General features: G+C 38.6%; 1 protein-coding gene across 1 annotated transcript; it reads left to right on the top strand.

The window, feature by feature from the left end:
• Positions 1–59,896: 59,896 nt before the first annotated feature.
• FGF10 (fibroblast growth factor 10) lies at positions 59,897–142,275 on the top strand. Its single transcript, XM_063456874.1, has 3 exons — positions 59,897–60,923; positions 138,678–138,781; positions 140,181–142,275. Exons 1-3 carry the CDS (start codon positions 60,491–60,493, stop codon positions 140,397–140,399), a joined length of 756 nt encoding a protein of 251 aa, XP_063312944.1. The 5' UTR covers positions 59,897–60,490; the 3' UTR covers positions 140,400–142,275.
• The last annotated feature ends 1,904 nt before the right edge of the window (positions 142,276–144,179 follow it).

The following is a 144,179-nucleotide window of genomic DNA, read 5'->3' as shown; positions in this document are numbered from 1 at the left end:
GGGGAGATTTCTTGATCTTTTCTGCTGGCCTCGGCCCATTGCCATCGCGGCCCACCGGGCATTTGCCCGGTTTGCCCGATGGCCAGTCCGGGCCTGAACAGAAATGAACAGCAGGGAGCAGGAAGGGCAGCAAGAAGCAGGAGGGTACAGCAAGGAGCAGGAAGGGCCTGCAAGGAGAAGGGAGGGTCTGCAAGGAGCAGAAAGGGATCAGAAAGAGAAAGATGCAGAAGGGTGCAAAATAAGCAGAAAGTAGCAGAAAGGTAAAGGAGCAGAAGGAGCCAAGGAGGAGAGAAGACTGTGTCAGAAGAAGAAGAAGAAAATGAGATTGGAGCAGGAAGGACAAGTGAAGTGATCCCTCCACTTCATTCTGGACACCACATCATAAGGCTTTGGTACCTGGGCCTGGCATGGAAACTTTGGACCGTCTCATCTCCCAAGGTAAAAAAATATCAGTGTTAATGGGTTCACTTTTATTTACTGTGTGTCAGGAAACACAGAGGGCCGCTAGGTAGGGGTGCCAGCTGGCACTCTAAGCCAATCAGTAGCTTCCCATTCATAAAAACGTAAAACATTCTTATGAATTGGAACTAGCAATTGGCTTAGAGCGTCAGCTGACCACTCTATGCAATCCGTGGCACCCATGCCTGACGTCAATCTGCACTTCCTGACACTCCGTTTAAGAAGCAGAATACCACTGAGCGACCTGGAGATCTGGAGCTGGAGGAAGCCTTTGGGGTTAAACCATTTGAGAGTGGTTTAACCTCTTAAAGGAAAGAGAGCACCCAGGGGCTTCCTGGCATCATAGCAATTTCATTTAGATGAAGTTGTTATGGTGACCAGAATGTTCCTTTAATTTGCAAACATGTATTCCTGACACCATAGTTGTGAAAACGCTTTTCACCCTGGCTTTATGTGATAATGACTATGCACCTTCCCTTTCATGACACTGTCAAAAAGGGGCCAAGCATGGATGTCATTACAGTTATGCCCTCTCCTGGAAAAATCCCTGCGGACGCCCATGAACACACACAGTATCGACTTTACTTATCCTTGTGGGCAGACTCGGGAGTGAATATTGTGAACGGACTCGGGGGCAAGCCCCTGGGGCCAAGGCCTTGAGCTGTGTAAGTGGCCCCAAAATTTCTGATGGCAGCCCTTCTAACAGGTATCTGGAATGGCATTAGAAACCTGATAAGTGATCAGGGGAGACCTGTACCCGCTCATGAAAAATAGTTTGCCACCTTAATTTTAATGCTTTTTAATGTTTCCTAGAAGGAAATAATACATATCTTAGACCACTGGTCCCACAGGCATGCATAGTGACAGACAGACACATACTAACATACATACAGACACACATGCATGAGGACATACAGACACATACATACATACACACTGACATACATACACACAGACATACATTCATAATGACATACAGACATACATACATTCATACTGGCATACATACATATATACATACATACAGACATACTGAGAGACATACATACATACATTCATACAGACATACATACATACAAACAGACAGACATACATACATATATTCACATAGACATACATAAATACATACAGACAGAAATATATACATTAATACAGACAGACATACATGCATACAGACACTGACATCCATTCATAATGGCACACATACATACATTCATACTGGCATACATGCATATATACAGACATACTGACAGACATACATACATGCATACATACATTCTGACATACATGCATACTGACATCCATACACACATACGTTCATAATGACATACATTCATACTGGCATACTGACATACAGACATACATACATATATACATACATACATAATGACATACAGACATACATTGATACTGGCATACATACATACACACATACATTCATAATGACATACATACAGACATACATACAGACATACATGCATACATACTGACAGACATGCATACAGACATACTGACATACAAACATACATTGATACTGGCATACATACATACATACATACATACAGACAGACATACATTGATACATACATACATTCATACAGACATACATACATACAGACAGACATACATTGATACATACATACATTCATACAGACATACATACATACAGACATTCATACAAACATACATTGATACTGGCATACGTACATACATAATGACATACAGACATACATTTATACAGACATACAAACAGACATACATTGATACATACATACAGACATACATTCATACAGACATACATACAGACAGACAGACATTCATAAAGACATACATCGATACTGGCATACATACATACATAATGACATACAGACATACATTCATACAGACATACATTGATACATACATACATAATGACATACAGACACACACACACACACACAGCAAATGTTTCAGTCACCCTCCTGTCTCTTACCTTTTCTATGCAGGAGGGTGGCTGGGGCTGATAGGAGTCGGTTGGCTCTCCCTCTTCACGGCCTGGCTGGCGGTCCTCCCGCGCGGAGTGAGCTGGGAGGAAGTGACCACTTCCTCCCAGCAGCACTTGCTGCGGCTGCATTTTTAATTTTTTTTAAAGGGGCCCGGTCGCACTATTACACGGCCACAGCGCTGACCGGGCCCCTGAAGATATAGGGCCCATCGGGTGGCCCTAAGTGCATGGGCCACCCAATGGGCCCCATCCTTGTGCAGGCTCTGGTGCCACTGCACCGGCGGCAGTTCCGCTGCTACACTTGGGGCCCGTGCAGCAGGGCCCCCCTGGGCCGCCGGGCCCATGACAAGCGTCATGGTTGTCAGCCCCTGATGGCAGCCCTGACTGTGATTATTGAATGTAAATGAACTTGTTTACTCTGCCTTAAGAAAGCTAGTTTTCCTAAATACAAGCCATCAGAAAATGGGGATAACACAGGGGGAGGAGAGATCTCAGCAAAGTTATAAGCTGGAGGATACATTATCAAAATCCAAAATACAGCATGACTCAAATAGCTTGAGTGCATATGTGTGTGTTTGTGCATGCACATAATATTCACAACCCACATGGCCAGTCACCATTCATTTTAAGAAATCACCACTAAGTAGCATAATATATGGATTTTATTGCATTATTCATAAAGTGCCACCACGTCAACTCAATATGTCAAGGGATCAGCCACAACATTAAAACTGCCTGTCTAATATTGTGAAGGTTCCCCTCATGCTGCCAAAACCACTCTGATGCATTGAGGCATGGACCTCACAAGACCTCTGAATGTGTCCTGTAGTATCTGGCACCAAGACATAAGCAGCAGATTATTTAACCCCTGCAAGTTGCAAGGTGGGGCCTCTATGGATCCGATATGTTCCAGCACATCCCACAGGTGCTCAATCATATTGAGAGCTGGAGAATGGTGAAAAACACCATTGACATAAAGGGGTGTATGTGGTCTGCAACAAACGTATGTCATAAATGTCAAAGTAACATCCAGATGAATGCCAGGACCCAAGGATTCCCAATTGAAAATTACCCAGAGCATAACACTGCCTCTTCCGGCCTGCCTTCCTCCCATTGTGCATCCTGGTGCCATCTCCCCTCCAGGTAAATGATGTACATGCACCCAGCCCAGGGCCGCCATCAGGGGGTAACAACCATGACGGTTGTCACGGGCCCGGACTGCTCTGGCAGTCCTGGGCCCCACTTTCCCTCCCTGCACACATAGATAGCGAATATCGCTATCTATGTGTGCAGCCGCGGGCCCCCGGCTTCCCTGTTACCGCAGAGGGGGCCCAGGCAGCACACAGACTCTTCTCCTCTCGTTTCTGCTAATAACTCTCGCGAGACCCGGTTGCCATGGCAACGCTCCGCGGGTCTCGCGAGAGTTATTAGAGGAGAGAGAAGAGAAGAGGCTGTGTGCTGCCTGGGCCCCCTCTGCGGTAACAGGGAAGCCAGGGGGCCCCACCATGCCACCGGACCACCAGGGATGGCATCTCCCCCCTCCCTAGACACAGGTAAGCAGGGAGGGGGGAGAAACAATTTAAATAAATGTAATTTTTTTTAATTATGTTAAAATGCCCCTCCTCCCCCTCACCCCAGATTGCACATTTACACACATACACTGACACAACACACACACACACACTACATACACTGACACAACACACACTCACACACACACACACACTGACACGACACAACACACACACCATACACTGACACAACACACACACCATACACTGACACAACACACACACAAACACACACACACTACATACACTAACACAACACACACACACACTACATACACTAACACAACACACACTACATACACTGACACAACACACACACACACTAAATACACTGACACAACACACACACACACACACTGACACAACACACACACTACATACACTGACACAACACACACACACACTACATACACTGACACAACACACACACACACTACATACACTGACACAACACACACACACACTACATACACTGACACAACACACACACACTACATACACTGACACAACACACACACTACATACACTGACACAACACACACACACTACATTCATTACACTGACACACTCTGCATTAACTACACCCTAACATACACTGCATTTATTACACACTAACGCACACTCTGCATTCACTAAACTATGCACACACTCTGCATTCACTACACTAACATACACTCTGCATCAACTGTACACACAGCATCCACTACACAAACATCTTGTATTCACAGTACACACACTACATCCACCACAAATTAAAACACTCTGCATTCACTATACACAGACACTGCGTCTAATACACACACTACATCCACTACAGACACTGCATCCACTAAACACATTTCATCTAGTACATACAAACACTACATCCACTACACAAACACACACTACATCACTGTACACACACTACATCCACTACTCAAACACTCTCTGCATTCACTACACATTAACACTCTGCATTCACTACACTAACACACACTCTGCATCCGCTACACACTAGCACACCCTCTGCATTCACTACACATTAACACACTGCATCCGCTACACACTAACACACACTCTGCATCCGCTACACACTAACACACTCTCTGCATTCACTACACATTAACACACACTCTGCATTCACTACACATTTACACACACTCTGCATTCACTGCACTAACACACACACACTACATTCATTACACTGACACACTCTGCATTCACTACACACTAACACACACTCTGCATTCATTACACACTAACACACACTCTGCATTCACTAAACTATGCACACACTCTGGATTCACTATACTGACACACACTCTGCATTAACTGTACACACAGCATCCACTACACAAACATCCTGTATTCACAGTACACACACTACATCCACCACAAATTGAAACACTCTGCATTCACTATACACAGACACTGCGTCTAATACACACACTGCATCCACTAAACACATTTCATCTAGTACATACAAACACTACATCCACTACACAAACACACACTACATCACTGTACACACACTACATCCACTACTCAAACACACTTTGCGTTCACTATACACACTACATCCGCTACACAAACACACACTCTGCATTCACTGCACAAACTGTATCTAATACACACAAACACTACATCCATTACACACATTCTAATTCACTGCCACTATACACACCACATTCAGTCCCGCATCATTGTCAGCGGACTAGGTAGGGCGTGGGCGGGCCCGGGAGGGAGGGGGCGGGGGGGGGGCCCAGACCTTGTGCTTTGTCAGGGGCCCCAAAATTTCTGATGGCAGCCCTGACCCAGCCATCCATCTGATCTAAAAGAAAACAAGATTCACCAGACCAGGCAACCTTCTTCCATTGCTAACGCTCACATCCCAGATCCCCATCAAAGGCAATTTCGGCAGTTAACAGTGATCATCATAGGCACGTTGATCATCCTGCGGCCCTATACACAGCAAACTGCAATGCACTCTGTGTTCCGACACCTGTCTATCATGGCCAGCATTAAGTTTTTCTGAAATTTGTGCTCTTCTGTATGATTGGAACCAATAGGCTAGCCTTTGCTCCCCAAGTGCATCAATGAGCCTTTGGCACCCATAACCCTCAAAATGGTTCACCTGTTGTCCTTCCTTGCACCACTTGCTAACCACTGCATACTGGAAATACCCCACAAGACTTGCCATTTTGGAGATGCTCTAACCCAGTCATCTAGCCATCTCTATTTGGCCCTTGTCGAAGTCTCAAACTTTTTGCTTGCATATTTTTCCTTCTTCCAACACATGAAATTTGCTACCTAATATACCCCACCCCTTGACAGGTGACAGTGTAATGATATGGTCAATGTTATTCACGTCTCCTGCCAGTGGTTTTAATGTTGTGGCTGATCAGTGTAAAATTAACAATTGTGCTTCTTCCTTATTGTCTATGAAAAACTGTGTATGTGTATGAAAATGGTATATTAAGAGAAGGAGAATATTAAGTACAGTCCTCTACATAAATGTTGCATTTAGGATCTGTAGAACAGCTATCACATTATTATAGGTGAATCAGTATTCTACCTGGAAAGTCAGAATATTTCAAGTTGGCAAATGTTTCTGGAGTGACAAACATTCCTCTTTCTAAGGTATTGTTTTACCATTAAATGTTCTCTGTTTTGTTTTAATGGATAGACTAAAAGAGTAATTTGAGGTGCTCTGTAATGGGCAATCAAACGGCGATTCATTCAGTAAGGGTTTTCAGACAGTCTTGCCACAATTGTAAGTTTTTGAGAATACTTAATAACCCCCTGAGGGACCTGAAATATTTCATGATTTGCAGATAGGGAAAAAAGAGAGAAACCTGAACACTCTTTGATACATTAAAAGACGCAGCAAAATAAACATGATCTGTGCAACGTCAGACAAATCACTCAAATGGAAGTCTGTGGAACATTTTGGAATCCTCTTTAGAAGTTATTTATCAGTTTTCTGCTTTTTAAAACATAGATTTTATTTCAGATTTTATTTTTAGAGCTGAAGAAAGCAATGAAGAGGTAAAAAGTATGTATAAACTTAAATTTCAATAGTTTGCAATAGTTCTGCAACTTAACTGATATGTTTGTCACTGTTACAGATAATTAAGACAGCATAACTATTTCACTTCTTGGTTTGGGTAGTACTGACTATACTATTCTTAAAGCATAGGTAAAGTGTTCAGATTTGGGTATCTTTCTGTGTAATACTTTCAAAACAGAAAAGATTGACTCAAGCATGGTTCTTCCCTTTAATGCTAACGTTAGGGTAGGTAATTATATTTTGTAAACAGGAACAAAAGTCAGAATAAACAAAATATATAGCCAATGGGACAGTGCAGGTGGCCAATCAAGTTATGATTTGAACAAACATATTATAAGCCAAGTTACAACAGATAATCAGGATAAAAATGCTCTTAGCTAGTGGAAACCATGAAAGCGCTCAGAGTATAGGTGGTTCTGGTATTTGTAGGTCTCACCCAGATGTGGCCAATGATTACAGATAGAGAGTGTTCATATAATGACATATACACTTGCACAACATCATCTGAAGGCACCACATAGAGCATAGGTTCCAAGCATCTCGTGTCAAATATGCTAATGAAGGACATACATCATGCACGTTTCTGGCAACCTGCTATATAGAATGCCAGACACCAAATGCCTAGGCCTCATTCATTGACCACCAATCAGGAGCCACTCATTCTGGTCTATGGGTATTTTTTCTATCCCATAAAGCAGACGTTCTTAGGATATGTAGTCAATATTCCAATCCCAGTTCAACTTTTTATGCAGAGTGAGTGTAACTGTTTAATAAGCTGATAGCAACTATTCTGAAGCTGCCATGAGTTTATTTACAGCTGAAGTCAAAGTTTGGAGAATACATGGACACATGGCCACAGTTTAGGCTCTCTGCAGAGACAGGGAGGCTTTAATTGATGTTTATTCCAAGTCATGCATGTGGATTGTGCAACCATATGTATAGGTGGGTGGAGGTTAGACTGAAATTAGGAAATGCATTTCTACTGTCATGAGTATTCCAGAAAGTATGTTCATATCTGCAGAGGTTTTTGTAGATTGCTAAAATTAGAAGCAACTCTGGGAAAGGAAAAATGGGGGCAGTGTACTATTTTTTTCCCCATAATATCTGCATTGATGTAAAGTTGTTATGGATTTGACAGACTCCTTTTTTTCATTTCTCAAAGTTATCTTCAGTCTAGTGTGAAACAAAAGGAACTCTAAGGGAGCTTGATACCAGCAATCCCAAGATTAATAGTTTCATCTACAAGTACATTTCCTTACTTCATCAATCACAATGGCACTTCAATCAATCAATGTATCAATCCCCGTGAGGAAAATGCTGTCTCTGTGTCTCTGTATGGTAAACTAATGATTCCAATAGGTTGAACTTTAAAGACACAGAACTCCTATCAGACTGTACTAAAGGTATGGAAGGTAAGGAAATGTATAAATAAATCCCTTGCCAACCTTTTATTAAACATGTAACTTTACTCATAAATATTTGCTTTCAATGGATGATGGCCTTAACAATTAGACTTCCTAGACAAATTTATGGGTAAAAATCTCGATCAACTGGGATCTGCGAGGAAATTGATTTTATAAATGTATAAGAATGTTAAATTTTCCAGTTGTACAAACTGTGACATTGATGTTTTTAGATGGGTATTATATTTCCTATCCTCTTTAGATTAGATCAGTTGTGTCCTGAATGTCCTCTACCTGATATTGCAGAGTAACACTATTCTCTATCTCTCATCTCTTATCTGTTGCTCGGATATATTGGTACTGATCCATTCTAGCCCAGAAGGTGTCACATTGTTTAACCTACATCTCTTTTCCCTCTTTTTTTTTTTTTTTTTTACAGCTCTGGAGTTTATTTTGCAATGCTATTTGGTGCTTGAGGACATTTTCTGTCATGCTTCCTTTACAAATCATATCTGATGTGTAAATTTACGTTTTACAAAGACTAGCCCCTCCTGTCCTAACTACACCACAACAGATTTTCTTCTCCCCCAGTTATGCCTCACATCTTAACAAAACTGAATATATGTTAAACACTATAATGCTTTTTTTGCAATGAACTCATAATCAGTTTGGCTGGGTGACAGGTAATTTGAAATTTTGAGCCTCACCATATAATATATACGACAGTGTACAAATATACCATCAAATTATATTTAAATTGGTGGTTTCTGCTTGTAATCTTTTGCTGATGTTCATGCCATATATAAAACACAAGAAGTAGAAATTCATTTTTCTAGTTATAAAATATGTGTTCATACATACAATAATGGAGACGACTCGGTGCCAGACACTAAGTCAACGCATCGATGCCTTTTTGAGGGACAACCTTTTGATCTTGATGCTGTTTTATATAAAGACAAACACATACGATTAATGTACTGCAACTCTGTACATTATATGTAATTTAATGATACTATTACACTCACATGTACCAGAGCATTTAGTCTGGCTCTGGGATGGATTACTTCTCAACCTATAAGATGATACTGTCCTTTTAAAATTGTATTGACCTCTTCAACAATTTACTCAATAAAAAGTTATGTCATCAGTTATGTGGATAAAAATAAGTATAATATTGCTAAAACAGTATAGCATGTTATACACATGAATGGAAACATCACACTCACGTGTGAAGGAGCTGTTATCCTTACTTGAAATTCACTTTGAAATGTATGCAAATACAGAGTAATTCATCAACTCACTTATAGATACAGCTTGGCTATTTCAACCTTCATTTTGTAATTTACATTTAAGTTTACTACAATTACGTTTTTAGTGGATAACTCTTTTATGGTTTTTTAATACAGTGTGACTTGTAGAAAATTTCAACTGAATTTCAAATTTAGGACTCGATTTAATAATCTTGGCTAAGCTATCAAAATTATTTAAAATTTTTGGATAAACTTTAAAAATGTTTTTAATAATAATGAAAAATATTGTAATTTGCTAATATTTAGTAATATGTTTAATATAGTAATATAGTAATATACATATATGTTTAATATTTTAATATTTTGAAAAACCATTTTAAAAGTGTATCAAAAATAATAAATCATCTGAAAAGATTATCCAACAATATCTAAGGGACCCAAAACCAAACTGATTTTTTTTTCCCAAGGCATTGGTTTGTCCTTAAATTTTAAATCCATTTTGAATTCACATATAATTCTCACTTTAGTAAATAACCCAGTGTATGTGCCGTTTATGCACTTATTAATGGACTGACATACCAATGTGAATATTAACATTATGGGCTTGATTCCTTTAGCAGAGAAAAGGGGTTTGCTGTGCTTGCTGCATAGCAATTTCTGCATTAAAGATTATGGGAAAATTGCTATGAACATGGTGAATGCTGTTTTCGATGTCACATGGTAGAAGCGATATGCTAACTATGAACATGACAGATGGTGGATGTGACTATAGCTGTCATGTGATGCTAAAAGAGCTTTAATACATATTGCAATAAGTAACCAATGATGGATATCTTCCGAATAATTAAAACCTTCTTAAACTTGCCAACTTTTTATCTTTGACTGGCTCGGGACAAACAACAAGAGCTACTTTATTTATTATTAACATAAATCATGGACCAACCGATATACCCTGTACAGAAAATGATAGAGAATTAAAATTATCTTTCATCTGAGATTGTCACATTGAGTTGGAGGAAAGCAGCTGTGACTAATAAGTCTTGAAAACATTACAAAAAATTATAATAATAAAAAGAATATATATATATATTTTTTTTTTCTGAGCAACAAGCCACATTGAACTAATGTACTGATTGTACGAAAAGGAAAGGGAATCTGTAGGTCTATGTGACACAGTGATTTACCTCCGTTTTGCATTACCCCTGATACCGTGCCACACATTAGGTTAAGGTGTGAGTTATGCAGTCGTGAGCTGGCTACTCTCAGGGAGATTCACAGAATTGGGAATGGCAGACAATTGCAAGGGGAAGTGCAATACGTGAGTGCCAGAGATCATTTGCTGTCATTTCAGCTGCTGTGGTACAGAACTCCCGTGTCATACATATACATACAAAGATACACATTCACAATTCACACACATACACAACTATATACTCACACTTAACCTTCCCATCTTTCAACAAATTACTTATTTACCCCTTCCTTAATAGAGTATCGGCTTTTGAGAGCTGGACCTTTGCCTCTTGTGGCTGTCAACATTATTTTTGACTGTCATTTACCTATCTATCTATCTATCTATCTATTTATCATCCTATCTACTTATTTGCTATCTATCTGATATCTATATATCAATCTATCTACCTATCTGCTATCTATCTAGCTAGCTACCTATCTGCCATCTATCTATCTGCTACCTATCTGCTGTATGTTTGTCTATCTATCTATCTATCTATCTATCTATCTATCGGTCTGTCTATCTGTCTATATATAGAGAGAGATAGAGAGAGAGAGATGCATAGGAGACCTTGTGAAATATTACTAATGGATTTTATTATTTTTCTTCCTATGATTTGACCATGTTATTAAAATGTAGTATATATGAAAAACGAGAGTAAAATAGCTAGATCGTGATAATGGTCCCAAAACCGATCCACTGACATAGCATCACAGTACTTTTTGAACTTTTGATAAAACCTGTTAGTTGTCCAGATTGTCAGATTGTTTTGTATTGCTTTGCTTGGATGCTTCGACTGTCAATGTAACTTTCCTACTCTTATGGTAGATGTATAAAGATGCACGACATATACAGATATATTGCTTAGTTCAAAGAAGTAATGTGATTTGCAGTGCCGCCATTCAGATGAAGAAGCATGATTGGGGGTCTTTGAGATCTTACAATTACCCTTTTGTACAACTGCAGTCACAAAAGACTTCCTCTGCATGTTCCCAAGGGCATACATAATTGCTATTGTTCCTGTAAAAATCAGTCTGTTGCTGAAACATGAAGAAACTCTACTTCACAATGTCAATGACAATTAGGAGCAGCAATGGGAATATAAAGCCGTCTGCTATTGTGATTCTCTGGTGGAACACTGCCGAGGTGGTCTTCAAACCACAGATTATTGTCACTGCTACGTTTTGTGTCGTAACTTTTTTTTTTCCATCTTCAGTGTTTGAATCTTAATTCAGACTTCTGTGTTTAATTTAGATGTACTCAACTCCAGACCCAAGGGTCTCATTCAGACTTTGGTTTACTGCTTTTCAAACCCGGAAACATCTTTGTTTCAGGCCTCGTGACCAGAAGATGAGCACTGTTTCTTAAAACAACATTCACTCAATAGAATTCACAAGATTAATTGTGACATGCTATAGAATTTGTCTTTTGAGTTGTTGATAGTTCTTTTTTTAATTGATTTAAAATGTAAAATGTATGGTCTGTAAACGAGTTATACATAAAATACAATTCTATAGCATGGCACTGGGACTCTGGTCATCTGTGATCATCTTATTGCTCTTGTGCTGTATACATCAGCTACTTGGGGTAATAAGGAAGTATTAGCCTAAGCAGCAATGGGAATTTGTAATTTGCTGAGGGTTTCAGCTGACCGCTTTCAACCTATTACAGCACCCATTACTGGTATGAATTGGTATAAGTATCAGGAAATGTGTGATCGCTGACTTAGCAATACCACCAGTTTGTTTGGATTGTAATGCTTATTTAGTGTTGAACTTAAAGGGACACTATAGTCACCAGTGAAACTACATGTATTCCTGACCCTATAGTGTTAACACGACCATCTAGCCCCCCTGGGCCCCTCATGCCTCCATAAATATAGTAAAAATCTTACTGTATTCAAGCCAAAAGCTGTAAATCTGCATGCTGTTAGACTCAGGAAAAACAAGCAGTCTGCTGACATGTGACAGCCTGATCGAATTACAGTGCTTCCCCATAAGATTGGCTGAGTCTGACAAAGAGGCAGATCAGGGGCAGAGCCAGCATGATTCAAACACAACACTGGCCAATCAGCATCTCCTCATATTGATGAATTGAATCAATGAATCTATCTGAGGAAAGTTCAGTGTCTGCATGCAGTGGGAGGAGATACTGAATCACAGGATGCTCGTGCACAGCAGATCTGAGTGGATGGAGGCATATTATGCCTCCATCAACTCAAAAGTCCCTCTGGTTCACTCTGAGTGACTGCAATTTGAGGTGTTCCTAGCTTTCAATGTAAACACTGTATTTTACAGTGTTTACATGAGAAAGGCTGCAGGGAGCTATAGTTCTCACCTGAACAACCTCATTAAGCTGAAGTTGTTCAGGTGACTATAGTGTCCCTTTAACTAAATGGAGGGACAGTGACAGGAGACTCCAGGCACCATAATTCAATGAGATGAAATGGTTATTATGCATAAGTGATGTACATTCAATGCTAGGCTGTGCCTTGACAGTCAATGATACGCTATAAAAAACTTTGTACCACCTTTGCGAATCATTCAGTTATAAGTATTGATACTTTTTTGTGTTTTTTTGTTAGATTTGTTTTTGTCTTGACGGATATTTTTTATTTGGAACCATGTTATTATGATTACAATTTGGTTTTATATGTGTGAATCCAAAATATTCATTAATAATCAAAACTGTTAAGTTTATATACTTATTAATATTCAAAACTGTTGAGTTTGTAAACGTATTAATATTCAAAACTTTTAAGCATTAGTTGAATTTGTGAAACATATAGAATACAAATGTATGTTAAACACATACTTGCATTTCAAAGGTTAAAGACACCAATAAAATTATAATATAGTGTACTTCAGTGACAGATTTTACAGATCTATTTCAAATACATGTATCTACTTTTCTGATGTAGAGAATTTAACCAAGTCTGGTGTAAATAGGCCTATTCACTTGAACTTACAACCTAATCATTCGGGCAAAAGTATGGTTTTTGCTCACTCTCCAGATCCAAGTACCTTATCCAAGACTAGATCAATTTGTTTAAGTGATCTAATGTTCAAGTGTCCTGGTAATCCTTCTCTTCATGCTTGTATCTTTCCGTTTTGAATTAACATAGCCTAGTAAAATAAATTCATAGTTAACTAAAATGCTTTTATTTTGTCTACAAAATGGCATTTGCATAGTTTAGTCAAAAATATATTAATACAAAATTATAATTGATTTTTTTCAATTTATAATCCATGAGATTATCGTTGACATTATCCAAAAAATGTAAAATGTTAAGTGAGAATTCAATGTTGAAATGTCAGTGCAGAGATGATAAGAAGAGCGGTATTTGTCTTTGCTTAAGACATGCATCTTGTGTGATCTATAGTACAAGGATATGGACAATATCATTTAAAATATCAAAGGACATAGGGGTAAATTCATCAAAGGTCCATATTTTTTTTTCACATGGGAAAATTAGCTTTTCATGCCTGCTCCATAAGTGGTATTTCATTGAAGCAAATTACATAACATGTAACTAAAGGCATAGTTTGCAACTGGAAATGCAAATGATCAAAGACTACATAGCTTAGATTTATATAGCGATATGGTTATGCAAATGGTAAAAATTAAGACAGAAAACATTAAGCTGTCGTGGCTTACTTGGGCTCTAAAAACTGATACACCAATTGTGGATTCAGAAGTGTTTGTTCAAAATACTAAGGACTGCTGAGTAGACTATACAATGATTTGTTGTAGAGTACAATAGAGATGATTAATTACTACCAAACATAAGCTTAACTTAACTCAGCAACTCACAATGCATACAAATAATAACTTGAGGGGGTTAAAAGAAGGAGGCGCATTGACAAACTAATTAGCTGTCCTATAGGGATAATCTACACTACCGATGAGAAAAATACTGCAGACAAATTTACTCAACGCTAAAGAAAGACACCTTATCATTAATTAAAAATACCTACCAACTGCTCATTTCACAGTCATAGAAACAAATTGGGCAGTGAAAAACAGTGGCCTAATGAAAAATATATTTAATTACTCCCATAGTGGGGTGGCCTTAAAACTGTACCAACGCAACCCTGAAAGAATCCATGTGTGTCCAACCTCCCCCAGTGAAATAAAGCTATGACAAAAACACATAAAATACATAGTTTCTATTGAGTATTCTTCTGACCTTGCATAGGATGTGTCTAATAAAGAGAAGGAGCATTTTTATACCCCTTAATGTGTGTATGTGTTTGTGCATATGAGTCAGTATGTGTAATCCTGCCCTACTGTCTTTTACACCCCACCTCCTTTAGATTGTAAGCTCGTTTGAGCAGGGTCCTCGTCATTATATTGTTCCTGTAAGTTTTTGTAATTGTCTAATTTATTGTTAAATCTCTCCCACCAATAATATGGCAAAGTGCTATGGAATTTATTGGCACTATATAAATGCCAATAATAATAACGATAAATGATAATATACATGAGTTAGCTCAGTTCGTAAATGCTCTGATTACAGAGCTTGTTCAAATGGAAAAGTTACAGGTTCAAATCCCGGCATGGTAAACTCAGCTCTTTATATTTTGAGGTCAATAAATCAGTACCATCAATTGTTTATTATTCAGCTGCCAATTTGGTAATTTCTCACGTTCGTGCGCTAAAACGTGCTTTGAGTCCCACTGGGAGAAAAGTCCTATATAAATACTAGTTACTAATATTATTATATTTAATATATCGGCTCCCTGCTCCCTGCTGTGTCCTTAAAGTACTGGAGGCATAACATACAAGATGTCCAGGGCCACTTCCCCACAGTGACAAGGGGCTCTTGGGCCAATGCCCATAGTCTATGGGCAGGAGGCAGGCCTTTAAGCCTCTCCAAAAGTCTGTGGCAAGGGAGCATTCATCACATTTATTCTAAAAAGTGTTGGTGTTTTTACGTAAGAAACAATATTTAAACAGAAGTGGCATAGCTGGATAACTTTTTAGCTAGTTTAGGTATTAATTCCAACATGGCTATTTTAGTTTAAATTGAAAGTCACTTCTTAACTCTCCACAGCTTGCAATTTATTAATAGACCTCAATGTGATCAGTAACTTTGTATCCCACAGTAACATGTCTGCTATCTCTATGCTGCGCCTCTATTCGAGCAAATAACCTCAACATGATTCAATACAGTTAAAATTATCACACTTTACTGGAGCGATCACATTTATACACTCAACTAATGTGTGCAAATATGACAAACTGTATTAGTATAAGTTACTATAGCTAGTGTTTCATGGCAAACAAGAAAACAAGTAAATATAAACAATGTTGCTTCCTAGAATAGATGGTAACCGTCACATGTTGTTGAAAGCTTAAGTGTCCTCTTCAAAAGTGGAATGGTCAGTCTTGTTTGCACTTTGGAAAAAGATAACCCCTTGCTGTGAGTTCGGCTATTCAGCCAGTAATTTCACAGTTTACTATCCTCTGCATATCTCCATATCTCAGGATGTTTTTCAATGATTAGATTAGCTTCACTGAAGCCACAACAATCAATTTCTGATTAGCAAAAGTCAATTCACCAAATGACCCAAAATTAAATAATTCAACGACCCACCCGCCCAAACAAAAACAAGAAACCGTTACATTTTACACACCTTCAAATTCTGCCTAGAAAAAATAATAGTGCATCAGGGTTTTAAAACATGTTTCACTTTAGTTTTCTCCTGCTTATAAATCATTGATGTACAAAATGTTATATAACGTACTTGAAAAAAGCTTACAAGAAGGAAACTCATTTAACCTGTAGTAAATTGTGTTTATGTAATGTCCACACATATACCCTTACTATGTCCACGTGGAACTTTTTAACATATTATAACGTAAAGGAGCACTTTAGGCACCATAACCATTTCATCTCACTGAATTGGGTATAATCCCCAGTGTGCTTTGGCACTGTTCCTCTATTCAGTGTTGAACCATTTTTGAGCAATTTAATACTAAATAAGGGTTGGTGACTGTAAGACTAAGGCAGCGATTACATACTTAATTTTGATCATACCAAATCATACCAGCAATGTATGCTTTCATAGGTTGAATGCAGCCAGCTGAACCTCTCAGCCAATCACAGCCATCCGTTGCTGCTCAGGCTTCATCATTAGCCCAAGCAGCACAGAGGGGATGGGCTGCTGGAACTCTCGTTTAGCATTAAAAACAGTTCAACATTGAATTAAAGTATGACACCATGGATAGATAGACAGACAGTAATCCAATAACTAAAGACTAAATATTCCCTTTGTAATCCTACACACACACATATAGACTAATACCTCTGAGTCTATATTCCATTCATTAACAGTATTTTTGTCTCCCAATAGCTTAAGGTCTGGAATGCCTTTGAATAGATTTTTCATTATTCATTAAGAGTCTACTGAGCATTGATGAGACCTATTAAGGTTGAAACAGCTGTCTGTGGCGAGATGCTTTGTTCATATACTGTAAACTCAATACATGCCTTGGATTAACTCTTTAAGGGCCCATGACAGGCATATACTATCACGCTAGTCCAGATACACCCTAATATAGTCCACAACGTGTCCTAATGGGTTTCAAAATATTAGAAGATATAGGATGCAATATAGTTTTTACATGTTTATCCCCACATATTTTTAAAGAATATATCTATCTATAAATGAAAAAAAATAAATGTAATTATTTGATGAGCTGTCCCTGAACAGCAATAGTTAATTTAAAACAAGATTAATCTCAATGTATCCATAGTGGTAAAACATTTTTGAAATACATTTATAAAACTTGCTCCTTTCAGCCCTTCATTTTGATGCAAGCTGTGTATCCAGTGTTAAGTTACTACTATTTTTTATACCTTTTTAATCCAAATTACCTGGTAGTGCAGATGATTTCTAATGGTGCATTGGCAGTTTCCTTTTTTGAATCTGTACTTGTATTTGTCACTTTATTATCCATACCACCCAATTTATGTTTAGAAATGTCTGTGTATATATAAAACCTGTGCAAAATGAAAAATGTCTTCCTTCCATCTGAACCATTTTTCACAACAATAGAGAAAAGGAGGAGGAGGAGCAGTTAAATAAATCTCTCTCTATATAATGTAGATTGGATTAGCCAAATTAGTCCAATGGAAAAGATGCCACTAGAGTATACTATAGTATTGCAGTATGCAATGATACCTTTTTTATTGGAAAACATACTATTTAAAAGACAAGCTTTCGCGAATGTTCCTCTCATCATAAAATCTGAAGCAATACCGATCAATCTGATAGAGTTTAAAACACTTCAAACAACTGTTGTTCTAACATCAGTTTTTAAGTATTATGTCAGTCCAATAAAAATAGTATCATTGCATACTACAATACTCTGTATTTTGCCATTACATATTTATATATATATATATATATATATATATATATTTTTTTTTTTTTTTATTACATATATATATATATATATATTTATTAAATTTATAATATGTTTGCAATATATAAGTATTTCAAGTAATCATCTTTTTTTTTTGGCGCCACATCTGGAATTAAGAATCACAAATCAAAATGTTTTGTTTTGCCACTGTGCGTTTTATGATTCAGCGTGATTAATTTTGGCTTGGAGTTCGGGAATTCAAAAGATCACGCGATTGGCCCAAATTCTGTCGAATGGCAGTTCAGAAACAAATGAATCTTCAAGTCTAATATATAGCTATTGATCAGTATATATCTACATATATATTTCCAGGAGGAGCCCTATTTGACAGACCTACTGCCTGCTCTGCCTTCTGTCAGTCTTTTATTCTTTGCTGGGAATGTGTGGCTCCACTCTACTTTTATTGGCTCTTAAGAAAGTGTCAAGACCCAGAGTCATTGTGTCAGTTTATGTAGAAAGCAGTAAATCAAAAGGATGAACTTGCTCAGCTCACTAGCTGTCTCCAGACTGGTGAAGACAGTAGTAGTCAGCTGTCCACCCCCTGTTGATTAGTATTCAGTGTGACAGAAGCTTTGGAAGAAATTCAGCTAAATAAACTCACACGCTGAACCGCAGTTTAACCTTTTGAGTGACCGAGGTGACTGCAAAAGACTCAAACTGTGACATTAAATGGCATCAGCTTAAAAATCCTAATAGCAAAGTCTGGTGAAAAGGAGAGAACAGAACATGAAAATAAACATTTTAAAAATAAAGTTTTTATTTAAAGTAAATTAGCTGAACTAAGGTATATTCATTTGTGTATTTATTTCCCGAGATAATGATTCACTGCAAAAAAAAGCTTTTTCAGGAGTCCTGAAAATCACAAACAATACAATATATATTTTTTTTAAATATACAAAAGCAAATAATTACATATTCTGCTTTTGGATGAGCAGCTAATATCAATTTAATATCGTTGGGTAAGCTTTCCAAATGATTTAATATTTTTGGATAAACTTTTTAAACTTGTTTTAAAATACTAACATTTACATATGAAAAAAAAGATATCAATATATCAAAATCTTAGAAAATGTAAATGTTTTTTGATAATATTAAATCATTTTAAAAGTTTATACAGAAATATTAAATAATTTGGAAAGTTTACCCAACAATATTAAATCAAGGCCTAACTAAAAATAAATAAATAAAAGAAAAAATATATATACAATTTGGCTTAGACTTCTTAGCAGAACTCAACCCTGTTCTCTAAAACTAGAGTGTAGTTAAGTGGTTCCCACCTAATTCTCACGGCATGCCAACAAATTTGAATTAAGGCATTTTTAAAATCTGTTTATGATAAAATACGAACTTTTGGATTACTTTCAGGTCTAGGTTGCAATGCAGAATTGGGCTTACAATGTACTAAAACTATTATTCCGCCATACTCTACATATACTAAACTATACAAACTATCTATAGAGCACCAATAGATGTAGCAGTACCATTTATGTAAACCAACTTTTTCTGTACAATTTTACCAATACAATGTATTTTCACAGGTGCAGTAAGTGAAGAAGGCCCAGTCCACGTAAGCATGCAATCTAGTAGTGCTGATCTGGCCATCTTGTGCACTTTTGCAACAATATCTCTATCATATCCAACCACTGGGCTGTGAAAGCTATGTCTACAGATGACACGGCCACCACCTATTCCCAAAACAAACAACTGAATCACGAAGACGTGTCATAGATACTCTACACTGTAAAAATAAATTTAATCAACAGTATTAATAAAAATGCTGTGCTGTGGAAAAATCCAACCTCTTTTTAAGATGGATTACCTGATTCCAACAACATATTTTCTACATGTCTGGAACTGTAATTCCGCATTAAAACTTTATGAAAAGCTGTATTAAAATAATTCTGTTGTTGTGAATCCGGTAACACACTTTCACGGTTATTTCTGTTTAATATGATTTTAAATCAGATGATCTGAAAGAGACTGAACAACACTCACACTTTTTCAAATTATTATTATTCATTTAATACTTTTTTATAAAGTGCCAACAGATTTCGCAGAACGGTAAATGGGTGTAATAACTACAAGTAAAAAGAAAAAGGTGCAATACATATGAGACAATACAAAATTTGATAAACAAATACAGGAGGAGATGAGGGTCCTATTCCCATGGGAACCTAATCCCGGTGTTCCATGGTCGAAGTTTCAGAACTCCACAATGTAATAGGTATAGTGTGATCAGGAAGAAGGGTAGTGAGTAAAAATTTTCGTTTATGCCCAACAAAATACATTAATGTTTTGCCCTTGAAAAAGTATCTTATTTGAGCAAAAAAATTGCAGAATCTCATTTGGGAATGAACTGCAACCGGTAAAACAGCTGTCTTCTTGGTTGTGGTGACTCAATAAATAACCACCAAGGAGATGGTGGCTTATGTAAACAAAGATACCACTCTGGGTGCATGGTCTTGCGCTTGAAAAGGAAAACACATTAAAAAGGCCAAAAGGTCATTTTTTATCATTTTAAATGTATTGACATTTGAAGATCAAAGACTACTGAGGAAGCTGCTAGAAAAAAAATGTCTAGACCTGATGGATGGATGTCTTCCTTGGTAGTGCTAAGCCTAACCTAGTATCTCAAAAGTGACACTAATTGCAATGATGGTCCTCTTCCAATTGGTTCCACATGAACAATAAGGTCTCACACCCAAGTTGGGCAATCTGTAGCCTTCAAATGCTACCCACTTCACTCTTATCTTACCCGAGGCTGGCATTTAAACTGTTGAAGCAATCCCTGGCTTTACATTTCCTGGAACAAAAAGGATAGCAAAACAAGTCACTCCAACACAAATGAGCAAAGGCTAATGGAAACGCTACCAATGTAAGTCAGTCTTTATCAAAATAAACAAAAGCTTGCAGTCCTAATCATTATAATTTAGAACAGTCCAACGTATCCACACACCATTTTCCAGTGAGCAAACCAAGGATACAAGTAGTTGTAATGGGTAAGTTTAATTTATGGGAACAACGGGAGGTAGTAAAAGCCCAGATGAAACAGCTTACAACCTAAAGGGACAACACAAAAACTCTAATCAACTACTTCTGCTAACTCACCCTGTTCATATCCATACATCATCCACACACTAATATTCAATTTTCCACAAGTGCTAGCCCTAACACAATGGACCCTAAGTGACTCATGTTAAACACACCACTGACCATAACATGAAATACTAGTCCACTGACCCTAACCGATCCTCAGAAATGCTACCTTCTGCCAACCATAACTCATTAACCTTAAAAGTCTGCCACCCAAAAGACACACAGGAAACAGAGTCGGTTAAGGTTGGTGGACAGGTAATCTACACCTTGAGTTTGCGGAATCACCAACAAATAAATTATAATTACACTTACATGTATTATACTTGTCATTATAAATTTTAATATTTACTTACCTGAACATTCCAAGATTTCCACCAGAAATGGATGTGAGACATGAGTGGCTCTTTGTGCAATTGGCTACCCCTAAACCTAATTCTATACATTTATTAACTGTTTGACAGTCACAAAATATTAATTAAATTAGCAACACTACAGAGCTGAAGTCTATCGTGTTAATTGCAAACTGCTGATTCAAAATGTACCACTCACCCTGATTCACTTATTATCTGACACATGAACTGTATTCAACTCATGCTAACAATAGCCCACTAACCGTACTCACTTAATCCTAAACCTATTATTTACCACTAATCCTAATTTACATATATTAGCCTTAATTTTTTTTTTTTAAATCTATACACACATCAACCACATGATCTACTGCTGTTGTTTAGGCTTAACTAGCAGCCATAACTCACTTGTCTTTATATCCTCATAAACCCTATAATCTACTGATCCTTTTGTTAGACCACTTACTCTAAATTTCCTACCTACTCCCACCACTTCCTGCTCAATAGCAACACCACTGGTGAGATCAGCACATGGACATCATCAACATTATATCCTGACTGCATTTGTCCCAATGTAAGTATGTATTTTAACAAGGTGGTCCAAAGGGTCTGAATTTTGAATATGATTTAACTCACTATTTTGTCTAATATTATCGAATATTAATTGTTCACCTACATTAAGAAACATATTATTGCCTTGCTTATTTAATTTTTCTTTAATATAAAAACACAATCATAACTTAAAATGTAAATATGCATTAGGATAATGTATTGGGTTAAATAACTATGTATTAATAATTAGGCATTTTTATATCTTCCTTAGTCTTCAAAGTGACTGCCTCGTTCAGGGGTCTAACATGATATCCCCACTCTGGATGAGGAGGTCCAGGTAGTTATATTGACCTAAAGAGGCCCAATGGGCACTGCCCTCTTCCGACTTCAGCACCTGGTGCATAATCTGCCAGCACACAATTGTGAGAGTACATCACTAATATATGTGGAGGACCGCAGGAGTTAACTAAGTCTCACAATCTATAAAAAAAAAACATCCTAAATTCCACAGCTGTCACCAATGATGGCTTGGGGGTGGCTTGACAAAATTGACAGTGGAAAGTTTTGTCAACCTCCGTCTTTACCATAATACATAGCAGAGAAGTAGACCTAAATTGGTACCCCTTTTGGGTACGCAACTCTTCTATTTATTCATAATACATAGCAGTCTTGACATTGTCTTATGGTATGTTCTGACTATTTTAAATTTTAATGAATTTCCAACACAGTCAGTATGAGACTTTCCTAAAGACTTTATCTTTATGAAATACATACTTCATTTTTTTAAGTTGACAGCACAACTATTATATCTCTTAAACATATACAGGTATTTTCTGAAAGAAAAATTAATATTACTGAAAATAAAAGATTGCTTGTGATATAACCTCTGTGTTGAATGTTTTGTAATGAATGTATATCTCTTGACCTACCTTTGTCCTGCCCAGTTTTCAGTCAGATGCTTCTAATTGAGAAACAGTACACCAATGTTAATCTTCAAGACTAATTAGCAATTATCATAATTATCATGCTGGGAGTGATGATGCCAATTTGAAGGCTTTCATTTATTGAATTCTGCACTAAGAAGTGCCTCTAGTGGCTGCCTGATTGACAGGCTCTTGAGGCATACGGATTGACAAACGTAAACATTACCGTTTCTCAGGAATGATAATGTTCACATTTGTCAGACTGCAGGGACAGGATCTATGCACCAAAACTGCTATATTAACCACTTACGGCCCACATGATGGTATATGTCATCGTGGAGTGCAGGTCTTTAATGCCAGTTGTCGTTATGCAATAAAAGTATCAGCTGTGGTTAAGTTTTTGGTGGCACCAAAGAGCCCCAGGTATATTTTGATACCTGAGGTATCCCTTCTGCCAGGCAGGGCTGCAATTAGTGTCCCACACTGATATTTAAGCTATGTGCAGTTCTCTAGCTGAGTACTGCATTTAGCTCTTTAAATGGATTTAAATACCACTGCGGAGTAATCATGCTTAGCTGCAGTAAGTTTAAAAATGCTTTAAGTATTCCATTGTCTCCCTCCAACCTGCAGATCTCCCTCCCCCTTGTATCAGAGAGACCCACTGTGTCTGAAATGACCCGGGGGTGGCCTCCTGGCATTTCCGTGATCGGTGCTGGGTGTAGGAGCAGTAGCATGACAGTGAGCTCTCCCTCTCTTGCTGCAATAACACAATATAGAATGCTCACATATCCCTCTGTACTGTGTGAGCTGTGAAAACCTGTACTGACAGTGATTACATTAGCAGACAGAATCTCTCAGAGGTAGGATTAGTGGGTGGGATTAGAGAGAGGGATTAGAGGCTGGAGTAGGGGCAGGATTAGGACTTGGATTATAAATAAAGTGACGGGTTAGATTAGGGGTTGGATTATGGGTAGGAAAAGGGTTTGATTATGGGCAGATTTATGTAAACAGTTATTGGTAGGATTATGGATTAGACTTCAGTTTGAATTAAGGGTTGGATTAGGGGTTGGATTAGGGGTAGGAAAAAGGGTTGGATTATGGATATGGTTATGGGTTGGATTGAGGTTTAGATTAGTGGTTGCACTAGGGGCAAGATTGAGGCTAGGATTGGGGTAGGATAAGGTGAAAAGGTGCCTATCGTTGTGCTTGAAATCAGCAGCAGAATACACATATGGGGTGTTTACAGTAGTGGGACATGTGTGGTCTAAGAATTTCACCAAAATAAAACATGTGTGAAAAAACACAAAACTTCTATATTCTGAAAAGTTAAAGGAAAAGTGTCAAACTACTCTTAATTAAATACTTTACTTTTTACTTTCTATAAATGTATATTTTTGTGTAGTGGTTTTAGATTATGTGACTATTATAGAAGTTGTAATCACAGCATGCTAAATTTAGCAAAATGTTAGCTTTAGAACTGTGATTTACTCCTTGCAATTTTATATATAATATAATAACTGTAAAAAGCATTGGTCCTTAAGGGTTTAAGATGCAGTGTTTTTTGTTTTCAGAGTATACCTTTAAATTGTAGATGTTTAATTACTCATCACCAAGGGCAGGTATGCTCCCAGATGAGAATGTGTAGATCAAATTTGTCCCCTACAAGCATCCAGTGAATCAGTGAATAGACCCTCCTTATCCCTCTATGTGCACATTCTTTTAGGACATTTAGCCTATAGTAGTATTGCAAAGTGTATTTATTGTCACCTTAAATAGTTACGTCAATGAACGTATTTAGACATACTTTAAATAGCACTTGGCTATCAGTATCCTGCAGAAAATATCTAATGTCATTTACAGTCTTGTTAACTCTTATTAACATTGAAAACATTCATGGCTCTTGTAAGATGTGTTTCTTACATTGTGAGGTCTGTGCCATTCGCTGATAATGTGTAATATATACAAATACAGTTCTGGCTGAAGAGCCGCCTAAAACCCTGCAGACTTCTCACTGTGGGTTGTAAACTTCTCGCAGTAGACTTGTCAATCATATCCCAGAGGGACAGACCAGCAAGGGAAATGATGACATGCAAAACAAACAAAGACCAGTGAAACATTTTCATAAGAATTAATTATCACTGACTAATACCGTTACTGGATACAAACTTACATGACCCCAGGCTTGCTGTTTTTAACCTCCTGTCTGGAACAAATACATTCTGTGCATAAGTGTTTGTGTGTGATTATGGGTCTGTGTGTTTGTGTTCATGCGCATGCATGCATGCTTGTATAGATTTTTTCAGCGTACCGATTATGAGCTAAATGTTGTAAATTGTCTTTTGGATTCCTCACACTTTATTGTTAACCCCTTAAGACCGCAGCCAAATGTACAAGTTGTGATCCCAAAAAAACTTAAACAAAACCTGGCATTTACGCTATATGTCTGTCCAACCGTAATTCACCTCTTTCATATAAAATGCACCTACACTTATTATATATAATTTTATTCAGGGGAAACAGGGCTTTCGTTTAACATCAAATATTTAGGTATGGAACATAATTTAATATGAAAAAAATATAAAAAAAATGGGAGAAAATAAGAATTTAAAAAAACAAATGTTAGTTCTATGTGACATTTTAACTGTGAATGTCAAAATACTGTTTCCTTTTACTGCAATACAATACACATATTTGTATTCAGCGATGTCTCACGTGTAAAACAGTACCCCCTATGTACAGGTTTTATATATGTACAGGGTCAAATATAGCGTGTTACATATTTCAGTTTTTTCACATTGAAATTCGCCAGATTGGTTACGTTGCCTTTGAGACCATATGGTAGCCCAGGAATAAGAATTACCCCCATGATGGCATACCATTTGCAAAAGTAGACAACCCAAGGTATTGCAAATGGAGTATGTCCAGTCTTTTTTAGTAGCCACTTGGTCACAAACACTGGCCAAAGTTAGTGTTAATATTTGAAAATGCAAAAAATAATTTGAACGCAAATTTTGGCCAGTGTTTGTGACTAAGTGGCTACAAAAAATAACTGAACATACCCTATTTGCAATACCCTGGGTTGTCTACTATTGCAAATGGTATGCCATCATGGGGATAATTTTCATTCCTGGGCTACCATACGATCTCAAAGGCAACCTGGCGAATTTTAATGTAAAAAAACTGAAACGCAAACCTTATATTTGACTCTGTAACTTTTGAAAACACCATAAAACCTGTACATGAGGGGTACTGTTATGCTCAGGAGACTTCGCTGAACACAAATATTAGTGTTTCAAAACAGTAAAACGTATCACAACAATTATATCATCAGTGTAAGTGCCATTTGTGTGTGAAAAATGCAAAAAATGTCACTGTCACTGACGATATCGTCGCTGTAATATATTTTACTGTTTTGAAACACTAATATTTGTGTTCAGCGAAGTCTTCCGGGTAAAACAGTACCCCCCATGTACAGGTTTTATGGTGTCTTGGAAAGTTACAGGGTTAAATATAGTGCTAGAAAATTTAATTCCCTGAACTTTCGGCCTGGGTTGTCAAGCAGGTCCTGCAAATTGTAATTAATAAAATGACCTAATTATGTAAATGTATTACATAAATATATACGTAGAATTATTATATATATATATGTCTATATATTTATATATGTGTATATATATATGTATATATTTTTTTATTATTTTTATTTATATATAGGTATATATATAGTGATATATACGTATATACTTATGTATATAGATATATATATTATTTCGTTCTACATGTATTTTGATATCAATATATATATATATTAATTTTAAAATACAGTTAGAACGAAATTACGCATGTTTATATATTTTTTATCTATTTATTTTTTATTATTTTTTTAATTTTATTTTTTAACATATTTATATATTTATTTATTTTTTATTATATATAAATATATATATAATGAAAATTATATATATATATTTAATCAATATCATTGTATGTGTATTTTGATATTAATATATATATATAATTATGTATATAATATTAAAATACACGTAGACAGTGTATGTATATTTATGTGTATATGCGTATATGTGTATATATATACTTAGATCATATAAATATATATATGATCTAAGTATATATAATCTTATTTTTACACTGTTTTAACATTTTATTTGTATTTTTCAGACAGCAGGGGGAGTACCTGTCACTACAGGCACTCCCCCTTCTGGCATTGACATGGACGGCTATGCGGTCCATGTGATCGCGGGGTCCTCGTAAGGACCTCGCGATCACATGGCCCTGGGGGGCCAAAGAGGACAGAGAGGGACTCCCTGGGCTCTCAGGTAAGTCCCCCATACCGTGATCGCTGGCGTGGGATCGCCGGCGACCGGGTAAGTACAAAAGATCGCAGGACGTTTTATGCTGTCCTGCGGCGTTAAGAGCCCCCAAAATAAGGACGGCATAGAACGTCCTGCGGTCTTAAGGGGTTAAGTAGATATATTCTTTAGTCTAGAAACTGCCACAATATATTGTGAAAGGCAGTCCACTAACATATGATGTATTAAGGTAAGTCATCACCGCTCCCTAGTGAGTGCTTGGTGGGTGAAAGCAAAAGTTGCAATGCAACTTGTTTCTCCGCTCTTTGGCATTGAAGGTGTTAAGCCCCAAGCGTCTGGTTCATCTCTCTGTCTTACTAATCAAATCCAGCATTTTCCATAAATGTTTATTAACCAGCTCTTGTCTCGAATGCTCAGCAGAATCCTAGGTTATAACAATACTAATATGTCCTGCTTGTAATGTTTCCAGGCTGTAGCTATTTTCACCCCACATGTACACAACATGGGGCTCTTATGTTTTCACCCTAAATCTTTATATTTGAGAACTAGCTTGCACTATTTTGGCCAAAACTGATTAGCTGAACAAAAACACTCTAACTCTATTGAATCCTTTACTCCACAACAGTTATATTGAAAAGAACATATTCAAACTATTCATGCTCCTTTTAAAGAACATTTCATCCATACATTGTACTAGAAGCTTTGCTAGCAAATGTGTAGATTAAAAGAAAAATCAATTTTAAAATGTTTTTCTACCACCTGTCAATCAATTCTTTGGCCACTGCTAGTTGGAGTTCCCTTCTACTCCCCTGTCAATCAATTCTTCAACATAGAGGCTATGTCAAATAATTAATTGACCGGGAAACCGCAGAAAGGAACTTCCTCAGGTTCTCCTGCTCTCCACCTATAGCAACCACACTGCTGTGGTTGCTATGGTAACTCTTTAGCCAAGACATACAGGAACCAAACAAGCAGTGTTGTGAAGGAGGTTTGCCTCCTGCAAAATACTCCACCATTATAGAAAGGGGATGTTTTAAGGCAGGCAGTTACTTGTTATGTGTCTTTCCAAAGAAACTTACTGGTGAGGTGGTCTGACCAGGATTTGTACCTTGATTTCCAAGTTCTTATGTAGAAATCTTTCCACTGCCTTAACCATCCAATATATAATTAACTACCCCTTTCCTTAAGTATTTATTTCATACTTATAAGTAGATTCCTTGCTTCAAAACAAATGATAAACATCAGTTTATTTTAAACCCATGAAAGCATAGATGGTGCCGGCATATAAACAACTTAAACAACTACCTAACAACCCCATTAATCCATGTGGTCCTTATCAAGAGGGTGGAGGGAAGAGACTATGCATTAATAAAACAAACATCCACACACGTGTGCTTAGTCCATGTGTTTGTGTATAATTAAACACATAGCTTGTTTTAGGAACAGATCCCAAAGTATTTTCTCTTAAGTCTCAAAAATATAAAATGAAAAAAGTAAGATTTACTGTTGTACAAGAGCTATTTTATACTTTGAGCTTGACACAATAGATATTTAGCAAGGCTTCTGTATGTATACAGTGAACACTGATGAAGCACACCTTGGATGAGAATCTGATTTAAACTATAAATGCTGAAATGATGCATTGCATAATTAATGTGATGCAATTTAAAAGGTGGTATTTGGGCATGCAGCATTTCTGAATCGGAGTTGCAATAGAATAGCTTAATTTAGGATATCCATTAAAAACATACTATAGTGTAATGAAAAAAAAATCCCACAATTTGACACTCAAACATGAGAAAAAAAAAGGAAAACAGAGCTAACACTAAAGACATTTAGAAAAAAATGGCAAATTAGCAACAAATATTTTAACAGAATATGGGCGGCGAGAGAGAAATACACTGTTCAAAAAGTCTCTTGTGGGGCGTGGCCTAACGCTGGAGCTGAGCAGACGTATGTAGGAGCAGCTCCCTGCATAGAAGCCAGAACGGGCGAAAAATAAACGGATTACCGACAGATACAAGCTACTTATCGTGGGTCCGCGTGCATAATGTCTCAAAGATCCAAATCCAAACCGGGGAAACCGGAACGAGCCTCCTTTTTCGGAGCAAAACCGGCGGCCTCCAAACAGCGCGAGGGAGCAGATCCTGCACAAGATGGCGGCGATCTGGGACCGCGGGAACACTCCCTCTCACCTCATATGTCTCCCACACAGAGCGCTGAGGATCAACCACCTACAATGAGGGGTATACGAGAATTGATGGCGGAATTCTCTGATGACATTCAGAAAAACATGCAGCATCAAATACAAGCCATGAAGGCGGATATACAAAAGGATATACAGGATATTGGGAATCGCACAGCCCACATGGAGTCCAAGATGGACGAATACGCAGAGGCACATAACAGCCTGGCAGACAAAATACAGGAATTTGAAGACAGTCTGGAAGCGCATAGGCTGAAACTGGCTGATATGGAGGATAGGGCGAGGAGGAATAATCTCCGGTTCAGGGGAATCCCGGAATCCATTACCAATGCCGAACTACAGAATTATCTGTCAGATATGTTCCAGAGCCTGGTCCCGGAAATCCACCCGGATCAACTGATCATAGACCGAGTACACAGGTTACGCAGGCCGAAACATCTGCCACAAACAGCTGAGAGAGATGTGATTGCCAGAATCCATTTTTTCCACGCAAAAGACAAAATCATGCGCGTTAGCAGAAATCCGGGTATGCCAAAAGAGTATGACAAAGTTAAGATCTTCGCGGACCTGTCGGCAGACACGCTGATGTTCAGGAAGTCAATGTCGCCAGTAACCTCCATCCTACGTGAGCAGAACCTGGGCTACCGATGGGGTTTCCCTGCTAAGCTTTTGATCTCCCATCAAGGAGTCATACACTCTGTTACAAATCTGGGACAAGGTATACAAAAGCTGGGGGAATGGGGGCTCCCTACACCAGCTTCGGAACCAGCTAAGTCATCGAGAGTGCCGAGAATGTCGCCAGAGTGGACTGTCAAATGAAAGCTTGATATCCTTATGGAGTATAAGTAACTATACTGCCCTTTAATGCACAGTTAATTGTTTGGATTCTGATTTATGTTAGTTTATTGACAAGGCCTTAGAATGAAGGAAACTTATTAATTGTTGATTTATGCATTATAGTATACCTAATGTAAGCAGCAAGGATAGCTGGTTAGATTGTGACACTGCCCATTAAGCCTTGTGAAGGCCCCCTGCGGGGTCATAAGCGTAAATGCCGACTAGATACAGATACAAAATGATATTGTGTAAGAGAGGCTATACTGAGTTAATTGTTGGGATAAGGTTATGTGTTTTGTTTATCCTCATCGATTTACTAGTTTGTTTATATATGTGTAACGAATGCCCTCTGGTTTCATGGTGAAACAAAAAAAAAAAAACACTATGAGTGAAAGTTTCACCACCACTACCCCCACCAGACGTACCTACCCACTGGGTCAGGTAACAAGGCACCAGACCTTGGAGCCGAGTTGGGTGTGTTACCCACTAGTTCTTACGACCCTTTTCTACCTAACTATCTACCCCTTACCCTGTTCCATTCTTGCTCCCCTTTGTCACGAACTATATAACTTACTCAGGTTGCATCATAGCGGATGTGCAATATTGACATGCATCATTAATGTTAACACCACTGCGAAAATATTGAAAAGTTTCAGTAATGCCTTGTACTCACTTACACAACAATGGTTAAAATACTGACGTATAATGTAAAGGGGCTAAATTCCCCTGGTAAACGCAGGCTCTTACTGCAAGACCTTAGAAAAGAGGGAGTAGATATTGCGTGTGTTCAGGAAACGCACTTCGTGAGGTCTCACACCCCATCAATCTTTACCAAATTATACCCTACACAGTACCATGCCCTGTCAGACAATAAAACTAAAGGAGTTTCTATCCTCATACATAAAGACATAGCATTTCAGGAGCAAGCGATTTCTATAGACACCCAGGGAAGGTACATTGTTCTAGTGGGTCTGATTAATAACATCCAATATACCTTGGCATCGGTATACTTCCCTAATACTGGAGCGGAGAGATTCCTAAGACGCATACTAAAAGAAATTGATAAACTGAGACAGGGAGGATTGGTGTTGTGTGGAGACTTTAACTTTATAACGTCCCCGGACGTAGACTCAACTGCTACCCCGCACGGGGCTAGACGAGCAAGCATAGTATCCACAAGTAAGAAATTGTCCAAGCTACTCTTATTACACAACCGATATGATAGTTGGAGAGTGCTCCACCCCAGGGAACGGGATTACTCATTCCACTCTAAAGTACACAATACATATACCCGCATTGACACCTTCTATGTAGACCAATCCACGCTTGCACAAGTATCAGGGTGCGTCATGGGAGACATAACCTGGTCAGATCATAGCCCAGTGACCCTGGAATTGCATGACAGATTTCAGTACAAGGGCAGAGGGAACTGGAGATTGAATGAATCCTTATTGAAGGATAACACCTTTGTAAACCGGATGACTGACGAACTCTCAAATTATTTCCAGTCTAACGAGGGAGGGGAGACCCCTGAGGCCATGGTATGGTTGGCACACAAGGCCGTGGTGCGAGGTCTGTTTATAAGACACTCCTCCTATCTTAAAAAACACAGGCAACTGACTACAATGGACTGTCAAAAACAGCTGGCAATTGTCACTGCCCAAAATAAGCAGACACCCTCACCTGCCCTTGCCCAACAAATAAAAACCCTGATGGACAAACTTACCGAAATACAAGCAGCCAAAACCTCATACTTCTTATTTAAAATGAAAGCGAATTCTTACCACCACAGTGGGAAAGCTAACAAACAGTTAGCTAACAGATTGAGAGCGAAACTGGCAGCAGCCAAAGTAGCCTACATACAGAGCCCAGATGGCACCAAGGTACAAAACCCGTTAGGTATCACGCAGGAGTTTGCTAACTATTACTCAAAATTGTACAATCTAGGAGACGACCCAGATACGCACCCCATATGAGAGGAAAATGTCAGGGAGTTTCTGTCCCAACTCCACCTTCCAAAAATTAGTCAAGCCCACCTAGCCTTATTATTACGACCCATCACGCTAGGGGAATTACTCCATACGATAAAGCACCTCCCTCCAGGCAAATCTCCGGGAGCAGACGGCCTCCCCAACCTATATTACAAGACATTCGCGGAGGTATTAGGCCCGAGACTAGTCAAAGTATTCCAGACAGCCACAGATACAGGGGAGCTCCCTCCTGAAATGCTCCTAGCAACCATAGTTACGCTACCAAAACCTGGAAAGCCCCCAGACCAATGCAAAAACTTCAGGCCAATTTCATTGTTAAACACAGATGCTAAGATATATGCAAAGATCTTGGCCTCCAGACTGGGCGAAATATTACCCTCAATCATTCATGACGACCAAACAGGGTTTGTGGTGGGGAGACAGGGGCTCGACAATACCCGGAAACTGTCCCTAATCATCGACTCGATGCGAAGGTCTGGCCCAGGTGGATTACTCCTCGCTTTAGATGCTGAAAAAGCGTTTGACCGCCTGAGCTGGCCCTTCCTGCGGCAGGTTTTGTCGGTGTTTGGATTCCCGCAACAATTCATCCAACAAATATTTGCCCTGTACTGTCAACCTAGGGCCCAAGTACTGCAGGCGGGGTTTAAATCAGACCCATTCAAGATTACGAATGGCACCCGACAGGGGTGCCCTTTGTCACCCTTGTTGTATGTGCTGGCCTTAGAACCCCTACTGGTGGCCATTAGATCTCACCCAGAAATAACAGGAGTGAACTGGCATGACAGGCAGATTAAGATTAGTGCATTTGCGGACGATATCCTGCTGTATATCAGCCAACCTGATAAATCCCTCCCCCACATCATGCAACTCATTAAAAAATATGGGGAACTCTCCTACTACTCCCTAAACGCAACCAAAACACAGGCATTAGGGTTAAGATTAGATCCATTGGTTCTAGCACAGCTACGAGAAGAGTACCGATTCGAGTGGAGAAAACACGATATAAAATACCTAGGATTAACGTTCACTAGAAACACCTCTGACATGTTCCCCACCAACTATACCAGAGTCTGGAACGAGTGCTTGTCACTTGTACGGGGATGGAACAAGCTATTCCTTACCTGGACAGAGCGCATTGTTGCGCTTAAAATGTCAGTATTGCCAAAATTGCAGTATGTGTTTAGGAACCTCCCCCTGAGGGTACCACAAGCCTACTTTAAAACCATACAGTCTGCGCTAGCTAAATTTATCTGGGGCACGGGACGAGCGAGAATCTCTCGTAAACTACTAACTGCTCCCGTAGGTCAGGGAGGAATGGCAGTCCCGAACGTAAAATCCTACTACCAAGCTGCGGTGCTGGCACCCCTAATGACTCACCTAGTGAAAGGCAATCGGCCACAATGGGTTACCTTAGAAAATTTAGCCATTAAACCCTTCACAGTCAACAACCTAATATGGTTACCAAGCAAGAGCCGGCCAAACATTCCATTGATACCCCTTCAACTTCAGCTAGCGCTACAGACTTGGGACCTGCACCGAATGAAATTTGAAACGGCCCACCCCCTTTCCATGGCGACCCCCATTGAAGCAATAACATACTGCATCCCGACCTTCCATGCCACCCCATGGAAAGAGAAAGGTATCTCTTACCTATTTCAGGCCTTTGATCCAGGAGGACTGATAATGAGTTTTGAACATCTAAGTAAAACCTACGACATCCCACGCACATCACAATACTCTTACATTCAGCTTAAATCATTTTTACATAAACTTAACAAAGACAACAAGGTAGAAGACAAAACACAGGGAGAACTCACGATTTGGGAACAAATAGGTACCACTGGTAAAATACCTCCAACCTTTAAACCGCTGTCGGGTTGCTATAAACTTATCCTGCCATACCAACCCCTGTCTGGCTCGACGCAGGCGAGTCAATGGGAGCTGGATCTTCAGACCTCCATCACTGATAAGCAGTGGAACTATATCACATCTTCAGTTAGGAAGCTGGTTAAATCTGCGACCCTTGTGGAGCAACACCAGAAAACGTTATATAGGTGGTACATGGTGCCGGCACGCTTACACAAATTGTATCCCCACACGTCTTTGACGTGCTGGAGATGCAAACAGGAGAAAGGCACCGTCCTGCACATATGGTGGCGGTGCCCACGACTAGTCAGGTATTGGGGTGAAGTCCAAAATCTCATTGCTGACATCACCAATGTCAGGCTGCCCTTCGAACCCATGACCTTTTTATTACTGGACATACCCAAGGAAATGCCCATAAAGTTGAGGAAACTAATATACCATATCCTGTTGACAGCACAAAAATTAATAGCCAGATCCTGGAAAACAACTGGGGCTCCTACAATTCCAACTCTTATGCAGGACATAGACAACCAAGCGATCTATGAAACCAGTTTTGCCGGGGCTCACCCGGGACCACACCGCTCGAGCGGGGCGTGGGACCAGTGGCGCTCCTGGAGAATAGCTAACTCACAGCTCCCAACTTAATACGTGTTGTAACAACCTAGGTATAAGTGGTTAACTCGAATGGGTAGGCCAGAACCGGGGTAGTCAGACAATGTGTACCTCTGAGACGACCGACTAGTATACACAGCAACAGGGTTAGCGGAGACAGCCAACACAGAGAGAGTTCAAATCACGGTGTGTTCATGAACCGATGCACACAAATGTAAATAATGTAAATAAGGTAAAAAAAAAAAAAATGTACACAATGTAACGACCTAATCAAAGTGATTGCATATCCCATTGCACGACATGTGATATATTGTATCGTGACTGTATTCCCCCCTCCCACCCACCCCCCTTTTTTCTTTCTGTACCCACTCCCCTTCCCCCCTCCTATCTATGTTTATGTTGTGAAAAAAACAATAAATTACAAATTTCAAAAAGTCTCTTGTAGATGCTAAATGCATCCAGCTCCCGAGATGTGCGATCTGTGTCTAAATGTCCAGTTAGCATTTTTTATTTTTTTTGCTAATCTGACGATGTTTTGTGTTTTTGATAGTTTGGATTTTAAGCAAAGAACCTTTGTGATAACTATTTTTATTTATTTTGGTGTAGTGTAAAATTGCGGGAATTGTTTGACATATTTTTGTTTGGGATCATTGCCTGGTGCACTCCCAAGCGATAATATTGGTACCTTTGACTTATATTTGCACTTCCGTGTGGAAATCTTGTATCTGTGCATTCTGTAGTGGGAAAGCAGTGGACTATTGCATTTGTAACAGTATTGCCACTACGGTTCGAGGCATAATGCTTCTGTTTTTAATTTACTGGCACGTTAAGAGGGTATTTTTGTTTGCTTCTGTATAAAAAGTTGAGGTTATACATGCACTCCAGATGCTGTGGACCAGAGCTATTCAAATGGTAGATCCCCAAATGTCGTAGAACTTTTGATGGTTATGATACCATCTCAGCATTCAGAACGGCAAAGCTTAATGGAATTTGCAGTTCTACAATATTTGGGGACCTACTGTTTGCCTACCCCTGCTTTAGATAACATGACGATCATTCTGAACAAAGTAAAATCCATTCTGAGACTGATAGGAGTAATAAATCTCAACATCTCTAGAGGGGTTAGGATTAAAGGGATACACTGCTGTACCTGCACCCACAAAGCATTTGACATAATAGTGTGTGATGTAGCAATTGATGTACAACCACAAGTTAATAGAACTATCATGGCCATGCAGTGCTTTGATGTTACTCAAGTGTCACTGTGGCTCATTGTTTCAATTAAAATGTTTTAATGGCGGGGGCGTGGTCTGGACCTCACTGAGAGCAGTTGCGTGGCTGCAGTGCTCCAGAGAATTAACGGCAATTAATGCAGAATAACAGACCCACACAGCGACAAACCGACGATATTCAAGCCCCAACACCGAATGACAACATGGGGAAACAAAATAAAAAACTTAAAACTCACCCAGGGGACGGGTCCCAGAAAATTGGCGACATGTTCCTATCAAGGCCTAAACCAAAAATGGCGGCAACCCTGGATCCACATACCTCATCCTCGGAGGAAGAGGAGGTGATGGACGTGCCTGACCCCATACCCGAGGCAGCTGATCCCCTCCTGAACTTACCACTCAGAGATCTCGGAGCCCCGGCCACCAAGGGGGATATACTGAACATTCTAAAAAATATACGCACTTTGTTCCGCACAGACATCGCGGTACTGCAAGAGGAGGTGACCGCTGTCACGGACAGGGTGAGGGCCACCGAAGAGGACGTCACCTCCATGGCACAACGCCACCAAGCAACGGAGGAGAAGCTCCGACTCCTACAGGTTTCACACCACATCTTGCAGGCCCGGATAGATGGCCTAGACGATGCAAGGCGTCGCACCAACTTAAAAATCAGAGGTATGGATGACTCTATAGACGACAAGGAACTACCACAATTCACCAGACGCCTACTAACCACGATCCTAAATCCCAAGCAGGCAAAGACAGTCCAAATAGAGAGCACCTATAGACTCCAGAAATCTCCAAGAGCTCCGGCAGGGGCCTCCCGCGATGTTCTCCTCCGCTTCCTGTCCAATAGAGACAAAATGGTGGTAATGACAGCGCTCAACAACAGGAGCCCCTACCAATTTGAGGGCATGCAGCTCACCTTCCTGCAAGACCTCTGCAGAGCCACCCTGACATGGAGACGATCAGTCCGGCAAGTCACTGCAACTCTAAGAGCAGCTGGGGTTAAATACCGCTGGGGACCCTCTACACTCACGGTCACGAAGGGAGCATCCACCTTCCGCCTGATGTCACCAGACGACTCGAGTTCCTTCCTGGACAAACTCTGACTGGATATACCAGGCCCCAACGATCCCACTCCTGGAAGCTCGTGGGACGTAACCAACATCACCCCCTTTGTCCCTCGTTCCGCAGCAGACACCGGCTGACGCCACATGGACTATCAGGCACACTGGACTGAGCCAGCATCGGGAACTCGTTCTGCACTCTATTTTTTCATTTTATTGTTTAAGTACTATCTTATGTTATTACTTTACAGCAAGCAAGTTTCTGCTTAGAGTAGATCATATTAATCGCACTCCCTATATGGTGAGACAATAATGCACCCCACCCATCACGGTACTAGAAAGTATACCCCTACCCCCCCTCTCTTGGCGCCCAAGGGTTAATGAGCACCAAGGCTACTACAGATCTGCAGAAGATGCCGAGGTAGCACACCACCTCTCTCTTAACCCTCTCAGAGGCAGGCTAGCAAGACCATTTCACACTACAGACCGCCTCTCCACCTCGTACATAATAGGGGAAACACAACTTCCCAACCTCTCCCCAGCACGACACACTAGCCCAGGTCCCCGGGCTCTCTACGGGGAGACGGCTAACCTAAAAGCGCCACCAAAATACCACTCACGCTTCCGACAGCGCAGGATACACTGCGGCATTAATACTGCCGTTCCCCCAAACCCAGAGCATCAGGGCACAAAATTTTATAGCAACGCCTGAGAACAGAGAATAATGCAGAGACCACTTGCTCCCTCATGCACACGGAACTAGCACACACGCACCAATCCACCTGAAACATTAATGCCACCCTAGAAGACACAGAGGCAGTAAGGCTCAATAGCAGGAGGACGCAGCACCAGTCTCGACCAGCTGAACGAACTGAGGCCCGTGTATACTCCCAGAATAGAAAACAGCCCGTCACCCTTTCTTCACCAGGCCCAGATAAAATACCAGAATCGGCAGATACTCCAACCCATTGATAGGTTGAGCAGGGGATCCTCATGTATAGGTATTTATAGAAAATAATAGAGACTCAATCCAAAGAGAGAAACTAAGAGCTGGTTTTAAATACAATAAATAGGAAAATGATGTATATTATGACTAGACCATCAGCACTGAACACTTGTAAACATGAGAATTGTCCATTGATATATAGTATATATAATATAGTATAAATTCCAAGAGGTGTCCCAATATAAGTAAAATGGCTTTATTATTAGACTGAAAAAAGAAAGGGCACTTTAAATGGAATATAAAGGGAAAAAAGATACAATATATCAAAACATCTATGAAGGGATGGACTAAAGCTTTGGGGTATGTAGTAATGGCTGGATCCCCAAAACTAAGTGGAAAAATAAATAGCCAGTAAGCAGGTACTCAGAGGGGTAATAGAGAGAAAGTGTATATATATATATATATATATATATATATATATATATATATATATATATATATAAAAAGATATATATATATATACAAAAACCTCCACCCCATAACTCCTAAATGGAACACCTCCAAAAAATCCACCCTATAGCTCCTAAATGGAACACCTTCAGGGGTGTTCTATGCTGTCCCTAGTGCTATATAGGGAGGAAAAAGCCCCCAGTAAAGAAAGCTTAACTGAGCAGCATATAAAGGAAGAATAGTGGATAGAGATAATATCCCTGCAGCTCCTATGGAAAACACCTTCAAGGGTGTTCTATACTATCCCTAAGCAGGAGGAAAGAGGAGAGAAGACTGCCTCTGGCTATTTCCCTTCAATAAAAATAATTCAGTGCTGGAAAATTAAAACTAAATCAAACACCTAGTGCTACCATAGTGAAAAAAATGTGTAAAATAAACTTGAACCCGACGTGCGTTTCGGTGCGTCTAATGCACCTTCGTCAGGTGCTAAAAATACCTCTGTCAATGGAGTGTTTTTTAAATCCTTAATGGCCAATCAAAAGAATCCCCAAATCGCACGGTAAACGTCCGCCGGTGTGTACAGGGGGCGTGGTGTAGGCGGAGGAAAAGTCCGTGCGTCTGATGCCTCTGTAGAAGTGGGCGGATTAAGGACCTCAGTCAAACCAAGTTGTTATTTAGAAATAAAATGTGTAATGTTATTATAGCCACACCATTGTTATCCACTACCGTATGCCTAGTTTGCACCAGCTGATGTGGCAGTGCACTCATGATTGTTTCAACTTACGCACTCATAAAATAAAGAATTTAAAAAAAAAATGTTGGTGACATATTTAATGAGAACATTGAATTGCTAGTTTTGTACAAATGTAAATACAAGTAGAATATTGTAGAAGGAGATTCCATAACACCCAACAATACTAACAGACAAGTACATATTCGGAGAAAGAATATCTGAAATAGCAGTAAGTGTGTTAAGTTTTATGCTCCCAGCTGGGTCCCTCACAGTAGGATGCAAAAATACAATAAATATGGCATGCATGCCACCTATTGACCTACTATAATAAAAGAAAATGAATAATATTTAGCATTTGTTTATAGAAATTAATGCAAAATCATATATCCCTCAGACATTACGTAATCAGCCTATTTAAAACGAAATAATGCCGGCTGTATATACTGGGACAATTAAAAATAAACAAAATGTGACCACAAACGTTTTCCCTGTTTTAACAACATTTAACTGTTAATCCAGTGACAGATAAGGGCACGTAAACATCTACCTTTCTAAACATGTTCATTAATGAGCCGCGTGTTCTTCATATTTATAACCACAAAGCAACTAGCATTGTAAACAAAAGAAAAACATGTTTTGCTCTGTATAACGTTTTAAAGCCAGGAAAGGTTCGGGGTTTTGTTTGTTTTAAGTTTTTTTGTGGGTGGGAGTAACTTCCTTTTTAAAAAATTCAAATAAATCTATTTAATAAATAAATCTTTTTTATTCTTTATTTTGGTTGTGCACAGAATGAACCAAGCAGCCGGCGTGTGTCACAACAGCGACGTCCGGTAGAATAGGTGAACATTGGTATAGCATGTTATGGCATTTGATATACAGGCACATTTTTATAATAGTTATATTGATACCGGAGAAACTGACGGAAGCCAAGCACAGAGAGATGGACACAGGTTTCTTCAGGAAGGAAGAGATTCTTTATTGGATCACCGATCGGGACTCAGAGGGACTAGCGTCACCAAAATACCACAAGTTCTGAGTCCCGGACAATAGTGCAAGCTCCCTATATAGGCACATAACTCCTCCCATATTAAGCTCCACCCGCACATTCTCTTGACCAATCAATACAAATAAGAATTAACTTCCTGCTTGACCGCATGGCTTGTCCAGCACAATGGAGGAGGGGGAGTACTACATCCTGTATTCTTGCACATGCTCCGTACACTACTGATCGTATCTTGCCTCGTGCAACCAACTGATCGATACGTCAGCATATGCACGTACACATGCCACGTGGTAATCTCGGCCTACTAAATTTATTTTTACCGAGATTCCACCACATTCCCCCCTTTGATGCCTCTTGATATTTCACAATTACTTGAGGCATCACTTAACCTTGGTTTGCATACACCTCAAGTTACCTTGAACCAGACCAGACTTAACTTATGATGTGAATCTTCAACACTCATCTTCCTGCATTGGTTCTCCCTGATCTAGAGCCTTATACTTATAAATCGCCATTATCTGTGCAGCAGCCTTCCTCTCTGCTATATTTTCTATCAGGCTTTGCACAGACCTAACTACTAAGGGTATAAGACACGGCAGGAGTAGACACAACATTAAAATCAGTAGGACTCCACCTACCACTGCCTTAAGCCCTCCAAACCACTCATACCAGCTACCAAACCAACTACTTGGATTATACCCTTTCCATACCTGAGTAGGCACATGCGCTAGTTTAACCATATGGCTAGTAAGCTCCGCTATTGCTTGCCCTTCGTCATCTATTTGAAGACAGCAATTGCTCAGGTTAAACTTCCCACATACACCTCCCTCTACTGCCAAAAGGTAATCCAAGGCTAATCTATTTTGGTAGACTGCTGTCCTCATCCTGGTATTATGCTTCGCTAGAAGATTGAGCGCTTGTGATGTTTCGTTAGTAATAATCTCAACCACCGCCTGTAATCTTATAATACGGTTGAGCATATAAATAGGGGTTCTATAACCAAAGGTACCATCCTCTGCCCACGTGGCTGGCCCATAATAATCTATAATACGCTGGGGAGGCCATTCATCATCTTCCCAGGCGCCTATCTCTATGGGTCCCCTTTTCTTCCTATGATTCACATCATACACTTTAACACCTAAAGTCTCACCTGTTTCAATCGGTAACAAGAAGAAGGATGGTTTGAGCATACCCAACACACATGCCCCTTCCCAGTCCTGTGGCAACTCCGAATAGGCTTTCTTACCACAGATCCAGTACAAATTTGCTGGGGCTCTCCAGGTAGATGTGATGGATAAATCAAACCACACATCCTTTAAATTGGCGTATCTAGCAAACGGGTTAGATGGTTCTGAGACATTTGAAGCCGACCACCAAGTTGTATTCTTTGTATCATCATCATAAGCTTTTTGCCCTAGACAAGTTAATTCTCCTACAGAAGTATTATACATTATTCCTTTCCTTGCTATGCAAACATAACCTATGATGGAGGTCTTTAATCTCCACTCAGATTTACCTCTAACACTCATATGATAATCGGCTTGTGTAGATATTAATTGGTCAACTGCCTCAGAACCGGACATTACCTCCTTTGCTTCCCAAGGCCATTGGTCTCCCATGTTAGTACCTCCACACACATAGCAGTTGGTAACATTAAGACTACCGGCAATACTTTCGGCTAAATCAATAAACAGGTTTTTAGCATTATGGGGGATCTTATTATCTATACTCATCTCTTCATAAAAGGAATGGTATACTTGATGAGTTTGGGAGGATACCGTATCAGTCTCTATCCCTATAAACAATACTGTCCCAGGATCTAAACCCGTCCCGTATATCTGAAACCCAAATAAATTGCCATATTTGTCTAAGAACTTATCGGGGTTATTTATAAGTATATGGATGGGATTACATTCCATAGACTTACAATATGGGCTGGTAGGCAACTTAGTCACTATCATGTCTTTGTCTACTGTCTGTCCCCAAGTCGCCCACACCACACAAGACCAATATGGGCAGAAGTTATAGTCTTTATTTGGGCATCTAGGACTCACATATTTATTTTTACTACTGGGACAAATATATTTATCATTAGACCCATACGTCCTCTCCCATCTAAGATCCCCACATACATTCCACGGCTTTCTACCACTCGATATCGCTTTACACGCATCAAATAGCAGAACACCCGAAGAATGTACGGATTCTAACACCGTCTTATTAATTAGGGTCCCCTGAGGATCTCCATTCCTGAGAGTCAACCAAATTGTACGAGGTTGATACTCCGGACTGAAGCACTTAGGTTCTCCTACTCCTAAATGGCACACACTATAGTCTATATTTAGGTATCTACATCTCGATACATCTCCTTTACACTCGTATTGTGAATGCCAAATTAGGGTTTGGGAAATATGGTTACCTGTTCTCGTAGTCTTAATGCATACCTCACAGCTAGGAGTGTCGGTACCTCTACCTTCCTGAATATAAAAACACACATAAATAAACACTATCATCAACACATCTTTCGCCGTCATCCTCAGTCTTCGTCCGTGCGAAGGCACCTCAGCTTCCAGGATGTAAGGGCTGCAGGGAATGGAGTTCTGCTCGTCTTCACAGGAGTCCCTTCGAGACTTTCCCTGGCTTATAAACTATATGTCGGTAAGTGGACAGGCTTTATTATGGCCGTCTAAAAACACTCACTTCACCAAATCCCTGTAACAATAAAATTTGTAATCCACAATAGTTCCTCGTTACTCCGACTGAGTAGTGCGTTTTAACCGGATCTTGCAGGGATTCTCTGGATCTGCTGTAACTTGCCAAGAATCGACTGCTGCTAGTTTAACCCTGGAGTGATGTATCCACGGAGTCACTTCGGCTACTTTTATCGCTGTAGGGGTAGACAAAAGAACAACATAAGGACCTCTCCACTTGGGCCCTAACGGTACATTATTCCACTCTTTAATCCACACTTGATCTCCTGGATGATAACTATGAACAGGGGGATAAATATTCACAGGTAATCTATCTTGTACCCATTTCTGTACCTCCTCCATAGTCTTACCCAACTCTACAACCTGCTGCCGGGTAATTCCTTCTCCCAACTGACTCAAGTCCCCCCTTAAGTTACCAAGTACGGGAGGTGGTCGTCCATACATGATTTCAAAAGGAGAGAGGCCCATCCTTCTGGTAGGGGTACTGCGGATTCGCAATAGAGCTATGGGTAAGAGAACGTTCCACTTAAGTTGGGTTTCCTGACACATTTTAGCCAACTGGTTCTTAATAGTTCTATTCATTCTCTCTACCTTACCAGAGCTCTGGGGTCTATATGCAGTATGAAGCCTCCACTTTATACCAAGCATATGAGTCAGTTGTTGTAGGCACTGATGAACAAAAGCTGGACCATTGTCCGATCCTATAGAACAGGGTAGTCCATATCGGGGTATTATTTCTCGTAGCAGGAATCTCACAACTTCTCCTGCTTTCTCTGTACAAGTAGGACATGCTTCTACCCAGCCTGAATAGGTGCACACAATTACCAGCAGGTAACGATGTCCACCCGATTTAGGCATCACTGTAAAGTCTATTTGTAGATCGGACATGGGGAGTCCCCCCATAAACTGGACTCCTGGTGGCTTTACTGGTCCTTGTCTTGCATTATTTTTAGCACACGTTACACATCTTCGTACAATGGCCTGAGTCAAGTTGGACAATCTTGGTATGTAGAAATGTTTTCTGAGAGATTCTTCAGTACTGTCTCTCCCAGAATGTGTCCCGTTGTGATAATTTTGGACAATTTCTACCGCTAGTGATGCTGGTATGACTATTCTTCCATCTTCTAGCTGATACCACTTGTTCTCCAAATACTTTCCTGGTTCAGTCTTTAACCACTCCTCTTCTTGAGCTGTATAAGCTGGAGTCCATTGGGACAGTGGAGTTGGTATAAGAGCAGCTATATGCCCCACATACTCCTGTCTTCCTGATTCAGCAGCACGCTTAGCTGCACTATCTGCCATCCGATTTCCCTTGGTTACATCACCATCTCCTCTCAGATGCGCTCGACAATGTATGATACCGACTTCTTTCGGCTCCCACACTGCTTCCAATAGTTGTAGGATTTCAGCTGCGTATTTGATTTCTTTGCCTTCTGAATTCAGTAGTCCTCTTTCTTTATACAAAGCTCCGTGGGCATGAGTGGTTAAAAACGCATATTTGGAGTCCGTGTAGATGTTCACTCTTAAACCTTCAGCCAATTGTAACGCTCGTGTCAGTGCTATCAATTCTGCCTTTTGTGCTGATGTTCCTTTCGCCAGTGGCCGAGCTTCTATCACCTTGTCTATTGTTGTCACTGCATATCCTGCATAGCGGATCCCTTCTTTCACATAACTACTGCCGTCGGTGTAATATTGAACATCAGGGTTCTGGATGGGAAAATCACGAAGATCTGGTCTACTTGAGAATACTTCATCCATTACTTCCAAACAATCATGTTGACTTTCAGTAGGTTGTGGCAAAAGGGTAGCTGGATTTAAGGTGTTTACAGTCTCTAAATGCACTCTGGGGTTTTCACACAACATTGCTTGATACTTGGTCATACGGCTGTTACTAAACCAATGATTTCCTTTGTAATCCAACAACGTCTGTACTGCATGTGGGACTCGTACATAAAGTTCTTGACCCAGAGTGAGTTTATCGGCTTCAGCTACTAGCAGGGCGGCTGCAGCTACGGCTCTTAGACAAGGTGGAAGTCCGCTGGCCACTGCATCCAATTGCTTAGACATGTAGGCAACAGGTCTTTGCCATGATCCCAAGTACTGTGTCAATACTCCCACAGCCATTCTTCTTTGCTCGTGTACATATAAGTAGAATGGTCGTGTGTGATCAGGTAGACCTAATGCTGGGGCACTCATCAAAGCCTTCTTCACATCTTCAAATGCCGTTTGCTGTTCTTGGGTCCATAAGAAGGGGTCGTGCTCTGTACCTTTGATAGCTGCGTACAGAGGTTTTGCCAGTATCGCGTAGCTGGGAATCCATATCCTACAGAAGCCTGCTGCCCCCAAGAATCCTCGCACTTGTCTTCTATTCTTGGGTATCGGTATTTGGCACACAGCTTCTTTTCTCTCTGGCCCCATAATTCTTTGACCTTCAGAGATATGGAATCCCAGATATTTGACAGTTGGCAAACACAACTGAGCCTTCTTTCTAGACACCTTGTATCCTGCTTTCCAGAGAATGTGTAGTAGATCGTGCGTTGCTTGCTGACAGATTTCTTTTGTAACCGCTGCTATCAACAAGTCATCTACATATTGTAACAATACACACTCTCCTGGGATGGACTCGAAATCCAGTAGATCTTGACTTAGGGCTGAACCAAATAGGGTAGGTGAATTTTTAAACCCTTGGGGCAGTCTTGTCCAAGTCATTTGGCGTTTTGAGCCCGTTACAGCGTTCTCCCATTGGAAAGCGAAAATACATTGACTTTCTGCGGCAATTCGGAGGCAAAAGAAGGCATCTTTGAGGTCTAAGACTGTAAAGTAAGTAGCCCCACCCGGAATTAAAGCAAGCAGGTTATATGGATTGCGTACAACTGGATGTATACTAACAACCGCATCATTGACTGCTCTCAAGTCCTGCACAGGTCGATACTCATCTGTACCGGGCTTTTGAACAGGCAGCAATGGGGTGTTCCAGGGGGAAGTACAGAATTTTAGGATACCATACCGTATGAACTTATCCAGATAGGATTGGATGTTCTTCTTAGCCTTCTGCGGGATGTGGTATTGTCTTAGGCTCACTGGATAAACCCCAAGTTTTAGTTCAATTTTTATAGGTGGAATATTGCGGGCCAGTCCTGGTGGGTTGTTCTCTGCCCAAACTCCTGGTATGTTGAATAATGTCTCATCACTCCTAGGGTTTTGGCTAGTCAACGCTGTATAAAGTCGCCACTCTTCTTCCTTTGGTACGGATAATGTCATAATACCTGAAGGTCCATTAAACTTTAAGGATGTTGTTCCATTTGGTAGGAACGTAATCTGCGCTTGTAATTTTGATAGCATATCACGTCCCAGCAATTGGACTGGACATTCAGGCATATAAAGGAATTGATGTTTTACTACGTGGCCTCCCAATGTACAGAGTCGACTTTTAAGAACCGGTTTTTCAGCACTTCTTCCAGTTGCTCCTATTACAGTAATAGTCCTTCCAGATGGAGGAGCAACTAGATTAGTCACCACTGAATGTTCAGCACCAGTGTCGATCATGAACGCACTCCTTTTTCCCCCTATTGATACATCGACCATAGGCTCCGCTCGACCAAGGGGGATGGAGCCCGGTCGGTATCAATAGTCCTCCATGACCGTGTCAGCCAATCCCACAAAGTCCCTACCTTCTCTATCGCGGGACCTTTGCGCTGCTGGAATATACCTGTCTTCCCTAACACTTCCTCTGTTCCCATTACTCCCTCTATTACCATTACTCCCTCCGGGGCCTCCTCTACCTCTCGCTCTGCCTCTAAAGTTTCCATAACCTATCCTAGGTCTGTCTTTCTCACACTGTTCTCTTCGAGGACACTCATTTCTCCAATGCCCTTCTTCCCTACAGTATGCGCACTGATTTCTACTTAGAGGTTCCTCATTCCATCTACTATCGCCTCTATCTGGGCCCCGTCTATCTACGCCTGCGATCGCTACCGCTAGCATATCAGCCTTTTTACGCATCTTGCGCTCTTCCTCTTTCTTACTTTCTGTTTCCCTATTCATATAAACCTTATTCGCTACCTCCATTAGTTGGGTGATTGACATACCTGCAAACCCTTCTAACTTTTGTAGCTTGCGCTTAATATTTCCGTAAGCTTGGCTGACAAAGGCGGAGTTCACCATTCGGGAATTATCTGCGTCTTCCGGATTAAAGGGGGTATACAAGCGGTATGCCTCCAATAATCGGTCATAAAAGACACTGGGCGCTTCATCACTTTTCTGAATCACCTCAACTGTCTTCGACATATTAATGGCTTTCTTTCCTCCGGCTTTCATGCCAGCAATTATAGCGTCTCTATAGGCTCTGAGTTGAACCATATCAGCACCATTTACATTCCAATCGGGATCGGTGTTGGGATAATGTGTTGCGGCCCATGCTGATGGATTGGCTTGGTTTAAAGTACGGGCTTTATCCTCTAGTGCTTTAATGGCCGCTTGGTTAATCCTTGTCCTTTCCTCATTGTTGAATAAAGTCATTAATAACTGCTGGCAATCAGCCCATGTCGGGTTATGTGTCTGTACTATTGAGGTGAACAGATCAGTCATAGCTTGTGGTTTCTCAGTATACGAGGAATTGTGGGTCTTCCAATTTAAGAGATCGGTTGTCGTGAATGGGACATATACAAAGACTGGGTCAGCATGTGCCATTTGGCCTGCGGCATCGATATAGGCTGACCCAGGATTCAGACGAAGAGGCATCTGATAGTGTTTTAATTGTTGGGCACCGGTCAACTGTCGGGTCTGTATGGGGCTACGTGGAGGGGCGTCAGTCATAGGTTCCAGTCGGGGAGAAATAGGGTATGGGGATGTGGGAGCTTGGTTTTGGGAAAAGGTTGTAAATAAAACACTTCGAGCCGAGCTAGATGAAGCTTGACCGGAAGTCTGAAGTGGCGCCAAATCAGGATATTCGTTTTTAATGGGGGTTGGTTCTGATTCCGGAAGGGGAGATTTAGTACGAGGGGGGGTGGATCCTGTACTGGAGGAGGAAGCGGAAGTGGATGAGGGTAATGAGGGGAGGGTTGCAGGACTTCCTGCATTTGCGTCACTTCCTCTTAACGGAAAGTAAGGGGGCGGCAAAGGGATCTCGGACTCAGGGGGCGTATCCAAAATGGGCCTAACACCAGTCCTAGTGGACGAACAAGTCCTAGCTACCATGAGGCGACACTGCTCCTCGTGGCATGTCTGGAGCCATTTTGGCGAGTCATTTACGGCCTGTCTCCAACAATCAATATAAGGAAACTGGCCGTAAAGTTCAGGCCTACCTGATACAGCCACGTGTAAGCGCTGTACCAGAGTTGGATCCAAACTGCCACGTGGCGGCCATGCCGCAACCAAAGTAGGCCACTCCCTAGTACACAAAGTGACCAAACGTACAGGAGACATTTTAACCCCAAAATCACAAGTTTTGAATCCCTTTTTAAAATTCTTCACCATACAACCTAAGGGATCCGGAATCGTTGACTGAGACGCACCCATACTTAGCAATGGAACGTCGTCGACAACGAATACTATACACGCGTACTATTCAACAGTCACACCCGTTTCCTCTGGCAACAGCACCACGTGGTACGGTTACCAAGTGAAACGTACACAATAACAATAAACACTCAGGGAATTCCCGTACACACACAGCTGTTACACCAGTCACTAAATAATCAATATTATGCCCTTTGGCGTAACTATACAGTCACCCACGCTATAATTCTCTATATACGAATTACCCGTCTATAACACACCCAGTAACATCGTCTTTTACAAATAGCGGTTACAGTACAGTTAGCATAGGTCAAAGCACAAGTTAAGGTCACAATACAATTATTAGTGGTTATGGTGTTAAACATGCAATGGACGACAATGATTAGTACTTATATACAGTGTCAGTAAATATACAGGGTTATGGTACCGTGCACTATAATACAGCAACACACTATTAACACTCTCGCTAGACGGCTGAGCTCGCGCTATCTAACAAGATATACACTTTACTAAACAATCTTTATCACATTTACAATTCCCAACTAAACTATTGGCCAGTACCTTGAATGGACTACCTAAAAACAATCTACATACGTTTTGGTTAGCCACACTGCCCAATCACCATATATAGCGAGCTAGAGGACCGAATTTACACAGACGCCTCTTAGTCGCACTATCAAAAGTCTAGTGGGTTCCAAATTTACACGCCTTCCCACTTAGCCCAGATAGGTTGAGAGCTAGCGAACCGAATTTACACAGACGCCGCTTAGTCTCCCGGTCCCTCCGACCTAGCGAACAAAATATACACCCTAGAACGCTAGTCTAGACAAGACACCGGTGTCCGGCTAGGGCTATTTACACCAGAGCCCCGCCTGACTAACAAAATCAAACGGTCTGACTAAAGAGCGTTCGATCGAGCGGTGCACCTTCGCTCCTTCCCTCCGACAGAGGGGGCAGATACACAGATTCAAACCCCTTTGGGCCTACCGCACAATCGGTATATCCCTAGTGGGTCCTGCCGTCTAAAACAGCAGTTGTCTTACCTCCTCGTTCCTGAACCTGAGTTCACACTCATCGACGGGGACACCCCAGCACTTCTCACGTAGAGGCCGATGATCTCCTGGACAACAGACCAGTGGCGCCGAGACGAAGGGAGATCCACGCAGAAGTTCAGGGGTGCAGCCGTAGAGAACGTGGGCAAAGATAGACCGTCTCACGCCTCTGCCTCTCAGCTACCGTTGAACGATGAGCTTCCCGGCCAATGCACCAAATGATACCGGAGAAACTGACGGAAGCCAAGCACAGAGAGATGGACACAGGTTTCTTCAGGAAGGAAGAGATTCTTTATTGGATCACCGATCGGGACTCAGAGGGACTAGCGTCACCAAAATACCACAAGTTCTGAGTCCCGGACAATAGTGCAAGCTCCCTATATAGGCACATAACTCCTCCCATATTAAGCTCCACCCGCACATTCTCTTGACCAATCAATACAAATAAGAATTAACTTCCTGCTTGACCGCATGGCTTGTCCAGCACAATGGAGGAGGGGGAGTACTACATCCTGTATTCTTGCACATGCTCCGTACACTACTGATCGTATCTTGCCTCGTGCAACCAACTGATCGATACGTCAGCATATGCACGTACACATGCCACGTGGTAATCTCAGCCTACTAAATTTATTTTTACCGAGATTCCACCACAATATGATCTCTAGAACAGTAGTTTAGGTTCACATTTGGATTTGAGTACAGTAGCATACGTGGTTGGTGTGGAATACATAGACATGAATGAGTATGTGAGTGCTTGACATAAAACATGCTGGTGTAACTTGTGTGTGTACATTTAACAATTAACAAACAGGTAGGTTGTGCGACTATGTAGTAGCAATCTATCTGAGTTGCTGCCTAGTGGGTGCTGTACATGCTAGTTACTAAGATACAAGAAGAAACTGTTTAGACAGGCTAGCACATTTTGCCAAGTAATAAAGAGAGTGAACCGGTACATCGAACAATAGGAAAAGATAATGCACATTTGTATGTTGTACTGTTATGTGTAAGCTTGCACATGAGAGCAATGCAGAGGGGATACTTTTCTGTGTTCCTCTCACTAGTGCCAGGGAATCGGCAGTAGCCGGTGTAATCTGCAAAGAGAATGACTAGAAGGAGCACCTTTTAGTGAGAGTCTGCGTGAGGTAATGATCCCTGCGTCTCGGACAGGGTTGCAGGCCATGGGCCTCTGTGTGGATCAGTCCGTTTATTTTCACCCGATGCCTTGTCTAGTGGCTTTGCTCGCGTAGTGGGGTATGTGCCCCATCGAGGTTGTCTTACCGGTGGGCCGCGGAAAGACAGTGCACCGTTTTCGCCCACCTGCCAACAGCCTTGTTGCATCTCGGTCAGCGTCGCAGAAGGCTTTGTGAGTATTGTGATTTCCCAAGTGTGGGTCAGCGCCATGTTGGTCGAGGGTTGCAGGGACTGCCGGGTGGTAGGCCTGTCGGGCCCGCTGGCGGGTCCTAGTCTGGTGCGCTTCCCTGTTTGCCTTAGTGGTTACCGGTGTTTCTGTGCTCTGGGAGCTGGTGGCTGGGCCCCATAGTGTCGGCGCCGGGTCACAGGGCGGATCCACTGGGCCACCGCTCTCACTGCTTGACCGTGGGTGAATCCCTGATGACATAGCAGAGTCCAAACGCTCCCACAGAGCCAATCAAGAGCCTCCAGGGACCCTGATATTGGTTTGGTGTGTGTGGCTCTTGGATCGGGTTGCCGCTGAGCCTCCATCGTGGTCGGGCCTCGGCGGTGCGGATTCCCCGCGGGCATCGAGGCTGGTAAGCTTGTCCTCAGCTGCTGTGTGCTTTTCTCATTTCACGAGTTAGCTACTGTTGAGAGTTGCCGGGATAACCCCCACCGGCTGGGGGGGGGGGAGAGGTTGCTGATTGATCCTCCCGGGTAAGTGCTTGGTAGCAGGCTAAGGGATCGGCCGCCTCCCTCTTATGCACTGCAACTAGGCCTCTTGTAGGCCGCAGGCCTTCGTTCGGGTTTAACCACCGATCACGGTTGGAAGCCCCACTGGTATAGGATCTAGGGGTGTCTCCCGCTATTGCGGTGTTGAGGGCTGTAAGTGTCGGGTCTTTGGGTTGCTTTTGTCGCTTATTTAGAAGCCCTATTGTGCGGAGCTCTCTGTGTGTGCGACCTCTCCGTGCGGCTGTCAGGCTCCGCCCCCTCTTTTTTTTTTTTTTTAAGTCAAAATTGGTGCTTTTTATTTTTTTATTTATTTATTTATTTTTTATTTTTTATTTTTTTTTACTGATTTTGAGAATTTTTCCAGATCAGCCAGTTTAGCCTCAAATTTTCTATTCAGATTTCAACATGGCATATTTTGGTGAACAACCTTGCTAATCTTAAGCCACATGAACATTTTCAAAATATATTCAGAATTCCTTAAAAAAAAGGATAATGAAACAGATAATGCTCACATAACTAACCTGAAACAGTTACAAAACAATTAAGTTGCGTTACATTTTTCACATGATATTAAGGGAACCCTCTAATGTTAAAGCATTAAAGGAACACTGTAGCATTAAGAATACATACCTGTATTCCCAACACTACAGTACCAATGCCTCTTCTAATTTCAGCTACCCTCTTCCCCAAGTAAATAAAAAAAACACAAAAATAAAAAAAATTGCTAATAATTTTACATGTTATTAATATATTACTCATATTTAATATACCTATTGGGTAAGAAAAGAAAGCTCAGTTTCTCTTTGAAAAAAACAATATATAATATGTATGGCTGCACTTAAACACAAAGGGTGAACTGAGCAAAATATAGTGTAATGGGAACAAGGTGAGACTGGATCCAGACCTGTCCGGCGATATTGTCCTCCCCTCCTCTGGCATCTCAGACCCAAGCCTTCTTCCAGGCAGGAATCAATTCTTCTGTCCGCTCCATCCACTTTGGCAGGATGAGATCCCTTTCCCCGCCTGTCCATTCCAGCAGGAATCGATCCCTCTGCCCACTCCGTTCTCTCCAGCAGGAAGCTCCATCCTCTCTGGCAGCTAGCCAGTCCTCTACAGCAGGAAATGATCCCGAACACTGCTAGGCCTCAGAACCAAACTTTTTGGTTCTGAAATCTAGCTCATGGGTATTCCAACTCTGTAACTATGTAGCTGATACCAAGTGCCAAGAAGCAGTGCAGCCAGAAAGCAGGCCCTCTGTCACTGGGCTCCTGAAAAGAACCACACAAACCACATTTCTTTATTTGAAACTGGGACCAGACTTCAATATTGCTACATTTAACTTATGGTGAAAAAAAATACATAAAAGTAAATAAAACATAAACACATAATACAAGCATTTTGCCTGAATTTCACACAAATGCAAATATATGCAAATCAGAAATAATGTGCATAACCACTTTTTAAACAACAGGTGGCAAAATCCATGGTCTTTATACAATTACAGGTAGCATGGCAAAACGTGTTGCATCACAAAACAATCTTGGTCCTTAGGGCTTGATCTCTAACATTGAAAACAAATGTATTGATTTTTTATATTAAAAATGTCCTCTTTTAATGTACATTACTGTACCCAACCGTGTTATAAAAACGCAAAAAAATATTAAAAAAACTAAAAACTATATACCTGTATTACAGTGCAGCAACAGTTTTCTCACTACAGCTCGCTCCACCCATCGTGAGACCATCAGCACTTTTGATTTCTTGTCCAATCCAATGCTCATAGAGAAGCAATGTGGACCTACAGTACATGTACTGCAATCTGACTGTTCTGTCATTCCAGTGCTTCCAGGATCTCTTTAAGTAGTTATTACACTACGACTAAGCCTTTAGAGATAGAAATGTATCAGGCTTTTTCATTTAAAGTTTCCCCCATTCTAACCATGCAATATTTTACATAATGTACAAAACATCATGGCTCACCAGCTATTGGAGAAGTATAGTTCCTTCCATTACATAGTTATTTTACTAGTAACTAGTTTTGTCTACCATTTACAGTACCTTTAATACAAAATTTATAAGATCACATTCATTTCATAACATTATTTAGAATGTAAACTCTACTTGTGTGGTTCTAAAAGGGACAATGTATACACTATAATCATATAATTTCCTTAAATTGTGTATTGTGCCTGGAGTCCTCTTGTACTGTCCCTCCATTCAATGTTAAACCATTTTCGAGTAGTTTAACACTAAACGAGGGTCCCTGGCCACCTACAGCCTGCCCCTGCTGGAGGTGTGGCTAAGGCAGAGATTGCACACTTCCTTCTAGCCATACCAATCTCATACCTGTAAGGGGACTGAGGTAGGCTGAAAGTGGTCAGCTGAGACTACCACTCTTACTGTACTTTACCAGCTCTCTAAAATAAAGTGTTCAAAATGGCAGATGCTATCTTCATTTAAAAAAAAAAAAAAAAAAAAACCTGGAAGACAAACAAACAGATCAACAAACAGATTGACAGAAATAAGAGTTTTGATGAGTTGACAAATGTATGTAAATTTGGGATGCCAGGCACACATGTGTAAAAGCCAATTTATATGTATACGATCTGGGAAGGACACGGAGATAAAAATGCTTAAAATATTGAAAGCCAGCAGTAGAAATTATGTGATTCATGGTTCCTCAATCCTAAGGTTTTTTCGTCCTCAGATGTATTTCAGAATACAGCCCAAGTAAGGTAACAGATGCTCAAAAAGTAACGACCATTGTACAGGCCATTGCATCGTGCAGGAAGGTCTCATCACGCTTTGGGACAAAGTGTTTCTTAAGCACACAAAACCAAGATACATAGACTCAGAACTGCCTTGATTTTCAGAGGAAGGCGAAACTGATAAAGACAGGGCTGGAATAGCCCCTCAGTGAGCCCAGTACTGCCGCTTGTCTTTTTCCAAACTTACCAGTGAAACAATTAATAAAGGAACCCATTAAGCTCTGATTATTGCTGCTAAAAAGGGAGGTTAAGTTTCATTCCTTTGAAGTAACTGAGAATGATTCAGGCCTCATTACAGAGATATAATCTACATTCATACATTTATGTTAGTGATTCAAATCTATGGGGAAGGATTGAATTCCGTTAAATAGTGCATCTCTCCTGTGGAATCTTTCTCAAACTTTCTCAGGCTAGCCCAAATGGTGTCCAAACAATGCTGGGTAGAGGGGTATTTAGAGATCTCACTGTTATGTAAAAGAAAGGCTATACAGAAAAGAGAGAGAGAAAAAAGAAGCAGATATAATCTAAAAAGCTGTGTCAGCTTTTCATTTAGTCTCTGTTTTCTAAATGCCCCCCTCCCCTGTCATCACACAGTATGGAAAAAAAAATCACTGTGTATGGATTTATGCGTAGCACCTGTCATACCGAAATCTATGTTTAACCCTTTGCTGATCACTGTACTCAGTGAGAAATCTCAAATTATAGCAGGTTTACACAGAGATCGGATCGTGGAGAAATCTTTTGAGCCTCCTAAACAGAAAGTTAGCTGCTTAAAAAGCAGGGTTTGAGTGGGACACTCTCTTTTTCCAATCTAAAATAATCAGCAAAATAGTTATTTTAAACAATTACATGATCTGTTTCTGAATAAGCAGAGCCATCTGTAATTTGTTCTGTATTGCAGTACATTGCACTGAGTAATCATTAGTAATAGGCAATTTCTAATCCCCTAGCTGCTAGGGTAGAAAACACCTATCATGGTCAACCATCAACTGGCAGATAGGAGTTGCAGTCTGCAGTCCACTTCAGCTAGTGTGCAAGAAATGGAATGTCCCTCATGCTGAGCATTAACAAGAGACATGTCATTGCTCTAGGTCAGTCTGCTTCAGACTGATCCTTGGGAATCACAAAGAGGTCACAATCTCATGATATCTCTGCTTTAGCATAGGTGAGTATATTAGTGGCTTGTTCATTATTACAACTTGTGATCACAGAGAGTTTATGGATTACTGCTCAGAGTGAAAAACATTTTTAACCTGTTCTGGGAATTGATATTAAATAATTATTTATTGTAGGTGTTTTCTAGAAATACCAAGACAATGTTGATAATTGTCTATGGATTTTTTTTCTTATTCGGTAGAGAGCCTTTTCAGTTTTCATTGTTTAGATGTGAGTTAAAGAGACACTCCAGGCTGAAGATTACACATTTTTTATGCATTATACAGATGTATAGATTAAGAGTATATGCAAAAAACAGCATTAAATTCAATAATTCATAATAAAAGATATACAATGGTATTTCCTGAGCTTTGCAGCTTCTGCTATGGCCTCCGATAACTGACTCCAATAAACCCTACTTAGATCTCTTAGGTAAGATGAGTTTACACGCGTCCATGGCTGAGATCATCATTCTTCATGAGCTTAGCCAATCCAATGCTTTCTTGTCGAAAAGCTTTGGCAAGCTATTGCGCATGCACAGAAAAACGTTGCGCCAAGCAGTATCTCCTTATAGAGAGGCATTGAATCAATGCATCTTTATTGTTACCATTCAGCTCCATGCAGAGCCTGGAAATACTGAACGTAGGTGTTGCACACTATGTAGAACTGAGACAGGAAGCACCTCTAGTGGCTGTCCGAGTGACTGTCATTAGAGGTATTCCTAGGCAGTAATGTAAACACTGCTTTTTTTTATTCTGAAAAGGCACCGTTTACATTGAAAAGTCAGCAGGGGCAGGCTATACATTAAGCTGTAGTTGGCCTGGTGACTTTAGTGCCCCTTCTACACCAGTGTTGCTTTGTTCCATATATTTAAGCATAGCATTCCATTAAGGACATGGCAGGGGATTCTGAGAGTTGTAGTTCAATTTGTTGTAGAAAGCTAACAACTGAACTACAACTTCCAGAATCCTTTGCAGTGCAGCCTCTTAGGATAAAATAGCTATCGTGATAACATCAAATACAAATGCCTTATTAGAGCCAAAGGCGAAACACACAAGGTTGAGAGGGAGGTACAAAAAGGGTGGGCTTGTAGAGCAAACTGTTTGTTATTTAAAAAAATAAAATAAAGCTATAAAAAATTAATGGTCATAAAGATTCACCCAGCATTATCTGCAGTGTGCATTTAAGCAAATGTGAGTTCTAGGACAAACAGATATGCATTGATAATGTAGATATTCGACTATTGTACCCCAGTCACTGTCTTGAGTTCAGCTCTGAGAACATTGGGGGGGTGTGGGGGGGTGGGGGTGCACAATACCGCTAACATTCTGCCACAATCTACTGTTTGTACCATCTTTTGGGGGTTTATGGTTAGAATTTAGGATGTTTAGGGTGTGTTCTTAGGAGTATGGTTATATAATGTTTAGGAAGGAGTATATATGATAAGTTCATCCCCTAACTCTACCGTCAGTGCCAGTCCTCAGAACAGAATTACAGAGGCAGAACAGACAATCAAATACTTATTATTATTATTATTATTATTATTATTATTATTATTATTAATATTTTGGCATTTACATAGCCAACTATGTGAATGCCAAAATAGCTTACAGTCTCTAATGTTATTGTTTTTACTCATTGTATAACATATATTTTTTTATTTATTTACCTATGCAAACAGTGTACTCCAAAAATAATTATAACTGTTATTCTTACAACAGCCCAGTATTTAACTTCTGATGTATCTGTACGAAGGAGCATAAGGAAACACGCATTGGCAGCCTTTTAATAATCTTGTCTGAAACATTTATATGGTATCGACTGGCTGTTTTTAAATAAATTAGATTGTTTATGAAATGAAATAATAATATTAAGCTACAGAAATAAACTTAGGACATTGATGAATATTTAGCTACAGCACTGAAAATATGATTGGAAACTAAATTTTAGATGCTGCTAGGGAAGTCTAAAGGCTGCCTGAGCATCATGGGAAATGTAGTTCACAGATTACTTCAGTGTCAATGTTTGCTATAATGACTGGCAGAAGGCAAAAAACAACAGTCAGTTCATGTGAATTCTTTCTAATCGAAATAGAATTTTTAGTTTTGAAGTGAAAGCACGATTTGGTATAAGAGTCATTTTAGCAATTAGACATTGTTGAACATCTAGTTCCTTGTTTCTTCCCAGTATTTAACGAGGTGTTAGCGCTCACCCACATGCATGATCTGATTGAGTGACCTGACAGTCCCATGGACCAATCAGATCATGCATTAACACCCACCCTGATGCATGATCTGACTGATCCGTGAGGTTTGCCCACCTAAATGACATAAAAATTGCACCGACGTGGGCAGGAGCTGTGTGTGACTGAGGACTCCGCATCACACTGTCACTCCTGTCACTCTCAGCGACCAGGTACATGAGGGGATCAGTGTGACAGTGTGGGTTGCAGGGATGCCACATACATAGTAATCCTCACATGTACCTAGTGGCTGAGAGTGACAGAAGAGAGATTGCTATCAAAGACTTGATAAAGCCTCAGAGAGGAGCCAAAACATTGTCTCCACTTCCTTGTTTCAAATAAAAAGACTGCCTTTCAGAAGACATATCAGGTGTGCCTGGATATTTATTTTCCTCCATTGATGTCTTCATGGATTGGCCCTCCCTTTCTGGTGCACCCTGCAGGAAGTATCTCCCCTTTTTTAGTGTGTGCATTACACTCTTGTTGTTTTTTTTTTTTTGTGCAAACATCAATCTCACTCCTGTCAATCTTAATTAGAGATTGCTAGCAATTTCACTCCTGTCACTCTCAGCCAGCATACACATGTGGAATTCAGTGTCACAGCGTATTGTGATGTCCTGCCCAAGCATGTGGCACCATTTTCATTTAGGCAGTCAAACCTCACGGACCAATCAGATCATGCATCGGTGGTAGACGTTAATGCATGATCTATGTACAACGTATAAAATGAGGATACGGTAGTAAATCTACAAAACAAATATAAATATAGCATAATAAATACAGTTTAAAAAAACAGACTGTGCTGTTTGAAATACACTCACAAAATAGAATGTTGATAAAGCTCCTCTTGGTGCTTCCAAATCAAATTATTGGGGTGCTAGCCGTTATCACCTCCCCTCACCCCCCAGACTGTCAAAAGCGCACCACTGCACGATATTTTATATTTTATATTGTTAATGTATTTAATTACTTAATACATATGCTTAGTTCATACAAAACTGCTCCTGGAGTGGAGTGGACAGTCTGGGGAGAAGGTTATATTGACTGCCCCCCACAAGAATTCCGGGACAGGCACAGAGTGGCGCTTTATCAACATTCTATCTTGAGTGAGTGCTTTTCAAACAGCACAGTCTGTGTTTTTCTAACCGTGTTATCCTATTCTTATATATATTTATTCTGTAGATTTACAGCTCTATCCCAATTTTATACCTTCACATTGCCGTTTCTGAGAGGGCATACTATCTGGGAAGCTGTATGTTAACAAAAAACAAACAAACTAGTTTTATTTTTTATTTTTGCTGCAAGATACATTTTATGGTGAGTTTGTGGGATTTTTGTTTTATATAAAATTAATGCATGATTTAATACGTCACTGGGTCCAAGAGGTCACCCAATCAGGTCATGCGTCATGGTGAGCGCTAACTCCTTGTAGAGACTTTTACTTTAACTTTGTAGTTCCTTAAGGGTAAAGCATTCAGAGAGTTTGTGTAGATTTTCTCAGCGCAGAGGTGATAAATGAGGACCATATTGAAGTCTGGCAGGGGTTAAAAATAGGAAGCAAATGTGATGTCTTTTTCTTTCCATCCTCCTCCTAAACCAGCATAAACTGTAATCAGCTTTTAGTTGCTTGTTTTCATCGGTTCTGTAGCAGAGACTGAAAGGAGGGGGTAAAAGTCAGCAATGCAACAATCTCCAGGTGGCTGAGAGAGAGAGAGAGAGAGAGAGAGAGAGAGAGAGAGAGAGAGAGAGAGAGAGAGAGAGAGAGAGAGAGAGAGAGAGAGAGAGAGAGAGAGAGAGAGAGAGAGAGAGAGAGAGAGAGAGAGAGAGAGAGAGAGAGAGAGAGACCAGAAAGTCAAAAAGGGGCTCCCTGATGGGGATTGGCTCAGGCTGGAGAGACAGCAAAATTTGTAAAGCATGAGTATCCATGCATGCTGGTGGGCAGCTCAGAGGAGAGGAGTGTTTAGCAGCAATTAGTAAGTCTCACATCAGTGCAAAGGATCAGTGATCTCTCCTGTGCCTTCAAGAAGAACCTCCCCTGGGACTCCCCATGTTCCCCTAGGTTTCAGATGACCACCGCTGTCTGACCTCTGCAGTCGTCTGTCCACCAGAGACATCCCACCTCTGGAGTGTAATCACTGACATTTACACTCCGGCTTCCAACCTGTTTACAACAAGGAATTGCTAGTCAGTCTTCAAAGCCAACTGTTCTCTTCCCCAGGCAGCAGACACTTAGCCCAGTGAGTTTTTTTTCTCTCTTTTTTTTTTTTTTTTACAACTGGGAAGAGAACAGAAGGAGGGGGATAGAGAGAGACAAGGATTAAGCCTTTTTTTTTTCCTTTGGTGGGAGTTGAACATGTCATCTCTGTTTTTCAGGCTGTGCAGACTTTAACATGCTGGGAAACAGATTGTAACTGCACTGCTGAGGAGAGTAGAACTCTGAAATAGAACGTGGAACTCAGTGAAAGTATAGCATCTTTTGTTTAAGGATTTACTTCCAAGAAGAGGACTACCGGACATGAGAGGTCCTTAGAGGTGGTTTGTCAAACAAGTTATGGATGTTGGCGCACCACTGTCTAGCACAGAGAGCAGCCTACCGAGGATCAGTTACCTCCAGATTTCAGCCTTACCAGCTTCTATCCTTCCAGTATGTTTCTTTCCATGAGGCATTTTCTGAAGCCCATAGCCTCAGTACAATGTGGAAATGGATACTGACAAATGTTGCCCCAAGCTTTTCCCACCTGCCCCGCTCTTTTCTTCTCTTCTTTTTGGTGTATTCCTTGTCTGTCAATTGCAATGAGGTCGGGAACAGGGACTTGCTGCAATCTCCTGAGGTGTCCACCAACTCTTCTTCTGGGAGACACGTGCGTAGCTACAACCACCTCCAGGGAGATGTGCGATGTAGGAGACTCTTTTCTTTCTCTAAATACTTCCTCAGAATTGATGCCAATGGCAAGGTCAGCGGGACCAAGAAGGATGACTGTCCATACAGTAAGTACCATATCCACCCAAAACAGTGGGTGAGGGGGTCTTGATTGAGGTGAACATCGGAAGGGGTGAGGGCAGATATTGACCCAAGGAACTGGGACTATATGTCAGTGTAAAATAACTATTATATGTCTGGTTTTAGGGGCATCCTGCTAATCTGGACATTGTTTAGATAGGCATTTTAATCTATGATTATATTTAAAACCATGTTTTGCAAGTCCCACAAATACCCATTGTGGTACATCTAAAGGGACAATGTTGTCCTCGAGTACCAGATTCGTTTTAATCGCTATAGAGCATGTTTTAGGCATGCTAGCGGAGTGAAATGTAACACAGGTACTTGTTGAATACAATGTATCTAACAGGGGCACATGCTGAATTAAAACTGGCATTACTGTTTGCTACAAAACTCTGTTAACTAGTGATACCTGATTAAACGTTGTAGGATTAAGACATTGAATGCAATATAAATCAATGTTGGACTGCAACTCCCATAGTTACTTGGCAGATAAGAGTTACGGTCTTTCCAGGGCAGGGTGTCTAGCTTAACTTGTCTCTAGATCTATCAGCATAGGAATGCGATGGATATTGCTTTTATAGGGACCTACTTACTCAGCAGGTCAGAAGATTGTTTGGGGATATGGTAGCTTGCATACTGATGCTTATCACTAACGCCGAGGCATTGATGCTCTGACAGTCACCAGATAACACTAGAGCTGAAACGGCCAAAAGGTAGCTATTAAACGATTTTAAAACTTCAGCTGTCATATTTTGCCACACAGACATTCAGTCTAGTGTAGAGTAGTTATCATCTGTGCCATTGAGAGCACATGGATGATAGGAGTTATAGTCCAGCATCAATCAGCAATAGGTGTAGTGCTAGACCTTGCCATAAATCATAAGATTATATTTTACTTTTTTTTCCAATCACTTGTATACATATATGTAACTGAAAATTCCCTAGATGATTTAACATTTGTAATTTTAGCTTTATATATTTAAGTCTTAAGGTATGATGTATGTGCATTCTCTGTATAAAGAGCATTACATCGGGCTGCTTTAGTCTGCCCTTTGTTTAAATGATGTTTGACAATGTGAGTACCAGAGCAGTTGGCTGGCTAATTCATATAACACCACTATGTTAAATGACCCAGTTTATGGGCTTACAATGTCAAAATGCCACAGGATGAATTACTGAAAGCAAGCCACTGTGCAATTAGTGTCTTAGCCTTGTTCCCTTTCAAAACAATCTTATAAAGCTCTAGATATAGTCTCAGTTAAAATATCCCAAATCCAGCAAGCAATGAAAAGTAAATTTGTCAAATACCTGTATCCTTTGTTTGATGTCTCTTCAATACAGACTGGAATGGGGACTTAGACACACTCTGGCAATCCAGCTGGAACATATCTTATGCTGATTCATAGTCATAGGATAATGGGAATTATAGTTATAATCAGTTCAGAAGCTGGATGTCAGAAGTGAAATAGCACATTAATGTTAAATATGAATCCAGAAAGTGTGAACCCAGGGAATTTGCCAGTCTTGGTGGGATTAAAACTGGTTTGCAGAATTTAGACTCAAATAGTTACTATTTTAGCTTAAATATGACAAGAATGGTTAGAACTGGTAGTTTTTGTGAATAGACCGTAGATCGTGCAATCGTTTTCTCCCTATACTGTACATATAAAGTTGGAGTATTCTCTTTGGAGATAGTGTTTTTAGTGAGGCTATTCTCAAAATATTAAGGGTTCTGTTGCTAAAAACAACTGACCTGGGACAAACATAATCTCCAATTCAACAGAACTGAATGTTTTTGTTTTGTTTTTTTGATTCCCAATAGCTGAGCTGTTTTAATATAATATTCACTACAACTTGTAGTTTAGTAAATAGACCCCCAATTAAACAGATAGCAAGATTTTGAATGTTCCCATTAACACATTTTCTGTGGAGCCATTATATTTAATGTTCTGTCAGACATGTCTTAGGTATGCCTATTTTAGAAGTGATTTAAAGTTTACTTTTTTATAAAATATTGTCAGGCACCATGTGTTAGAAAGGAGATTCCCACAACAAAATATAGCCAGGTCACTAGCCATGTCTACCCGGCATGGTGCCAGTCTGCTAGTCCCCAGTAAAAGCCCAGTTAAAAGCTTTAAAAATCCTGAACATTTCCCTTTCAAACTACCACCATGTCCCCTTTTGCTCTGCAACTGAGGATCAATTTCAGCTGAGAAACTGGATGTCAAAGTACTGTTTGTTTGTAGCCCAAGTAAAGATTAGCAAGATCTAAGGCTAAAGAGAAGAAAAATACCCAACGAAATTTGAGAATAATTATCTGTTTGTATTTAAAGGATGTATAGGATCTGCCAAATAAATAAAAACTGCTTAACCTATGCACAACCCTCCGGCACTTAAATTGTTAAAATTAAGTTTCTGGTTTTGATTTTAGTGAAGTATTTGTATAGCAGGGTTCATATATTTTGTAGAATATTCCTTGGATCTCTGTTTTTTTTTTTCCTTGTTTGGGAACATTTGAGATCTGTGACGAAAAGCAATCACAACAAACATACATATGTTGATTATTGCCAGTATGTTGTTCTATGCAGTGCTGATTATATAGTGCTCTATACCTTGTGTACAAGATGTCGTATACTTTTCTTCATAAGACACACCGCGTCACTGATTGTACTAGGAGATTGAAGTGTGCTTGTTTTTTTAACTGTTTGTATGATAGAGAAAAGTGTCTTTAAACCACTGTGTTTTGTTTTTGCTCTGGCGTCTATGGTATTATAATGGCAACACCTACAAAATGTTAAATAAAGCAATAGCTGAATCTGAAAAATAGTCCAATTCGACCAAATTGAAGATTTATTGCAATTCTGCTTATTTAGTCCACGTTTTGAAAATTACTTGTCAACATGCTGCATCACACTGTTTAGTAAACAAAACCTATGTTTTCTGATCCGACTGTAGAAACTAGAAAATGGCCGACTACATAAAATCACTCTGTCCCGTAGTCATTAAACAACACATTTTAGTGAATTGGAAATCCAGTCACAAATTTTTAACCAAAAGCGTTTTTCAACTCAACTATAGTCATAGCTTGGCTGTTTAAATCTAAATTTTACATTATGTGTACCTGCTGGTTTATGACCGCCAAGATGGTATCTACTTATGTGAATTGAAATATCTGAAGGAGAGGTTTGGTTACCAGACATAGAAATGAGGAAATAATAGATTAATTGAAATTGAGTAACTGAACTGTGGCAGAGTGAAATCTTTCAAGAACATTTACAACCGAGGGGGAGGGGTACAGTGTAGGCTAAAACAATCCAGAGAGAGTGTCCCAAGTAAATCAATTTCGAGATGATTTTTTCTCATTACAACTTCTCTTCCTAAATTTTGTGGTTCATTTATGAAGTCACCAAAGTCCATTTATTAATGTTTCCAGAGACCACTAACTACTAATTAAGCAAATAAAGGTCTACGTTTTTTAGAAGTTGAATTTGTAATTCTTAGTGGCCGTGACTTGATGAAATTAAAAGTTGGCTGTTCTTATACTGGTCGTCCATGATGCTCGCCGTACTTTTGGCCAACAGTCATGAGAGTTGCAGTTTCTAAAAAGCTGCCTTTTAGCTATCCTCTCTATTGGGCGTGTGCGGTTATTTTAAAAAAAAAAAAACAATGTTTGTCATGTCACTTGATTAAAAAAGAAAAAAAAGAGAGAAAAAGTAGATTCTTATTTTTCTTATGTGTTGATTTTTTTTTTCCCCCACAAATATTCTATAAAAATTTTAGCTCAGCTGCACGTAACTGCAAAATTAAAACGATTTTCGTCAATGGGAAACACAAAGCCTTCATATAGAGAAAATTGCTTGTCTTAAGATGACATTACCATTACAATGACAAGCAGAAATACAGACGGTTTACATGCTCCTCAACATTAAACAGGGTAATTAGGCAGTGAGGCACAAAATGTAATATTTAGCCTGAGCGGTTTTGTTTCCCAAAGCGGGCTGAAGTCTCACTGAGCCCTCCTTGTCTTTAGTCTAGTAATAAGATACTGATGCCCTATTATCCACTCTGCCTGTGTCGGTATCTCCCTTCCAGTACCAAAAGAGCAATTTCTTTAGAATAGAATATTGTAAGCACATCCTGGCTTTTCAGCTGTTTTGAACTTCAATTCCCACCAGGCTCAGCCAACATAATCTGTAAAAATGCTGAAATGTATATACACTTCCATCACAGTGAATAATGACTGCATTACATACAAATTCACAATTAGTCTGTAGACGGTGCTTGTAAAATAACCGAATTCAAAATTATACTTACCTTAAATTTACTTCATAAACCGCCAAGATGGCAGCCATGTTGGATGTGCGCAAGTTGTGAGTGAAATGTGTAGGTGTACTTTCTATAGTGACTCAGGCAAAAGGAAAGGAATATCAACACAGCCAGCACACACAAGAAAATAAACAGTGACTTGGGGGGTCTATTTACTAAACAGTGAGTTAATAACTGACTTGCAAAAGTTTAGATCAGAACTGGTGACTTAGAAAATGTCTCCAGCTCAATCCAATTTGCGATTGTTTTCCATAACTATGTCCTGAGTGGCATGTTACATCCTTTCAGTAATTGCAAAGCAGCTCTGTGTATGTAATGTTGCTTTTCTCTTTAATCAAGTCAATAAATCCATGTCTCTTTGAAGTTGGCCCTGTCGTGCTACCATTCCCATTTGTTAATCCCGGTAGATTGTTGTGCAGTCAGACACCCAGAGCAGCTATTATATCTCTCTTTCTAATGCTAGAGCATCACATCGCTCTTTGATAGGTTTACAGCTGACTAGATGTTTGTCACTTTTAAGTCTCCAGCCAGAGTTAAAGGGTGTATCCCATTTCATCAGATAATCTTTACTTTAATCTGTTTGTTATGTTTACACCGTTGAGACACATATTTGTATTTTTATGTATATCCACATTCCTACTTAATTGGTCAAACAATAAAATATACCACCTACTGAAACCCACATAGGCGAGATTTACTAATTGATAGTAAATGATTCTTTAAAAGTAGTATCTCTCTCTGATCATAATCCTGTAGATTGTAAACTTGTAACAAGGTTCTCTAAAACATGCAGAATTTGTTTGCTCAGTCCTGACTGCAAAACAACTTTGTATTGCTTCCTTTATTTAATGTACATATGTTGAGTTGGCATTCACACCGTAATCCAGAAGAGCACCAACAAAATCCAGATTGACAATAATTTCGTGATCATGTCATGTGCCATGGCGGTTCGTCCGCAAGCACACATCAAGTTTACAATCTGCTAGGATTAAATGGAAAATATCAAAAAAGAAAAGCACTCAAGCAGGTAACAGAAAGTACAAATGTATTTCAGTTCATTTCGATAAACATATAGTCGAGAGGTGATTCAGTAAAACGACCTTGCACATTTTGGACTTACTTAAAGCGCTGAGTAAGGGCTGACCGAAGTCTAAAATGCATAACATTGTTTTGTTTTTTTATGACTGACCTCCTGACAGGATGTTTTCAGGGTGAAAAAGATAATATAAATGTAATTTTATTTTTTAGTTTGAGTGCCAGCATGTTTTCAACATGTTGCTCCATTTTGTTGGCAATGTCTGAATATAATAAAATGCATGTAATAATTATAACAAGGGAGAGCTGAAACTAGTATGCACGAGATGGAAACTTATCATTTTAAATCATGTGGATTTACTCACTGAACAGTGAACTGAAAACCAATTTTCAGTATTTAGGCCAAAATAGATGATCTTGAAAAAAAATCTTAATTAAAATGCATTGGTCAGTTCCCAAGAATTTGATATTTAGTCAAAAACCATTGCTTCTGGATGTCCCCTGCTTCATAGGCCCAGTCAGCATTACTGAACATGCCATTGAAAAGTGCAGATGCTGCTGGTCTTACCACCTAAAGAAATAAAGCTTTATACTGTATTCTATACCCACACATATCTCACAGTAAAGTGCTATGTAATATGTTGGCTCAGAGACAAATACCTGTATCACAAAATGATGACTGCTGAGCATCCTTCCTGCAACTAGTAACGTCTAATCTTACTCACTGCCTTTCACTACAAATCTCTATAATACTACCTGTCCTTCTCCTTTACCTGATCCTTATTGGCTCCATCACCCACTGGCCACTAACACTACTCTGACTCCCTGTTACTTGTCCCACATCCACTACTGGATTACCACTCTCAGCTTATCATTGTTTAACAAACCCGGAAAGGCTAATGCAAAATTTAACTTCAGCATGAGCTACAGCCTTGGGACTGGGCTTCACACACCGGGTAGCCAAACCTCTGGAAAGTGATATGACATAAACCAGGGAGACGGTACCCTACGACTCTTTTCTCCATAACATATACAATGAACAGTAGTGGTTATAGTACTCAGAATGGTTTATTAATTGTCCTGATGCTTTAGAAAATATTATAATTTGGTATGACAGAAGGGGTATATAGTTACACTGCTATAAAAGGATGAGATAACCGTGCCAAATACAAGTAAAAAAGAAGGGTAAAAAAAAGGTGGCGATAGTGAACATTACGCACTTTGTAGCGCAATCAGGGTTGCTCACTAAAGTGAGAATTGTCGTCAGTTCAAAGTGAATTCCAGTTTCAGGCTGAACAGATAACGGAATTGACTGAGAGAATTGAAGTTTTCTTTGAACTAACTTTGACTTCCCAGGAACTCTTAATTTAGTGTATAGCCCTGTTAGTCACTGGGCATGTTAATAATAATAGGTTATATACAAACTTGAGATGTTTTGTTAAGCAACAGCAATATTGCAAAATTAATGGCATAAAAATGGAAATATACTTTATTTTATTATATCAACATTGTCACAGTTGCTGTGATATATGATGATAATGTCTGCATATCCATTCTAGCAGACACAGAGAGTCTGCGATTTGTATGAACTGGTTTATTTTCTAAGGCTAAGAATCACTGAGTAATGTGATGCAAAGAGAACATGTTAACTATTATACTAGAATATTAACATGTTACATCCATTTTTACCCTGTATTATATATTAAAAATCGCTTTACACTGTACGTTCTAAAGGCATGCTCGTACCACTTTACCTATACATACCTATTTTTTTCAGAGTAGTATTAAATGAATGTTCATTTATACTTATAGCAACATAATTCATTTCCTGGGGATGTTTAGATTTGTTTTTCTACATAACTTTCGCCTCTGTTTGTTATTTGGAATTTTCTATAGGATAAAAAGGCTTGTGTTGTGATGTTAATGGTTTTATGGGTTAACGGAAGCAAGCAGAGTTTTCTTTAAACTAATCTCTTGCTGTGTTGCCTGTTCACATAAGTCACATCCACAGATTAATTGAATTAGATGCTTTGTATTGAGCTTGTCATTAAGATAAACATATCTCTGTTATTATTTATGCAATTAGAATGCTTCAAACATTAGAGGATTATTTAACTGGTTTAGCGATATCTTACAGGATCACAAGATCTCAAGATCTTTAAAAGGCAAGACCCTCATTATTTTTCCATTATGTCTTTTTATAACTTAAATCCAAGAGGCGGGCTTCAAGGACTTTAATTAAAACAATATTTACGATAAAAAAAAATATCTCTGAAATAATAAATAGCGCATTCACAAAGAAAAATTCAGTACGCATTTTAGATGTATTTTTAGCTTAGAACAAAATTGATTTAAAAAAAAAAAAAATACTATCAATACCTTTCAAAAGTATGATCTTGCCTTGAGTAAAGTTGAAGTCAGGTCTCTGGTAGTTTGTTTGTACTGTAAAGTACCCTGTCATTCACAGACTTGTGGTTGACAAGTTCACATTCAGAAAGTAGCCTGCACTTTATACATTGTGCCGATGAAAGGCTCGATTTAATAAGCTTTTCCAATGATTCAGTACTGTTATAATAACTTTCCAAATGATTTATCTACACACATTCCCTTAGATTTTAATGATGACTTCTGTGGGTAAATTGTCAGGAAAGTTTTTCTGACAGTATTTGACTCATTTGAAAAGCTTATGAAATCGAGCCCGAAATCGATAGCAAAAGAATAGATTTGGTATACCAACTCAAAGATCACTTCCTCCACAGCATGATTCCTGTCCTGTGACTTATTCATTAAAGTAGGAAATCTTGGGAATTAAGAGTGAATTCAAAGCGAATTTCAAATTTGAGGCCAAACTAACGGAACTGAAAACACAAGCTGCATTGGATACGTTTTCCAGTCATAGTCTAAAGCTTGAAATGCACTTTGCATTTACTTTCAAATCCAACAATTCACACTTTAGTTAATAACCCTGTAGGAGTTGTGAGATGCGGATCACATTATTTGGGGGTGGAGCAATTGGGAGCCTAGCCATGTTCAGCTCAGATAGCCCCAAGATGATGAGATTTGCTAAGAAGCAGAGCTGAGTGAAGGCCTGAGCTCTACACCAAAATAGTAAGCTATTATATCATAGCTCCCAACTCTGGCGTCCTGAAAATCCGGACACTGGTGGGAAGGAGAAAAAGGGGGAAGGGCGGAAGGCCTCATGCAATCCCATCGCTACCTCAGCCTTTAAAGTGGTCGAGAAAGGGGGTAGCGTTAAACCAGTGTTAAACCGGGCTGCATGTCAATCATGCAAGCTAGCCAACTAACGTAAGACCCTGTAGGGAGCACAGTTTCAGTGCTCCTTTCAGGTACTATGGCCTAATGAAAGCACAAGTTATCTATTGATGCACATGTGCTATGATTTTAGGGGCAGTTCCCTTGTGCACAAAAAGCAGGACACCAGAGGACTAAGTTGGGACGATGAGACCGGACCCTGTAAATCAGGACTGTCCCACTGAATACAGGATATATATATATATATATATATATATATATGTATATATCTCTGTATGCAGGGGGAATGTTCAGAATAGAGAAATCCTAAATGTAAAATACTTTCCATTTGATTTTCAATGGACCCATTAAACACTTATAATGGTTTTTTTTTCTACTTTTGGGGTGACCCAATGATAATTCTCTTTTGAAGTATGGAAGAAAATATCCTTGTAGTTTAAATGTGTACCTATGAAGCTATTCAGACTTGAATGATATTCATTACCATAATTACCTAAACAACTTGAGAGTAATTAGTGGCCAGAAATCAGTTTTGCTATGCTGGAAATCTTTAGGATCAAAGAAAACCCTTGACAGTAAAGATTTTCTTCAAGTATGTCAAACGTGTTTCTCTTGGCTGTTGTTTTTTTTTTCTTTTCTTTTTTTCTTAATGTTTGTTGGCTAACTGAAACAGTGGATTGGCTAACAGACACTCGTCTATTTTAATTTGTATTTAATCAGCACGTGTCAAAACTTTGGAAGGAAAATTATAGATTTTGAAAGTCCTAATTTTACATTTGGTTGTGCAACCAGAACTCATGCCATCATTTCCAGCTGCAGTGCCTCAGCACACGTTCATTGTATCATTAAGATATTGTCTAAATGTTGCATAATTACATGGGAACACGATTTTGCCATGCCTACGGGCTACATAGTCAGCCCACCAAATAGTAAATTGGAGCCAATTAGTCTCTTTAAACACTAGTAACTGTTAGACAATGTTGATCCCATTGCACACCTGATACACTGCTTTATACATCTCCCACCATAACTGAAAAAATAAATACATTTTTATACTGCATTTCGTAAGTGAACATCTGTGCATTACCAACAGGCATGAAGAAGTATATAATAAATCTTGTACAATATACTGAGTAATTGCATCCCAGCTTACTGATGGCCAGTTGCCATTAATGTCTCAAAGGCCTGATCACACAATTCTGCTATAAATATTGCAACCATAAGTCTTGCAGATTATAAATAGAGCTGTATTAACCCTTTTGAGTTGCCAGACGGAGATAAACTTTGTATACCTGCGGCTCTTTCTTGGGTAGATATGTGGGTGTTTTGCAAGTACTAGATAAATATTTACATTTGTAAATGCTGTCTGGCATGTTGCTTATCCAACGATAAATATGTACCTCTCTGGAAAGCAGTCGTCAGCTTGAGAATGACGTGTAAGGCCTTTCATTGGTTTGCTGGATACTCAAAACACGTATAGTTTATGGGATTTAATTATTTGAGTCAGACAAAGAGATCAAGAAAATAATAGTATGTACAGACTGTGATATAATCCACAGTTGGTAGCAGTGATGGCAACCTTGATAGTGGTATTATAGGAAAAATAGCTCAGATAAATCTGGAGTGCCAATGATAGCCACCACTGGTCTGTGATCAGAATTTTATGATTTCTAACATTTGATTTCTTTTAGTTTTTCTAATAGTCTTTATCAGGAAATAGACAAGAGCAGGCATAGAATGGAGAAGGATAAAGAGAGTGTAGTACAAAGTACATAAGCAGGATGTTGGAGAAACAATGCGTAAAGGTGGTGAAAAGAGTAAAGGCTGGCTTGGCATGAAGTAAAGAAATACAGTAATGGAGTGTAGGAAAATGAGACAGACAAGGACAGAAATGACTAGATGGGGGGACAAAAGAGATTTTCACATTAAACATAAAAATGAGATGATGCTCTGATTACAGCATCCCCTGCACTTACCCCTGGACCAAGATGGACCATTTTTTGGACTTCCCTGGTGTCTTGTGGGAGGTAGTGTGGCTCCTGTACACTGTGTATGTGCCCAGATATCCCATTGTCCACCTCTCGCACTCTCTGCATATGTCGTGAAGTCTGAAGTCACATGACTTGGTCCCTCTCACTTCCCGAGACACACGGGGAGCATAAGAGGATGTATACTGTGCAAAAATATACCGGCAATGCCGCCAGTATATTCTTATTGCCGGCACTGGCAACCCGGCTGGTATGGCTAGATTTTTGGGGGGTCTGATGATCAACTATCCTGCCACCCACCTGGGGTAGCCCGTCCATACTCTGACCACATCAGAGAGCCATAACTAGCAAAACCAATATAAAAGTCTGCACCTTCACCCAGAAGTACTCACCACTGGGTCACAAGGGATCTCATTTGATCTAGAACGGGAAGAGGACCACATGAGTCACTGAACTGGGTGACACCAACCTTTGTGATACCACTGCAGTTAGTAATGTGTTTGCCTATTGTATAATATGGCAATACTGAAAATATATTGGCACAACATAACACAGCAATAATGTGCCAGGTAAATTAACATTATATATATAAATATATTTCCATTTATAAAAGTGACTAATATACCAGGTTAAAAAAAAACTGGGCTTGCACACAAAATAAAACATGAAATAAAAAAGTCAGCACAGCTTTACAGGTTTAGATTTATAAGCCAATTAAGGTTGCGCTGAATCATGAGCAGAAAAAAAAGTTAAATGGACCAGTGCATTAACTATATTGCAATTCCACTATATCTTGCTAAATATGACAGCAGCTGGTGCAGTTTGACAAAGTTGGGCAGAGGTCCAAGAACAGCAAATCTTGTTATGCTATGGCTGTCTAGAATTAAACACATACATAATCAGCACTTAATCCTTCTACCCCAAACATTTACGCCAAAGTGGCACCCCTGAATTTTCAAGTGTACAAAGATAATCCTACTAACAGGCCAAGATGGTTTTGAGTGTAAACCAACTTTTGGAATGTGTTAATGCAACTGCTGTATGCCATGTTTGTATCAGATGAAATCACACGGCTTTCACTACACATACGGCACCCATACATCATGTGCCAGACAACTTCTGCTAAAGAAATGTTGTGTATATTACATTCTGGTGTCCATCAAATCCGAGCAGACGTGAGATCTGTGAACCACTTGCACCTGAAGTCACTTTCTTTCTCGCTAAAGACGTTGGTAATGAACAATTCATGGAGATATTTATTGTCAGGTATACTAATGAAGACTGGTGATGAATGTGTGGATGAGTTGCAAACATTTATAGCACAGAGAAGGCAATCTCACTCTTCATATATTGTTTAACTATAATTCTCATTGTGTCTAATGTTGGTTCTGGTGATAATGTAGTCAATACCGAGTCATGTGTGTCCCCTTTTGCTTTAAGTTAGAAAAATGGAGCATTCTCCAGACTTCGCCTTCAAAATCTGTAACTTTGTTCCAACACAGAATGTTTGAATGTTTCATGCTATCATAGAGAATACAGTGCACTCTGCTTGAGTTTAAAGACCGCAGTATTGTTAAAACACCCGGCTATAAACAAAACAAAATAAACAGGCAATAAACAAAACAAAATAATAGAAATTCAGTTACAGTATGTGATCATTTATTGCAAAAGCAGGCCTTTATGTTAAAGAGTTTTTCCACCCACCATGAGCACTTCAGTGATTTCAAGTGGTCATGGTGGTAGAAGTCTCTATATATAAATATGCAAAAATAAAATTAAAAAAAAAAAGTGTAACTTATCGTTTAGTGAATGGACACCTTTAATTTATTTTTTAACAATTATTTAGACCTACATTTTGAACATTGAAAAATTTAGCTCTTAATAATAGTAACAAAAACTCGTCCAATTCAATTAGATTTGAGATATCTCTTTCAATATTTTTGCTGTTTCCTGGCCTATATTTCACTATTTTAAAACTCAACATTGGTTAAAAAGGCCCCAGAAACATATATCTTTGTTTTTGTATGGTGTATAGAAAACTGGCAAACACAATGTGCAGGATTTTAGCTTTTTCTGTATAACACATCCTTATGTCATTTATCTACTTACAGGTGGATTTTAAAGTCTATACCATGAAATACAGATCTAAACACAAACATTTACAGAATAAATTACACTATATTACCTTTGACCGAGTGGTACAATGTAGTGCAAGGCACAGTGCTCTTACTTTAAGATAGCAGAACAATTTACATTGGGTATAGAAATCAATCAGTGTTTTCAAACATTCGAATATTAAGCCCCTACAAATGTTACACCTGGACTGCAAGATATCAGAATCACATATCATTTTCTGCCTCATATAAAGTATGATTTACTGTAAATGTTCAAAATCTACATTACGATCTTTGTTTCTGGGTTGAAAATCCTTATGCAGTGATATGAACCTTTGTACCTCCAAATGGAATTTGTATGAAACGTTTTTTTTTGTTTTTTTTAATCTTATGTTTAGTGTTTCTTCACTGCTTTCTTTTTCTAATTGTATTTTAAAACTTTGGGATATCACCTAAACAGCAATTACAGTGCATAATTGTAATGTAAGAACATTTTTTTTTAAATGTTTTTTTTTTATAAATTTAGTTTTCAGTTTTTCCAGAAATCACTGTTTAGATGATATTTAATAAAGAAAGAATTTGCGGCAGTAAGTTGAGTGAAAGTTTTCATTGCATTAATAAAATGTATAATATTTAGCAGTTGATAAAGAAATAGTTATGGTTGGTATCTATCTCTATAAGTTTAGTATTGTGGGTACACACACAACTCCCAAAGGTTATTTACTTCAGTCAGAGCCATAGCAAATTCAAAATGAAAGCCAAAATAGCCAAATTCAAAACAGAATCGACATGTATTTCTAATTCAGCTATTTTGGCCTGAATTTTTAATTCCTTGCAGTCCTCACTTGAATTACCCTGTCTGTTGTATACCTCTAAACATTCCCAGATTCTTCCAAAAATAGTGTCACACTTCCCCATGAATTCCAGGGGGTACCCAATCTACCAGTCAATAAATGCCCACTAAACCAGATAATGAAATAATATTAAATCATAAATAAATGAAAATTCTACGCTTCCACATACACATTAATATATATGTACATGAAGTGTCTCGTCTCTAACCTTTCCATATGAATACAAATAACATCAGAAGTGCCATTCTCAGATCCCTGAATCCCTGTTTAATTTTGCAATTTGGTTTATGGAAGAAACTATTACATATCTCAGTTTAAAGGGTTGCTCCAACCACCATGACCACTTCTGCCTTTATACATGGTCATTATAGATGAAGTCTGCCATAGGCTATTTGTACCTACGGCACAAAAGACTTAGGCAGCCGAGAACTCTGTTATAGGCAGCCTTGTGTCAATTCTGTGCAAAAATTACGACTGTCGTCAGAATGCACAGTGCACTAGCAACATACATAATGAGCTTCGTGCTTGCAAGCAGTACGCCTTCAAGGAGATGATTTAGTGTCCCCTCCTTACCTCTGTGCGCTCTCCCACCTCCCTCTAGTAAAACTTATTACACATTTTTAATTGTTTTATTAAAAATCCCCTGCTCCAGGCAAGACCACAGAGAGGGAGGCTGTGACATCCAATAGGGTGTCGAATAAAGCTCCATAGAGCCTTTTACTGTAAAACAATAGTTTTTTTTAAAAGGGGTAACCTGCATTCTTTAGGTAACATGTGGAAGACGATTTTGGTAAAATTATCTACATTTTGCTGGAAATTCTTTCTCTGTAAATTTGACTGGCAGGACATTTTGGAAAATGCAAGCACACAATATCTTGAAGATTGGCACTCCTGCACCATAAAAAGCCCCATGACACGGACACATATAGAGATTGGTGTAGCAAACAATGGGAATGACATACTACCTACTCGAACTGTCATATGTCACAGACAATGCTTTCCAGCACCCCACAGTGTGGCTATCGATGTTCTCTATTTTTTCTGTGAAATCCAAAGCGCTGGGATCCTTGATATATGCATAGGAAGTACTTTGACCTTTAACATGTGCTGGGACATTTTGTTTTTGTCCAAGCTCAAATCTCTATTGAAATAAACCTAATGCTTCCCAGGTGACTGCAGTGCTTCTGAGAGTTTAGGTACTTTACAAAAACTGGATTAAAAATAGATATACTTTATTCTAATTCGATGATTCTATGCAGTTATCAAAATCAAAAATAAGATATTGGGAAAACCAAATATTGTTAAAATGTATCTTAATGCTCTCTTATATCCCATATATATATATATATATAAATCCCGATTTTTATAACCTTACTGCAAAGTTTTATTTTTCATTAAAATAACATTGGTCGATAGACGGTCTAACATTATTTTGCTTTTTTAAATAACAATCTTGTTCGATCTTCCTGTTTTTAATTATTTTGTCTATTTTAGTTAGGTTTAATTAAATCCACTTTTGTCCATATTAGTGACGCTGATAAAAAGGACTAGTCATTTTTCTTATTATATTTCTGAAAAGAGTATTGTTGCTTGGAGCACACAATAACTTCTATGTATAGCAGAGAACTTTCACAGAAGTTATTGGTCTCCTGTGGTGCCTATAAAACGGGTCACACCTGTTTTGCACATAACGTCATTAAGTGTTTGAACCTTCCGCATGATAAAAATGGTGGGTTCACCATATCAGTGGGAGTCACGTGGTCCCATCTAAAGATCCCCAGGCAAAATAATTCCTAAATATTGTGGAAAACCAGTTGTTGCCTTGGATGCTACATTGGATTCTACAAACTCAATATACTATTGCATACATACATATCACAGGTACAAACAGGTTAATGATCGAGAAATAGCATATATAAAGAGGTCTGCCTAAATTCAAAGAGCGTTTCCCAAATGAATACTGTAAGAATGAAAATGGGTGTGCTTCTCTATTAATATGTCAATTGGTCGATAAATAGACATACTAATAAATTAAGAAGGCTTTTTAAAAGTTTTTTTTTGTTAACTAGAAATAGAATTTTCCACGTATTTTGTAGTTTACCTTTCCATGACTCTAAGTGCGGTACTTTGTATTGCACTGCTTTAACCCTATAGAATATTCACCGTATTTAATCAAGCCTCTTTGGGTGACATCATGCACTGTGGCGGAGTGTGAGTGTCTATACTGTTAATTGTGTGCAATTTCTAAAACATAAGGAGTGCTATGACTTATCCAGTTATATAAGCACGTGTTAACCTTTATTTAACTCCCCATTGGCGGTGTTTGGAGTTATACTATATCAGAGCCATATTATTGCCCATGAAAATCATTGGCAGTCTTGAAAATACATAGAATAAGTATTGCTATTTAACAAAATTGCACTCTTTTAATCCTTAATGTTTTAAATTATACTGTAACAGTTTTTGTCTATGGATCCTTCAGCAGCACTTCATTTTCAAGAGTATATAAAGGTCTAATTAAATGAACTAAACCATTCAATTTACTGTATTTATATATTGTACCTGTATCCTGTTAAATACAGTTACATATTCTACTGTGAAACATTCCTTTCATGTTTTCACAAGGACTGGCTGTTGTTTCAATCACCTTTTATCATCTCCTTCTTGTTCTTCTATAGATGGGAAGAATAGTGTCTTTTAAGACATGATTCCCCCTCCCCCTTCCCTCTTCCTTGCTGCCTATCAAGTATTTTCCACCTTTCCTTCCTTTTAATGTGTCCTTATCTCTTATCTGCACCATGTCTGAAGCTTCTAAGGTATCTTCCAGGAATAGCCCACTGTGAGAATTACCCATCTGCTTACCATCATGGGTGAGATGTGGCAAGTAAGCAAGGTCTTTGGTCCCCGAAATTAAAGTTCACAGTAAGTTAGTAAGGGTAGCAAATTCTAGCTGGGTCATTGGAAGGCTTGCTTGCCTTCAGTTTAGGTCACTTGTTTCTATTCTTTGAACACTCCATTTTAAATGACAGAATTTCATAGCGACACTGAGCAACTGGACAATGCATTTTACTGCTCTGAACATGTGCACCCAATTATAGTGTGATACATTTAAAGTGTCAGTAGTAAACCGTGTTCTATTATAGTGTTAGACTAATTCCTTGCTCTCACATCTCCTTCTCAAGCTTTGCCTTCAGATCACTTTGAACTTTAGAACCTAGTGTAGTTGTAAATTAGCACACCATCCTCCTAATCAGTATAGATTTTATTTTTCCTTTCTACCGTATAACATGAAGTTCTGTAGAAATTAGCAAGACATTTAGTGCAAATTGACAATTCACAGTAATGTGGCTGTTTTGGGCATCTTAAATGTCAATACATATTTGAACGAATAATAATACAAAAAACTAGTTACTTATCTTTTTGCTCCCAAGTGATTTCTAAAACTATGACTCAAGTCCAATTTTGATGCAGTGCCTTCAATCTGTCTGCATGATTTTTGTTGTTCAGCTGTCTCTTGGTTTTGGTTCAAAGAGTATGCAGTCTGCTATATTTGTAACTCTGATAAGGTAATCCCAAATTAAAAGGCAGCCCCCTCAAATATTGTAAATTAAGTGAAGATAGGGTTTGAATATAGATGGATCATGAAAAAACAACCTCAATTTCCATATGCCTTTTTGTTTTTCCTTCACCCTCCTGCTAATCAAGTCTTAACTTAACCTCAGATGTCCCTATTAAGACTCATTATCCCCTAGTCTATATTTCAGCCTATATCTCCCTACCTTCCTTCAGAACCTCTAACATCCTTCATACAACATTAAAAAATGTATTACCCTCTCATCCACTATCACAACAGCTCTCATACTCCATTCTTCCGTTACAACAGATCTCATACTCCATCCTTAACCAATTCCATCTTCATCTCCTCTCTTATAGCCCTTCAATCTCTCCCTTCCTACATACCACACTTCTTTGCTCCATCACTGCCTATATAACCTACAATTCCTCTATTACAGGTCATCTCACCCTTTCTTATATCATCACAGCCATCTCACCCTCACTTCCACCATCACAGCCCATATAACTCTCCCTACCTTTAACCTCTAATATACTTGGAAGACTGTTTTAGTGAAATAGAATGTAAACTTGAGAAAATGAAGGCTCCACTTATTATTAAGACTAAGTAACTCTGTAACTCTTATAAGACAAGTAGGGTTTTTCCTACCTGTCTGTAATGGGCAAGGTTCAAAAGACCGCAGATAGACCAGAAATAAGCCGAGTTTGAATTGGACTCTATGACTGTAAGTTAGTTGCTAGCCTGTACTGACATCTCACACACCATGGACCTTGGTTTTGAAAATCCCTGGAAAAAGACAGAATCTAAACTACAGATATGTAAGACAACCATAAATGTAAAACAACCTTAAAACCAAGTTTCTCAGATTAACATTTGATTCAAGCAAATATAGTATTTAAGATTAAATACTTAGACACCATTCTCCTCTTTTTTCCCTTGCACTCCATGAACGTATAAATCACACAATATTACACTTCAACAACTAAAAAATAATCTTTAGAATGTATGATTCCACCATCAACAAGTCGAGGTGAGTCAAGTATCTGTCTTCATAGTTGTGTCTTCTGCACCTCCTTATATCAACCAGTGTGCCTGGCTTAAAATACAGCACTGATAATGGGATAAGTTATAGAGTTTTAGTTTCAATATGAAAATTATTCTGTTATTACACTATTTTATTTGAACTCATTGTCCTAATGAGACTACGGTCCACAGCACCTAGATACTATATAATAACCTACAAATATAGATGTTTCTCTTTAAAACCCAAACTCCATCTATTAGAACAATTTTTTTAATTGTGAGACTTATTCCTTCTAGATTGCTAATACTACTCGGCACCCCATGGGTTATCTACAGATGAAATGTGGTATGACTGCGATAGACAATGAGGGTCTCCATATGTTTTAGTTCTGCTTACCTGAACTATTTAGATAGCTGTGTAGTTTGTATTTAGTTTATTGTAAATTTTAGTCTGATGTAGAGTTTTCTAAAGTCTGTACGTTAAATGAAAACTGAAATATTTTTTGCACAATAATAATCTTTGCTTTAAGTAACATAGGATAGATTTAAGATCTCTTTTTTTTCAGTTTGTTTTAAATTTTCTGAACTGTTGTATTCTCTACAACTTGCTTTAGTGGAGCATACTTATCTCATTCACTTGGCTAAGAAAACTTTTATAGATCTTATCATACTAATCTTGACATAAACAATTGAATGCCTGGGTCTGTTCACAAACTTCCCCAGAGTAATATATAGACCTTGATAGCCTATAAACATCCATGAAAAAACTCTGCCACAAACTGAGACCGCATGGTTAGCCATAAAAAAAGTTAACTATCTCTATATAATATATATATAAGCATATATTAAATTATGTTATGTGACCAAGGTGGAATGTTCAAATCGGTTTAATAACAATTATAATAAGATTGTATTAATTATCCATTGTTGTCCTTGTTGCTTCTGTTATCATTTTTAGAGGAAAACTGCTATAATTACATTTTCAGCATTACTTGAATGGTTCCTATTCTAACCACATTGGCTTTCATCATGGGACCTGGTCCCATGCTTTTCCATCGTCTGGAACTGGGGCTAGCCACAACCTAGGGATCTTCTATTCGTAGTTTGGGCCTAGTTTGGGCCTAGAACCAGTGGAGCAAATTCCATCGGAGTCTTTCACTAAAGATGCTATGGGTTTGAAGAATATTTACAGTTCCGATATTGTGGCCTAAAATTAGTAATTCGGTTTAATTCCTGACAGTGCAACCTTTAGGGAATAACTGTGAGCCTTCTCTTGCATCCCTTCCTCTCACCACTATCTAAGTGTTGCTATGTATACAGACCGTTAATACATATAGCTACAGTCACTCTGGAGCAAATAGAAAGCTAGAGGTGAAATGCATTTTAAGATTATAGAATATATATATATATATATATATTACAAGATATAAAAATTGTGTTTTTTGTGAATAAATCTCTCTCTCTTTCTCTCTCACTCTCTCTCTATATATAGATAGATAGAGAGAAAGAGAAAAAGAGAGATTAATTCACAAAAAAAATCAATTTTTATATCTTGTAATACATATATATGCTATATACAGTATATATATATATATATATATAGCTATAAGATTTGCTTTTTCCACAGAACTCTTTCTTTAACAGTGCTCTCACTACTGCAAGGGATTCTGGGTAGGCATATGCAAATTAGCTCAACAATGAACCACATTTTTGCCTCATAATTCCACTTTATACATGGATTCCTTGGAGTCTTTTTTTTTTGCTGTATACAACAGCTTTGAAACACAACTCAGGAAGAGGAGAAAAGCCAGTGAACCACTCATGGGCAGCCGTTTCGTTGTTAATGCAACTCATCAGCATGAGGCTGGTTACTGGCTTGCTATGGAGGCTTGGCATTACTTGTAAAGTACATACCAACAGAGTTATATATAAATTAACCTAATGTTTAACTGAAAACACTACCATTCACGCAATCTTAATTTACATTAACTCTAGGGGATATTTGCAAGAGCAGGTTTTTTTTTTTTGCTTTTGAAAGAAGCTTGCTAGTCACAAGTCATATGTCACAAGCCACTAAAAGTGTCAGAATCCCAGAGGAGGTTCATGGTAGCTTGTTAATCTCCCTTGTTTAAAGGAAACAGACTAATTCACTTAAACATAATGAAAACCATTCCTTTAAATAGTAAATAGTTTTTGAAATTCTTTTTGGCTTCAGCCCATTTTTCTCGTTTTCTGTAGAGACTGTACACACTAAAGAGGTCTTTTTAAACGTTGTTCACATTTTATATTGTGCTAAGAATTGTAACATTGCCGTTTTCAGTATTAGCTTATGGGAGCTTTGACATTGACATCAGCTATCAACAGACTTACAAATGCTATGCCAATAAACTATCAATTTGAAGAAATCTTCATCATAATAATAAAGTTTGGGACTTGATTGTCAGCTCACCGGAACACATTGTTTAGTGAATTAACCCTATATATTTATGATCATTTTTTCGACATGTGAAAATGCTTGCTTTTGTCATAAATTAAGATGGCTTTAAATTGTTATTCACTCCAACACTGAAATGGTTAACTCAGGGTTTGTTATTACAAGGCATAACTATATAGTGTGCAACATTGTTCAAAATAAAAGGGAGTCGAAGAAACTTAATGTATAAATATATTGCACTCTGGTATAACTGTGAATGAACAGAAGTGAATAAACTCAAGTTAAAACAACTCATGTAATAATATTCTTCTTCAATTGGCATTATTGAGTCTAGATCTGTTACACAAAAAGTGACCCCTATCAATGCTACTACTATATAACTCTAATTCAGAACATTTGGTTCTAAAAGGGTTAAATGGAAAGTACCATTGAGAGAATAATGTCTGCCCTTAAGCAGTGAATATTTGTGTAGGAGAGGATAGCGTTATGGAGCTCTGAATGAAAGTGTGTATTGTTTGTTAGTGCACTATATTTATCTTATATGATAATGCTCACAGACTAAAAAAGATTTTGATGTGCCACCTTTTCCAGCCTTTAACAAACCATTGTTATTACGTACACAATGCCCAGGCAAATACATAACTTATTGGATTGGATTGTATATGACCAGTGCAAGTCTTATACTAGCAGTTATCGTAAGAGCCTTGGTGATAACCGCTGCTGACAAATCGCTGGATTCATTTTGATAAAACTTTACGACTCCTATCTTGTAAGCTCTTATCGCTGAATTGGGAAGGCAATAGCTGAAACCTCAAGCTGTCCGTTATTTATACCACAATACAGAAATGCAAAGTCTTTAGAGCTTAATCACTGTAACTGGAATTTAAAAGAAAGGCCAAGGGAATTGTACATTTCAGACAAAAATAAACAAGCTGGAACATTTGCTGACTTGTAGAATATATCAAAATTCTGCTCTTTAGTACTAAAATGTACAATTTTGCTCTCTATTTTTTTCACAATCCCTGCTATTATTCTATACTAACCGAATGTAAGTGTAGTGGGCCTCAAGCAAATTCTCATACAAAACATTAAAAAAAACTGAAAAAACATTCAACTACCTTATATTTTGTTTATGAAAGGGAGTCTGTACCCCAGGGGGAGTACAGCATGCAATAAACACATTTTGATCCAAAAGGAACAAATCTGCACTTCTTTAGGGAGTTATTCACTAAACAGTGTGGTGAAGTGACACAAGAATTGTGAAGTGAATGCCTGTATATAAAAATTGTCCAATCATTCAATTGATTGAGTATGTGTGGATTTCCTATGGTTGGCTTTCCTTTGATTGTCTGTCATGTGAATTTCCTGCATGATTTCCATTGCTGTGGATTTCCTGTAAAACTGATCCCTGCCCTGTGAATTTCCTATCAATACTGTCTATACTGTAGGTTTACTTAAGGGTGCTTAAAGAGACACAATAGGCACTCAGACCACTGCATCTCATTGAAGTGGTCTAGGTGCAGTGTCCCTGTCCCCCTTACTCCTGCAATGTAAAGCATTATAGTTTTTGAAATGATTGCAATGATTACACTGTAGAAGAAAGGCTGCCTAGGGGCGGCGGGGGGAACTATAGTGCTAGGATACAGCTTTGTATTCCTTACACTATAGAATCCCTTTAAAGATTGCTCAAGCCAACCAGTCTGTGCTGTGGGTTTCCTGCAAAACTGTCTGTCCTATACTTACCTGTAATACAGCCTCTTACAATGTGTGTGTGCTGTAGATTTCCTGTTACAGTGTGTGTGCTGTGGATTTCCTACAGTACTGTCCAAGCTTTGCACTTGTGGTAAGTTTGTGTCTGTGCTGTTGATGCATTTTATGTCTTTGTCCTCATCACCTTTTTTATTGGAAATTAAAGGGACACTATAGGCACCCAGACCCCTTCAGCTCATTTAAGTGGTCTAGGTGCAGTGTCCCTCTCCTCCTTAGTCCTGCAATGTAAAATGACATGTATTCCTTACACTATAGAATCCCCTTCATTTCCTACTAGTGTCTGTGGATTTCTGTGAATATATGTGGATATATTTTTTTAATACCAGTAGAAAACCTCACACATTCTATGTGGATGTCTATTGTCCTCTGAGTAGAATGCAGGCAGCTCAAATTTTTCTCATAGAGAAGCACTAGATTTAATGCTTCTCTATGGAAGCATTTAATTGGTGGAGTCTGGCGTTTACCACACATGCACTTCCTGTCCACAATGCTTCTCAAGGAGAAGCATTTAATTGGTCAAGAAGTCATCAAGCATAATGATGAGAGAGGAGGTGGATGGGCTGCAGGTAAGACCATGTCACGGCACTGGAAACAAAGTTAAGAAAAGGGTTATTAACTTTCGAGTTGGTATACAGACTTTGTTTCTCCAAAGCAATATAGGAGTTCCAGAAACACATTTTTTTTGTATTTGCACACAGTAAATTAACAAAGTTTCATTATTATGCAGTTGAAATTATATCATTTTAAGCTTTGTTTGGGTTTACACACTTTTATTTTTTCATATTTTTTTATTTTTTTTGTATTATGGAAGACTTTCCTTAGAGAACCTTTTCCAATGCTATTCTATAAACCATTAGAGAAAAGACCTTAATAGATGATTTGGAAAAATTATCCAGCTCAACTAAGTTTCCAGCTTGGCTATTTTGGCCTAACATGAAAAAAACCAAAAAAAAATCCTGGTGAATTCTCAACCTTTATCTGTTTAGTAAATAACCGTGAAAGCTTAGTGACTGACCCATGTAAACTATCAATGGATCCATGATTCTTGTAGACTTCACTTCGCACTCATTACAGCGTATGTGAGGAAGAATGGTAGCAGTTTATTTCTTGTGAAAAGTCATTAACTGGTTACACTGCTTGATAGTTACCCTTTCAGAGAAAAAATATTGGCCATTCCTGACTACCATGGGCTCTGAAACTAAAATGATGTGATTGAACAAAGTAATTTTAATTTGAGACAAAACAGGATTCTAACCCTTCAGCAGTCATTCGAACAGTCACCGTGAATCTTGGCTGAAGATGCGGTATGAGCAGTGATTTCTATTTCTCTGTGATGTTTAGATATGGTTAGTGTATTTGGTTCTTGGAAATTTCCACTATTCCACTGTGTTTTATTGCAACCCGTAAGAACATCAGACTTCAGGCTGTTTTCTGTGCGGTTTTAGAAAAAGGAACAAGACTCCTTTAATGTGCAATATGAAACCGCATTACTCAAAATTAGCTACTTCTTGTATGGTCTCCTGTTTGCACTTGTTCCATCCCATCCTAACTCTCTATCTCTTTATGGTACATAGTTCCCACTGATTTCTTTTCCTGCCTTGACAGCAGAGCTGGGGCCTATTAAAACTCTTCTAGCAGTCACATCCGGACATTACTGCTGTAAAGACCTACACAAGGAAATGCTTATTGCTGTATATTGTCTTTTTTTCTTCCCTTAACTGTTTAAAAGCCAATGGCAGCCTGTGATTTTGTAGCCAGAACATTCCAATTATGTGTAATTTTCTCATTTAAATGTATATATGTTGGGATTCTGTTTCAACACAACATGCTTCAATAAAGCAGCGAGCACTGAATCCTTGTTTAATAAATTAGAACGTAATAGAATTTACCATAAAGTAACCTTATAATAAGTCAACTTGAAATAACATTTTAGGCTTGGTGTAGACATTTACTATGCAGCATTCAGTGTAGTGTCTTGGAAACAAAATAGTTTATAATCTCGATTGTTACATCTTTTCTTCCATCATAGCTCTGGTAGTTTTGGACCACACAAGCGAAGGGATCAAATTGCTGGCCCTTAAGCTTTTTAGAAGAAAGCAAATCACGGGTTGAACGATACATTTTTGTTTGTGGATCTCAGATGATATTGATATTACTGTATTATAAAACATTATATATATATATATATATATATATATATATATATATATATATATATAATAAAGCAGTCAGGGTTATTTAGTAAACCTGGATTGTCAGAAATTGGAATTACAAATTTAAACCTAAGGGAAAATACATTTTCTGTTCTGTTTGACACAGTGTAGTTATAAAGTCTTCAAAAAACACATTTTTCATTTTTTTTCTTCACTTGATTTTAGTCCAGGCACTAAATATCTCTGTATTATTCTAAGACTGGCTGACATGTAGCCTAGCATTGAATCGCATGTGCTTCTGTTATACCCCGTATCATCTTATACACTCAGACACACCAATAAAATGGAGCTCCTAGGAAAGAAGGAAGTCAGGATTAGAATAGAGGGACGAAGGGAATTAAGCCCAAAGTAAGGACACTTGGGAGGTATGCACTTTGACAGTGATGAGGGCAACACATCGGGGTTATCCATCAGATTAATACAGAGATCAATAGCAGGTATAATCATATAAGGAACTCTCTATAGCATTGTTGCCATTATGTCAGTAAACCTTTGCCATCCACTTGCTGTGTTTTCTGACTGCTTATGGAATTTCTGTTTCTCTTTATCTGGAGATCAGTGTTTGAATTTACCTGCTTAAAGTAGAGTTTTGACGTTTTATAGATCTGAATAAAAACAAATATAACTAAATGTTTCATCTATTGTTCTGTAATAAAAAAAAAAAAACATTCAATATGACATTAATTTGTCAGAAAAGATTAAGCCGCAGAAAGTTTGTTCATATTTCCATTTTACATGATATTTTGTTGGTGTTTTCTGTACCAGTGTATGTTTTGACTTTGTATAGATCTTATATTTCAACCACAAAGGCAACTGAAAACACAAGTAACTGCTGACTCAATTACATCGGAAAGTACGAACTAAGCATTTTTAATTAATAAGGGCGCAAAAAATGCCATATCAATAGAAATTATTATTATTATTATATTTAAGCAGCATTTAAAAAAAAAATAAAAAAAATGTATTTCTCTATGTTGCACACAAGAGGAAAGGTTACCTTCCAAATATATCAGGATTTATAACGTGGCACATCATTTAACGACCTCCGGGTGACATTTTAATAGAGTGGTGTGGGGGAGTGGTCCTTTTCTTGGAAATGTTTAGCTATAGTCTTCTTCCTGTATATGCCATACGCATTGTATATTTTGTCCGTAGACAACACTCAGCAGGGACCTATAGACAAGATCGCCATGTTTATTTGATTTATTAAGGACTTAGTATGTGAGAACCAAGACATCATACCAAATATTATGTTTCATTATGTTTTTGCAACTTTTCCTGTGTTAACATTTGTAGATCGCTGGAGGCGAGCAGAAGTGCAGGATTTATTTTAAAAAGTGTGTGAAGCGTGACCTCCAAAATAAAAAGGGAAAAAAAATCTACAAACACTTGTTAAGTAAGCCAATAACCTTGACATTCAGATGCGTGCGTAATCTATCATTTGCGACATTCAATAAAGATTGTTTTTAAAGCAAACTGTAGAAAGGCTAACACTTAAGGGACATTAGTTAGCAAGGCATATGGGAATTTAAATGTTTCCATTAAATGCTATTAGAAAACATAGTATGGGAGTTTTTGATTAATAATGTGTATAATAAGGTTATACACACTGCACTAATTGGACAAATAAAGGTCCCAGTACTCTCCTTTATAAGAGAGTAAAAAAAGAATCTGAAACTTTTGTTAATTTTATTCTATGAGTAGACAGCCATCAGCACTCCAGATGTTATGGACTACGTCTCCCCTGATGCTTTGACTGCATTTTGGCTGTATGAGTATTATGGGAGATGTAGTCCACATCTGGAGTGTTGCCAGTTGCCTCCCCATGTAGTCTATATTTTAAAGCAATTATAATTTTGCAGATGGAGGTTGATGTACTGAAAAAAATGGTTCTTGCTCTACTTAAAAGTAAAAAAATATGAATTATAATTAAACCACACTAACATGAACGAGTACATTGTACAACATCAACATGCACCATCTGTGTAGTCAAGTATGCAAACACATACTAACCAGCCCAATATAGACTCAATAAAATGTGTATCACTAAGAAAAAGCAAATAAAGGATCTAAAACAGAAGCAACGATTAAAGGATAACCACCATGACCACTTCTGCTTTTTGAAGTGGTTATGGTGATTGACATGAGTCAGTATGTGTAGTTCTTCACCTTGACACATTGCAGTTATTGGCAATTATGCGCACCACCAGCAACTTAGGCAGTCTGGAACAGTCAATTCTGTGCATAAATTACAGACGTTAAATAGATCTCCTCTTCCACCCTCCCACTCTGTGCTCTCTGTGCATATTGTTTTTTTTTTTTTTTTTAAACCTCCCTCCCTTCTACCCACTCCCTCCCCTCGCTGGCAACCTCCCTCACCTCCCTCCCATTGTGTGCGCATGCACTCCACGCCAGCAATTGGTCGAATCACAGGCTCCTCTATGAGAAGACTGTGATTGGACTGCGTTGGAGGGAGGCGTGGAAGACCAACACTGCAAGATTCGCCCGGCGCTGGATTTAAGGTAAGTAAAACCTTTTTATTTCAGGGTTCATTGCACATTGAAAGGGGAGACCTTCCACACGGTGCCCAGTAGGGCACAATACGCCGTAAAAATCCCCTCTTTTAAAATAACCCTTTAAAATTTGAGCACATCTAAGTACAGTCGTCCTCTGGGCCAAATCCAGAACTCCAGTTTAAAACATGTGTTAGGATTGCTAGCATAACTTCTTTGTATCAGATTAGCTAGTGGAGGCCTGGAGAAAATTGCGTACTGGAGATATTTTTGTTTTAATTTTACTTGCCTTTTTCATAACGATGTATTTGAATACGGTCACACAATTAAAATGTTTGCTTGCATTGGCCCTGGAATTGGTATAAAACATTAGGCAATGCTGCTGTGTAAATTATCTGTAAATTGAATAACTCAAAGCAATTTTCAATGTGGATATAAATACTAAGTACAAGTTGTTTGTAAAGATTTTGTTCATTGAACCTAGAATAATGGTTTAAAGTATATTAGCATGTTTGTTAGATCCTTAATGTGCTACTGAAAATAGTAATTATTCTGCACATTTCCCTCTACTGAATGAATGTGTTTTGGCAGGCTTACGTATCATGTTAATTTCAATTTTACTTAACTTATCAATAATTGTATACAAATTTGTAATGAATTATTAACCAAATTGCCAAATTTAGGCTGATTGGATAAAAATTTAGGCTGATTTGGATAAAAATCTCCATATTTTTTGCAATACAGTTTTTGTTTTACCACATTTTCGTGTTTATTGAATAGACCTCTTTAAAGGAACACTCTAGTTGCCAGAACAACTACAGCTTAACCCCTTAAAGACTGTGGACGTACTAGGTATGTCCGACAAAAAAACGTTTTGGCAAATCTATTACTTACTCGATCGCTGCCGTTCCCTCGCCGGCTATCAGTGTTTCTCCCAGTCTGGGGGGACTGCCTGACAGCCCAGACTGTCCTCCCTCTGCAAATTAGGCCCCTGTGGGCCATGTGATCACTCTGAAAGAGAGGTCACATGGCCGCAATAGGCGTCTATAGTACTGGCTGAAGGGGGACTGCAGTCTCCCTGCATCTGTAAAATAAAAAATAAAAAAAATTTATTAAACAAAAAATAATAATATTTGTTTATATATGAGATATATATACATATATTATATCTATATATAATATGTATATATAATATGTATATATATATATATATATATATCTTATATATAACGTCATACTAAGTGTATTTTATTATTAATATATACATAAATTTAAAAAAATACACTTAGAGTACAATTACACAAGTATATATATAATATATATATAAAATAACTATATATATTGTATATATATATTATTATAAAAAATAAATAATAATTAAAGATAAATATCTATTTTTTAAATAATAAAACAATTATATATATATATCACAGCTATGATATTGTCAGTGAAAGTGGCGTTTTTTGCATTTTTCACACACAAACGGTACTTTCACTGATGATATCATCGTTGTAATACATTTTACTATTTTGAAACACTAATATTTGTGTTCAGGGAAAACTCCTCAGTATAACAGCACCCACCATGTACAGGTTGTATAGTGTTTGTGAAAGTTACAGGGTCAAATATAAGGCTTGATTTTTCCATTTTTTCACATTGAAATTTGCCAGAATTACCCCAATGATGGCATACCATTTGCAAAAGAAGACAACCCAAGGTATTGCAAATGGGGTATGTTCCGTCTTTTTTAGTAGTAAAGTTAACGTTCATAATTGTTTTTTGCATTTTTAACACACAAACAAATATAAATGCTAACTTTGGCCAGTGTTTGTGACTAAGTGGATACTAAAAAAAAGACTGGACATATCCAATATTGAATATCCTGGGTTGTCTACTTTTAAAAGAATATGTACATGTGAGGTATGATTTAGATACCCCTATAACTTGCAAAAAAAAAAGCTAAAACATGTTAACATTGGGTATTTCTAAACTCAGGACAAGTTTTAGAAACTATTTAGCATGGACGTTTTTTGGCAGTTGTAGATGCGTAGCAGATTTTGGGGGTCAAAGTTCGAAAAAGTGTGTGTGTTTATTTTTTCATCATATTTTATAATTATTTTTATAGTAAATTGTATGATATGATGAAAATAATGGTATCTTTAGAAAAACAGTATATAATATGTGTGGATACAGTAAATGAGTAATAGGAAAATTACAGCTAAACACAAACACCGCAGAAATGTAAAAACAGCGCTGGTCCTTAACTGTAAGAAAATTGAAAAACGGTCTGGTCACTAAGGGGTTAATGTAGTCGTTCTTAAACATTGCAAATTAATCATACTATAGTTGTTCTGGTGAGAATAGTATTTTAACCCCTTAAGGACACATGACATGTGTGACATGTCATGATTCCCTTTTATTCCAGAAGTTTGGTCCTTAAGAGGTTAATGCAAACACTGTATTTCAGAGAAAAGGCAGTGTTTACATTGCTGCCTACTAGCACCTCTAGTGGCTACTAGAGATCTATGAGGAGATGCTGACTAGTACAGCTGGGTGTTTTGCCACGCATGCGCAATTGCTTAAAAATGCTTTCATGTGGGAAAGCATTTGATTGGCTGAGATCATCAAGATTGATGATTTCAGCCATGGAGGTGGGGCCACTCAAGGCAAAACCGGCTCGACATGGAGGAAAAAAGTCAGTAACCTAACATTTTGAGGGAGATCGGGGTTGGGTCGACCATCTAATCAGCCATACCAGCCCACACTAGCACTATAATGTCAGGAGTACATGTTTACTATAAAATTTGTATTAAATCTTGCATTAAATTAAATTGCAAACTGTAGACCAAAATAGTTGAGATGTAAAATTCTTCACCTCAGCATCAGTCACAGCTTCACTAGTTTATCCTGGATTAACTGGTTAGTAAACAAATAATTCTGTGTGTCAGGATATACTTTAGATGGGTTTTCTAACAGTGATTTCAGAAGAAGTCTTATTCACAGATGTACACTTTTGAATTTTTTTGTTACATTTATGTAAGTCAGGGATAGGCAACCTTTGGCACTACACTATACATCTTCTACAATGCTCTTAGAGCCGTAATGGTAGCAGAGATTTAGATGAGATGAAGTCCACAACATCCAGAGTGCTGAAGATTGCTTACTCCTGCTCTAGGTTAAATGGTCTTACAAATCATAACCATGTCATCAAAACATTTATTATTGTCAAGAGGAAGGTAAGTGTAGTAAAGGGGAAGAGTACCAAATAACCACTGGTCAGCCCTTATTAGTTGACTATGGACCAATGACAATTTTTCAAACAATATTTTGCCATGACTATTAAGTTCCAAATGTCTTATTTATTGTGACAGATGGCTATGATTGTTTATTCTCTGGGACTGAAACATGGGCTGAAACATGTCAACATTTCCATAATAAAAGGCCTCCCTTCTTTTGTTTATTATAATGGAAGCCACACTAACTTGTGCATTACGCATGCTCCACAATTAAAATAGAACTCATGACTTGACTAGTAATTCTACCAAGAAACTTCACTTTCATAGTGATTTATTGGTACATTGTATCTGTGGATGTACAGAAGAACTTACTAAAAGGGGAACTGTCCCTATATGGCATTTACCCCATTGAATAAACCATTGAAGATCCATTTTAATGAGATGGTCCATTTTCATTTACATTTGCATTCAAGATTTACCAAATAACATCATAATCTAGTTCCAACAAGCGAAAGCTAGGGCAAACATTGCAAAATGAAGAGGATAATGGAAACATTGTCTCATTTTTCTTCTTCTCTGTGTGCTGGGAGGCAAGATGGAGGCGCCCAGTTTCAAGATAAAGAGGTGTAGATTTCTACATGTAATTATATTTGCAACTGCTCACACATACATATGTGTTAAACATAGGAACTAAACATTATGAAAACCAACTCTAGGAAGTGACAGTACCCCTTTAAAACTATAAAGGATCTGATATTTTTGCTACTATTTCTTTACTGACCTTTATTGAAAAGTCTCCCAAGGTCCAAATCACCAAAAACATACCCAATAATATGGGGACAATGATTGTTTTGCCTGTGTATTAAATCATTGGTCGGTGTTGCAGGAATAAGGTATCAAAACTAATTTTAAAGGCAATCAAGCACATGTGGTTTTCAGTAAACTTCTTAACCGCAGAATAATGAATTTGTTGAGTAGAATGAATTAGATAACAAACCCCAATGTAAAATAATCATTATGTTGAGATATGAGGTGGGATATTTGGAGTCTATCAGAATGTGCACAGAAATGTGTAATGAATCCTAGTGTGAACATGTGATTGTGCAAAGTCAGAGAACCTTGCGTTCCTATTTCTTGGCAGTAACTTGCTTTGTTTATGGTTAAATGTTCTACACAAATGACAAGATGCAACTGCCATTACCCACATGTTGCACGCTGTTATTTAACTCGTACAGTATTTTTGGCTTTAAGCCTAAAGTGTCATGTGTATGCATTGGACATGCTGAGTAACAAAAAAAAAAACGCTTGAGGGAAGACATTTGTTTTAAACCATAAAACATGTTCACTGTCCAGTACAGAATTCTTTTGGTGCAATAAATAAACAAATAAATAAATATTCTGAGAAAAAAAAAGAAAGAAAAAAGGCAAGAAAAAAAAGAGAAAGAAAGAAAAATAAATATTCTGCATATGCCTGTAATAGCACTATTATAAAGTTCCTTTAACAGTCATGCTTTTAAAGAAATATGCTGTCTTCAACCAAAATGATCAATTTCACTCTCACGCCTTTGCACTTTGTAGCTCTCCCAAATGTTTTTTTTTTTTAATCTTTTATAAGTTTAAAGGGACATCATCTTCATAAAGATTACATAGATAATGTATTCAAAAAATAAAACAAACAAAAAATTAATATAACTAAAAAATGTCTTTAAATGTAGGCTTTACTAATCATTTTGGTCTGTGAGTTTTGTTTTTTTCTTATCCCTTAGACGTTCGAGCACAGGTTAATGAATTTTATCCCACAACCGTTTCACTGATCAGGGTAAGGGAAACTGTTGAATAAGCTGATACTTGCCATTGCAAGTCTGAATCTCTGCAGAGACAGAGAGGAAAAAAGATGGATGTTCTTGCTATGTGTGCATGCAAACTATTTGGATGTTAGATGCATGGGATTTCACTATCCCAGGGGACAGACTTATAGCTGATGCCCCTTTTTACTATTTACTGTAGATATCAGCCAAACTGTGCATGGAGACTGAGAACAATGATATCATGGTGATGAGAGTGGCTTCTTAACTACATACAGGTAGCATATGTAGCAATATATCCACGCTACTGACACACAGGGATAACATTTATCACAGTGTGATGACATAAAAAGTGGTAGGAAGTGCTAAAAGTTGATCAATCCCAATGGAAACCAGTTGAACAGCAGGCACTTCCTTTGGTGATTACTCCACATTTACAATGTTGCACATCATGACACTTTGACATATCTCCCCTAATGTTCTTTCCCTTGAGTTATTAGATGACACTTTCTACCTACACGATTGTAATCTAGTTCAAGCAGGACCCTCTTAACCTCTTGTTTCTATTCACATCAATTTATTTGTCTAGTGAGTGGGTTTCTAAGTGGGCACTAACTAGAAAATAACTACTCGATCAATAGTCTAGACTTTCATCCAGACTAGCTCTTCTGTCTCCAAATACCCACCTGCACTTTCCATTCTATCCTTGACTTACATTAAGTTATTCTGTTTTTTATAGTACACCTTTAATTATTTTTTATAATTTTGGACAGCACTGTACAGGCATTACCCAGATATTTCCCAGTACCCCTTTAACATATGCGTGCAGTTTCTATCAAAGCATTGTGGGATATTATGTCATTACAAAATCACAAAGCTACTAGATTCCTGGTTCAATACTCACGTTTTTACTTGTATCCAGTACAAATATTGCATGATGGGACCAATTATGCACAATTTTCCTGATTGTACAAAATATCGACTTTACAAAAGTCATGGGACTACATAATGCAAAACTATTTTTTTTTCTTTACGTTTGCTGATATGAATCCCCCTTTAAGCCTATGCCCTAGAACCTTTTTCATTGTAAATACTTTAGCCATTTAATTGATAATTCAAAGTATGTATGTGATCCAACATGCCACTTACCTTAATACGATCATTATAAATATTTTACTAATTTTGGCGTCTAAACATGGTATTTTTGTAAACTGTTTTGTAAACTGTTAGCATGATGTCTATACAGCGCTGCAGTAGGAAATTTTACTTTGTACTATCATTGAAATGTACACATTTTATTGCTGAGTAAATCAGTGTCATCACTAAGCCAAAAAAAAATGAAGTCTTAGTAGGAGTCTATTGACAAAAGCATCTGTCATGCTGATAGTAAATGCCAAAATATCTCTGCCAGTGTGTTTAGCCCGTAGCCAGTTCACTGAATATTTGCATTATATCACTTCACAGGCCAGGAGTTTGAAGGGAAAAAAAATCCTCTGCCTGGATTTGAGTATTTTAAATATATAAATCAGAAGAAATTGTTAACAAATTTAACACTTAGAGTTCCAGAGGACATCTATAGGACTTGTATAAAGTTGACTTCTGGAATGCACTTATAGAAATATAGGACAACTAAATTGTAAAAAATGGGCCAAAATAGTCTACTTGGGCCAATTACATTTTTTATTTAGGTGCAGATTTGTGGGCTTGATCTCTAAACAGTTCTTTGTTGTTAATTCACAACCAACCTGCAAAATGTAGGCCAAAGTAACTAAGTTGAGTTGGAGATATTTTTTTCTTAATTTCACCTATTTTGCCTGAAATTTGACAAGTTGGTTATAATGTTCTCCAAAATTCACTTTTTTTTTTCTTCAATGAATTGTTTGAGTTTAAAGTACTCATAGAAATGAAATGTTGGTGAGAACATGAGAATTTTTTTCCCGTCGTCTGAGCTTGACCACCAACTAGAGGAACTTCTCTAATTACCATTATTTTTAAACTGCTAATTTTGTCTAGAATTCAGGAGCAATTTTCCGATCCTACTGATTGATCATTTGGTATATGCCTTTAATAGGTACTCTGTAGCAGTTTAGGGTTTATCAGACCAAGAGCCCATGGCAAGTCAATAAAAGCAGTTGTGACCTTGGCCCACGGTTCAGAGGATGTCATTTGTTACTTCACTGAAGTGGAATGACCTCTTCCAAAACATGATTGGAAATGAGGTTAATAGCTGCCAATTGCTAAGGTGTTCTGAGACTTGCATATGGATACCATCTATAACAACCTTCGTAGGACAGAAAGCAAGAATAATGACTTGTTGTACTGCAGTTGTTTAACTAACTTGTAATGTTACTTTGGCTTCTTTAAATGAAATACAAATTTCAAAATCTTCTAGTGGTATGTAGCATCCATTATTGTATTTTGTTTTATCCCATCTGTGAGCAATACACCCTTAAAATGTACTGCCTAAAATAATAAAGTAACAAAATACTGATACTCTAAACCATTATGTAACATGGCGAGAGATGGAAATTATCCAACAGGGAACAAATAATTCCTGTGTTATCTTATGGGACTGATCAAAGTGTCTACAACAACTTCCTGCTTGAATCCAATGACTTAGAACACAGAGAGTTTACTAGGGTTATTGTGGCCAAATCCCTATATACGCATAAATAAACTAAAAAAAAAGAGAAATATATAAACGCATCTAAAGTATAATAGAAGAGTTTTTCACAACGGGAAAATTATGTATAATTAAATTAAATACAAAAATAGCTGGGCTTGCTGAAAACAAAAACACATTTAGACAACAAACAGTGTTATGTAGTGGTGATGGTGCCAGGAATGCCTTAAGGCCCCCATAGTAGTCAAACCATTTTAGAACAGTGTGACTTTTATCTTTGGCTTCACCGGGTGTTGCTCCCCACTTCCACGACATCTGACAGAGAGCCTGTAGAACCTGCCTGGGAACTTTTGTTAGCTCTCCTGAGCCAAGACCTGCAGTGCAAGGCTATCTCATTTGCTGAGAGTTTCAGCTGATTTATGTAAGCCAAGACGCTTAGCCCTGCAACAGCTGTGTTTAGTTCAGGCAGAAACTGGCCATATTCAGCTTGAGTACTTATAAAGTTAAGGGTGGCATAAGGGCACTCCTGGTACCATCACTACAGTGCAGTGTAGTGGTTATGGTACTTGGAATGTTGCTTTAATAACCTTGGTACAAACTTATTGAAAAATGAACATTGCTACACGATTACAGTGTTAGGGAGCGTGGAGTGTTCTTTTAGAATTTACAGGTGTTACTTCACAGGATAAATGCTAGTCCATCGGACAGAATTAAATTATAAACTCTGGAAGACTTAAAAAGTCATACCTTATCTATGGGGTCTCAATCTCTAATAGCAGCTCACAATAATTAGTTGGACTTCCGCTCCAAAAAGAAAAGAAACACAAAAATGGTATGGCAACATAGGAGACCCCACAACCACATTAGAAATATGTATCCCTCGAAGTACTCGTTCATTCACTTACTCAAGGAATAGAAGAGCAAACTTTTTTAGAGATTTTATTTTTTTATATACTTTTTTTTTTATTGATGTATGAACAAATCTTTCCCTCTCTCATAATTTTGTAGCAGAAAGGCAAAATGTGCATTAATTAACCACTTGTTCTTCTTTTAGTACTCTTTCATGTCAGTTGCCTAACCCCCGCTTCCCTCCAGAAATCAAGTAGTACGAATCCTTTTACACATAAAGCGTTAAGTGGAAATTAAGCCATTGAAATTAAATATATAACCTATAATGGTGTGCAAAGAAATGTTTGATATTGTTTCTAAGTGTTGCAATATGTTATTGACTAAAGAAACGAGACATAAAGTATAATTCCTCTATTATGTTTTAAGGGTGAAATAGCCATATCGTTTATAGCTTTCCAAGTCTCACACTCCTCATTTGCTACAGATATATTGCTTTATGTTAAAGGACATTAATACCATCATTAATCATATACTCATGCTCTCTTGTTTTTTGCAAGCAATATAAATGCTCAAAATAAATCACAATATATTTTCCCAGACAAGCGAAATGAATATGCAAAATTCCTTATAATACATTGTCTAAAGTTCAAACACATTATAGTGTATCGTGTCATGTAGTTATGTGTTACTTATTTGAGGTCCATGTGCATTAAATGTACTTTTGCATCTAGACAAAACATGATTTGAGTGCTCCAACATGTTAAACAAAGCAAATTAAGCAAATCTGTCATTTTCGTCTTCCTCGGTGGTTTGAAAGACATGAAAGCAACTCAGAAACATTAAGATGCCTTTTCTGTTTCTATAACAACACATATTTTCAACCTATTAGTGTCCGCACCTTGTGTCACATGACTCCTGGCTAGACTTTTTCTGGCTCAGAAAATAGGTGCATTTATTATAATCTGAATTGTGTAAAGAATGTTTTGTTATGTACAAATATTTCCTTACTGCTAAATCAAAAACAACCTTTACTACTGGCCTCTCATTGTGTCACATGACTATAGGTCACAATTAGATAGACCTAGAAAATTGTTTTTAAAAAAGGACAAAGTTGGGGTTTTGGCACTCAAAGCAAAAAAGATAAAACTGTTCTGTAGATGGATTCTTTCAGATTATGTATTTGTGAAACAGCACCATTACATGAGTAGGCTTTAGAATACGCATCATTAATAGAAAACTGACTTTCTTTTAATTCTTCAGCAAATTTACTCCAAGACAGGTTGGCAGGATTGTCAAACCTTTGGGCCCCTGTCCTGCTATCTTGAGATTGTTTCTGGTATCCAACTTCACCACAGAAAAATCACCACAAAGCATAGCACCCGTCCACCATTACTGTCCAAAATCAACTCCTGGCGTTTCTGCCTAAACGGACTTTCGGCAGTGTTCTGTGCATGGGAAATGGGAAACATTAAGGGTGCACACCAGCTAAGTCACCCACTTTTCAAAGGCCCACCATTTACACGTGGGTTGTCTTGTAATTTTCCAATATGCTTTCACGTTACATAAAAATTGATGCCAGTATTTGCTTAGCTAATATTATAAGTTTGTTTGAGTAAGACCTCTTCACCACTCTTCAACTTCCTTGTCTTTCACCTTATCTAGTTTGGCACATTGTTTTACTTGATTTGTTTGTATGTCTGTTGCAGAGGCTGTGGGGTGTGTTACCATTACACTAATAACAATAATAATAGTAATAATAATAATTAGAAGAGAAGTTTTGTTTTACGCCATTGAGGCTGGTGGCTTCAAGTTTAGTGATTCATCAAAGGGAATAAAAACAAGATCATACAGAAGCAGCATCTGGGAGGGAAGCTTTTAGTGGCAGACGGGAATGTGTACAAATTACTGGATTGTTAATATGTTACATGTGTTGCCTAGATTGATTGGTGTGGCTAAGGACAGGCAGTAGCTCTATTCACAGCCCTGGAGTTTATCCATCACAGATTCATAATTAAATCACCAGATGCTTTATTTTCCTTTAATAACACAAACGTTCATGAAAAAGATTTCCTGTGAATTTTCACTCATCATCTTAGCAGCTTTTACTTCATGCCTGACAATTTGCCGTCTCAAAAAAGTTCTTCAAACACATTACTAGGTTCATTTGGTTAACAAGATACGTTGAACAAAACCTTATTGGACTTCTGAACAATGCTCGCCGTGTATAAAATAAGCAAACAGTAATTTTTCTGTTTTTAAAAACGTCCAAAAGTATTCACTGAAGTTCAAATTATCATCAATTCAAAGTAAATTTAAACTTTGGGCCAGCCAGGCTGAAATCACAGCTATTTCATCCTAAAATTTGATATTTACTTAGAAATCACTTTGAATTACCAACCATTCTCCATTTTCTAAATAACCTTGTGAAGTTTGTTAGTGGGATATCTTAGCACCCTAGCCCTCCAGTGTCCATTGTTAAGCTCATGGTAAAATGTAGGGTCAAATACATTCCACAGAACCTTGCTGCTGACATTGTCGAGTTCTTACTAAGTTGAGCTGGATGCCCTTCTTAAAGCCCATGGATACTCTACTCTTTTCTTTTGAGTATATCCTACGCTTCTCTTTTGAGAAAGATCATATCATCAGTGACTTCCCCCAGTTACATTTGTTTATCTAAACTGAAGGGTCTCATGAATTCTAAAAGAACCTTCTTCTGACATCCTACCAAATACATTTTAAACCAAGATTAATATTGAACTCTGTCAAGACTCAACTCCACTGAATCTTTTGTGTATCATGATGAACAGTGAATTATTTGTGTATAATTAAGTAAGCTCAGTTCATCAGTGTTGGCTCGAAGTTGCAAATGCCTAGCTTAATAGAATCTTGGTAACAGAATCTAAGAGATTTAGTATCTTAAAAGGACACGTTGAGTATCAAAATAACATTAGCTTAATATTTTATGCTTTTTAGGAGTTATATCACTTTGTTTATGCAGTTTAGCCACAACTCCCATTACTAAGACTTGCATAGCCTCCCTATAAACTTCCTGTAAAGAGATATCTAATTTTAAAACTGCTTTTATTGCACAGTGTGTTTAATTAATAATTTATATCTTGTGGTCTGTTAATTGCTGCTAGAACCTGTGATTAAAGTTCAATTACCAGAAGAGAGTATAAGAATGCTGGGTTCATAGTTTAGTGGACAGACCCCAAGATGCAGATAGGTGCGGAGGGCAATGGACCAAGTTCACAGTATAAAAAGATCAGATAAAGAGAGTAGTCGGGCAAGCCAAATGTCAGGACATCAGCACAGTTTCAGAAGCGATGATACAGGTAAGGGTCAAGATCAGGATAAAAAAGGACAGTCTCTGAAGGTCTTTATACAATCAGGAGCACAGTACAACTGAGTGAAGAGGGAAGGGTGTGTGCGACTTAAATAGGAAAAGCGGGTGGTCTTGTTAATTGAGGTTCCACCCTGGTCTCTACCTCCTGTACCTTTAAAATGCCCTGTGTCGGTACGCGCACGCCCTTTGATTCTCTTGAAGTTGTACCTTCTGTGTAGTTGCACGTGGAAGTAACAGCGTTCTCACGAACAGACTTCTGTTCTTGCTGTGTTCGGGAGCCGGCATCGTACGAACGGAGGTCTGCCTGCAGTATAGGTGAGTAGCGTTTGCACGAACAGAGAGGGCATTTATGCGCATGGAGTTCTGCCTTCTATGTCGGGTAAGTGGTGTTCGCATGAACAGAGGTGCTGTTTGCATGAACATGAGCAGTCGGCATGAGTGGCTTAGCAGACCTGGCTGTCTGGGGGGGTCGTGCTCCAACACGGCGTCTTTGTGGAGGGAGAGAGAGGTGGTGTGGGAGCAAGGTCATGATAAATAACTTCTAAATTAAACACACAGTGTTGTAATATATGATTCTAATCTGATCTGATCTGAGCTTTTTTTTATGGAGTCCCACAAAGGAAAGGTGTGACTATGGAAGCATACAAAGAAACATAAGTGACTTAACTCCTAAATTGCGAAAACTGACCATTAAAACTGCATGGGGCATGACATCTACACAAATACTGCTTAATTAAGCTAAATTGGTTTTGGTTCTTTAATTATTCGATATACATGATCATTGTCTAATTAAAGACCCAGCTCTGACTCCAGTTCTAGTCAGTTTGAGTATGTGACAGAAACACTTCCTCATGTCACTTACTTAGGTGGGTATTCATCAAGCTATGAGAGCAGACTTGCAAAATGCTAGAGTTGCCAAATGTATTTTACACAGTGTCCATTTTACCTTTAGATTTTGGTTGCCACCGTAACTCTGTTTAGTGGATAGACCAATTAAAGGTAAATAAACCACAATCAACAAAATCGGTAACTAGATCACCATCTCTGCCATAGGATGCTTACGAAAGAGTGTCCTTTGTACAGTTTTTCAACAGTTTAAAGTAGTCACTGACAATAACACAATTCACTGCCACCAGATTAAAAGTTGGAAGTACAGTGTGCACAGATTTTAAAATGAACAATATGTATATACAAAACCAAAACAGCATTATAAGAACAGTAGACATAACTTTCAAATATGCATCACTCAACTATCTTATTTCATTTAGTATTGCATACTTGTTTCCTAATAAATGGTACGTTACTCTTAAAGTAGAGATCGGGACATATTTTTTTTTTACATTTGAGAAAACAAGGTATTTAATCACAGCCAATAAAAATATAATAGTCACAGTTTATCTAAATATAGTCGTGCACAAGCATCCCAAACAGGAAATTGTAGAACTGTAAAAGTCATATGTAAGTTTGAAGAATTGCTAATCACACCTTGTCATAAGAAATCTTTATTCTTGTCTATTGCAAACTTTGTGTGACAAAGTCCAAGGCTTCTGATTTTCTCAGTTGAAGAAAAAATTCAGATTCCGTTGAGCTATATGGGCCTACATTTTTAAAGTTTGAAACCAGAACATTTATGATGTACCATGCACATGTAGGCACATTTTTTATTTGCCGTATGACCTCTGCTCACAATGAACATGAGATAATGAGAAATATATGGGGACAAGGGATATTTAGGTAGCACATAATATATTTTAACAGCAGCACTTAATGACAAAAAAAAATGTATAAAACATGTAGCCTGTCTATGTCTCTTTATAAACATATAAACATGCCTTATGTGCGTCATTTAATTTAGTGTGTTGCTAAACTGACCCAAATAAGAAACGTTAATGTGCATGCCATAACTGTATCCTTATAAATTTCCCCCAAATTTGAACTCGAAATAGCATTTATAAATAACATCTGTTTGTAATATCAGATTTATATTCAGTATATAAACGTAGGATGAAATAGCGATATCAGGTATTCTAAGCCTTTCACCGACGGGGAGTTATATCAGAGCAATAGGTCATCGTAGACATTCAGAGGATTAAATAAGTGTGAACTGTGTTTGGCTTCACTGGAATGGAAAAGGGAAATCATGGATTAAAAAATACAAATATACCTTAGTTATCAATACTCCCATGGTTATTCACTAATGTGAGAATTCAAAAATTATTTCAAATTTAAGATAAAAATAGACAAAGAGGAAGAAATCTCTAATTCAGCTATGATGTCAGTCTGACTAAGCTGGCCTTAAGTTTAATTTCACTTTCCATCCACTTTAAATTCTCACTTTACTGAATAACCATTTGTTCCTTAATAGACAAGTATAGAAGCAATAGTTTCAACAATTCCTACTGTACTGAATAAATGAATGAAAGAGAAATAGATGAGTAATCTCATGTACTGAAGTACAATAATGCGGACCCTGCTCACAAGGTAATCATCTATAAAACTGAAAATTTATTTTGCAGCAAACTTTTGTAGCTTTGAAAGAGAAAATAATAATTCTTTTTTGCTCCCTTTAATAGGGGAAAACTTGGATACTTTTAAAATGCTGACTAAAAAAAGTACACAGGAATGATTACATTTCCAGGAAGGGTTGTACCAGTATAATGACAGTATTTTTTAGCACCCTTTTAAGTATTTTTTCCTCTTGCTGAACTACAAAAGCCATTAAGATGCAGATTAGTTACTTGCCAGATCAAAGGTGTCAGGCACTGTCATTTCAGGCAAACGTGCCTACCATTTCAGCCAGAAAGGAAGTGTGCTTCACAGCAGATGTTCTGCAAAAATATGCCAAGCTCACAGTCATCAGTTGTCATGATTATCAAACTCAAGTGCTTGGCTCGAGAAGTCTGTATACAGGAAGAGTTGTCCGTTCCTGTCCTTGACAATCACAATCTTTCAAATTCAATTAAAGACAGCTAATCCATAAACATACACCAATTTAAGAACAAGCATAGATTAACTATTACATTATGATGTTAGCTGACAGAGAAACTTGAGGTTTTGCGCTACCAGATGGTTGGAACTATTTTCTTAATGTTTTTTTTTTTTTTTTTGTTGCATTTCAATAATTAATGCTTGGTTGCTGGAGCTTGGACATGAGTGGTCTCGGCAGGATAGACAACCACCAAGCTTGAACCCCGGACATTGAACTCATGTTTAGAAGATGACAGGTAGGTTGAGTTTAACGTTCCAGTGATAATTGAGAACGTTGGAGAATGTTGGAATATTGGATAAACCAGCCAACGTTGACATCTCTAGTAAAAGGTAGGGCACCACAATATAGTGCTAGAGTTTCTCAAATGAAGAAACAACATAAGATCAGTTTTAAAAGTAATAATGTGACAAATTATGAAAGTATTGAAGATTAGCCTATTTCATGCCGGTTTGGAAATTTGCCTGGAGTCTGTATGTGCAGTGTTTCGCTACGAAAGGCTGCAGATACACAGTTTAAACCTCTTGCTGCATAAGATGGAACTCCACCTCCGGCAGCATCAACATGGTGTCATGGGCCAGCCCAAAATAAGAGTTCAAGTCTGGCTAATGTCAACGATGGGCATATTTCATATACAGAGCTGCATTCATTGGCTGAGAGCAGTCAGCTGACACCCACAGGCAATAGCGGTATATAGGAACATCCAGAGTTTAAAAACTCAAATATTTGTATTCACCTCTTAGGGCTGTAATAGCAACAGCATACAAAAATACTACCAAACCTCTGTGAAATGTGGCTTGAGCAGTTTAATCCTAAACAAGACAGCAGAAGTCTACATATTTCACATACACTTGCTGTCTTGTTTAGATTTGAACTGCTGAAGCCATTTTTCGCAGAGGCATGGTTGTATATTTTTGTGTGCTGTTTCTTTTATAGCCTTAAGGGATGAATAAAACTGTTTGGGTTTTTAAACAATGAATGTCCCTATATACCCTATTGCCATTTTGTCTGGAATTGACCTACCCTTTTTGGACATCAGAAAAGTGAGTACCCTAAATTGTATATAGTTCATGTTGAGCAAACAGCTACTTTTTTTTTCTTTTTAGAAATTTTGGGGGGAGAAAAGACTGGTATAGTAAGGGTTACTATGATCCAAACTGTGTTTTATTAAACATATTGTTTAACGGTCTGTCTTCAAGTGCCAGCTATCTAATATATCTATCTACATATATAATATTATATAGACATATATATTCTTAGGTATTTATATATTGAGAAATATCCACCTTGTTCACAATAACACTGAGAAATCGTGTTTTCCACAAGTCTCCTAGAATTTCCAACTAGACATGCAACGATCAGCACAGACAGGTATCAGGTTTCAGACTTCATCCTGTGTATGAGCAGGCAACGTTAGTAATGGAGCACGGTTTTAAACAACTGTTTAGACAAAAGGATGGGTTGTGATCTAAAATGACCAATAACCAACACCCACCATGGCATGCACAATGCAGGATGAAATGTAAAACAAGATGCTTGTTTGTGCTCATTTGCCTATCAACTTTGGAATTCTGGGAGAGTCGTGCAAGCATGATTTCCTGATATATATATCCTGAAGGCAGACTTTTTGTAAGGTACTACTGGAGATAAGTAGATGATGCACAACAGCAGGCCCGGACTGGCCATCGGGCACACCGGGCAAATGCCCGGTGGGCCGCGGTGGCCAGGGGCCGAGGCCGGCAGGGGAAGTCCCAGCATCTCCCCTGCCGGTCTATGCAGGGCCGGCACTATCCGAGCGCCGGCCCCGCTGTTTTCAATGAAGGGCCGGTGAGGAGATCAGAGATCTCCCTCACCGGCCCACTTGGAGAGACATGCGGCTGGGGAGGGAGAGGACCCGGCGGAGATCTATCTTGCAGCTCCGCCGGGTTCCTCTCGCGAGATCCGGCGCGTTGCCATGGCAACGACCGGATCTCGCGAGAGTGAACTCTAGCCTCGCAGGCTAGAGTTCACTCACCCACTGGACCGCCAGGGAAGATACCAGCGTGCCGGTCCCCCCCTCTCACTCACCAGCGTGCCGGTACCCCCCCACCTCCCAGGCTACAGGTAAGAAGGGAGGGGGGGCATAATGCTACATTTTATTTTACCCCCCCCAACACTCAATCCCTTCTAACATTCACACACAGCACTCTCACTCCCATCACACACAGCACTCTCACTCCCATCACTCTCACTCCCATCACACACAGCACTCTCACTCCCATCACTCTCACTCCCAGCACTCTCACTCCCATCACTCTCACTCCCATCACACACAGCACTCTCACTCCCATCACTCTCACTCCCATCACACACAGCACTCTCACTCCCATCACTCTCACTCCCATCACACACAGCACTCTCACTCCCATCACTCTCACTCCCTGCACTCTCACTCCCATCACTCTCACTCCCATCACACACAGCACTCTCACTCCCATCACTCTCACTCCCATCACACGCAGCACTATCACTCCCATCACTCTCACTCCCATCACACACAGCACTCTCACTCCCATCACACACAGCACTCTCACTCCCATCATTCTCACTACTATCACACTCAGCACTCTCAAACCCATCACAGCACTTTCACACACAGCACTCTCACACACATCACACTCAGCACTCACGCACATCATACACAGCACTATCACACTCAGCACTCTCACACACATCACACTCAGGACTCACACACACATCACACTCAGGACTCACACACACATCACACTCAGCACTCTCACAAACATCACACTCAGGACTCACACACACATCACACTCAACACTATCACAAAACACATCATACACAGCACTCTCACACACATCACACTCAGCACTCACGCACATCATCCACAGCACTATCACACTCGGCACTCTCACACGCATTACCCTCAGCACTCACACACATCATCCACAGCACTATCACACTCGGCACTCTCACACGCATTACCCTCAGCACTCACACACATCATCCACAGCACTATCACACTCAGGACTCACACACATCACACTCAGCACCCTCACACACATCATACACAGCATCCATCATACACACATACTGCACCCCTCACATACACACAGAACCTCCCCAACACACATACACAATACTTCCAAACATACACACACACACACACACACATATATATGTATATATATATATATATATATATATATATATATAAATATATATATATATATATATATATATATATATATATACACACACACACTCTGGATCCCCTATACACACACTAGATTCCTTGTAAGCAAACGCATACTACATCCCCTATACACACATTCTCTACAGCCCCTAGCCACATATGCATTACATTACACCACAAACACAACACGACTAAAACCGACCTTATTACACAATACCACACCACAATCAGCTCACACTATACACACACACAATCCCACAAACAAGCTCCAAACACATGCACAATACTCTTTCCTGGCATTTTTGTCTCCTGGTATCCATTTATAGAGACACCAGAGACAAGTTGCAAGGAAACACAGTGCAAGCATGTTATTAAATTAGCTTGCACTGTGCAGAACAAATACAGGGCTTTTTTCTCATGCTAGAGATCTTTAGCAGAGCTCTGCGCATGGTCTGCCCTGGCCTGCACTTTGAGAAGGGGGCGTGTTTGTCGTTAGTGATGACAAAACACACCCTCTCTGCCCCGCCCCTTCTTAGTGGGCCGCTCTGATAAAAAAATGCCCGGGCCGAATTTTTATCCCAGTCCGGCCCTGCACAACAGGAATCTTTGGTATATAAGCACATACACAACATTATATATACACATTACATACACATGCAATATTTTACAGTTACATATGTCATTATATGTCACTTTAAAGCTGACCTCCTCTCTTTCTTTTTAACAATGGGTGGGAAATGTTCATACCTCCGATTATGTTACTATTTAACCAGTACCAATTCTCATGTGCCAAAACAAAACATTCCAGGCTAAGTATGTCTATCGCATAAACAAAAAAAATATGTGTGATGTCATCCTCTTTTCAAAGAAGTGAATGTACTTAACAAAAAAACAACAACTCATATATACAGAAATAAAAAATTACAAAATTACAAAAATATGTAACAAACATTGAAAACATTTTCAGGACATTATCCTTTTATTATACCCATTGTACAGTGCTACGGAATTTGCTGGTGCAATATAAATAATAATAATAATATTAAAGCCACTTACATAATTTTTATTTTTCTGTCTATTTTTGCAGTATCATTATATTTTGCATCACAACGTAATTGTGCAAATGTTATTTTTCATGCATACTTTTATACTATTGTTTTGAATACTCTTACTGGAGTACAGAATAAAGATTGTTCCCATATTTTTTTTGTTTTTATTGTTCTATACACTGGTCAGACACAACATTAAAACCACTGAAAGGTGAACTGAATAACATTGATTATATTGTTCCAATGGTCAGAATGCCCACGTTCACTGCCAAAATGGGGATGTAGGCATCAGAACTGGACCATGGAACAATGAAAGAAGGTTGCCTGGTCTGGGGAAACATGATTTCTTTTAGATCAGGTGGATGGCCGAGTGCGTATGCGTCATTTACCTGGAACAGATGGCAGCAGGATGCAGAAAGAAGGCAGGCTGGCAGGAGGCAGAGTTGTGCTCTGGGCAATTTGTTGCCTGGAAACTTTGGGTCTTAGCATTCATGTGGATCTTACTTTGACATGCACCAACCACATAGATATTGTTACAAACCACATAATTCCCTTCATGGCAGTGGTGTTTCCTGATGACAGTGCACTGCGAAAATTGTTCAGGAAATGGTTGAAGAACATTCTAAAGAGTTCAAGGTGTTGCCTTGGCCTCAAAATTTCCCAGATCTCAATCAGATTGCGCAACTGTGGGATGTGCTGGAACAAAAAAAATCCGATCTATGGAGGCCCGAGGAATTGCTGCTTAAAGGAACTGCTGCTAATGTCTTGGTGCCAGATACCACAGGGCACGTTCAGAGGTCTTGTGGAGTCTGTGCGTCAACACATCAAGCTGTTTTGGCAGTACAAGGGAAGACTACATGATAATAGGCAGATGATTTTAATCTTGTGGGTGACACGTATATATTATTTACTTTTTGGTATGCATTTAGACTTCTATATATTGCTTACTGAGATCTTTAACCACGAGAAGCTCAAAAATTAGAATTATTATTCTTTTTGAAACTGAAAAAATAACTGGTCTTTGGATATTTTTGTCACTACAACCTGCTCTGTTGGTAATAATTGCTTCTTTGAACTCGTCAGGGAATCTGTGTAGCCGGGAATACAACTGTCCTGATATTTTCAACACCACATCAAAGTCTTAGGAACCCTAAAATAAGAAAGACAGATGGTTTTGTTAACTTGAATTGTACCTCTTTTTGCAGTCTCTTAACAGCATAGCATTATCTTTCTAAGAAATAATAGTAATAATAATGAGCACAGTGGATGTACCATCAATGGCATCTAAAGCTCTCACAATTTTCTCATGAAATTCTTTTGTATTGGGCTTCTAAGATCTTTGATCACTGAGGATTTAAAACTAATCTCTCAGCATCTTTGTTTGCATCTTGTGTAACCCTTTCTCCCTTGTGTATGTTTTAGTCTGAACCTGAGGCTGGGGAAGGTAAGCTTATTATTTTACCTGTCCTGTTGCAGGGGAACCTGATCTTGTAGGAAACACCGGACTACTGGAAAGTTGGTTCTCATATCACAACAGTGGTTCTTTAATGTGAGGATAGGTGACTGGATAAAATAAATAAATAGCCTTGTGTTAAACAAATACATTTCATTTTGCAAGATATTTAAGTATTAGGCATAATTTCCTTTGAAAAATTAATTAATTATAAAATTAAATTAAAAATGAATTAAAAAACAATATATATTATATATTAAAATGTATATATATATATATATATATATATATGTATGTATATATATACATATATATATATAATTTATTTATTTTTTTGCAACATGTTTAAAACATGTTTAACAAGGTAAAATTCCCCTTCGTGTGCTAGCCTAGCGTTGATCTTTGTGTTTTAAAATATGATATCAATATTGAAATAGCACATTTGATTGAATATCATTACAAAAAAGTAGTAGTAAAAAAATAAAATAAATAAACATGACTATCTTTGAAGTACTTGTGTTTACTGTAAATTCTAGGGTGTATAGTTTATATAGTAAGCACACCCTAAACAATGAATTGGTTGAAACCTGACAGGTAATCGCTTAGCATTTCCACTTGCACAGGTTCCTTGGGTGTATGTACTTTAACCCCTTAAGGACCAAACTTCTGGAATAAAAGGGAATCATGACATGTCACACATGTCATGTGTCCTTAAGGGGTTAAAGTGGGAAATTTTTTTACATGTTTAATAACCAAATAGCTAAAGGAGGCAAGGTGTTGATTACAATACAGTCACCAACATACCATTCTCTGTTTTTGCTTTACTTGATATATGGTGACCTATTTACTTGCTGGATGTATGGAGATGTTTGTTTACTTAGTAATAGCTGGTAAGTGACCTTCCCTGTATTTTCCAAATATATGGATGAACTGCTATTCTTAATTAACATTCCAGTTTAATGGGTTGTATGAACATGTCCTCTGACAATGCCAAGCGTACTACACTAGAATTCAGTGGTTGAGGCCAAGTCTAATGGCATTTTAGTTATTTTTAAGAGGATGGATAAATGTGAGCACGCTGCATAGGTTAGCAACCTATTTATTAACACTCACCAACAGTACAGGATTAAAACATTACAGAAAACCTGGACCATTGGTGTGCTATAATAACTGATGGATAACTGCCTGAAAAATAAATACATTCCATATAAGAATCTCATTCAATCTTTATATTTGCCTTTGTTTTTTTATTTAATAACAAAGTATTTAACCAGGAAAGGTATATTCAGATTACTCTAGATTTCAAGTAAATCCTGGGATGTTACTTTTGTCCAACATCCAGGTGTTGTTACTATTACCCAATTTAATGGTACTCATTTTATCTACCTCGGAAGGATGAAGGGCTGATACAATGCTGCCGGGATTTGAACCTGCGACCCCTGAGGGTTGAACAGATTTTATTGATGATTCATTAGCCTTCATTCACTGAGCTTTCTCACCAGCCTATTTGCATATCGAGATTCTATTTTGAGGGTCTATATAAAAAGATGCAACTTGTTAATCTGTTGTTTTATAGAATTAGGGCAATTATACTTAGTGTGCATATTGGTATACTTCCAGTGTCAAATTCAATGGATGCTGGAACTGAACTGTGCCACAGTAAATAATGCACCAAACAAAGCAACATTCATTATGAAACACTATTAGGGATGGATGGCCACTCATGTAGACCCTCCTATCCATTCATGTGACTGTTATTTTGTAAGAGGTAAATTAACTCAAGTAAGTATATTTGTAATCTATACAATTTTGTCATCACTCTGTATATTTTACGTGCATACTCATCAAAAGCTGAAGTTTTTGTGGAATACAGAGGTTAAATCAATGAGAAGGCATAATTTGTTTTCATATAAATCTAACTTTTTTTTTGCTCTTTTTTTAAGCTTTTTTTTTAACAAAAAAGTAATTTTTACAAACCCAACTCAGAACACATTCATTGGTTTCTTTTCCCTAATTAGGGCCTCTAATTCTTCTCATCTCTCACATTTTTAGTGAATTTATAATAGATTAGTAACATATTCTTTGGATTTATAAAATTCTATTGTATTCAAGTTATATTCTGTTATAGAGACATAATTATTTCCTTTGCTATTATTGTAGAAAAATCTGACTGGAACATGGGTTTTTTGTTAATAATAAACACTCCAAACATCCTGTAGTGGTTTGAAATAGAAGACCCGGACTCAAAGGTTCTTATAATGTGCAGACTTTAATAAATAGAGCAAGCCGAAAATGATCAAGTAATGACTTGACAAAGTCTACTTTTGCCTGAAACATTGTCATGTTTTCTTTGCTGTTCCTATTAAATTCTGCACATTATAAGAACCTCTAAATGCCCTTCTTTCCAAATATATAGTGCCATTCTGGTAATCGCCACCCAGTGGTCATGAACACCTATCCTTCTGTGGCACATTGTGGAAACCATGAATGCAGTTCCTCTCTTCATTATATGGAATCCCCATGGTAAGTAGGCAAACTGTTTGAGAAGGTTAAACAATATACCTGGAGTCAGCTGGGTGCCTGCCACTATTCTTCTTTTGCTACTGGAAGTTTTACCCCTTAGCTAAGCCTGGCAGTGGATATAGATGCTCACTGGGTGAGAGGACTTTGCTTAGTGAAGCTAATAGAAACTCCTTGCCGGAGAGCAGGAGAACAAATGGGGAAGCAGCAACTGGCACTTGGTGAACCCTATGTAAGCTGGGGGACTTGTTTGTGACATGGATCATGTTCTATGTTTTGAGATGTAAACATTGCTTCACACATTCAAAACCTCAAACTATCAGTGTCATGGCTTGGAAATGCTACAGTAGGTCTAGGACAACATACAGTTATTGAAGAAACTATAGTTTCAGAGAGTTCATAAAGAAAAGCAATGCAAACATGAGCAAACATGAAAAGCAGGGCAAACATGGGCTACATCAGATTTGTTAGCCTGGTCTCAATCTAAACCCAATAGAGCATGGCCAGGATCTGTAGTAAGCATTTGATACATACTAATGCTACAGAGAGTAGTGGGCCATAACAGTGAGGGAAGGAGTCATAATTCAGAAAACATTTAGCTGCGATCATCGCTGCTAAAATGGGGTTCGAGTTGTCTGATGACAATTAATGTAATTGTCATACAACTTATGTAGAAATCAAACAGAGGCCAAATATTTTTTTTCCCAGTTCTAAATTTAGTGAGGAGACTTAACGTTATGGTGTATAATATCATGCTGGTGTACAAAACAGATTTTCAACAGTCATCATTATTTTTTAAAGAATGGCCCCTTTCACCTTGAGAAATACGCAAAATGTAAGCATTGTCTGCTTATGAAAGTAACATAATCCTTGTCTGCTGTCCTAGAGCAAAGACTTTTGACTGCCTTTTTCTCAAGGGTTGGAATCTTTTTTTTAATGTATGTTTTCCATTGAGCTAGTTTTTAACTATATTTTTTTTTATTATGAAACAATAAATAAATTTTCTAAGCTTTGCTGTTTAAGTAGATGCTGTAAGGACTAAAAGTACAGATGTACTGCTGATATGTTTGTGCATAATGCAGAGGCACAGAGTTTTCAAAAATAAAAAACAAACACTAGATATAACATTAGAAAAAAAAAATCTGTAATGCTATGTATGATATAAGGTCTCCCTCATTCGGCATATAAAGTGTAAAAAAAACTTTTACACACCTTTTACACACAGAAAGCTTCCTCGACTCTCCTACTCCAGTGATGTCACGAAGAAGTCAGGGCCTCCTCCACCAGTGGTCCAATCCAATACTCCTCATAGAGGAATGTTGGGGACCTAAGCAAATGCTCATTCAAACTTTTCCATAGAAAATCATCGAATCAATGAGTTTTTCACAGAATTGGCTTTAGTGGCTGTCATACTGACAGCCACTAGAGATGGACTTAACTCTGCAATGTAAACATTTCCGTATCTAAATAAAAATTGCAGGGTTAAGAGGGCAGGGGCGCTGCAAACAGACTGCCTCATCGAGGTTCCTTTAAGGTTTATTTACTAAACTCTGAATTGTAACACATTGAAATACAAAAGGTGAAATGAAAGCTACAAAAGCCATGCTTTGACTATAGCTGAGTTTCTCTAAATTAAGTATATTAGGAATTTAGACTCCAGTGATCTAAAATATGTGGTTTAATAAATATATAATTTTGCAATATCTGTTCCAGCCTCTCTTGTCTGGCTTTCATCAGAAAATGTTGGACCTCGGGTAATACATGTGTGCAATTTTAAAATGCATGTTCATTTCTTCCATACAACAAATTATTGTAATCCAATAGCCATTAATTGCGTTATTAAAAAGCAACCAGCTGGCATAGAAACGGGTCAAGTGACTCATTCTCATTAGTTCCTCATCTGAAAGCAATGGCAGTCTAGGAATAGCTTTTGTCTCAGCCACGTCCTTGTTAAAATGGACATCAATGCAAGAAAGTCAGAGACATTTGATGCAGAAGAAGCACTTTCATTGAAAAGTATGGTTTGTTTGTTTTATTATTATTGTTTTACCATACTTCAATTGTATAATGCTGTTAATGATAAAAAAACATATACCCAGAGTGTCCCTTTAAATGAAAATGAATGTCACAGATACTTTCGTGAAATAAAGCAGTTAAGACAATTAAGACTGTTTTGCGGGAAGTAACCATTAATGAGTGTGATTGGAAGTAACACAAGACCAAACATCTGTTAATTCTAACACTCAGGATGACAGATACAATGCATCAACAGATCTGGTGGTCAAGATACTTGGCAACTGAGAAGCTGAACTGTTTTTTTTTTTTTTTTTTCAATTCTTTATTTTTATTGTGCACAGGTGTACAAATTCTCCTGCCTCGTCACAACAACGAGAGCAAGAACATGCGATTATTACAATGAAACAGGTTACACAAAGCATGAGTCCTCATGAATTAATACTTTGCTTCATTTTGTTGCGTCGGCACATTTTTTAAATTATAGGAAAATACAAGAAGTATCCGTACACATCTGAAGTGATATAATTAGTGCCCTATTGTCATAAATATGACCTGTGTGTTCGGGCGTGTATGTGTGACAGCGTTTATGTATCGCTCAGGTGTGTAAGGTGACAAGTTTTCTGTGATATGGTACACGCTTATAAACAGGGAGTATGAGAAAGGTAGAGGGACTCAAGAGAGTGCCTGGCAGCAGGCTAATCAATATGTGAGTAGCAGGTGACGTGGCCCCGTGTGGACAGCGCAACATAGAACATTTGATGGACATACAATTGTTATACTTGGACGAAAAAGACAAGAGAGATAATATACATTTAAACGTTGAAGGTTACTTAAGTGGTAAGCCAGTCTCAGTTGTGGAGGCTGTGGTAGGATCTGGGCAGCGTCCTTAGAGGCAATGTGTAAGGGCCTCTACCCTCTCCTGGGGTGCTGGTGCCCTGTCAGCCTATGCCTCGTTTATAAGAGGGCTCTGTATATGCTTGATTGTCCCGCAGGGGTCGAGCAAGGTGGGGCATTGTGGGTGCCGTCGTTTTCCTCTGCCACCCGTCTTTACACAGATCTGTGCTGATGTTGCCGGCATGCGGTGTTGTCGACCAGGTTGATGGGGCGCTCTTTGGCAGTGGCTGTGCTCGATGCTGTGTGGTAGGCCCGCTTGCTGGTGGTAGCGTTGTGGTTCTCTGCCATGCATGGGGTCTGGTGAGGACCCTTGGGCCCTTTCGGGCTGGCCTCACTGTATGGCTTTGTTGTGGTGGTTTGCGTGCGCGCGGGTGAGGCCTCCGTCTGCGGCGCCATCTTTGGGATTGTGCCAGTTGGTTGCCAAAGTGGCTGTAGCAGGGGTCTTTGATTGTTCTGCCAGGCGAGTTCGCCGGGTCTTCGGTCTGTTGCTGTCTGCTCTCCAGGCTCGCCCAGAAGGTGTCGATCATGGCTTCAAGTCGTGCCCAGGTGAGGTGCCATATGGTGTCGCTGTGTTCACACGTGGCGTCCGCCATTGTATGCTTCCCTGCTTTTGCGGGCGACCTGCTGGGTTTCGTATTCTGTGCTTGGATGAGCCTTGGTGCCAGGGGTGGTTGGACCGGGATCACCCCCGCCGGTCCTGAGGGGGGGGAGCGGGTATGCAATAGCTCGGTACCCCCAGCTTTTGGGCGAGGAGAGCGGCCGTCTCTCCTCAGCTCCGTCTGCCGTAGGCCGCAGCCTGCCTTCGTCGGTTCAAGATCGCGGGAGGAACTCGGGTCTGGTATCATCGTGTTCGCCAGGGTGCCCCCAGCATGGGTAGCACCTCCCGGCATAATTTCAGGCTTGGTAGCGGTGAGTGTTCTCCTTATAGGTAGCATGTATAGCGGGAGCTCCTCCGCCATGCGACCGATCGGCTTGCAGGTCAGGCCCCGCCCCCCAGCTGAACTGTTTAATTGTTCAAAGCTTGCCCTAGATATGTGTTCTCTAAAGATATTGGATTATACACTTTTTAAATGTCAAACATGTAGATTTTTGTAGTATGATTACACATCCAATACCAAAGTATATAGAAACAAAGATAGATTTAGGCTATTTAAGAAATCCAAAATTATTATTTTTTTAAAGACATTATCCAATAACTGAAAAAAATAGTTGCGGCTACTAAATTGCCTATCTAAGAATAAATATGGGATTTAGTTCCACCATATGGCCATATGATGTTAAGCCCACCACTGCTTTCAAAGTACCCCAATGTTGGTGGGTCCTACGCTAAAATGTGGGGGACAAATTAAATAGTACTAGTGTTAAAAAAAAAAAAGTGTATTATTAAATCCTTCTAAGAGCAAAGTGAGTATACAAAAATAAAGTGATGAAAGCAATTAACAACAGTGTTAAAACTAAACAATTAAAGTGTTAGTGCTAGAATTAATATACTCACTATTGCAGATGATATCTGTGTTGAATGGAGAAAATAATAAAAGTGACTTGACTATTGAAAACTCCTCCTATATATACACACACACACCTGTGACCACCTCTAAAGGGGCCTCTGAAGCTGAGGGGCCTGGGCGGGGTGCTTAACCCCAAAAGGACTCCGTTCTGAATTCCAAATATACTGTGTACAGAGAAAGGATTGGGGGCACACTCAAGACCTGCATTTTGCATGAAAGGTGCTGCCGCAGTGACCAAACTTTATACATGAAAAAAATAGTTGCGGCGCACTCAGACTACAAAAAAATACAACACAAATCCAATAACTGGCATTTCTTTTCTGTGTTGTAAGTGCATTTTGTAACTAAAACAAAAAAGATGACTTTTGTCCAAATTTCCGTTTTTTGTAAATTGATCGGGTGTCCATGGCTGTTGTCAACTGCAGTAAAACCGTGGTGTCTTGTTTTCATAAAATCCATACTTTAAAAATGCCAGCTAAGTATATTTTCTGGCAAAAACATTGTATGCTTCGAACAATTCTTAATAGAATTGGAACAGTATCCATATCTAATGGAACAACAGTTTAGTGGTTTGTCAGTGTCGATTTGAGAGTTTTATCATGACATGCACTGGAGGAACTACCGCGGGTGCAGCGGTCGCAGCTCGGACCGGGGTACCCACCAGCATTTTGGTGCAGCCTTGACCGCGCGGAACAAAACGCCGGGGCCGCATTCAGCACCCCATCGGGTTGCCCATGCTCTTGAGGCCACCCGATAGCAATGGATTTCCTGGGGCACGGTCAGCGCTGCAGCGCTTTAAGAGCACGACCGGGCCCCAGTGAGGATGTCAGAGCTGGGAGGAAGCCGTCACTTACATACAAGAGGTTTTTATTCAGAAGTGTATTAATATTCATAGTCAGTTTTTACTTGCTACTTGCTACTTGGTTATTTCAATAATTCCATGAAATAATTTAAATCAGAAATTATAATTAAAGGGACATTATAGGCACCCAGACTACTTAATCGAGTGCAGTGCCCATGTTCCCTTAACCCTGCAATGTAAAATACTGTAGTTTCAAGGGCTGCTTCCTAACAGTTTAACTCACACTTTGCATGACGACATCCAAAGTCTTCAAATTTCCTGTAGAAAGCATTGATTCAATGCTTTCCTATGGTGAAACTTTAATGTGCCCTTTCCGTGAATGTGCTGTAGGTTCGCGGAAAAAGGCATAGCCAGTGCCCAGGGAGCCTCGGCACTAGAAAGAGGTAACTTAACGAAGAGTTTTTAACCTTTTATTCACAATGGAGGGGGAGGGTAAGTAAAGAAATGCCTTTAAGAAAGGCTTTATGAAACTTAAAGAGACACTATAGTCACCAGAACAACTTCAGCGTATTGTATTTGCTCTGGTGAGTATAATCATTGCCTTCAGGCTTTTTGCAGTAAACACTGTCTTTTCAGAGAAAATGCAATATTTACATTACAGCCCTGGGATACCTCGAGTGGCCACTCCTCAGATGGCTGCTTGAGGTGCTTTCTGGGGCAGTGATACACACTGTACAGCACTGACATTTAGTGTCTCCACCCTCTGCATGGAAACACTGAACTTTCCTCATAGAGATACATTGATTCAATACATCTCTATGAGGAGATGCTGTTTGGCCAGGGCTGTGTTTGACATGTGCTGACTCTGCCCCTGATCTGCCATCTTAACAGTCTCAGCCAATTCAATGGGAAAGCATTGTGATTGGCTCAGAGAAACACTTCTGATGATGTCAGCCAAGCAGGCAGATCAGGGGCTGCAGACTTGAATACGAGTAAGATTTTACCATTTTCAGTGATGAAAGGGATGGCCGGGGGGGGGGGGGGGGGGAGGGGTCGATGGTGGTTTAAACACTATAGGGTCAGGAATAATTGTTTGTGTTCCTGACCTTATAGTGTTCCGCTAAAGATAACTGACATTGAATTATACACTTTGCATTATCCCTTCAATGTCCTAAGGTAAATAAATAATGCCTCTTGCCAATGTACCTAGTAATATGTAAACTGATGCAGTTGTATGGCTTTCAGCTGGATTTTCGAATGGTTTACCATAGAATGAGGGTCCCCGGGCAAATGCAGCTAAGCCCCTCCTTGTTTCTCGGGCTAAGCTTCCACATTATCTTGGGCATAAATTGGTGTCAGTGAAAGGCATTAACTGAGTACTGTCAATGACACCCATTGCTGGTATGAATTACTATAGCTAATGAGTATGCATGTAGTTACAGAGACCCAGAGACCCTTATTCAGTGTCAAACCAGTCTTGAGCATTGGCAACATCAGGAGACACCAGGCACCATAACCAAGTCAATGAGATTAACAAATCGTGCTAGAGTATCCTTTTAATACAGATTCATATTTTTCTAAGGACTATGTTTTTTATTTTAGTAGACCCAAAAGTCAGAGTATAATATGTATGAAAAAAACACACAAACAAACATAAATTATAGCTTTTTCTAGCTCAATAAGTTTATTGTCCGTGTATGTATAGTGAAAATAATATATAGTAGTCAACATGTACAAACAAAACAAACATCCCAGGACTATGTACCAACATGTTTTCAATTTTCTTGCATTTAAATGTGTTCATTACTTCAGGGGCCTAATGTTCATTGTAAAGCATGTCCTCATGTTTTACTGTGGGAAATAAAAAGGTTTGTTACTGTATGTATTAAAATCTTAACATGATGTATACAATGCATTTTAACCTGTTGGTGCCCATAAAGAGAGTGACATTAATTTCCTGATTTCCACTGATATAACTACAGTCTTTGTCTATTTTTGTCAAAGAGTAGATTTCAGTTGGACCAACTATGTGCTTTTTGTTTTGTTCTGAGCCAGTATTACCATTTATGGAATGTGGGCATATAGCCATTTATAAAGGGACACTCTAAGAACCAAAACAACTCTTTCCTTAGTATTCTGATGATTCCCTGATTTTGACCTTCTCATTGTGTATCTTTGATCCAACTTGGGTTTTCTGTTATACTGTATTGTACTGTGATATACTGTGATAATCATAGGCGTGCGCAGCCTGTTGCATTAGGGTGTGCACCCTAAAGCACAAACACACACGCCGCATGTATATGTATTTTTATATACACATACACACACACATACATACATACATACATACACACACACACATATATATACAAATATACATAGGTGCAGTGTGTGATTGTGAGCGGTGCAGCGTGTAAGGGGTGCAGTGTGTGTGATTGCGAGGAGTACAGTGTGGTATAATTGTGAAGGGTGCAGTGTGTGATTGTGAGGGGTACAGTGTATGTAATTGTAAGGGGTACAGTTTGTGTAATTGTGAGGGATTCAGTGTGTGTGGGGTACAGTGTGTATGATTGTGAGGGGTGCACTGTGTGGGCGACAGGGGTTAGGAGGGCGGAGGGGCAAAGACAGGGATTGGGGGTAGAGTGACAGGAGGTAGGGGGTGGAGGGGCAGTGACAGGAGGTAGTGGGAGTAGACGGTTAGTGACAGGGGTTAGGGGGTAGAGGGGGAGTAACGGGTTAGGGGGATAGAGGAGTAGTGACAGGGGTTAGGGGGATAGAGGGGTAGTGACAGGGGGTGGGGGAGTGGAAGGGCCGTAACAGGGGTTAAGGGGGTGGAGAGGCAGTGACATGGGTTAGGGAGGTAGAGGGGCAGTGACAGGTGTTAGGGGTAGAGGGGTAGTGACAGGGGATAGAGGGGTAGTAACAGGGGTTAAGGGGGTGGAGAGGCAGTGACATGGGTTAGGGAGGTAGAGGGGCAGTGACAGGTGTTAGGGGTAGAGGGGTAGTGACAGGGGATAGAGGGGTAGTGACAGGGGTTAGGGGGGTAGTGACAGGAGTTAGGGGGGTAGAGGGGCAGTGACAGGGGGTGGGGGGGAGTGGAGAGGCAGTGACAGGGGTTGGGGGGTGGAGAGGCAGTGACATGGGTTAGGGGGTAGAGGGGCAGTGAGAGGGGTTAGGGGGGTTGGGGGTAGTGACAGGTGTTAGGGGGGTAGTGACAGGGGTTAGGTGGTTATAGGGGTAGTGACAGGGGTTAGGGGGGTAGTGACAGGGGTTAGAGGGGTAGTGACAGGGGTTAGGGGGGTAGTGACAGGGGTTGGGGGTAGTGACAGGGGTTAGGGGGTAGTGACAGGGGTTAGGGGGTTAGAGGGGTAGTGACAGGGGTTAGATGGGTAGTGACAGGGGTTAGAGGGGTAGTGACGGGTTAGAGGGGTAGTGACAGGGGTTAGGGGGTAGTGACAGGGGTTAGAGGGGTAGTGACAGGGCTTAGGGGGGTAGTGACAGGGGTTAGGGGGGTAGTGACAGGGGTTAGAGGGGTAGTGACAGGGGTTGAGGGGTAGTGACAGGGGTTAGGGGGTTAGTGACAGGGGTTAGGGGGGTAGTGACAGGGGTTAGAGGGGTAGTGACAGGGGTTAGGGGGGTAGTGACAGGGGTTAGAGGGGTAGTGACAGGGGTTAGGGGTTTAGTGACAGGGGTTAGTGACAGGGGTTAGGGGGTTAGTGACAGGGGTTAGAGGGGTAGTGACAGGGGTTAGGGGGGTAGAGGGGTAGTGACAGGGGTTAGAGGGCTAGGGACAGGGGTTAGGGGGGTAGAGGGCTAGGGACAGGGGTTGGGGGGTATGGGGGCAGAGGCAGTGAGTGACAGGGGACAGAGGGGGGGTTAAATACCTGCCCTGGTGGTCCAGTGGGAGCCCTCTCTCTTCAGTCTGCAGCTCCGCCGGGAGTGAGCTGCAGACCACATGGTGAGTCTCGCGATCTCCAGTCAGAGCGTTGCCGCGGCAACGCTCTGACAGGCTGGAGATCGCGAGACACCTCAGTCTGCAGCTCACTCCCGGTGGAGCTGCAGACTGAGGATCAGGCCAGACGGACAGGAGGGGCCTCGCACCCGGCGGCATTGTGGGCAAGCTGCCGGGACCCCTCCTGTGTCGGGTCCTCGGTCATAGACCGAGGACCCGACATGTCAGTCTGCCCAGAGGCAGTGCAGCACGGAGGTGTGATTAGGGTGTGCCCAGGCACACCCGGCACACCCCGTGCGCACGCCTATGGTGATAATATGGTTTTAATAACTAGCTTTCATCTTCACTATGATTCCTCTCAGCTCTTTCGATATTTTACACTTTAAGTCCGTCCATTCTAAGATTCGGTAATAAATTCTATATTTTCTATCAATTCTTAGTACTGTTACATACCATGTGTGGATCTTGGTTCCCTTTGAAAGCAATAGGGCACTCACTAGGAGTACATGAGAAGATTTAAGCCACTTCATTGGTAAATTCTTTTTAATCTGTATTTTTGAACTTATTGTCTATATTATGGATTAATACGTTACGTGGGGCAGGCATAAGGCTATCCTAGCTATAACATACGGCCAGGGACTAATGAAAGTATTTAGAATATTGGGCAGACTAGATGGGTCAAACAGTTCTTATCTGCTGTCACATTCTATGTTTCTATAAAAAAAAAAAAAAAATGGGTTACCTCCATCCTGGGATGCCTTTATTATGCAGCATTCCCTGTTGGTGAAATCATTGTATTCTTCTTCTATATGGCCCAAAACACCTTGCTATGACTTTAGCTAAGATGGAAACATTTCCAGTTTTGCCATCCTGGTTTAATTTGCTAAAACGTGGAGTTTATTAAATAACCTATTTAACATATTTAAGAATATATGTTTGGGTGTGATCTACCCAATAAGAAGCCCATTTAATTTCCATTTTTAACAGATAGTAACAATGTGGAATTACGTCATCTGTCTTGACAGGTATATGCTGTAAGTAAGAAAATAAATCTGCTCTAAGCATATAGATAAAAATACATTTGTAAGCAACTAGCATTTGTATAGGTCTTTTGAGTTCCTGCACATGACCAAATAATATATCTCTAATTGAGTACATGAATCCGAGTGAAGATCATGGTGCCTCTGAAGAGATGCTTAGCCCCATATTAGGAAGTCCTTTACATCTTGTGTTTAACAGCCCATTGAAGACCAGATTTATGTTTCCGGTATGTGAGCTATGCTTATCCAGAGCTTTTTCTCAAGAGCCATGTTTTTGCATGAGGGTATTAAACTTCCATGGAACTGCAGGGGCATCAGTATTTTATAATGATATCTAATGTTTTTTGTGTGCTACACTGTTATTGCTTAAGAATTGATTGTATCAGATTAAAGGGATACTGCACGTACCATAACCATTGCTGCTCATTGTAGTGGCTCCGTGACTCACTGGATATGGTTTCTGTGTTTGACAAATACTGGAAGTTCCTAACTCCAAGGCTTCCTGAGTTCACTACATGAGCTGGAGTATAGGTTGTGTGCTTACACCACTTAGTGAGAGGCTGCGAGTACTGGGGTGTAGAATGATGTGGTTGAGGCAAATGAACATGAACTAATCTGAAGCTGGTTAATCAACATGGTGAGTTAACACCGCTTGCAGACTATTTGTCTTTCATATAAATCTAATTCCTCATTAAAAATAAATTGGCACATTTTACATCAGCCCCAGTCACTTCAACCCCAATTAGGTTGAATGAGGTAAATTTGCAATATGTTATTCAATGAGTTCTATAAATGTCTGTGTGTTTTTTTTGTGTGTGTGTGTGTGCAATCTGACTCTTGTTTTGAGAAAACCATTTAAATTATTAGATACAAAATCTAATATTGCAGAAATAGTAGGGAATTATTAATGTCTGGGATTAAATTTGGGAATCTTGGTGGCATGACTGTGAAAACCTTCTGTATGCGTGTGTTACTGTCAGTCACAAAAATTTAGCAAATTCCTTTATTAATGTGTGAAACTGTGGACATCTCTTGGCAGCATCTAAATATATTTGTTTCCATAATCTACCTGTTATTTCAATGGACAGATCATAAGATTTTTTAGAAAAACTAACCCTATATTTTTTTTTTATGGGCTGCGTGTTTTATGTTAGTAGAAATAAAATCTAAGTATACATGTATGAGAAACACACAAACACACAAACACACAAACAAACAGAAATGATAGCTTTTCTAGCTTTCTAGTAAGTTTATTGTCCGTGTATGTATAGTGAAAATAATATATAGTAGTCAATATGTACAAACAAAACATACATCCCAGGACTATTTACCAATGTGTTTTCAATTTTCTTGCATCTAAACGTGTTCATTACTTCAGGGGCCTAATGTTCACTGTAAAGCATGTCCTCATGTTTTACTGTGGGAAATAAAAAGGTTTGTTACTGCATGTATTTAAATCTTAGCATGATGTATACAATGCATTTTAACCTCTGAGTGCCCATGAAGTGAGTGACATATTTATTTCCTGGTTTCCACTGGTCTAACTTCAGTCTTTGTCGATCATTGTCTAACCTTGAAGAGTAGATCTCAGTTGGACCAACTGAGTATGTGATTTTTGTTTTGTTATGGAATATACAAATATAGCCATATTTAAAAGGACACTCGAAGCACCGAAACATCTCTCTCTCTCTCTGGTATCTTTGATCCAACTTTGATTTTCTGTTTTAGTGTATTGTACTGTGATATACTGTGATAATATGGTTTCCATGACCTAGCTTTTGTCATCACTACGATTCCACTGAGCTCCTCTGAGATTCTACGCATTATGTCTGACCATTCTAAGGCTTGGTAATACACTTTTTTATTTTCTATAATTTCTAGTACTGTTACATACCTTGTGTAAATCTTAGTATGCTTGATAAAATGTCCAATGTAAAGCAACATGGCATTAGAAGTAAAACATTTAAGCCACTTTATGAATTCTTACTACTTAGTATTTTTAAACTTATCTATATTATACATTAAAAGAAAATGGTCTGCCTCCATCCTGGGATGTCTCTAACAGCCTTACCTGTTGCCTGGACTCATTGTGTTAATCTGCTCTGAGGCATACAGTTAAAAAAACTCTTTTGAGTTCCTGCTCATGACCAAACACAATATCTTTAACTAAGTGCATGAATTCAAGTGAAGATCATGGTGCCTCTGAAGAGATGCTTAGCTCCATATTAGGAAGTCCTTACATCCTATGTTTCACAGTCCATTGAAAACCAGATTTATGCTTCCCTTATGTGTTATACTTATCCAGGACCAGTCCTTAAGAGCCAAGCTTTTACATGAGGGTGTTAAAAAGAGTTATTAAGAATTATTTGAGCTTGATTAAATAGTGGAATCTTGCTGGCATGACTATGAAACTTTACTGTATGTAGCAATTCCTTTATTAATGTGTCAAACTGATGGCAGTATTTAAATATATCCTATTACATAATCTACCTATTATTTTAATGGGAAGATCATGAGATTAATTAGAAAAACTACCCCCCCTCCCCACTTTAACTCCAATATGATGGCTACAAAAGCCCTATAACGGCATTTGTACACTATTATTTAACCTCTATATTATAATAATAATAATAATAATAAGAAGAAGAAGAAGAAGAAGAAGAATGTAACATGATAAAGGTGATTACATAGCTCAGTGTTTAGTGCCCCTAACTAAACTTGATGGATGCATGTCTTTTTTCGGTAACTATCGGACTATGTAAGAGTTCCAGGTTTGTTTTCCACATAAGCAAGTCAGACTTTCATCCAGTGGAGGATCATCCATAAGGGCATTTTGGGCAGCACCCCACCAGTTTGGATGTGGTGAATACATTTATTTGCAGTATTTTAGAAACACTATGATTATTTTTCTAGAGGGTAGGGCGGAAGCCAAAAAAATATAAGAACAAATGGTTTCTTTAAACCGGCAATAGGTTTCTGCTCCTCCCTCATTGATAGCTGTTTGGAGAAGTTTACTTGAGAGCATCAAGGCATGTCAAAACTGGCGTGGGTTTGAAATCTGCCCCGTTTCAGTAGGTCTGGGATATGTCTAGTGGTCTTTAAGAAGGAATTTTAATAATCCCCATTGAGTTGCCAGTTGGCAGCAGAGACAGCTGACCATGATTGGAGGCATGCTATTGACCTCTCTATTCACAGAGCATCATTGGCTGATAGCACCAGGGGGTGGGTTTACAGTGCCCACAAAAGATAGAAACAAGAAGCCACCTTGGGAACAGCACAGACAGAGCCAGCTGCAGCAGCTCCTGGTCCCTGACAAACATAAGTGTATAATATATTTTTCTCTCTCCCAATAGCCCTAGTGACTGCCTGTCGGCTGAGTAAACAAGGGTATTATCAAATATATAATTAATAAATGTAATGCCAGGGAAGCCCAGGGGTAACAATAATAGTTTTAATAACTCTGGCTGCACATATCCACCAACTTCATTTAAGTGCTCAGTCACTTTACAGCTGAGTCCTGAGACACTTGGCAAGTTGAAAAGATGCGAAGCTTTAAGCTGTAGGACTGAATCTGTGACTCTGAGGACTAATCTGATTCTAATTTCAATCGGTTTTATTTGTAATGATTGTTGCTTCTATTAGTCATGACAGCTACTTTTTGGCTCCAAAGATAATGAGTTTGTCAGCATCCTGCAACTGTAACCCTGTGTACACTGGAGCACTACTGAAGATGAAAAAAAAGCAATGGTCAGGGAGAGCTAATAGAGGACTAGGACAATATGTAGAGAGAGAGAGGGCTAAAGCATTTTGCAGAGACATGGAATGTGTGGGTATCTCTGTATAACATCCCCATGTAATTCATCACAGTGATCCTGGCTGTGTCGGATACTTATGTTATCTCTTGATTATGCTCTTGGGTTATTTCTTTGTGTTTAACTAAGCTTTACCTGTTGTATTGGTATCTATGGAGTTCTGTGTATTGTATAGGTATCTTTGTGTTGTGCCCAGCTCTCTGTATTATATCTCTACTTTTTCTCAGCTTTGTTTGTAGTATGTATTTATCTGTATTGTACTCAGCTCTATGTATTTTATAGATACCTTTATGTTGTGCCCAGCTGCTTTTATTGTTTGGGCATCTCTGTATTATGATTTGCTCTTTGTATTGTATAAATATCTCTGTACTGTAAAATTCTTGCGGAGGAGTCTGGCGCCCCACCGTCTTAAAACTTCACCGGCCCACCTGCTTTAATCCCTCTCATTGTGAGCACCATTCAGTTGGGTAATAATGATACCGGAGAAACTGACGGAAGCGAAGCACAGAGAGATGGACACAGGTTTCTTCAGGAAGGAAGAGATTCTTTATTGGATCACCGATCGGGACTCAGAGGGACTAGCGTCACCAAAATACCACAAGTTCTGAGTCCCGGACAATAGTGCAGGCTCCTTATATAGGCACATAACTCCTCCCATATTAAGCTCCACCCGCACATTCTCTTGACCAATCAATACAAATAAGAATTAACTTCCTGCTTGACCGCATGGCTTGTCCAGCACAATGGAGGAGGGGAATACTACATCCTGTATTCTTGCACATGCTCCGTACACTACTGATCGTATCTTGCCTCGTGCAACCAACTGATCGATACGTCAGCATATGCACGTACACATGCCACGTGGTAATCTCGGCCTACTAAATTTATTTTTACCGAGATTCCACCACAATAATATCAGCAAGACCCCAGGACACGCTTGACTAGTACTACCTAAATGTATACATCCTCATTGAATACTCTCGTATTAATGTTAAAGTGCCCCTGTCATGTGTAACTGGACTTGGTCTCACAATTAATAGTATTACATTTCATCTATACATTGTGCTATGGCAATTGCTTATACACAAATGGTTGTTTTGTAGTTTATATATGTACACCTTTCTAGGCATTACTTCTCTGTGCGCTTTAAGATTGCCATGATGGGTTTAGATAAGAGATCATAAACAGCTGCCCATCTCCATATGACACTGTCACATGTACAACTTTAAACTTGTACCTGACCTCTAGATACCATGGCATGGGACTTGCATCATCCAAGATTTTTCTATTTACCTTTTAAATACCAGACCCATGTGTGGGCATGGCAAAATACCTATGCAATATGTCAAATCCATGAATGCATAGGATTTACATTTTTTTTTTTTTACATTTTTTTTTTTTTTATTAGTTTTGGTATGCAGGTATGAAGACATTATGAGAAATCATTAAATGAATAGTGACTAGAATGCCATGTAAGAAATAGAGGAATTGTGCAAAATGCTAGTTTAAGGTATTTTGTAATATAAACTTTTGCTAGCAATTTAACTAGCAGACTGTATGGGTTACATCTCAACAATCCTGAATGTGAATGTATCATCCACACAACTTGTCTATGACAGGTTCACCTTAAAGGGACTCTCCAGTGCAAGGAAACATATCCATTTTCCTGACCCTGCAGGATCCTGCAGTGCCCCTCTCCCTCCCACCCCCCATCCCATGTTGCTGAAGTGGTTAAAACCCCTACAGTGACTAACCTGAATCCAGCGCCAATGTCGCTAGGCGCTGGATCAGGCTCCGCCACGCTCCTCCCTGTGCTTTCCTATGGGGATTTCGGCGACGCTGGAGGTCGTCATGTATAGCGTGAGGACGTCCAGCGTCGTTTAAAACTTATTGTGTTCTAATAACACAGAAGTCAATCTAGTGGCTGTCTGATAGACAGCCACTAGAGGAGGACTTAACCCTGCAAGGAAATTATAAACTGCAATAATTACACTTGCAGGGTTAAGGGTGGTGGGAGTCGGCACCCAGACCACTCCAATGGGCAGAAGTGGTCTGGGTGCCTGGAGTGTGGACTAGTTTACTAGTTTAAATAATCAAAGATATGCTTGCCAATACATTTTTTACTTCTTCAAAACATTATTTGAGGTTTGTTTACTAAAATGTGAGTTTTAGTGAGATGGTGTCTGACCAGTTTAAAATAGCTCTGCTGGAAAGAAATGTCCTATTTTGATTGAATATTGCTTGTCCGCAGTTGCTATTTTGACCTAAATATTGACCTAAACATTGGTACAGCACACCTTTTTATTTCTTATCTTGTATGTGTATTGTTTTAAAGACACAGTGCACCTTTTTATTTCTTATCATGTAAGAAATATGCTGTAAAAATCAAATCATATATCCGAGGGACCTCTGCTTCCTGACAAGACTTTTGTGTGGACTGATTACTACCCGTAAGAGTGTACTAAAATGTTATATTGTAGAGACATGTTACCACATACATGCTATTGCTAGGTAATTTGTACCAAATGCCATAGATCTTAATTATATACATATATATATATATATATATATATATATATATTTAACAATTTTGTCTTTATTGGTATGTAGTTGGACTTTAGAAACAAATTCGCTTAAAATAAGGCTATAAGGGGCATTCATCAAATGTAGGTACTATAAAGATGTTTGGTAATTTATATCACACCGATCCATGGTTCAATTTGTTCTTCAGCATTTTTACAATAAATAACACTATATTGGTAATGTACAGTAGGATACTTGAAAACTATTCCAATTCCCTGTAATGTTATTTTTATTAATTTTATTTAACTACCACATAATTGCAAAGGCAAACATAACGACTGAGGTCAGGAGACATCGCATCACTTAGACAAACAAAATCTATTTCTGAAAATAATCATACTGCATTGTAAAATGGTTCGGAGCATGTTCTAATAATGAATGGATGTTTCTGTATTACAAGAGAATTTTAAAGATTCTTCGTGGGTGGCTTGTAAATGTGTTGTTTGAATAAGGTGCCAATTAGTCCTGGATCAAACTTAATATTAATGGTTTCTTCCAGCCCTCTGCTTTTTTTTTTCTTCTTCTTAGTCTTGTTAACATTTGTGAGTTCTCATCACTTGTAGGTAAAACATAACCAAATTCACACACAAAACGTAGATCACAGTGTGAGTCTAGACATCGGGTTATTTATCCCAACCACAAGGCCACTGCGATAAATACACAAAATTGTAATGAATTTGCAGAGGTGCAAGATGATCTCCGGAGCATCTCGTAGCTTTTTAAGTACGTTTGTAAGTAAAGTGTCTTTATCATTCTCTGATGATGTGTTGAATGAATGTTTATGAAATCAGTGTACATGGTAGACCTTCATGAAGAAAAAAAAAAAAAACTGTTTATGTTACAGGACAGAATACAATTATTTAAATCTAATCTGCTCCAGATACACCAGATAATTACTTTTTTTTTTTCTTCCTGGTAAAGTACAGTTTCCAGCTGCTTTTAATTCTTCATGAAGAAATCGTTTTGGGTTGAGGTTCATAGTTTTGCTGGTTTGTTTTACATCTGTAAGCTAGGAGCGATGAGGCACAAGGAAGTCATTGACAGAGATCACTGTGACATTAATGGTTCACTTATTTAACCCTTTGAGTGCCACTGGGGCATTATCATCCTGCAAAACCCCTTAAAAGGTAAATACAATCATAGTAGTTACTATACATATTCTTAAATATGGCTGTCTCAATGCTGAACCATAATTGATTAAAAAAATAAATATTTTCAGATATTTGTTCAACCACATACAGCATATACGTTGGAAGAATGGGAGTGAAATAAACAGCCCAAATATGTATGTGTGTGTGTGTTGACTGTGTGTGTGTGAATTTTCCTAGAATCACCCTCCTTCCTCCTTCCAGCATCACTATGAAACTCTATTCACTTTGCACACTGTGAAATTACATTACATCATACGCCACTCCTCCACTGTCTACCATACAGCACTGTAACTAATCTGAGCCTCTGTGTTGAGGCTACATTGAAGAACAGCTGATGGTGGAGGGGAAAGGGGCATAGGTGATCTTATGCATAGACAAAAAAAGAGATGGCAAAGCAGATAATAAAAGGGATAATAATTATATTTATTTATTTTATGGTAGTGCTTTGAATACAAACATTTCTTATGATAAGAAAATCATAATTTAAAGAAGTATATCTGGGGGCGGAGCAAACACTGGAGCTGAAAAGACATGCCGCAAATGAGCTCTGGCTTACAGCTTTTCAAAAGCCAATTCGTGTGGAAATTCCAGCCACCTTATCTATTAAATTAGATACCTACCATCGTGGGAAGGCATTCTAAGAAGATGCGAGACCAAGTGTGTGTTCTTACAATTTTGGGGATTATCATGCTTGAGGCCCGAGCAGGCACACTCCTAAGATGGTGGCCGTGCCTGCAGAGGAATCTTTGTCGTTGGAGAAACAGGTGTTGGATGCACCCGATAACTTCTCTTTATCAGGCCTACACCACGCTTCATCAGACGAGGAAGACACGATTCCCTTCATGAAGAGAGAAATTAAGATTCTTCTTAGGGTGATGAAGCAAATACTAGTGATGGAGGTGGGAAAAGTACGAGAAGAAATACACAAACTTGGAGGCTGTGTGATAGCAGTGGAGAAAGAAGTGGGGGACCTAATCGGTACCACACTAAAACGTCTGACTCCCTATCTAGCCTTCAGTGGACTTGCGAGGCTATAAAGGCCAGTATGGTGGCCTTAGAAGATGGCACATGCCACAAACACGTTAGGATCTGGGCATTCCTGACTCTTTTACTGTGGCCAACTTGCCAGCTCATATCATCCGTTTATTCAATGCCTTGCTTTTGCTCAAGTCTACTGCCACCATTCTGGTGGATGGGCTTTTTAGTGTCTCCAACTCACCTGGGTTCCTGTGATGTGATTGTCCAGCTGCCCTGTATGGTAGATAAATTAGTTATATTGAAAGTTTCCAAAAGCTCACACTGTTATAACTTTGAGGGCAACGTCTTGTCCATTTATCAGGACCTCTCTCAAATCAAACTGAGATGGGCCAAACTGACATGTCAGACCAAACTGACATGTCACCCAGCTACTCAGAGACAAGGTAATTGCATATCGGTGGGGAATCCCTGGGTTCCTGATAGTAGAAAGTAATGGAGTGTTGCAGCAGAAGCACCAGAGTTGGGACTCTCTTTCCAACCTATCATGACAAGCACCAATATGAGTCAGACAACCTGGGATGCAGCCGCAGTCCCTACCTTCATGCCAGCTGGTGCTCAACCCTTTAACCACAGGGTAGGGCATCACGCCTACCCTGTTTTTACTCACTAAAATTCATTTTTATGTTGACGTTTGCTGCTACTAGGTCTGTATCTCCTTTGTTTTGCTTTTGTGATATCTCTCCCAAAATTAAAAATGTTATATTGAGATTTACAATCGAGCTATACCATTTGAGCCATACCTTTATTTGCTCATTGCTTCATCCACTACCCATAGTCATTATATTTTAAGTGCTCCTATATACTCCAGTCACCAGTATGTGTAAATTCTTATTTTTATGTTCCTACCGCACCATTTTTGTTTTGCTTCATACTGTTATAAGGGTATGCAAATGCCAAGTTTTTTCAGGTAACTTACATAATGTGTAGTCACTATTCATTTAATGATTTCTCGTAATGTCTTTATACCTGCATACAAAAAATAAAAATAAATTAAACATTTTTTACATTTTTTTTTTTAAATCCTATGCATTCATGAGTTTGACATATTGCATAGATATTTTCACATACCCACACAAGGGTCTGGTATTTAACCCCTTAAGGACCAAACTTCTGGAATAAAAGGGAATCATGACATGTCACACATATCATGTGTCCTTAAGGGTTAAAGGGTTAGATAGGAAAATCTTGAACTTCCCACAATACAAAGTTTGCATTCCTTATACTACATGCTAAGATGAACAGAGTATAAAATAGCAAAATGAAAATACAAAACGTGTCTTTAAGTACTCTGGGTTTATTCACTAAACACAAAATTAAAGTGAATTGAAAGCTGAATGGCAAACTTTAGGGTGAAAATACATATTTTTAAAAAGCCACAGCTTGACTAGTTTAGAATAAAATGTGCCAATCTGTTTTTAATTTGTTACTACTTGCCATTTAATTAATAAACCCCTAATTGATATTTAGTTATCAAGCCCCTTAGTGTACTAGTGGAGTGGGGATTTATACACTTCATACCTCTAGGAACGCAAAAGACTTAATACATATTATCCACTGTAATGAAGGTTGAGTTCAAGTATTGACAACACACTTCATAATCTGCTTCTCAGTTAATAATATGACATGTACGTACAGGTGTTTGTCAGCGATCTCAGCACTTTGAGAGACTTTCATGTTCAAAGGCAAAATGTGACCCTCATGAGCGTCTCTTTATTTTCATCTAATGCTCTGAGTGTCTTATCTGTACTTTGTAAATAAGACACTTGAAACATTTCTCAATTAGATTTGAAAGCATCACTGCAGAGCAGGTGTTGTGGAAAAGCAACATGAAACGACTGTTTTTAGTCAGAGCTATGCGAGTGTTTGTAAAATGGGAGTGAGAAATCAGTCAGTTGGAATTACTTACTAAACTGAGAATTTGGGAAGTATTAAAGGGAGCTGCAAATTTTAGGCCAAAAAATCGCAAACTAAAAAAAACAAAACAAAAAAAAACAACTTGATTTAAAGATTATTTTTAATGCAGCTTTTTCTGGCTTATAATTTGCTCACACCTTGTTACCACTTTACAACTCTCTGGTGAATAGTTCGGAGTGTATTTTTAGAGAACATTTAGAGATGTAGATTTTTAAAAAGGCTGGTGTAGCCATTAGGACATATTGAAATAGGGTTTGTATATTTGGACAATAGCAATGGCATAAATTCTGCATTGCTAGTATAGATAAAGAAAAATAAATATAATCTTAGCCATTGCAGGTATTGAAGACTGTTTTATCTATGATGTTTAATCAACTTGGCACCATTAAAGCTACACTGAGGTCAATAAAGTTATAATTATGTGAGGGGTGTCTAAATGCCATCTTACCTAGGGTTTCCCAGTTTTCTAGTGGTTTAACACCAAACATCCCCTGGTGCCTGTTACTTTTACCCCCTTTCTGCCGTCCTCATGGCCACTGCAGTTATCAGGAAGGTTTGCCGGGGCTGGACATTGAAAGGCTGAAAGCATCAGTTGAGAACATCATGATGTTCTCATTTCATTACTGGTTTCCCATGAAGAGTAATAGTACTTACCCGTAGATGATTTCATTTGTGTTTTAACCCCTCCTCTTTCATCCCCACACGGTATTTTGGATTTTATTGAAGAATAAATCAAATTTTCGTTCTTCTTGCACCATATATTTTTTTTGGCCCAGTGAGACATGGCATCAAATGTTTTTGAATTCTGTTTGTTCTGGTGGACGAACCACCCCACGATGTCCGGATCTTTGATTAATTTACATTGCTGTAATGTGCGGGTATCACTCATATTTGCATTTGAAATGTTACTAACCCATAACACATTTGCAATGTTTAACCCCTTAAGGACACATGACATGTCTGACACGTCATAATTCCATTTTATTCCAGAAGTTTGGTCCTTAAGGGGTTAAGCACTTTTAAGAAGTACTGTATATGTTGTCTGTTCAGTAGTTGAATATAGGGCAATTATATCTTGTTTAATGTACTGTTTTTAGAATGTGTCCCATATCCCCATATAAATTAGGCAATACGACTACACAATATATTTTTACAGTTGTATCATTTAGCATTCCACACAATATTCCATATTATTACCCATTTTCTTTATGTAATATAATTTTTGTTTTTAATAAAGAAGATTATGTCATCATGCTCATGATACAATTACATAGTGACACATTGTGTATCCATCCTCTTTACAAGCTAAACCTCCCAAACAAGACTCTTACCTCTATAGTTATTACAAACCAACAATGATTGTCTAACTGATAATTATGCTATATAGAAAGGTGGGGAGTGCATTGTAAATGACTTGAACATTTCAGAATAAAATAATTGGTTATTATGCTATCAAAATATGTTTCTACTATTAAAGATACATGATGTTTAGAATATTCCAATATGTCATGTTTCCATGTCAGCCTTGTCTTTGTTTGTTTCAGTAAATGTTCTCAAAAATTCCTTGCTAATGTTGTATTTTTTATTTTTGTGCACACTACATGTAAAAATGAAAGGGTTGGCTTTGCTTCTTTGTATCAGGAAATTGAAACAACTAGACAAGCTGTTGAGGATAAGGATTTGTGAAAGTGGGAATTACAGAAGGGTACCTATGGAAGAATTCAGCGTTGGGCCACAAAGGCTGCACGAAAGAGCTACGTATTTATTTACTTCTAAAATGACGGATGATCCTCAGAGTTTTTGTAGTTCTTTGATGGTCCAGAATATTGAGTTGTTGGCGTGTACCCCTCCTGGAGTCTGCTATTTGTGAAATAGAAATGTTCATAAGTACAGGTGATCGTGGTGTTCCATGTGCAACTTTAATTGATTAAACACAACCAGTAATCAGAGTCTAGAGTTTGGAATTCTCAAAAAAGATGTAGAAGAGTGAAGGTGAGGTTGACATCCTTACCATCATCTGTCAGCTGTTATGTGAATCTCTGAACTTTTACCAGACTGCAGAGGATCTACAACCTAAGAGTCCAAGGGAAGAGTGCAAGCTGCTGTAGATCTACAACTAACATGAAGATTTGCCACAAACTTTTATACCAAATTAGTTGGCATTTCATTTCCTCTATTAAAATTGTCTTTCATTTTCTCATTGTGATAAAAAAATAATAATAAATACTTCATCTCTTTGAGCTCTGAACACAGTATACTTTAAAATAACAATGTATAAATATTTTATAACATATGCGACATTTGTTTGACATAACCTTCCCTTTAAACAATAATTATTTTTCAGTTTGTGTACATATGATATATATATGTTTTGACGCTAATTATATTGAAGTTGGTCTAGTTTTCTCCCAGACGCACTGCTCTCCCACCTCCCACCCAGAAAAAACAATCCAATGAAAACAGGAACACATGATTTTTATAATGAAGAAAAAAGTTTTAGCCTAACTTCTCTCTTCTTGTAAAAGAATGTGTCTATTTTTGTTGGTATTCCTATTTTCTCCAGTGCTTTAATTGGACATTTTTGGTAAACATTCCTTTTTATATCAAACAGCTTGTGTCAAATGTAAGAATCGCAACAAATAGATTGCAGATTGTTGGTTCTGGATATTTACACCATTTAAACCTGACACAGATTGTGAAAAGAAATGTCACATGTGCTAAAGGCAAACATTATCTTCTAAACATCAGCTGAAAAACAAATCTTTCAATAAGAAAAAGATACTTTAAAATAATCAGTTTTGGGGAAAAACAACAAACACAAAAGCAAAAGCACAGGACATTTCCTATTTTTTTCTTTGAGTAAAACTAAAATGAAATTTATAAAAAAAAAAAAGTGGATTAATAAACAAAAAAGACAGTTCTGGAGAACCCAGTTAGCGATATGTAGGCAAAAATGGTTATATTAGAAAAATATTTTCAGATTAGCTACCCAACTATCCTAGCTATAAAATAAGGCCAGGGACTAATGAGAGTATTTAGAAAACTGGGCAGACTAGATGGGCCGAATGGTTCTTATCTGCCGGCACATTCTATGTTTCTATGTTTCTATTATTTATTAATTTTTTAAAAAAACATTTTTCTGTTTTAGCTATTATTTAGCCATAACTTTACAAATCAGTTCTAAAGTCACAACAAATCTCTTTTTACCTAACAGACCATTTTACTTATTTTTTTTAAAGAATCTTTTCTCTCGTAATGTATTTATGCCTCCTTTCTAAGGCCAAAACAAATGTCCTTCAAGCCCCCTACCATTACTACATTACTTAGGTTTTATTCCCATCACAACACTTAACTAATATAACTTTGTCTGCATTTTAACGATGTGTAAAATTCCATGTGAACCAATATGAGTCAGTTTTTCCAGTGACCATTACATTACACTTTTACAGGCACCATTAAAATATTTCTTAACAGAAAGAGATTTGTAGTGCACCTGCAAGGTAATATTATACAATTGATAGCTTTTTTTTATTATTCAGACCACTCTGTAGTCTCATTTCATCTTTTACAATTTAAAAAACTATAAATGTGTTTCAGCCAAAGATGTCATAAAACTTATTATCAATTACATTTTTTAATACTTGAAAGGTACAAGATAGTTTAACTCACTTTTCTTTTACCTTGTTTTGTATTTGATGGGGTGGGGTGGTTGATCATAATTTAAATGAAGGTCTATAAAACATTTTGGACTGTAAGTCACTGAAAGAATTGGTCGTTACCTATTAAAAGGGAAATTAAGGAAAATAGAGACATACTAACAAGCACAAAAAGGCACTTTGGTGGGGGGCATGAAATGCTGTAAAGGGGTGGACCATGGACATTTAGACATTGTGGTCTTAGTTCCACTTTTTTTCTTTTGTTTACATATTATGATGATATAGTCAGAGCTAGCGCTACAGGTGCCCTTGTGGGTGCATTGGACCCTGGTGGTACTTAGAAAAGGATGGCATAGAGAAGGATTGATAAATTCCCCATTTAGTGCTGCCTTCCTCAAGTAGCAACAGGCAGCACCTTCAGTGGGGCCACCCGATATTTAAAATCTCCTCTTGATGGGATACTGGGGTTTGTCTGGGTATCTGTGACAGATGTACTTTGAGTTTGGATTCCAATATTGTTGAATGGGTAAGGCAGTGACTGAGTGACAGGCAACAGAGGGTTGTAGTCAATGGAGTATATTCGAAGCTTGGGCTTGTCACCAGTGGGGTACCTCAGGGATCTGTACTTGGACCCATTCTCTTTAATATTTTTATTAGTGATATTGCAGAAGGTCTTGATGGTAAGGTGTGTCTTTTTGCGGATGATACTAAGATATGTAACAGGGTTGATGTTCCAGGAGGGATAAGCCAAATGGAAAATGATTTAGGTAGACTAGAAAAATGGTCAGAGTTGTGGCAACTGACATTTAATGTGGATAAGTGCAAGATAATGCATCTTGGACGTAAAAACCCAAGGGCAGAGTACAGAATATTTGATAGAGTCCTAACCTCAACATCTGAGGAAAGGGATTTAGGGGTGATTATTTCTGATGACTTAAAGGTAGGCAGACAATGTAATAGAGCAGCAGGAAATGCTAGCAGAATGCTTGGTTGTATAGGGAGAGGTATTAGCAGTAGAAAGAGGGAAGTGCTCATGCCATTGTACAGAACACTGGTGAGACCTCACTTGGAGTACTGTACACAGTACTGGAGACCCTATCTTCAGAAGGATATTGATACCTTAGAGAGAGTTCAAAGAAGGGCTACTAAACTGGTTCATGGATTGCAGGATAAAACTTACCAGGAAAGGTTAAAGGATCTTAACATGTATAGCATGGAGGAAAGACGAGACAGGGGGGATATGATAGAAACATTTAAATACATAAAGGGAATCAACACAGTAAAGGAGGAGACTATATTTAAAAGAAGAAAAACTACCACAACAAGAGGACATAGTCTTAAATTAGAGGGACAAAGGTTTAAAAATAATATCAGGAAGTATTACTTTACTGAGAGGGTAGTGGATGCATGGAATAGCCTTCCAGCTGAAGTGGTAGAGGTTAACACAGTAAAGGAGTTTAAGCATGCGTGGGATAGGCATAAGGCTATCCTAACTATAAGATAAGGCCAGGGACTAATGAAAGTATTTAGAAAACTGGGCAGACTAGATGGGCCGAATGGTTCTTATCTGCCGTCACATTCTATGTTTCTATGTTTCTATGTTTCTATGTTTCTATGTAAAGACTAGCTCGCAGAACTCCATGGTGGAAGAGGGTGGGGTTATAATGTCACAAATGTGTCCACTCTTACGCACACTGGACTTCACGATTTCAAGAGATAGATGGCAAGTATAAAACATTGTGTGTGTTTGTATTTTGTGTGTATGTTTATGAGTGTGTGTAAATTAATCTGTAATCTTTTAATATGACTGTGTTTTTAAATATATATCTAAGTGGAGAATGGGTAAATACACTGGGGAGATACGTTGGGGTATATGAGGAGATAGAGTGGGAGACATGGGGGGATGTACTTGTGAATATTGGAGGACAGGAAGAAATTTACTGAGGGATGTGGGGACTTCAGGAGGTGATATTTTAGTAAGTTGTAGTGGGGAAACACCGTGACCTTGGACTGAACTAGCACATATACTTCGAATATAGTATTGTGGTTCGACTGTGTTTTTTATGTATGTGAGGTGATAATATATGTATATTTGTGCTTGAATATCAATTTTGCTTCTGCCTTGAGCAATATACCAAATAAAAAGCTCCTAGCACATTTAAAATCTAAGGCTGTATGTTACGCACTGGAGTCCTTTAGACTGGCTCTCTCCCGCTGGTGGCATATGTCTTTGAAATCATCCCAGGTTCTAGTATACCATAGAGAATGTCTGAAAATATGCGATCTGTTTTATTACATGACTGATTTATATAGTTAAAGCTATGCCCTCACTTCAACCTATGGTGGTATATTATCTTCCCCGTCAAGAATTCTAAGAATTTGCTGTGTATGATTAAAGTATGAACTATGAATGAATTTTCAGATGGGAAAAATAGGAATGCCTATAATTAAGTGTCCTCGACATATGTAAGACTTACCTTACCATTTGACTGCCTTCCTTTTGATAGAAAGATGTTTAACAAAAAAGGCTAGTTATGATAGATTGTACGTGTGTCCTGTATATTTTTATAAAGTTTTTGTTTTATGTTCTGGGATAACTGGGCGGTGTGCTTGATTCAGTGGTGCATTTATATAATTCGTTAAAAGTCAAGTAATGATAGTAATGATGTGAAGTCAAGTAATGATAGTAATGATGTGAAGTCAAGTAATGATAGTAATGATGAGAAGTCAAGTAATGATAGTAATGATGAGAATCTTTTCAAAATAAAGTCAAACTGCCATGTGAGGATTGACAGGTGTACCATTTGTATTTGTAAAAGAATATGTCTTCTTTTGTCTGTTTGCTTTTTCATACCTTATATTATTCTGTTTCACTTACAATTATTTGTAGCACCAATATATTTTTTCAGCACCATACAGTAGGTAAAAAGAGACAAACAATTAATTCGAAGTATGGTTAATTTGAGCTACCATCGCCACTTCAAGCAGTTGAAGTGATTATAGTTCCCACAGTATTCCAATAATATATTTTATGTGTATATGTAATTTTTATGTTCATAAGAATTATGAAAGCCTGGTTAGTGAATAGAATGTGTGACTATGAGGTTGAGAGGGTAGTAAGAAGGGTTGGAAATATAACATTTATAATACAAATTGAAATGTAATAATCGGTTATTTTTCTTCTGTTCTAGGCATACTGGAGATAACATCAGTGGATGTGGGTGTTGTGGCAGTGAGAGCCATTAACAGCAATTATTACCTAGCCATGGACAAAAAAGGCAAGATCTATGGTTCTGTAAGTACATATTTGTTATCATCTATTTATTTATTATTAAATAAATATTCAATATTTGTTTCTAGTTTGAAAACATTGCTCATTAACAATATATATTAGACATAAATTGCATTGCACTGTGTGTAGAGTACAATGCACATGTGCTAGACTGATATTGAAGATAAGCCACAGAACTACACAGAGGATTAAGAAATATTCTGAACACAGAGTTCATGTCAATGCCAACAGAAAATATGTGTATGGCACAAAATTATTGACTGGGCAAAAATCTGAAAAGTCGGAACATTGTAATCACTGACAGGCCTTAAAGGACCACTATAGTGCCAGGAAAACAAACTAGTTTTCCTGGCACTATAGTGCCCTGAGGGTGCCCCCAACCTCAGGGTCCCACTCCTGTGGCGTTGAAGAGGGAGGAAGGGGGTTAAACACTCACCTTTTTTCCAGCACCGGGTTCCCTTGGCGCTGGGACTCTCCTCCCTCTTCTGACGTCACCGGCTGAATGTGCATGCGCGGCAAGAGCCGCGCGCGCATTCAGCTAGTCCATATGAAAGCATTCTCAATGCTTTCCTATGGATGCTGGCATCTTCTCACTGTGAAAATAACAGTGAGAAGCGCGGAAGCACCTCTAGCGGCTGTCAATAAGACAGCCACCAGAGGCTGGATTAACCCATTTGTAAACATAGCAGTTTCCCAAGTTCTCTGAAACTGCTATGTTTACAGCAAAAAGGGTTAAACCTAGCTGGACCTGGCACCCAGACCACTTCATTAAGCTGAAGTGGTCTGGGTGGTCATATGGGAGGGATGTAGGAAATTTTACACACATCATTTCTCAAATAGTTGTGGGGAAGGCTTATAAAAGTGGAAGTTATGACAAAGAGAATAAACAAAAAGCAAGATGACACAGAGTTGTACTTATAAACAGACTCTAGATATGAATTTAATATTGTTGGTTGAATTTTCCAATTGAATTAGGATCCTGTCATATACTAAAGATAGAGATGAGTTTTTCTCATTTTTTACATTTACTTAGTTTAAGAAATCAATTTCCTTTAAAAACTTGATGAGTATTACAAATAGTTGTAGACAGTGATCCTTTAAGTTCAAACTAGTATTACCTGTCCATTTTATGATGTGACAGTCAGTGGTGATAGGATTCTGTAGGAAGATGAACATTTTGACCCACTGTGCCACTACAGTATATTCCATGAAAAAAGGCTATGCATCATGTGGAAAAAGGAGAAACACGAGGGGAGATTTTTTACAACTACAACTTAAATATAAATAAGTCAAACTATTACTCTAGTTATACCATGTAATTGTAAAAAACAAAACAGGATAAATAATAATGACTGTACTGTTTGCCATTAATTCTTTCTAATACTGTATTATACTTTTACAGAAAGAATTTAATACTAATTGCAAGCTAAAGGAGAGAATAGAAGAAAATGGCTACAACACTTATGCATCCCTCACTTGGAAGAACAACGAGAGACAAATGTTTGTGGCCCTGAACGGCAAAGGAGCCCCAAAGAGAGGCTCCAAAACAAGAAGGAAAAACACTTCTGCTCACTTTCTTCCAATTCTTGTATATGAAGGAATATCGTCTTGCTTCATGTGACTTTTTTTTGGACGACCACTTTGTGCATCTTAATTGACACCTTGGATTTCCACCACCTTTGTACGGGACGAGAGAGACGTTTCTATCAGATAATGTATACCGTTTGGACCTTGAAGAGAATTTTTGTTCTGTGTCATGAAAATGACTCTAGCAGATGACAGAAAGTATAACCGCTACCGCCTGCATGATGAATGTTTTTATATGTAAAATCCAATTTAAAGGATGTGACACAAGCAGACGGATGATGTGGGAAAGTTATTTATGGACTACTAACTCAAATCAAAGACCTTCATTGCTCATTCGCATCTAACGATCCAATGAGTATTTAGACACGCAAGCATTTACTGGAAGCACTTGGGTCATGTAGAACAATACAGACTTTTTTTTGAAGAGACATTTGTGAAGAATGTATAGGATTAAGAAAGAAAAACTTGTTTAAACTGTTCTAACAAAATGAATATTATGGAATGCCTGTTTACTCTACCTTAAATCCCTTCTGTTTCTTTGTAAGTTATTTATTTAATAGAACGTTTTAATATGCGTCTTCAGTGTTTTTCGGTTGTTTGTCTACAAGTCCGTATTAGTTTTAATCTCAGTATCGTAGAAAAAAAGAGTTGTTTCTGCTTAAACATCATATTATGTGACTAAGCTTTAAAAAAAAAATGTGCACGCATTTAAAATTAGAAAACACTATTCTCTATCATCCAATCGTGTAATAGTTTTTTGTCAAATTACAGTTTAATTGTGCAGAGCTGCATGTCAATAGCTCTCGTTTATATCTGAATTCCCATTACCTACATGCGGACATAGCATACGGATGAATAGATGTTTTAGACTTTTTAATGCTGAAAGCTTTTCATAATAGAAAAAAATACAGTAACAACTATGCCTTTTACAAAATGAAGAAACGTATTAATCATAGGCACTACGTAATTCAGTTAGTAAACTCCTCTAAGCTAGAACTCTCTTGTCTATATAAGTTAAGCTGTGGTACAATTTAAGGCAGCACGATAAGGCGAGATCAGCTTTTCAAGTCAAATACCGGTAAATTGCATAGACAGATTACATTGTGGCTGTCATCTAAATAATTGAAAGATCTACCTTTCTGCATATGTAATATTGCATACATGTCCAGATGATATAAAACCAGCATAAATCCTATGGAAAATAGCATTGAAATGTCATCTTACTAAACAACACAAAAAATGTTTTGGTCCATAATTGTAACTGTTCAGTGCTATGTACACTGCCGAGCATTATACAAATAATTTGTATTATCATTGACTTTATTATGCAGGATTATTAATCTTCCTCTGGGACAATAAATATATCCATATTTTTAGTACCATATTTAGCCCTTTTAATTAATTTAACTCACGTGTCTCTGTAGGCAAGATATGCTGTAATGTCTGCTTTAAATATGGCATATATGTGTTATATGTCAGAGCAAATGCATTTCATATACAAACAAAAGATGGAAGATTTATAGCACAACATTTAACATAAAGGAGTGTTATTACCAGATGTAATGATAGAACTTTGAAATATAAAACTGAAAAATAAAATGCCAACTATTAGACTGTAATCCCAAAGAAAAAAATCTTCCTAATTTTAATCAAATTTTCTATTTTCCCCACAGTTCTAATTGTCATGTAATTTTCTTTTTTTTTTTTTTATTTAACTGTGGTATTTTTAACTAAACAGAATGGGTTTAAAAAAACTTCAGCAATTACACATCAGTCGTGAAATCTCATATATTTTTTACATTCAAAAAAGAAAGAGAGGTTAAATTATTTCCCTATGGTCCACCCAAAAAAAAAAAAAACATCTACTTTTTTGTCATTTTGTTTGTTTGTTTTTTACCTTTTTTTTTTATTTTAACCATCTTACTGTTTATTTTCTTTAGTAGAAGCGATAAAATGGTTTCAATTTTTCAAAAATTAAAAAAAAAGTAACATTCTAACAATCCAAAATATACAGTTGAATTATTTTTGTAATACTAGGGAATGTTTACAAGTACATTTTATGCATAATAACATTCTTTTTGTTAGAGCAGATATTAGAAACACGTAAAACATACCACTGGCTTAATAAAATATAACTTCTTTGCAGTGCCCTAGTCCAATAAATGCAGACTAATAAATATATATATTTTTTCAGAACACTTTAAGTGATTACATGAAATTATATTGATGCTGCAGTTTTATTTTCAAATTTCTTGTAAAAAGAAAAGTATGTTTTATTTTTATTATTTGGAAACTGTATTTTGGTACAAATGAGAGACTTACTAATGTGTATTTTTACTAAAAGTTTAACCTCTAGAAATATAGGTCTCTTGTGGTCTTATAAGTTATTTGAGTCAATGCTTTTTACCAGCATGTCCAGTGTAAATCTGTTATTTAAATATTAGCTGTTTAAGAGGAGCTTTCCGGTAAACTGCAAAATGGTTAGCGTGTGTCGTCTTCCTCAATAAAGCTGATTGTTAACATAAATATGTCTGAAGATTCAGTATACCTTTTATTGTGTTTGTGTCATTATGCTTACTCATACACATTGTTTAACAGTGCTTTTAGGTAATAGAAAATGTTAACCTTAAAGGGACACTAAAGGGTGTGTGCACTTACTATATATATATATATATATATATATATGGCTGTGACCTGTAGTTGTGGGAGGGGTTCCCCGGCCTATAAAACAACCGGTAACCCTCCTACCTTGGCCGCTGCCGATCGCTTCGCCCACCCTCCGCTCCCTTTATTACATCATTACCTGGTGGGCCCTCTTTATTTTCAGGCCTACTCACCTGTCAGTTTCGGCACACAACCGACTTACTTATCACTTCGGCTTTTGTCCTCGACCACAAATATATATATATATACACCCACACACGTACAAACACACTGATCAGCCTCAACATTAAAACTGCCTGCCTAATATCATTAAGGTTTTCCTCATGCTGCTAAAGCAGCTCTGCTGAGTCAAGGCATGGACTCCACAAGACCTCTGAACATGTCTGGCACCGAACATTAGCAGCAGATCCTTTAAGTCCTGCAAGTCTTAAAGTGGGGTCTCCTTGGATTGGATTTGCTTCTCCAGAACATCCCACAGATGCTCAATCTGATTGAGATCTGGCGAAGTTCAAGGCCTTGAACTCAATGTCATGCTCTTTAACCCCTTAAGGACACATGGCATGTGTGACATGTCATGATTCCCTTTTATTCCAGAAGTTTGGTCCTTAAGGGGTTAAACCATTCCTGAACAATGTTTGCAGTGTGGCAGGGTGAATTATACTGCTGAAAGAGACTGCCATAATGGGCCATCAGGGAACACCATTGACGTGAAGGGGTCGGCAACAATCTCTAGGTAGGTGGTACATGTTAGTGTAATTTTCACATGCATGCCAGGACCCAAGGTTTCCCAGCAGAACACTGCCCAGAGCATAACACTACCTTCTTCCCATAGTGCATCCTGCTACCATCTCTTCCCCAGATAAATGACGCACATGCACCCGACCTTTTACCAGACCTAAAGTAAAACATGAATTATCAGACCAGACAACATTCTTCTATTGTTCCATTGTCCAGTTCTAATGCTCATGTTATGATGAGCACTCTGACTAATCAGCGGCTACGCAGCCCCACACGCACCAAGGTGCGATACACTGTGTGTTCTGACTCCTTTCTATCAAGGCATTAGGTTTTTCAGCAATTTGAGCTACAGTAGCTCTTCTGTGTGATCGATCCATAACCATAATAATTGAACCAGCCGAATTCCCCATGC

This window comes from Pelobates fuscus, chromosome 5 (assembly GCF_036172605.1).
Source record: "Pelobates fuscus isolate aPelFus1 chromosome 5, aPelFus1.pri, whole genome shotgun sequence".
NCBI classification, from domain to species: Eukaryota; Metazoa; Chordata; class Amphibia; order Anura; family Pelobatidae; genus Pelobates; species Pelobates fuscus.
This window is presented reverse-complemented; position numbering and strand designations above follow the sequence as displayed.

Coding starts and splice junctions, on each gene's coding strand:
- FGF10 (XM_063456874.1), top strand. CDS start 60,491: ATGTTGGCGCACCACTGTCTAGCACAGAGAGCAGCCTACCGAGGATCA. Junction 60,924..138,677: donor GAAGGATGACTGTCCATACA/GTAAGTACCATA, acceptor CTTCTGTTCTAG/GCATACTGGAGATAACATCA. Junction 138,782..140,180: donor AAGGCAAGATCTATGGTTCT/GTAAGTACATAT, acceptor ATACTTTTACAG/AAAGAATTTAATACTAATTG.